The 144,179-nt window shown below is 41.1% G+C and overlaps 2 long non-coding RNA genes across 2 annotated transcripts; one reads left to right on the forward strand and one right to left on the reverse strand.

The window, feature by feature from the left end:
• Positions 1 to 55,168: 55,168 nt before the first annotated feature.
• On the reverse strand, positions 55,169 to 61,035 carry LOC120406511. The gene is made up of 3 exons (XR_005599326.1): positions 60,730 to 61,035; positions 58,819 to 58,971; positions 55,169 to 55,747 (listed from the first exon to the last, which is right to left on the reverse strand). It is a non-coding gene; the product is annotated as an uncharacterized LOC120406511 (long non-coding RNA).
• A 119-nt stretch (positions 61,036 to 61,154) lies between these two features.
• Positions 61,155 to 95,562, forward strand: LOC120406510. Its single transcript, XR_005599325.1, has 3 exons — positions 61,155 to 62,554; positions 75,656 to 75,755; positions 94,945 to 95,562. It is a non-coding gene; the product is annotated as an uncharacterized LOC120406510 (long non-coding RNA).
• The last annotated feature ends 48,617 nt before the right edge of the window (positions 95,563 to 144,179 follow it).

Consider the following 144,179-nt stretch of genomic DNA (forward strand, 5'->3'; position numbering starts at 1 on the left):
GAGAGAGAGGAGCTAATGGAGCATTAGTGTAGCAGTAGTGGCCAGTGCCTCAACTCTTCAGTGGGATAAATACATGAACTTATATGGGGTGCTCAGATGCTATGGTGTTGGGCCCAAATACTGTAAGTGCCCAAGATAGATCAATGAGCTGTGAGTGGGCCCCCAAGAACGGTTTGGAGGTCCATTCACCATAGAGTCGGAGAATCCATGGAATTCAGAAGCTGTAGCCCTGACTCTTTCATAGCCTGCTATTCCACAACTCTTCTCCTTGAAGGGAGTGCTCACTGGAGACTCCCGTATAGTCATGCTGCTGTTTCCTAGGCACTCTGTGACGGGAAACTATGGCCCTACATTTTTTAACATGAGCCAAAATTCCATGTTAGCCTCCTAAGTACTGTACCTAAATCCCTTTTGCAAATGAGCTGTAGGATTCTAAATCTGTTAGGCATTGCAACATTGAACATAACAATGCCTAAAAACCTTTTAAAAATCTGGGCCTTAGGCCTTGCATCACTGAGCAGAGTTATGCCTAAATATCTTTGAAAATCTGGGCCAATGTCATGTTTAAAAATGGGATTTGGGCTCCTAAATGACGTAGGCACTTTTGAAAAATTTACCCTATATTTCTGTTTCCTTTGCTGTTTTCCCTTTAAATTATGTGACTTGATGTATCTTTAAAAAGGATATTGATATATTGGAGAGGGTTCAGAGAAGAGCCACTAGAATGATTAAAGGATTAGAAAACCTGCATTATAGCGATAGACTCAAGGAGTTCAATCTATTTATTTTAACAAAGAGAAGGGTAAGGGGTGACTTGATTACAAACTATAAGTACCTACTTTGGAACAAATATTTAATAGTGGGCTCTTCAATCTAGCAGTGAAAGGTATAACACGATCCAGTGACTGGAAGTTGAAGCTAGACCAATTCAGACTGGAAATATGGTGTAATTTTTAACAGTGAGGGGAATTAGCCATTGAAACAATTTGCCAAGGATGATTGTGGATTCTACTGGTAATTATTAAATCAAGATTGGATTTTTTTTAAAATATATGTTCTAGTTCAAAAGGAATTATTTTGTGGAAGTTCTATTGTCTGTGTTGTACAGAAGGTCAAACTAGTTGATCATGGTGGTCCCTTCTGTCCTTGGAATCTATGAAGGTTTTCAGTTAGCTGTTATCTGAAGTTTTCTTCATACGCTCATTTGTATTGGTTTCTTTGAAGATAATATGCAACCCACTTTCCAGGAATATAGGATAGCTAAAAGTGAAAAGTAGAAGGAAAACTATCCCACTGGCTTAATGCATTTCCTGCACTAGATGGGCATGTGATCCATGTTCTTAGATGGCTGGATAGTTTAGTGTTAATGATTGTCTTTTTATTACTTTCAGTCAAATTGATTTTTTCCCCCTGATTTCTTCTTATTTGTATTGGGGAGCAGCTCTGCCATTCTGTAAACAATCTACCTCCTCCCATGGAAACTCCTGATGAGTGAGAGAAACTGACAAAATATAGATCTCACTCCAGACTATGTATACAATACAGTTATGCAACATTTGTACTATGCGAGCTTATGAAATAACTATCTCAACAATTAGCCAGCATGACTGGCAAGACAGAAATAAAGAAAAAAATTCCAATACTCTATTTTGGTAGAAAAAATTCCAAGGATTAGAACATAAAATGACTTCATTTATTTTATGATGTTTTCCTTTAATGTCCTTCAGCCTTTTTCGAAGGCTGAACAAAGGTTGCTGTCAATTTTTGGCCCAACTATATTGTCTGTTGCAAATGTAACTCCCAATATGGGTAGTATTGATATTGTCACCTACCCCAGCCCCCATTCTCTTTTTCTTTCCCTTGAATGCTCCAGGGTCTCATTAAGCAAATCAAAATTAAAAAAAACCCTCACAAATCAAATGAAAGCAGAGTGAGTTCTGTTTGCAGGCTGCAGTCTTACTCCCACTGGGCATACACAGCACGTACCACTTTTATCTTTGTGCCTTAAAGCTATGGTGGTCTGTTCAACCTTCTGTGGCTACATATGTCTCTAGGCCAGGATGATTGTTCTCAACAGCATGAGTTTAACTTTATCATCCCTCTTGGCTCTTGACTTACTGTAAATTAAATAGTGGTTCTCTGAAAAGATAAATAGAGGCAGCAAGCGTAGCTCAAGCTGGAAGGTTACTATGGCTTTTTAAGACAGATCTTAAAAAAACGTAGCTTCCTTAAAAAAAAATACCCAGAAAAAACACACAAGTTATTTCATTTGTTTTCCCCAATAACATCCACAAACCTGGGAATGAATTTGGATTAATTTAAATTCTCTGTTTAATGCTTTGGCAAAGAATAATCATAAAGAACTGAGAGAAGAGAAAAGGAAGTCAGACATGAACATGGAAACATACAGGAAGCAACCCCACATTCTCATTTTGCCAAATCACCAATATTTCCTCATTCAAATCCCTCTTAATAACTCACATCTTCTACAATGCCCATAAGAATTGAGTTAATAACACAGTATCTGTATGAATTATACATTACATATATAAAATTTATTAGCCCCTTCCTGTCCTCAGGCAGGGATTGTCTTCAATTTTGTGTCCTGTACAGTGATGAATGCAGCATCAGCACTGAACAAATAATAAATAAAAGGTGATAACATAACAAGCAGGGAACTTCTTTTGATCACTATACCACAGTTTTAACTAAACTGCTTGTTCTACAATACCAGCAATGGAAGGTGCTGCCTTCACTGATATCATGTCCCTGATCTCTATGGCATAGGTGCAGGGCCGGCCCTACAGTTTTCGCCGCCCCAAGCAGCAACTGAATTGCTGCCAGACAGTGGGGGCAGTCCCTGTGCCCTTAGGGCAGCAGGCGTGTTTCCGCAGCGGCGGCAATTTGGCGGCAGCTTCTATGTTTAGCTGAAGCCGCCGCGGATAGCTAAACATAGAAGCTGCTGGCGACTTGCTGCCACTGGGGAAACGCGCCTGCTGCCCTAAAGGCACACGGACTGCCCCCGCTGTCTGCGGTGGCAATTCGGTGTGCTGCTTTGGGGCGAAAACACAGGGACTGCCGCCCCTTGCAGATTGCCGCCCCAAGCACCAGCTTGGAATGCTGGTGCCTGGAGCCGGCCCTGCATAGGTGCATACAAGAATCATGTTCTAGCTCTTCAGAAACCCTCTGAATTTCTTGTTTTGTGGCTATGATGAAATCTCTTTTGTTTCTGGTGAAGTTTTAAGAAGGAAAACATTAGCAAATTGGCTGCAAGGAGTTGACTTGGATATTTGAATCAAAACTCATGGAAAAGTTACATTTTGTCATCACGTGCAACTTGCTAAGCTGGAAGAGGTAGGGTGATGGACGTTACAGAATCTGATGGTCCTTTTTAAAACTTTATTGAATCACCTTAGAAAACTTAATAAACAATTATATTTTTGTATAAAATTGTATACTTTTGTTCAAGAACATTCATATAAAGGAGATCATTCTCTATTAAATGTAAAGGTTTATACTGCAAGTTCTACTGAATCCTATTACATTTTTTTAGAAATCTATTTTATCCCTATAGGATTGCTCATAAGGAGAAGAACAGAAGTAAATTACTTTTGCTTGAAAGGACACACAAGTGGGTCATATTGTTTATGCTGTATCCTGGAAACTGTCCGAAGTGGGATATGAATGAAACCAGCTAAATTCATGTTATGTTTTACTCCCTCTCTGTGCCAGGTAATCTGTGTAGCATTTGATTGGCATGTCAGTGTACTGCTATCTGCAAAGGGTAACCCTGCAAGAAGATTCAAGATGGAGGATCTTACAATGTGAGAGACATACTCTGCTCTTTTTCATGGAGATTTTCTATTTATTCAGTATCAGAGGGGTAGCCGTGTTAGTCTGGTTCTGTAAAAGCAGCAAAGAATCCTGTGGCACCTTATAGACTAACAGACGTCTGTTAGTCTATAAGGTGCCACAGGATTCTTTGCTATTTATTCAGTGTATGTTTGTTCTTTTCCTTAATCTATAGTAAAAGTCACACAGGGTACTTTTACACTGCCAAAAAAAAAAAAGTGGGGCGGGGGGAGGGTGTGTTCTTAACTCAGGTTAAAATAGCAGTGAAGACACAGCAAACTGGCTTTTAACTTGGGTTAGAAGATCAAGTTCAACCCCAAGCTCTTCTATAGGCTTTAACTAAAGTTGCCAGCCTAAGTTAAAAGCCAAAGTGTCATGTCTTCATTGTTATTTGAACTCAAGTTAGTTAACACAGGTTAGCTAACCCAAGTTGAGACCTACCCCTAGACTGAAAGAACATGATTTGCTTATTGTATAGGGGAGGTGTGGTCTTTAGCAGGGTTCTTAGCCAAAAAATTTTGCCCAAAAGAAGGAAACATCCTGGAACCTTGCTGGCAAGACTGTGTTTAAACAGTTAAAAGGGGTGGGATTCTGTAAGAGACGCAGCATAGAAATCACAGCCCCAGTGGAGAAGGTTTAAGACACCTTTGTGCTCTCCCAGTTCTGGGCTGTTACAGGGGTGGAAAAGACCCAGTCTTAGGGCTTGTCTACACAGTGCAGTGGGCTGTGAATTCTAATGCACACCAGTGTGTGGTGCACTAACTGGCCCCCGTATACCCTGCTGACATGCACTAAAAGTTCCCTAGTGCCTGTTAACATGGTACTGTTTGAAACGGGACCAAGTTAGTGCACACAGGGGAATTTTTAGTGTGCAACAGCAGGGTCCGTGTGGACCATTTAGCACATGATACACTGATAAACATTAGAATTCACACATCCCTGGGATTACTCCTGGGGGGGAATTCTATGCCAAAAAAGTAAAAATTGTGCACAAAAAAAATAAAAAATCTACGCACAATATTTTAAATTTGTGCATATTTTTTGTCAAAATAATGCAATATAATCCATCTAGTTTCAATTATTTTGGTAATTTATTTAAACTACAATACAACGGATGGAGAATGGGAGTGGGGGAGCATTGGAGGAAATTACCAACCCCCCTCTGTCTAATAGTAATGTAGCTAGTATAAACCCTTTACTTCTAATTATTAGTCAACAAATATATGCTGCCATGTGCTCAGTGTTATCATAAGCAACTGAAGAGCAAGTGAGGGCTGGGACTCAAACACACAGTTTATACTGGCTACTGACGATCTCCAAAGCGGTCAGCAGCAAACAGTTCATGGAGCACATTTTGATAGGAAATTTTTTCAGTCCAAAAATTTAGACTAGTTCTAATCACTAGAGAACCAAAAGCATTTATAAGGCCATACTGTCCTTTACAATAAGGCTCCTTTACACCACTCTGGCAATGTAAAGGAGCCTTAAAATGTTTACACCTATTTCATACTCCTGGGGGAATTCACTAAGAACAATGGGAACAATTCACTGAATAGGCAGGCTGCTACATTCTCCTCTGCCTGAGGGAACAGAGCCTGCCCCATGCCTACCTCTTCAGACATATCCTCAAAGCCTTCCCCCTCCATACCAAGCGTGCTGCAATAGCGTGCGAGTTGGACAGAGTCTCTCTCTCACACACACCTGACTACCCAGTCCCCCCTTCCCACAGGTGGTGATTTATGTCTCTACGGGGGGTGTCCAAATCAACCTGTCTGCACTGCCAGGGAGTGGACGCATGACTGTTCTTGCGGCTTCCCTTTGCTTCTCCGTCAGAAGTCATTTTTCTGTGGGTAAGCAAAGAAATCTGTGGAAACCATGAATTCTGCATATGTGCAGTGATGCAGAATTCCCCCAGGAGTAATTCTCTGGTGTGCATTCCTGCACTGTGTAGACTAGTGCTTGGTCATCCTTGGGGGCGTCTCTAAGTTGTAGCAGCTTCCCAGGGCTGCCTTATGGGCTATAATGCTCAGAATCTCAGCAGCACTGTTTGCTTTGGCACCAGCTCTGCCTTGCCTCTCCTACTCATCCCCCTATGCTAGGGCTTGCTAGGGAGTCCAGGGAAGGCAGCTCTTCTGCTATCTACTGCAGCGTGTGCAATGGAGGGATCCTCCCCAGCCATTTATGGGGCTTTTTAGACTCCTTTTCACCACTTTGATCCTTTTACCAGCTTGTTAAAAGGGCCAGGTTTAGGTTGAAGATCTCATCCAGTGTTTAAATCTGATTGTGCAGTAGCCAACACTTTTCTGATCCCAATGGGGAAAGGACCTTTAGAGCTACATCATTCTGTTTTAAGTGGCACTTTGGCTAATGATTTTCTTTTCCCTCATATTAAATAGTAATTTGTTCACCAGTGAATAAAGACAAAGAGTTAATCATCCATCACCTATGCAGTCTAGCTCAGTGGGCTGGTATCAGCACAGACAACACATTTCATTACTAGAAGTGTAGAATGAGCAGTTAAAAATCTGGCTCAGTGATTCGCCAAATAAATGAATAGACTTTATTGTAGTGTTCTACTGTACAAAATATACATTTGCTAAGAAAAGTGCTAATATGATAATAAATCCACCTGGGCAGTCAGATCAAAATAAGCTCTCATGGCATGCTGTGTCCTTACATGTGCTGGTAGCAATCACTAGATCCATAATTATTTTGGCAGATACTATACATTAAGCATGGTTGGAATCTGGCTCAGTAGGTACTGGATGTAACCAAAGAAGGGGTGCAAAGGAATTGTCTGTAACTATCAGACCTGGGGCTGTTTCTGTGCTGATTTGGTCCTTAGCGTAGCTTGGGCTAATTTATTGAGGATATGAAGTAGTATAATTTTTCTGGAAGTTGAGTAGACAATGCAAGAAAAAGGACAGATGATACTGGGTAAAGCGGCCTATTTTGTGTCATGGGATCCTGTCTGTAAAAGAGCTGTTTGGCTGTCTATTCAGCTGGCAAAAGGACAATGACTCCAACCATTCTTCTAGACCGTGTAAACATTAGTTAAAGTGTCTGGAAATGGCCTATGGAATGTTGAAGCATCTAGAGATCATTATTAGAGCGGGGGGAGGGAATTTTTGGATGAATACTTTATTTGCTGAAAAATGCAGTTTTGAGTCAACCCAAACTATTCAAAAATTTGGGTAAAAAAAATTAAGGAAAACAATTGAAAATGTCAAAATGTTTTGTTTCAAAATAACACTTTGTTTCAGAATTTAACTAGATTTATTTTGAAAAACAACCAAACAAAAAAGGGTTAAGCACTCCAGAAAATGAAATGAAACAAAAACACTGGATTTTTAAAAAATATATTTTTTTTCTTTCATGTCAAGTTTTTTTTTTTTACTTGAAATGATTTTTTTTTCAAGTTTTTCATTTTGATGATAAAACCACACCAACTAACTCCATTTTGGGTAAAATGATTTTTTTTCCAGATTTTTCGGTTTGGCCACCAAACAGAAAAATCAATTATTCACTCAACTGTATATGTATTAATATAATATTTACTATTTAGTTTTATTAGTCCCAGTGGTGTATTCAGTGCCGTAAAATCATATAAGCAGACTAGATCATGGCCCTATGGCATTTACAATCGAAACCATACATGGATGCTATAGTTCAGACTGATTAAGGCTTTTTTTCTATCATTTACAACCAGATTTGCATTGGGGTGTGTGTGTGTGTGTGTGTGCGTGCGCACATGCTCGTACACAGGTGTGCTTCTCCTCTGCAGCAGTTGCTGGAGGCATTCTGGTTATTTCCAACAGAATGCCAGAATGTGGAGCACCTGAGTTTGAGCAGTGACAGCCTTGTAAAGGTGCAGCATGTACTCCTTCCCACACAGGGCTTATTCCAGTGCTGTGAAAGTGGGAGGTAACCCTGCTCCATCTCCCTGGGATATTTAGTGCCACTGTTGTAGCTTGACACTCCTGGTTCTTGTGTGCCGTGACCCTAAGGACTAAGATCGTGGCTGCTCTTTACGCCCTCTTTGTCCACACGAAGACCCCGTGTAGGGCTAGCTATAATGAAACCTTGCGTGTACCAGCTGAAGGACCGATGTTGTGCCTGTGTTTCTTGTTAATGCAGGATTGGTGCAGATACGTTTGGCTATCTGCCCAAACTTTAGCTAGCTCTCGGTTACTACTGTGTTTGTTGATTTATACAATACTAATGTATAATGTATATTTAAAAACATCAAAACTTAATTGTTTATCATGTGAGTCAATTTCAGACAGCTAAATTACTCATAATTCAGCAGAGTGGCAACTTCTGAACGAATCTTATTCACTTTTGTGAAGAAAGACTTGGCCTGATAACTTTACACCTGTGGAATTTGGCAATGTTTCCTTTTACACAAAAATGTTTAGAGCTGCTCTGTTGACGTTATGTATGTGCCTGATGCATAGAACAACTCAGCACTGCATGCATCTGAGTCAAAGCCCATTTGAGTCAATGTTAAAACAACCATTGACTTCTGTGGTCCAGGATCAGGCCCTATCTGCTCTGTACATGGCTCACAGAACAGCAAACTCCCTTGCCTGAGTTTCCCCATCCTACCTCCTGTATTTTTGAAGTATAAACCCTCAGTTTATAAAATAAAAACAAGAATTCTGGCTGTTTCAGTGCAGGGGAATGGGTCGAGAGAAGAAATGCTTTTCTTCTTCTGCTCCTGAGCAGGAGGCAGCCACTGCTGCAGTTACTACTTCCAGAGTACCAGGGTGGGAGGAAGGAAGGCGCATTGGCGTTACCTTGAGTGCTGAACACCTCAGAATGGGTGTGACTGGAGGAAGGAGGAGCCATTGTCATGGCCCTGAGCCCTCTACACCCCCTAGCAGCCTGCACCAGCGTGAACCTTTCTAAAGGCTTACCAGAGATAAGTATGCTACAACTCCCAATGTCCCTGAGAGACATAGGCCGGTGCCTCCTCTGTGCAGACTTAATGATTTCAGCCACTGTTGCTCAAATAGAGAACTTCCTCTCTCTTCCCCCACTGCCACCAAGCAGGTCTGGCTCTAGAAGCTGCAACTCAGCCCTGAATGTTCCACAATCAGTGGGGACCGCCTGAAAGAAGGAGAACATTTGGTCTTCATCCATTCAGAGGAACAAAAAATATTTTCAAATGAACAGTGTAGACTATGTCATTTAAAGGCAGATTTTTTAGATGGTACAGCGACTCTTCTTCAATTTGTTTATACAGCAAGTACCTGACAAAATGGGGCCTTGGTCTTGATTGAGGACTTTCGGCATTATTGTAAATACAAATAAACAATAATGAAAGAATTCTTGTGAAAGTATATTTCTGAAAAAACAAATTGTTTTCAGTCAATTGCAACTTCTTCTTGTTTCAGTAAAACTTCAATATTTCATTTTGATTTTGACATTAAAATATAATATAAAGTCAAAGAAATTTCAAAATGAAAATATTTTTAAAACAAGAGAAAATAAAATGTCCCATTCCAAAACTGTCAAACTGGAATGTTTAAACCTCACTGACACACTTTTTTAGGATTTTTTTTTTAAACAAAATTTAATCAAAGCAGTTTTGATGATTCTGCATTTTCTGACAGAAAAATGTTCCATTGGAAAATTTTCAAATAGCTCTACTCATCACACTCTGTCCTAAGGTCAGGTCTAGACTAAGCAGTTATGAAAAGAGCTGCTGGCTCCACAACATCTTTTCTCACACATACCCTGATTTTCACATGTTGGCTTCCCTCCTTATGCTGAGATTTTAGGGTCCCCAACAACTTTTTGGAAGGCCCTGTGGTTTTCCCCCCCAGCACCTTTTCCTCATTTTGGTGCCTTATTGTAGGCATCCCACTTTGAAAATTCTAGCCTAAGTCCTCGTAAATAAAAATATTAGTTTTGAGTATAAAATATAGGAATAAAACCAAACCAACATTTTAAGAGCTAATCAGGCCTTAGCCTCCAAAAAAATCTTGCATGTTTTACTCTTGACTACATGAGGCTAATAGCAACGTTAAAAATGAAAAAATCCCACCTTGGTTCAGTCATATTGAAAAGAGAGTTTAAAAGTTACAAATCTGGGAGATGATGCAGAGGCTGAGCAGATAGTTAAAATGCTGCTCCTGTCTCTAGCAAGAAGTCTGACTACATACAGGTAGGAGCACTATTTTCTTCCCAGGTCTTACTAGAGCTGTGATGAATGCATATTCTGGAGATATTTCTGCTTATGTAAAAGGCCTGAATATCATTAAAATTATTAGTAATGCAATGTATTTACCACCATGCTTTATTTCAAAGAGGAGGGGAAAGACACAGGCTAGTGCTCTGATCCTGCTTTAATTCAGAAAACCGACAAAATGTTCCTTGTTCTTAGCATAAATTACACATTGCAGAAGCATTTTTCTTTTTTGCAGCAAAGTGGCCTTTGCATAGAATGTTAAAAATATATTTGAATACTATATTTGAGTTGTATTTGCATCCCTGTGTATTGACTCAGAGCAAAATGCATTTCTTCACTTCAGTGTATTGTGTTGGCTAAATCATGTGTTAGTGCAGTCGAGGCTATAGTATTTTTCATCTCAAGTGTTTTGAGATGATATTCATTCAAACAACATTCAGTAAAAAAATTGCCTAAGTCTGGACCGGCAAAATATATATTGCTGGGCATATATTTATCATTTGTAGGTAAGGTTGGACATTGTATTTTGTTAGATTAGCTTCCTGTACCTATTGTTTGGGAGTTTTATTGTTTTCAGCATCCAGATTTCATATCAGTAAGAGGTAACTACCTCCCAGAGAAAATTCTCTCTGTTCCTGATTGAGACCATGTCAGTGCAGCAGCAATGTTACTCAGCAACCAGTAGGCATCCTTGGTGGTGACATCTGTCTGTTGAGGGATCAAGTCCCATAGGTGTTGAGAAGTTTTGGCTTCCCGACAGAATGTTGGAATAGCCAAAGCAATGGTTTAAAAATCAGCCTGTTTGTTTCTAGCACCAATGAAAACATCCTGATGGCTGGAGCCCAACATTCTTGGCAGTAATGTACGAAATAGGAAAAATTCCTTGCGTGAAGAATATAAGTGCAGAAGAGAATCACACTCTGCAAAACAGTTTACCTTTCCCACTTGTGACTCAGAAAATGACTAACTCACTGTGGCTTCATTATTATGGAGTTATCGCTCTTATCTTTTCTAGAGTTGCTAAATGGATTACAGTATTGCCTAGGACTTAGAGAAAGATAAGACAGAGCTACAGTGCTTGAGATTCCATTGTTCTCAGATGGTGAATAAAAGGCGAGGATCAAAATGCTTAAAAATAAGAGGAACAAGGATTCAGCAACACTAACTCATGGGAGCAATGCTATTGACATCCGTGGGACTACTCACATGAGTAAGGGCGGATGAGTCAAGCTCTAAGAAAATTTGGGTCAACCTAACTAGGCATATTAGGAAAACAAAAAACATGCTGCCGTCTCTTCTTCCACAAACAATTTCTTTACACAGAAACTCATTAGGAAATAATGCTGCCTAAAAATATTGGGGAACCATAATAACAGCATATCAGAAAAAATCAGGCTGTGACAAAGATCAGACAAAAAGCAGATTTATATTTAATTCCACATAACTTTTGCAAGTGATTACGACGGGGATTAAAGAAGAGGCATGAGGTATGTGTGATGTTTGCCTAAACACAAAATGCAAAATAGATCATTCAACCAAAATGACTTCTATTTTAGGTTATGGAAAATAACACAGAGAGAACCAACCTGCAGCCTGATTCTCCTTTTGCTCACATCAGTTTTACACCAGTGTAACTCCACTGACCTCTGTGGAGGTACCTATGATTTACATCAGGGCAAGCAAGAGGAAAACTAGACTGTGAGTCTGAGAGAAGACACAGTGATACCCTCTGCAACATTCTAATACTGAGCTGAAATCCAAAATGGCAGCTGCTGTACAGCTGTCCTTACAGTACATATGGACGGATACTCTTCTACATTTAAAGGGGCAGGGCACAGAAGACTGAATGACCATATTTACTATGGATTGCTTATCTACCTACACCACTGCAAGAAATATTTATAGGAAAATAAACCTCGTAGTACATTGCTGAATAGTAGCTGATCAAAAACATTAATGTTGTTTAATAAAATATAAATAGAGTAGCATTTTAGTAAAAACTGCTTTGCTAAATTATGCAGCACAATCTGCTTACACAAATGGAAATTTACTAGCAAATATCACAGTAGCTGCAAAAAGTGTGTATTTTGTCAACAGCAAGATACATCCACTTTGGGCCAAATTTTATCAGTTCCACCTGTGCCCTTCTATTGATTTCAGTGGAGTGAGTAAAGAATTGCCTAATGAGCGAGATACTACAGTGATATGCACCGTAGAAATATCAAGCCTAAGGATATGTCTACACTACCCGCCGAATCGGTGGGTAGCGATCAATCTATCAGGGATCAATTTATCGCGTGTAGTGTAGACACGATAAATCAATCCGGATCGTTCTCCCATCGACTGCTGAACTCCAGCTCAGTGAGAGGGGGAAGCAAAGTCTATGGGGGAGCGGCGGCCGTCGATCCCGCGTTGCAAGGACGTGAAGTAAGTGATTCTAAGTCGATCTAAGATACGTCGACTTCAGCTACGCTATTCTTGTAGCTGAAGTTGCATATCTTAGATGGACCCCCCCCCCCAGTGTAGACCAGGCCTAAGACAGAAATGGCATGTTGGGAACTGAACACATTTAGGACCTCTTAGGATCCCTTTGAAGATTCGGAATATTCAGAGGTCTATAGGAATTGCTGATATTTTCTTACTTGGCTGTCTTTAGGAACAGCATGCACACTACCATATCTTTTCATTCCACCCCTGGGAGAACAGCCCATAAAAATACTATCATGCTTCGGGGAACCAGAAAGACTGATTAGCTGGTCCTTTAATGCCATTTCTGGAGATATTTCTGGCTAAGGCAGTATATATTATCAGATGGAAATATCATTGAATGGCCATAGACATTACAGAAACTTTGAATTTGCTGTATGTCATTGTACACTGGTTTAACTTACATGACAAGCAAGCTGATTTTTATGTGACACTATTGGGAGTTTGTATTTTGATGCCCTTTGTTTTTTTTTCCTTTCAGTGTTCATCTAAAAAAATATTTCGGAGAAGCTGAGATTCATTATTTCCTTGGGCCATTGTTTGTTAACTATTTACCAAGTTATCCCCCCTACTTGTAATCCCTCCCCCACAATCAACCTTTGGTTCATTTATCACGTTGGCCTGTTAATTTTTGAAATAATGCAACTTCTCTGATGACATATTTCCTTAGTGCAGATTGCTTCTGGGATTCCTTTCACATTTTTGTAGCGTTAATTCATGATCATGTTATCTCTGAGGTCTTAAGAGACTGTGATAGCAACCAGCTGCACTGTGCTGTTTGAGACTATCTTTATTTTTCCTTTTGTTATGGGGATTTTCTATTTGCCTCATTCTTTTTATGTAAATTTTACGATTGCTATTTTGGGTAGCGGCACAGTGAATTATACAACAGGAGTATGATTATAAGAAATGACAGGTTCACTAACCCGTGCCTTACAACGAGAATTTGCCAAGGTGAGAGATGAGTTAAGTGATGTTGTTAGTTACATGTTGGTAAATAAGATGTAAGTCATTGTACAGTGGGGTAACCCTCATACTGAAGAAATGAATCCAACAAGAGGGATTAAGAAGGTACATGATGACAAAAGCACCCTGTGAAATCTGACATTCTGAATAACTTGAGTATGTTTGGTTAAATGTCTTACCATGCACATAACCAAGAGAGATGCTTGAATGATGACCTCAGAGTTTGAACTGTGTATATAAATCCGAGTTAGATCCAAGCACCCTTTTTTACATCCCAGGATGTCTGCCTGATGCACTTGGACTAAGCTGATATGTGCATTTCACTATAAATCTGGTCCTGTAGAGCTCCTACATACCCTTTCTTTGCTGCTGTTGCTGCTGCTGTCTCCTTTCCAGCTTCAGAGGATTTTTGAAACCCTCTCTCTCCAGGAGTCTGATGTAGATTATGGAATGAGAGGATTTGGTACTGCAAAAGCAAAGTCATTGCTTGCCTGTGTGATAGTGAAAGTTGCTGTGTGAAACATGACTGCCATACCTGATGATAGCTTTATCTAAAGCACTGTGTTTTTATGCTGTTTAATTCTAGTGGCTTTATTGATTATAAAATTAGGAGCTAATACTAGCTAAAAGGAGAGTGCTTAATAAACCAGTGTCACTCACGTCTACCTGGACGTTTATGAATCAAAAGGTACTTGAGTTATTGGGCATGATTCTTCTCTCTCTGACATTTGTGGAAATCAGGAGTAACTCCAGTGAAGTCAGTGAAATTAATATACACACAATCTCTCTCTATATATTGTCAGTTCTTCCTGCCTCTTTGAATTCAGTATGTCACTACCAGTTGGGGCAGCCCTATTCTAGAATGACCACCACTAACAAGGAGAAGCTCTTGCACTCTCTCTCTCTCTCTCTCTGGCATTTCATCTTAGGAAAAATACTGTAAAGTGCAACGTAAAGGAGAGAGGATGGTCTCAGGGCACACAATATTTGAGTTCTATTCTCAGCTCAGCCACAGTCTTCCCATGTGACCTTGGGCAAGTTACTTTAACCACTCTGGCCAGAAGGATTTCCTCTGCTTCTGCAAATGGCCAGGAGCATGGATTAGCTGATCTCTCTTGGAGTGCTGCCTCTATAGCACCTTTCCCTGTTCTGTAGGGACTGAGGTTTGAGGATTAATGCCATGGAGCTGCTATCCTCAGCATTCTCCCCACCAAGGGGTCTCCAACATTGTCTTGCTGTGAACAATATGATTTTAATAGAGTTCCTCTTTGGTCACTTCCTGTCCTACTCATGATCATATTCATAGTAACCCCCTCCTGTAGCATATCTTTAATGTCCCCTTGCAGCCCCCCCCCTCCACACACTCTCCTTCACATGTTTCCAGGTCTCCTGCTTTTCTAGACACTTCAACTCCTGGAATCATGTGATTTATGTGAGAATCTCAACTTTTCTGTTTTGTTTGTTTGTTTATTTGTTTTTTTAATTTCTAGTCCTTGTGGTTGCAGAAAAAAGCTGGAAAACATGACTCTAAAATTTCAAAAGCCGGAAAGCAAATAAAAAGAATTTAAAATTTATCATTTTTAAAAAATCTCATAATTTTAAGCCAGTCTCATGATATTTTTGGGCTCGATTCATGATTTTTGAATGGTTGGGGTTGGCAACACTGTAATATACCCTCTGAGCATCAACCTCAAAGAATTTCTTAGTAGTCTTTTACTCCCTCTCAGTGGGACAATCTAACTCTAAATTTTCCCTATCTGTAAAGAGGGGTGAATACTTGTCTACTTCACAAGCATCTTCTGAGCCAGTGGTTTAAGATTTTAAGACTGAAAATGCCTTCATAAGTGCAAAGATGATATTATCACAGTTAGGTTTGGCTTTTTATCTTTCAGCTACAAAGCATAATATTTCTTTTTTTAAAATATAGAAATCTGGAGAGCATTTTCCACCAGATTAGCACAAGGTTAAAGTTGGTCAGGTTTGGGGTTTAAATGGTTTGCCACTGTCCCTTTTGGTTTCAGCAATCGTTTGTCTGTGGTATTGCAGAGACGTTTATAGATTGCTGTTATTTTTTCCATAGTGAGATAGCTTTCCAAGATGCCATACAGTTTTCCATTGTAGTGATATGTTGGAAGAATGAGTTCTACAACTGCTAAAGCTATTATTTTCCTGAATGTGGATTTACCTTGCTTTTGCAGGCATGTAAGGAGATAATATCATCACTTAATGTGTATGAGTGGCTAGTTTTAACCATGAAATCAGTGCTTATCACTAGAACAGTTTGTTATAGTTCTTAAGTAGATAAATAATTAAATTCCACAAATGAAAAATATCTGCTTATTATCTCCTTTCATGAATCTGGCCCTTTGAATTACATTCTTGAGCCAGCAACACAGTGTTCAAGAGAGGTAATTGTGTACTTCTCAAGTTTAATAATGTTCTTCTTGATTGTACAAGTGTTTTTAATATTTTTGTTCCAGATTTCCCTGAGGCCAATATATGTATATAGAGAGAAAGGAAGTTGTCAGTCTGCAGAGAGGTATCTGTGACGTAGGCAGAAAGTGTGTGCTATTTATATGGGTATTTGGAGCATGATATGAGATAATTGCTGGGTGATATTGAAATTTTATTTCTAGTCCTCTTTATTTCACAGCTTTGCTGAAGTGGTTTAATTAGCATCTATTAGAGGTGATAATTCATGCACCAAATCTGAAGATCACTTACAAAAAAAAAAGTCTCTGTGTGCCATCAAGGCTAGAAAGAAATATTGCACTTGTTGTTTGTATTTCTTAAAGATGTTTTACCATGGCCAATAAGTCATTTTGTAATGCCACATCCTCCCCCACCCCCACCCCTGTTGTTATGCTATGTTGTTTTCTGTGGCCTGGGTTGTGGGTACAGTATATGGTGCTGCAAGTGGATCTGCAGTGGCAGACAGGGTCATGGCGGCTCAGGTCTGTCACCTAGCCTGTGGGTGTGTGGGCACTAGAGCATTCCTCAGGAGACAGGGCAGCATCAGGATTATGGTATTGAGGCCTTGGATGAGGGAACATTAACAAGACTTTCAGAGACTCTGAGGCAACACAATACTGATCAAAAAATGTAGACAGAGCAGCTGAAGGGCGTTGCCACTAGCATTGCCCTCAGACCCTGCCAAGGGTGAAATGCACCAGCATCTGAAGACATTCACATTGCTCCAAAGAGTTTCACCATGATCAGGAGCTCGAAGCTGTCCAGCTACAGCTGCTGAGACTCATCCAAGGATCACTTGTCCCCTAGTGGACTGGGAAAACATTTTGGGGACAAGAAATCCTAGTGAAAGTCCCTTCCCCAGGCCATATGGGCAGGGGGAGGAAGAGCGGAGCTTTTGGGGTAGCTTTAACTTATCCTCCAAGTCCATGCAGCCACCGTGGAGGTATACTACTTACCTATGGAACCTGCTGCTTGTGGTCCTTCATAACGGTATCATTCATGTGCTGTCAGATTGTGGGTTTGTAGATGTTCCTTCCAATGTGATGACCAGAGTTCTGATGTGGAAGCATGTGAAGACAGTATTCATTGGCTTCTTGCAGTGTGTGGCATGTCACTGTTCTCCCATGAGGTACACGCATCTCCATGTGTGACTGTGCATTCTGCCATTGATGTGGTCATTCTCTCCTGCTTTTTCTCTTGTTGGCTTGCATCTACAAGCCTGGTGCCATGTCCTGGGATTATGACTTGATTACTTTCTGCTCCACTCTTGACCATATGTCCTTTTCTATCTGTGCTTCTTAGCCTTTTGTTTCCATGTTACCAAAGTGTTACAGGGTAGCTCATTTCTTAAGAGCGAAAGTGCTGGGGCTAGCCAACCTTGATTATGGAAAGAAATCTGGGTGATTTCTCTATAAAGAGCAACAGAGGGGAAGGAGAGGTAATAACTGGTGCTATCAAGAAAGCTGAGGTGTTTAATACCTGTTTTGCTTCAGTATTCACTAAAAAGATTAATGGTGACCAGTTGGAAGTGACAGAGGAGGAGAAAGACCTGGGTGAGTTGGTTGATCACAGGATGACTATGAGTTACCAATGTGATGTGGCCGTGAAAAAAGCTAATGCAGTCATAGGATGCATCAGGAAAGGTGTTTCCAGTAGAGATAAGGAGGTGTTAGTACCATTATACAAGGTACTGGTGAAACCTCCTCTGGAATACTGTGTGCAATTCTAGTTTCCCATGTTTAAGGAAGATGAATTCAAGCTGGAACAAGTGCAGAGAAGTTCTCCTAGGCTGATTAGAGGAATGGAAAACCAAAATATTTTCTTAGTTTATTATGATTATATAATATTTAGGATACACTAGAGCACAGACACCTCAGTGAAGGCTTTGAACACATTGTACTTAGTGTTATACAAACATATGCAGTGGCACAGTCCGTGCCCTAAAGAGAAGTCTAGGTATTGATATTGTTTTACTGTCTTAAAAATTCTTACTACAAGCTAATACTTTAAAAAAAATTAATCTCCCAAAATAGAACTCCTTTTAAAATGGCAGAAATACAGAAAAACAAAGTAAAAGGGAGACTAAAGAAGAGCACCACAGATTTAATTATGGAAAAACGTCAAACACTCAGAAAAATAAGAATAGAAATAGAAAAAAAAGGTACGGGGGGAAAATTATATTGTGACTTTGTGGGAATCACCCAGACTGATAAAGGGGGCTGTCATCACCTGTCTTGTAACTTTGGGTGTCTTATTGCTGAACTGCCATGGCTCAGAGCCCTGACACCAGTAGCCAGACCACAAGCATAAAGGTGTCAGCCTGGCTTCCACCAATCTAATTACTCCTTGCAGGGTGACCTCAACAACACTTCTAGTCCAAAATCTCCCCAAGTTCTTAACTACTAGGCACTCTCACTTTTCCCACCTGGTTCATCACCCCCAAGGTGTGAAAACCGCTCCTGGTTATCAGTTCGCTTTGGCACACACACTCCACACAGTTTGTACACCAGAGACCTTCTTGGGGTAAAATTAAATAAACATTTTATTTAACAGAAAAAAACCCTACAGATTCAAAGATGAAATACTAAGGAAAAGCGAACACATCCAAATTACACAGAAAATAAACACAAAGACGCCTCCTCAGATTTTACACTTCTATATTAGCTAAATTCCCTTTTCTAATACAAGTTACCTGTTTCCTCTGAATAATTTTCCAGAGTTCCCTGTGTCCTAGCAACTTCTAGATTGTCCCTAAATTCTAAATGCTCTCCAGTTCAAACTCCTTCGATTTTTAATGTTTTTCCCCCTTATGCACTATAGATATTCAAAGTGGAGAAATTCCCTTCTTTCTTAGTTTTCAGTGACTGGGGTTTCTTTTCAGTTTCAAGCTGTTTCAGTGTTTTCCCATTAAATTTAATGGTCCATCATTTATTTACATGGGTTGTACAATGCTAGGCGGTTGGAGCTAGTTGGTCTGGTTGGAGAGGCAATGCCTCCTTCCCTGACTGCCCGCTGCGAGGTGGAGCTGAATGTGGCAGCACAAGTTATGAGTCCAGCTTTATAACTACACACATACATGAATTCATAACCACAGTCTGTATACTTGTCTCATAATGACCATCAAGTTCAGACCATTATAAGCTTTCATAAAAGACCTTACTCATAAGAACATAAGAATGGCCGTACTGGGTCAGACCAAAGGTCCATCTAGCCCAGTATCCTGTCTACCGAGAGTGGCCAATGCCAGGTGCCCCAGAGGGAGTATACCCAACAGGAAATGATCAAGTGATCTCTCTCCTGCCATCTATCTCCCTCTGACAAACAGAGGCTTAGGGACACCATTCATTATCCATCCTAATATCCATTAACAGACTTAACCTCCATGAATTTATCCAGTTCTTTTTTAAACACTGTTATAGTCCTAGCCTTCATAACCTCCTCAGGCAAGGAGTTCCACAAGTTGACTGTGCACTGTGTGAAGGAGAACTTCCTTTTATTTTTTTTTAAACCTGCCGCCCATTAATTTCATTTGTGGCCCCTAGTTCTTGTATTATGGGAACAAGTAAATAACTTTTCCTTATTTACTTTCTCCACATCACTCATGATTTTATATACCTCTATCATATCCCCCCTTAGTCTCCTCTTTTCCAAGCTGAAAAGTCCTAGCCTCTTTAATCTTTCCACATATGGGACCCGTTCCAAACCCCTAATCATTTTAGTTGCCCTTCTCTGAACCTTTTCTAATGCCAGTATATCTTTTTTGAGATGAGGAGACCACATCTGTACACAGTATTCAAGATGTGAGCGTACCATCGATTTATATAAGGGCAATAAGATACTCTCCATCTTATTTTCTATCCCCTTTTTAATGATTCCTAACATCCTGTTTGCTTTTTTGAGTGTCGCTACACACTGCGTGGACGTCTTCAGAGAACTATTCACGATGACGCCAAGGTCTTTTTCCTGATTCGTTGTAGCTAAATTAGCCCCCATCGTATTGTATGTATAGTTGGGGTTATTTCTTCCAATATGCATTACTTTGCATTTATCCACATTAAATTTCATTTGCCATTTTGTTGCCCAATCACTTAGTTTTGTGAGATCTTTTTGAAGTTCTTCACAGTCTGCTTTGGTCTTAACTATCTTGAGCAGTTTAATATCATCTGCAAACTTTGCCACCTCACTTTTTACCCCATTCTCCAGATCATTTATGAATAAGTTGAATAGGATCGATCCTAGGACTGACCCTTGGGGGACACCACTTGTTACCCCTCTCCATTCTGGGAATTTACCATTTATTCCTAACCTTTGTTCCCTGTCTTTTAAACAGTTCTCAGTCCATGAAAGGACCTTCCCTCTTATCCCATGACAACTTAATTTACATAAGAGCCTTTGGTGAAGGACCTTGTCAAAGGCTTTCTGGAAATCTAAGTACACTATGTCCACTGGATCCCCCTTGTCCACATGTTTGTTGACCCATTTGAAGAACTCTAATAGATTAGTAAGACATTATTTCCCTTTATAGAAACCATGTTGACTTTTGCCCAACAATTTATGTTCTTCTATGTGTCTGACAATTTTATTCTTTACTATTGTTTCAGCTAATTTGCCCGGTACTGACATTAGACTTACCGGTCTTTAATTGCTGGGATTACCTCTAGAGCCCTTTTTAAATATTGGCAGTACATAGCTATCTTCCAGTCATTGGGTACAGAAGCCGATTTAAAGGACAGGTTACAAACCATAGTTAATAGTTCCGCAACTTCACATTTGAGTTCTTTCAGAACTCTTGGGTGAATGCCATCTGGTCCCGGTGACTTGTTACTGTTGACTTTATCAATTAATTCCAAAATCTCCTCTAGTGACACCTCAGTCTGTGACAATTCCTCAGATTTGTCACCTACAAAAGCCGACTTAGGTTTGGGAATCTCCCTAACATCCTCAGCCATGAAGACTGAAGCAAAGAATCCATTTCGTTTCTCCACAATGACTTTATTGTCTTTAAGCGCTCCTTTTGTATCTCGATCATCCAGGGGCCCCACTGGTTGTTTAGCAGGCTTCCTGCTTCTACTTGATGTATTTTTATAACACAATAGCATTGTATGCAGTCAGTTGATCCAACTGCTTATTCTTTGGAGTTCAACCTGTTTTCCCCTTGGGCTGTCTGGAATCAAGAGATCTCTGAAAATGTTACCTGATACCAAATGAAGAAAGTCAAAAAAGAAGGATAAGAGAAAAAAGTAGACAATACAGAATCATTCCAAGGAGACATAAAAAAGGAAGGACAACAAAATAAAAGTGAGGGGAGAAAGAGAGAGAATACTGTGTATATAAAAATAGTATCAAGGAAGACACTACAAATAGACAAGAAAGAAAGACCACATGACTTTAATTCCAGCCTTTCCAATGCTGCATGTCTAGAGTTACCATCTAGTTAGAAAATTATATGTTTTAAAAACTAAAGTCCTCGTTCCTGTTTTTTTCTTTGGCTTCTTCAATGGCAAAATTATTTTTGGGGGGAAAAACCATCAGCACCTGTGGCTTTCAGCTGGATCATTCACAAAATTAAACGTATGTTTAACCAGGGATGGCTGTTTTACTCACATTTAAAGAAAAAGCCCCTATTTCTTGGTTTCCAAAGACATGATGGATAGCATTACTGTCACGTTTATGTACATACTGTTCACACCCTGTCCCTCGAAACAGAATGGGTCAAATTTATGTTGACCCTAGTGTCATTCCATTGAGGTCATTTGGCTCAGTGGGTTGTGGAAACCACAACAATGCTTTCCTCCTATGGCCTGATCTATCAAAGTACTATGATTGACTTTAAACATATAAGTAGTCCCTGTGAAGCCAATGAGACCATCTAAGTGCTGTGCTGGATTGGGACCTTCATTTGTATGTCAGAGTGTTGAATTGGTTTAAATTCCTGAGCCAATGAAGACTGTGCCAGATCAGAGCAGGCTTGAGCATTTCAGGGAGGGTTACTGAGGGCTAGTCTACACTGTCAACGCTAAAGCGCTCCCAGCACTCTAAAATACTCACCTCCATGAGGGGCGCGGCTACCAGCTGTTGTTGCCTCTGAATTGAATTAAATTGTGACAAAGTGGGAATTTTCTGCAATATTTTTATGGCTCCTAGGCATGCCTTAGTTTCCCTCTGTACATGGCACTGCTTACCAGTGGGTGCAAAAAGGTTAACACTGCTCTTGAAACAGGACAGGAGACCAGAGGAATGTGTGTCACCTTGCTGTCCGGAGGGAATGAATAGGATCATTAAAGAACTGGCTGAAATCAGCCCAACTCTATAGAGCGTCCAGCAAGACAAAGAGATGCCCCAGTGACTGACTAATCAACACCTAGCAGCATGAAACCCCAGCAGGCGAGACTCATGAAATGAGCTCAAAAACAAGGTGTCAGGCAACTGGAAAAATGGGATGTTTTTTTTTTTGTTTGTTTGGTTGGTTGGTTTTTTTTTGGTTTTGCTTTTGGAAGGACTTGACTGGGGGAGACAAAGCAGGGGGACAAAGAGAAAGAGCCAGAGGTGGAGTCCATCACAGTTTGACTGGCCCATCAAGACACTGGTTTAACTAGGGTGGACTTTGGTTTAACTTCTGCCTCTCCGGGCTAACCTAAGGACTTTCAGATTCTGTGTGCCAGGTGACTCAGAAATGGTTGCCTTGTTTTGCCAAGGCTGCCTGTATTGCTGTGAATACTCAGTGAGAGCATTGTGCCCTGAAGGGGCACGATACAAGCCTCCTGCAGAAGTTTGGCTTAGCTGGATTTGCAGCAGGAAGCCATGGAGAGAGACAGGGAATGCTGGTGCTGATGACCCAGTCTTAGAGGCCACGGGCCTGCCCCTGTGGAACTGGTCCTTAGAGCCCGGTGCTATAAGGGGTCACTCCCAGACTGATAGGAGACTGATAGGCTAGGACATAGACCAAACTCTGTGGCTCCATGAGATATGATAGCTTCCTCCTCCACACTGACTGGGCCCAGCATGGGGTTCTTTGAGAGCACATGAGACTAAGGCTCCTCTCTCTCAGTTCAGGTGCCTGGACCCAAAGCCAGACTCAGCACGGCCCAGAGCAAACAAGAACTGCAGTTGCAGGGAGCGTTCTGCTCTGCCCTGAGTTGGAGCATGCCCAGTGCCAATGGATTCTTTGGTGAATTCAGCTGCTAAAATCTACGTCTCTACTGAGCATGTGCGAACTGCAATTTTCAAAGGCTTATAACAGGAATTGGCAACCTTTGGCCCGTGGCTCTCCAGGGTAAGCCCCCTGGCAGGCCGAGCCAGTTTGTCTACCTGCCACATCCACAGGTTCGGCCGATCGTGGCTCCCACTGGCCACAGTTCGCCGCTCCAGGACAATGGGGGTGGCGGGAAGTGGCAGACAGCACATCCCTCGGCCCGCGCCGCTTCCCACAGCCCCCATTGGCCTGGGATGTCGAACCACGGCCAGTGGGAGCCACAATCGGCTGAACCTGTGGACGCGGCAGGTAAACAAATCGGCCCGGCCTGCCAGATTGTTTACCCTGGTGGGCTGCGGGCCAAAGGTTGCCGATCCCTGGCTTATAACTTGGCCAGATTTGGGCAGCTGTTCATGAGGATGGCAAAAGGCACATCCTGATCTAATGGTCACTCCCTGACAAATTTCAAGTGTCTTCTCTAAAGCATGGGCCACTAGAACTTTACAAAATGGTTGCCAGACATTTTTTAATGTGGGCCAAATAATGTATTTTTTTCTAGTCTTGTTGAAACAGCTTAACGATTTTGGTTGAAATTTTCCAAAACATTTCAGCCTGAGGCAAATGCCCAACATAGAAAATTTCAGTCCAAATTGTTAACATTTGGCAAAGTTATAAGCAACTGGAAACAAGGTCTGATCATGGGAAGTGTTGGTTGACATCATAATAAGCAGAACTAATAATAGGCAGCCCCATCTATAATTATTATTACTTAAATAAAACTTCAGTGATATTATAAAAAGTGATGGGAGCTCCTCTAAAGATTCAGGGATTCATTCGGCCAATTACATTAAGCCCTTGGCCAAAGCCCATTGAAGTCAAAAGTAAAAGACTTCCACTGACTTCAATGGACTTTGATCAAACCTTAATTACAGCAAGTATACTTCTTGGTATACAGATATATAAACAAACACAGTCCCTAGGACACTGAGCTGACAGTTTAGTACAGACACAGTCAAAATAGTTCCAATACATACAGAATGACAGGTGACTTACAAAATACAAGTAGAAATGTTACAGAGGTCATTATTTATTATATTATATTATATTATATTTATATTTATTAATGTTTTGAAAGTCTCCATCACCATAGCATCTTAGTGTTCTTATATCCATTTATCTAGTTCACAGAATAGCCCTTAATGGAAGCAGCTCTTCAGCCTCCCCCTCTGCAAAATTTCTTATCAGAGAGGTCAGACTTAAAGTGAAGTTAGAAGACACTCTCCCTCCCTTAGGAAAATGTTTTAATGAATTGCTGGTTCTTGCTCTGTGCCCTGAAGATGGTTAAATTTCAGCTCAGTTTATGCCATAGTTGTGGGCCCTCCATCAAATGAGTTGTGCTCCATCCTCTGTAAGATATACCATGGGCTCTGTCATCTGAAGTGTCCTGGGTAAGTGCAGCTGCCATGAGTACAGAGTGAAAGGCAATTCCTGAGACAGTGATATTCCAGCCCTTTTAGAGTTTTTGTAGATAATGACCGGAGTCTTGATAGACAGACAATGTACTGTGTGAAACACTTGTGTAATATGTTCTGTGTGCTCTGTCTTGCTTAGCACCTGGAGTACTGCGTGTTGTACCAGCTTTTACTCTCATTTGAGGTTGGGTCAGCCTCTGAAGAGCATATCTGGGCTGGAAATGACAAAGAAATGGAATACTGTGGCTAGCTTCTCCTCCCACAGGAAAACATGCAATCTCTTGGCTTGTCATTGTTGGGAATGGCAATTTTGGTCATTGTCTGAACCAAGAGTCCAAGAGCAGAGATGAGTACAGACAAGTCATTAATGGAAAGCTTTACAAAAGAAATATTTTATTTGTTCGGCACCCAGACATTTGGGTGCTTATCCAGACCTTAACTGAACTGTCTGACACCTTGCACCTATACAGCTTGCCAAGAAATGTTATGGGAACTGGCTTGAAATCTGATTAGAACTGGCTTTCCTGTGATATTTCATTACTTTCAGTCCCATCCTGAACCAGGAAATGCTGAATGCATGAAAATTAGAAATAATAAAAAAAACCCTATCCAAACAGTCTCAAACCTGCCTAAAGGTTCAATTGGAATTCTAGGTCAGGGTCCAGATTTGAGTTTTGGGTGAAGGTTTCTATTTTCTCATTTGGATACCTGTCCTTCTTGGATACTGCCCCAAGACACATGCTTAACAGTGATTTCTAGAGTTGTTGGTAGATTCAGAACACAGGAAATGTTTTTTTAATGAAAAAGAAAACTTTTCAAGAATATAAAAACCCCCACAACAACCACAACCTAAATCCCCACCCTATCCATGCTGGGAGCAATGTGATCAAGCAGATAGGTCACCAGAGTGGAAGTCAGGGTGTCTGGGCTTTATCCCCAACTGAGCCATTGACCTGCTGTGTGATTGTGGGGCAGATCACTCGTGCTGATACTTTTAAAAACTTGTATGGGTGCAGGTGGACTGGAGAGCACTCCAGTTGGTGTTCATTGGGTTTTGAAATCAGATTGTTAGTCCTGCCCAAGTTCCCTGAGCACTCAGGGGCCTGAGAGTTCTAGCAGGACTGTAGTAAAGGTGTTAGCCACTCAGTCAGAAAATGCACTTGGCGCCATCACACACTCAGCTAGGTGCTTCTGATTTAGTTGTATCAGGGTTATGACTAACCCAGCAGGCACACGCTAATCCATTTAAGCATCAACTGCTCATTGGTTTCTCCAACACCACACCTGTGTTTTCCTCTCCTAACTGATTAAGAGAATGAGAAGGTGCTTGTTAAGGAGCTAGAGCTGCAGCCAGAATAGGAACATTAGACTAGGTGGGGGTATTGGAAAGGAAAGGGATGTAAGGATGGGTTCATCTTGAATTCTGCATTTGGTGGGGGAACGTGCACCAGCTACTGGTGTCAGCTCAACACCTAATCATTGTAGGGTGTTGCATGATGAGGCAAGTGTGTGAGGAAGAAGAGGACAAGATGCAGGGGGCACCATTATCTTCCACAGATGGTCTGTGAACCAAAGTCTTGAACTCACCAAGGTATACAAAAGCCAGTGGTACAGTTTCACGATGGAAACCATCATGCACCTATGGAAGAAGTTGAGCCACACCCTCTCAGTCCCAGTCAGGGTCACTTTTGTTCTGGATGTACTAACCATGTTGTCCATCTAGAGGATCATTAGGAACAGCACAGGGAATTGGCAATCTGCTAATTCCTAAACCGTGGAATACTTCCAAAATGCCATGGTAAAGATTCCATAGTTCTCATCATGGACAGAAGCAGACAGTGCCAGATAGTAGGAATTCTGTGAGACTATCAACTTTCCTTCAGTCCTAGGTGTAGTAGAGAGTAATACAAAAGTGTCTTCTATTGTAGATGTAATTTATTATTTATTTCTGTTGCACCTAACAGCTTCTATCATGTACCAGGGTCTCATTAGGCTAGGCACTTTAAAGACATGAACAAAAGGACAAAGCAGTCTACAGCAACAGGAAGCACACACCACTTAATGAACATGGTGTGTTTGTGTGTGTGGGAGAGATCATCAATTGTAGCTTATGGAGCAGCACAATATAAGCAATATGATGGATTGTCCCTCCGCATCAGAGCAGTGCTTGCATGTATTATGTTTTGCATATTTCCTGGATCTATATGACTTCCCTACAGCCCACTGGTAACCACACTGATGCTTCCCATTCACTGCTTGGGCTGTAGAGCAGTGGAGAGGCACTTCCATTTAGCAACAGGTGGGCACAGCAGTAGCTGGATACCATTAATTACTGAGGTGGCCACTTTTTGACAATTCCAGTGACTGAGTACTTAGTTGGGTCAGAGCAAAATAGGTGCCCACATTCACAACTCCTGCACTGCCCAACTGCAGCTTTGATAATTACCCTGAATTCCACAGCGTCCAAAACTCAGGTTTCACATTCCTTATTGCACATACAAATAGCCCTGTTTGAAAGCTCCCCTGTGCATATCATTGTGCTTCCATTTCTGCATCTGTACCTACCCTTGTCAAGTGCTTTGAGATCCATGACTGAAAAGTACTGTGTAAACGGTAAGTGTTAATAGTATGAATTAGGAGAGCTTCTTTATTTTCATAGAAGGGAAAATGTGCAGAAAATCGTAAAAACACAACAGAAAACAGAAAAATTGGCAGAGTGGGAAAATGTATAATTCTAGAATTGTGTCACTGTGGTTATTTAAAGCTGTGGTGCTGCAAAACAGAACTGAAATTGCCATAAATATGTATCTATTGGTGCTATTGCACTGGTAACACTTTAAAACATAGAATAAGCTATCTATACTTGGAATCTTGGAGGGTATTGTGGTTTGGGACCTAAGTCTTTTCCACCATACCTTTCATTTGATATATTATTAAACTGACTTTAACATTTATTTGCTTGGAAGATACAAAAATTCTCCTCAGGGCAGCTGAATTTAAACAAACAAGTTTCTACAGGCCCCTAAAGGTGGCAATCTGTGGAGCCAGGGAATGGCAACATAACATTTGCAGTTTGTACTTAAAATAGAAAATTACTGTTATCGTGAAGCAGAGTTCTCTAAGGTTCTCATGGCTTGTTATGCTTAAATAGTAAATTATTGTAACTCATCCCCTCCCTACAAAAGACAAAACTCACTGAAATATAAGCTCTGGGTGGAGTTCTGGGAGTAGAGTGTACAGTTTGGAAAAGCACATTTCTGGCCCTGAAATCTATCAGTCTTTTGGTTAAAAACTAGAGTGTCGTCTCGCTCTAATTTAATCTTAATTTTCCTCACATTCTTAACATTTACTATTTATTACAACACCCTATTGAAAAGGCAGTTTGTTCCAACCGTAACAGGACAGTGCGTCTAATCATTACACTCAACTGGCCCTGTGGATCTTCAACAGCCCTGATTGCTTAACCAGTTGACCACTTCAGTGGTGTGCATCATGACAGCTTTTTATGTTAATATGCTATTCTTGAAAAGCAACATCAATTTGCTATATAGAGGATAACTGAGACTTCAAGGCCTCTTAGACCCTCTTCGTATGGCTCTTACATTATTCCAGTGACTTCATCTGTCTTCAACCACTGGAGATCTCAACTCTCTTGGGATTGCAAGAAGATACATTTCAAGGTTCAGTTTGCCCTTGCTTCCAATAGTAATAAGACATAGCACAGTAGACATAAAAGAAATACATATATTAAGAAACATTTCACATAATTTTCCCCTAGGAGAGAAAAGAGAGAACCACCTGGGGAAAATGCAGTGAAGGTTTTTTGTTTGTTTTAAAAAGGCCACTGGTCCATATTCAATCTAGAACACATGGATGGCTGATTCAATGTGAAATCAAAATACATTTACTGGACTATAGGATCTAATGATTAAGGCTATGTTTTAGTCATGGGTATTTTTAGTGAAAGTTATGGACAGGTCATGGGCAGTAAACAAAAATTCATGGCCTGTGACCTGTCCATGACTTTTACTATATACCCCTAACTAAAACTTGGGTGGGGGCCGTGGGTGCTCTGGGGGGGTAGTTCTGGGGTGCCGCAGGTGCTGGGGCAGGTGGCCTTGGTAGCCCCGCGCAGCCCTGGACCCCTGCTGGTACTGGGGGCAGGGGGCGTGACACGTGGCCCAGGACCCCCACTGGTGCTGGGGGTGGTGGGTTGGCGGGGCTGGCAGGGGCTCCCTACCTGGCTCCATGTGTCCCTGGAGCTCCTGGGTGGCAGAGAGGCCAGGGGGCTCTGTGCGTGGCTCCCACCACAAGTCCCAGCTGTGCAGCTCCCATTGGCTAGGAACCACAGCCAATGGGAGCTGCAGGGGCGGAGCCTGTAGCAGGGGAAACTTGCGGAGCCCCTTGGCCCCTCCTCTGCCTAGGAGCTGCAGGGCCATTCTAGTGGGAGCCAGGGAGCCCCCTACCCCAAGGTAAGTGCCCCCTGCACCTAAACTCTCTGCCCTGAGCCCCCTCCCACACATGCAAACTGCTGCTGCTGGCCCAGGGGCCGCCTGGCTTGGCCAGCACCGTCTGCTGGAGAAGTCACGGAAAGTCATGGAATCCGTGACCTCCATGACAGACTTGCAGCCTTACTAATGATCGTACATTTAAAGGAAAACATCACTTGAACATACTTGGTGATGCCTCAGTGCTCTCCCTGGAAGTACTAGGACTCTGTGGTGGTTAGCCGCTGACAAAAACAACAAGAAGAACCCACCAAAACCACAAGTGTTGACTGTTTTACTTAAAACACCATGTGTAACTCCATGTGTAACTCCATGGACTGCACAGGGTTTATGTCAGGAATGAACATACTCCCAGAATAAAAAGCAAATTGTGCTACAGAAAGAATCATAAAATTATAGGACTGGAAGGGATCTTGAGAGGTCATCTAGTCCAGTCCCTTGTACTCATGGCAGAACTAAGCATTATTTAGATCATCCCTGACAGGAGTTTGTCTAACATCCTCTTAAAAATCTCCAATGATGGAGATTCCACAACCTCCTAAGCAATTTATTCCAGTGCTTAACCACCCTGACAGTTAGGAAGTTTTTCCTAATGTTCAACCTGAACAGCCCTTGCTGCAATTTAAGCCCATTGCTTCTTGTCCTATCCTCAGAGGTTAAGGAGAACAATTTACCTCCCTCTTTCTTGTAACAACCTTTTATGTACTGGAAAACTGCTATTATGTCCCCCCACCCCAGACTTCTCCAGACTAAACAAACCCAATTTTTTCCATCTTCTCTCATAGGTCATGTTTTCTACACCTTCAATCATTTTTGAAATAAGTGATATTTAAACATGCTTAGGGCATGATTTTGCTACCTGTATTCATGTAAGAGAGGTGGAATTAGTGCCTAAAAAGAGAAGAGCTTATTTAAACACAGCGAGTTACATTAGAGGCTCCTTGACTCAGAAAGCCTGCACCACCCCTAGATGGAGGAACAGAACTCCTCTCTAACTGAATCTGAAGAGAGTCCTGGTTGGGCAGGCATCCAAGTTTAGCGTCAGAGAGGGTGTCCCTGGCTCCTTGGTAGGAGATCGCTAAAAGAGTGGTCAACATGCACTTGGTGTGGTTTTTGCTTCTTTAACCCCTGGAGCACTGGCCTGCTCTATTCTGCTGAATCATTGTATTCCATTTCCCTGCCAACCAGAGACTACTAAAATGGCACCGAAGCACTGGACAGCCCTTGTGAGGGAACAAAGACTGTTCTTCTGTATCACGAGAGTAGGCGAATCTTGCAGATTCTTTCTGCATAAAATCTCAAAGGGCTGGTCTACACTAAAGCTGTAAGTCGACCTAAGTTACACTAGTTCAGTTACGTAAGTTACGTAACTGAAGTTGACATAACTTCAGTCGACTTACACTGCGCTATGTTGATGGGAGATGCTCTCCAGTCAACTTACCTTCCGCCTCTCGGGGAGGTGGAGTGTGCTCTGCCATCAATCTCAGCAGTGCTGATTTAGCCAGAAGTATAGACAAGCCCTAAGATACAGTCTTTTGTATCCATCCGTACAGCTAAAACTCTCCTCCAAGCTCAGTTATTACAACATCCTTTTCTCTTGCTTTGACAAATGCAGTCTTGCCCCATACATATCCATGCAGAATGCTGCTGCAAAGATCATTCTCCTAGCTCCCCACTTAGGCCATGTCAGCCCTCTCTTTGCATCCCTTCACTGGCTCCCCCTTCTCTATCGCATTAAACATAAGCTGTTCGTCTTCTCTTTCAAGACCTTTCAGGGCCTATCTCCACCCTACCTATTATCTTGTATCCACTATTGCATTCCCACCCATGATCAGTCCATGATGCTGCCCTCCATTGTAAATTGTTACGTTTTCAAACAAGCACATGTGTGCTTTCTTCCATGCTGCTCCTCACACTTGAGAGGAGCTCCTCATAAACATCTGCAAAGCTGCCTAATTATCCTCCATCTCTTTATTCTGGGTTTGTATAGCTCCTGGAACAATGTGGTTCTGGTCCATGACTAGGGCTCCTAGGTGCTACAGTCATACAAATAATAAATATTATCCTTTTTCTTTCTGCAAGGACACTGACCCTAAAAGGGCCTTTCTTTATCCTTCAGCTGATGCAGCATTCAGTTCTTCTGGAGTAAGGCCAACTGAAATGCTGCCTAGTCTGTCACGCTTCTAGGTGTCTTTAATGAGCAATACATTCTTACACAAGTTTTAAAATAAAATAAAAAAATCTTGTGATTAAATAGAAGAGGCCAAAATTCACATGGGCGATTCTAGTCTTCATAAAATAAGCCCACAGCTTTTGCTGTGATTTCAAAGACATTTGACATTTTCACCAAGACTAATCCTCTCTTTCCCCCAAAATTTACCATGGTAAAATTACATGCCTGGTTCTTTGAGTTGAAAACCATCCATAGCTAAACCTTTCACATATGCTGTCAGGCAGCTGCTTGTTTTTAGTGTCAGAAAGGTCATGCCAGAATGGTCAGAATACAGAACAGAGTAGATACAAAAGAAATGTCATACAGCTATGCATAGGCCACCCTTTTCAGGTTTTGTGCATGAAATTACAATATCCATGGACATCCATGTATAAAACAGGATAAGACCATACGCAGACATTTTAACCTCACTTCCCTAGCAACGCAAAAGTGTATCACACACAGTAATTATCTTCTCTATGTAAGGCTTAAGGACTTTTTTTTCACAATGCACAGTGCTGTTGCTGTTTCTCTGCTGGTTTTGTCACTCTCTCACAGAGTGATTTAAGAGGGATCCCACCTCAACTTTGTGTCTAAATTTAACCTATCAAAGCTGGTAAACAACAAGAATAAGATTTAACCTCTTAAGTGTCCATGACGTAACGCCACCAATAATTAGTGTTCAGACAACGTTATTTGGCTCAACGAGCCTCTTTCTTATCCAAGCAAGATCAAAAGCATTTTTCTGGACATTTATATGACTATTCCATTTAGTATGTACTCCCAGTTCCTTTCGAAAAGGCTAATGTGTAGAAATAAATGAGCGTTCTCAGGCAGATTAGATCACCTTCTTTACTACACCCACTTCCAATCAGACCATGGAGCTAAGAGTTGAGAAAGTTCTTTGTTTTACTTAGCAACAGCCCTAATCCAAAACTCCAGCTCCAACTGCTCTTGAAATGTGGAAAAGTTTGGATTCAAACTTCATGACTCTTCATCCTTGTTAGCTTTTTATACCTGATATTCTCTTGATTAGGCTAAATTGAAATGGTAAAAAGAGAAGAAATTTATCAGGCCCCTAGTAATTGTGAAGTAAAGGTCAAATCCTGCCCTGGCTGGCACAGCAACAGAGATAGAGCTGGTGTGCCCTCTGCCATAGGGATTCTGCTGGTCCAAACACAACTGTAGGTGAAGGGCTGGGACACAATATGGGATGCACTTTGCTCCACATTGAGGAAGAGCAGCATGCTCATGCATTCTCTGTTGACTAGTGATTGCTACTGATAGGGCATATGCATTAGCTTCCTTGGTATGTTGGCCACCCGACATAACTGGGAAACCATGGCTCCTTCAGAACATGCTGCAGTGGGTGGTTCATTAGCCTGGCTCACTTGCTCTTGTAATTTATGGAAGGGTTCTGCCCTGTTTGTGTAGGGTGAAAGGAAATTTGTGCTTCTTCCTCCCTTCCACCCTGCAACTCTTTTTCCATATCAGCACAACAGAAGTCATAACTGAGCCCCAGGCAGTTTCTAAACACTGAGTAATATTTTCCATATCTCCAGAAATAGGGCCGAATCTGGGTCCTTTTGCAGTTCAGAGCAAAAGTCAATTTGACTTTAGTGGGACTTGTATTTTGTTTAAATTCCTTAATATATATCTTTTCATTTGACAATCCTTAGTGCTTGATGAATAAACAGCTCACACTGTTGGGCCTGGATTTAGATAGTCCCAAAGCAGGTAAGGGAAGAAGCTTGGAGAGTAAAGAAAATATTGCTTTACCATAGTGCTGACAGCCCACACAAGAGTGAAACAGGAAAGCTGTACTGGGCGCTCCTTACAAAAGGAGGCGTGGGGGGACTCTTACCATCAAGTCTGGCAGGTTTCAGAACACTGCAAGGGAGGGTGGAGCATTCCCTCTGATATTGGGACATTAGTAATTTAACCAACAAACTTGTAAACTTTTCTTCCTTCAGAGTAGGGCTGGCGAGAACACAATATTCCTTTTCACAAAAGGTGTCAGAATTTGTTTTTATTCTGCATGAATATGAAAATGAAACCTTTCAAAATTTTTCATGAAAAATGGGAGAGAGACTGACAGACAGACCAGACTAGTCGATAACCTGGTATTAGGGCATACACTTGGGATGTGGGACACCCAGGTTGAGTCTCTGTCTGACCCTCTCCTACTGATCTTGGTTTTGACCAAAAATTCCATTCTGAATCCTAGAAACCTTTCCAATGAATTTTTCCCCCAAAACTGATACATTTCCATGAAGCATTTCGGTTTTGATGGAAAAAAAAGTTTTACTGGAAAATTTTTTAGATCAGTGAAAGCATCCAAGACTGGGTTTGACAGTGAAATATATATGTTATAGTTCAGTTTGCTTTGTTTTCTTTCCTGATTATCTGTTTCTAAATACTTAATTTTTTTGTGTTGTGTTTAATTTGTTCCACAGAACATGCAACTATTCATTTGGCCAAACCACTTAATCAAATTGACTAGCCGGTCTGTGTAGGTCCAATTCCACAGTCTGGCTTGCTTTTCCAAACAGGTTTGGACTTGGTTAATATTTGGATGAAAGACTACCAAGAAAAACTCAGATGCTGCAGAAAGTGGCATTGGTGCTTCAGGAGATGGAGCTATGATGCTTTCAGTATCTATCTGTGCATTTTTAATACACTAAGCACGATGATAGGTACCAAATATAGACAAAGACTCCTGCATTCCTACACACTTCGATTCAATTACTGTAAATGAGAAGGTTTTGTTTTGTTGCTGCTCATCACAACTCTCTGGAATCTGTCAGAGGAATGAGTGATACCAGCTTACTGCTGTATCATCCCTCTTTCTCCATCCTCTTTGTGATTCAGCAGCACCTTAGGATCAACAATGTTGAAGCAGATCAGTGAGATCAGAGATGATTGTCTTCTATTCCAGGCCATAGTGAGATCACCCACCCATGCCATCTCCATGCTATATACCACGCTGAAACTAGATTACAAAGGATTGGGATGTTGGCAGAAATCAGGTATTGCTTTAGTTTGCTCACCACTTTCTATTCCATTATGAAAGGGAAGTTGGAGATTGAGCAGTTTTGAGGTCACTGGATTCTTGAGAAGTGGTCAGACTATCATATGCTTTCGTTTTATTGGTAGAATGCTTTCTCTGAAGGAGTCATTAATGATCTTGTTCATTATTGGGCCTGGGCTCTCTTCACTTTTACCAGCACAGAGGGACAAAGATTTATCTATTCTATGTTATATAGATTCTTGTAATGTACTCATCACTGAGCACCTTCCAGTGGTGCATTAAGTGACATGACCAATATCTGTCATGTGTTGTTTGTTCTTACAAACTGCTCATACAAAATAATGAGGTCTAAGTTAGTTGTTACCACTCAAGGAAGAGATCTTGGAGTTGTCATGGATAGTTCTCTGAAAATATCTGCTCACTGTGCAGCAGCAGTCAAAAAAGCTAACAATGTTAGGAACAGGATAGATAATAAACACAGTAAATGTCACAATGCCACAATATAAAGCCATGATATGCCCACATCTTGAATACTGTGTGCAGTTCAGGTCGCATCGTCTAACAAAAAATTAAAATTAGAAAAGGTAAAGAGGAGGGCAAAAAATAATTAGGGGTATGGAACAGCTTCCACATGAGGAGAGATTAAAAAGAGGGGGACTGTTCAGCTTAGAAAAGAGATGACTAAGGGGTGATATGATAGAGGTCTATAAAATCATGAATGGTGTGGAGAAAGCGTTATTTACCGCCTTCACATAACACAAGAACCAGAGGCCACCCAATGAAATTAGTAGGCAGCAGGTTTCAAACAAAAGTACTTCTTCACACAACACACAATCAACCTGTGGAACTCATTGCTAGGGGATTTTGTGAAGGCCAAAATTACAACTGGGTTCAAAAAAGAATTAAGTTCCTGGAGGATAGGTCCATCAATGTCTATTTTCCAGAATGGTCAGGGATGCAACCCTATGTTCTGGGTGTACCTAAGCCTCTGACTGCCAGATGCTGGGACTGGATGGCAAGGGATGGATCACTTGATAATTGCCCTGTTCTCTTCATTCCTTCTGAAGCATCTGGCGTTGGCCACTTCCTTCAGGGTACTGGGCTAGATGGACCATTCGTCTGACCCAGAATTGCCATTCTTATGTTATGTTCTTATGTACTCTAATCCTCCCCCCAGAGGGAGAATTGTATGTGCAGTGGAGTGTTCTGTTTTGCTAGAGGGTTTTTTTGTTTGTTTTTAATGTGCACACTCTTCTGTATTTTCCTCTGATACTTGTATTTTCATGAGTCAAGACAAGGTCAAGAAGTGTGCCTTGGACTTGGGGTGGAAGCTGGTGAGGTTTTTGATGGTTCATACTTACCATGGGAGTTCATGCTAGGTTTGGGCCAGTCCCTGAGAAAGCTCTGTTCCTGCACAGATGAGTTTTACTATTGTGAGAGAAAGTTCCATTGTGCCAAAGGAGCAGGGTTGTTGACCAGTTTTCATCCCAGAGCGTTAGGTGATAATATCCTGGGCCCATGTCACTGAGCATCGTGAAGTTAAGGACTGAGACCTTGAACCTGACTTGCTATTGTATGGAAAGCCAGTATAGAGAGAGAACAGATTAATATTCCCAGTAGTGATTCTTTTTGTGTGATTGAACGACACTCTAATAAGGAAGATGGAATAATAGCTGTTCTCTGCTCTGATATAGCTTCCTCTGTCTCAGCAAGATCGTCTCCCTTTGGTTGATCATTTCATCAAAGTAGGATGAGATGTCCTTCCAGCAGCTGTGTCTGTTGTTGAGTGAAGGCTCTCAGGGTTTATTAGCTATGTAAGCAGGGTGAGAATGAGCTCTCCTCTGCCCTCTATGGATAAATTGGAGGCAAAGACCTCAGAAGCAGACTGTTTTTGTATAGATACACCTATTTTGCCTAGACAGCAGACAGATCTGCTTTGTCAAAGGGATCAGCTTTGGCTGGTTTGGGTTAAAATTCATTTTAGTCTTGGATGCAGGGATAATGAAATGTTAGCCTTATTGTATGACCAAAGAGGAACAGAACTGTACTTAATATACCCTAACTGAGGGGGTCACCCTAACTATAACCTAACTTGCTGAGCGGGTGAGTAGTGATGGCAAATCCTCGTTAAAGTCACAGTGGGTGGAGACAGGTGTTCCTACCTAGTTGTGTGCACTCCTTAAGGAGTCCTTCATTCCATTTGACTGCCGTATTTAAAAATGGAACTGATTAGACTTAATTGAGAGTCCTTATTTCTGCTCTGTGATCACTATAGCAGGCCCAGGGGGCAGAATCTTAGACCTGTTATGGCAACAGTGGTGTGGTGAAAGATAACACAAGCAGTCATGAGGTTCCCTACTACCTGGTGAAACTAAGAGCTGAACTCACTAAGAACTGGGCTAAGTGATGGAACCTCAGAGCATGGCAGTGGTGAGCATCAGCAAAGGTAGCAGAGACAACAGCGGCAGCAGCCAAGGCTTACGGTTTGCATACTTTTGAGTCATTGCAGTGTTTTCCAGAAGTGATGCTGAGCTCCCTCTCCCTTTAAATAAAAGCTTTCTTTTGTTATATACCGACTTAGTGCCTGTGAGTGGGGAAGTATTGCCTCTTAGGTTTGCCCAGGGGTGGTATTTAGTTTTCCCAGTTTTCTGGGTGGGGCTCAAGCCAGTTCTGTTTTGTAATGGAACTTCTAGATATTTATCCCAGCCCTTGTTGATGCTGACACAACCTGACAGAAGGGGTACAGCTATTTAGCTGTTCTGAACAGTTACAGGATTTAAAAAAAAATATTACGTGGGGTGCAGTGTAAGGAGCATCTCTCTGGGTGCATTTGTGAGTGAATTTTCAGTGGTGAGGTGGGGAGATTTACTGACTGTAGTAACAGATTAATGTAGTCCTGGTTATTTGAATACCCTATGAGCAAGTGTTTATGTTAGTATTTTTATTGAACATGAGATGCCCAGAAATCATGGCACTAAAACAAAGGGCTGGATGTAATAGAATTTGGTTTATAAGGATACTGCATTCTGAAAAGAGCAATTAAATCTCCCTATTAACAAAGCATTCCTAATCACATAACTCGGCTAAGGGATTTTTTACTTTACATTGTTGATTTTATTTTGCATTGTTTTTGGACCTGCTCATAGTAAGGTTACAACACGTGTTTATCTTGCCTGTGTGGGTGGGACCAACAGCAGTTAAAATCATATTATTGAACCATGCTGCAATCCTGTAAATTTGATGCCCCAAACTATGTAGTGCACTCAGGTCCTAAAACAATCTAGTAGAAACATTAGAATAACATAGAATAACTTATTCTAATGTTATCATATGATGACATTATTTCCATTCCACTGGTATTTCAGGAGGATGTTAAACAGCAGATAGAAAAAGTTAGACATTTTTAAATCAGCAGGTCCAGATAACTTGGATCCAAGAGTTTTTAAAGAGTTGGTGAGGAGCTCACTGAACCATTAATATTGATTTTCATTAAATCTTGGAGGACTGGGGGGTGGGGAGGAAGCTACAGAAGACTGGAAGAAAGCTAATTTGTCAATATTTAAAAAGTATAAATAGGATTACTTGGGTCATCATAACCTCGTCAAGCTCTCACTGATCCTGGGCAAGGTAATGGAGCGGCTAATACAGGACTCAATTAATAAAGAAAGAACGCTAATATAATTAAAGCCAATCACTATGGGTTTATGGAAAATAGATCCTGTCAAACTTACTTTACCTTTTTTTCATGAGATTACAAATTTGGTTGGTAAAGGTAATAGTGTTGATGTAATGTACTTAGACTTCTGTAAGGCGTTTGACTTGGTACCACAAGACATTTTGATTAAAAAACAAGAGAGAGATAAAACTACCATAGCACACATTAAATGAATTAAAAGTTAGTTTTACTGATAAGTCTCAAAATGTAATTGTAAATGGGGAACTATCATTGAATGGGTGTGTTCTGCTGCAGGCCCATGGGGATCCATTCTTTTTATTAATGTCCTGGAAGAAAACATAAAATCTGATGAAGTTTGCAGATGGCACAAAAATTGGGGGAGTGGTAAATAATGAAGAGGACGTGTCACTGATACAGAGCAACCTGAATTGCTTGATAAGTGGGGTGAAAACAGTATGAGTTTTAATATGGCTAAATGTAAATGTAAGCATCTAGGAACAAAGAACTTAGGCCGTACGTACAGGATGGGGGACTTTATCCTGAGAAACAGTGACTCTGACAAAGATGTAGGGGTGGGTACAGCCAAACATGAGCTCCCAGTGCAGCACTGGCCAAAAGGGTTAATGCAATCCTTGGATGTGTAAAAAGTGGAATCTCAAGTAGGAATAGAGAGGTTAATTTTATGTCTATATTTGGTACTGATGCGAACACTGCTGGAAATCTGTGTCCAGATCTGTTGACCACAATTCAAGAAGAACATGAGAACATAAGAACGGCCATACTAGGTCAGCCCAAAGGTCCATCTAGCCCAGTATCCTGTCTTCCAACCGTGGCCAATGCCAGGTGCCCCAGAGGGAATGAACAGACCAGGTAATCATCAAGTGATCCATCCCCTGTCACCCATTCCCAGCTTTTGGCAAACAGAGACTAGGGACACCATCCCTACCCATCCTGGCTAATAGAAGGATGTTGATAAATTGGAGAGAGTTCAGAGAAGAGCCATAGGAATGATTAAAGCATTAGAAAACTTGCTAATAGTGATTGAGCTCCTTGACTCTGTTTAGTTTAATAAAGGAAGGTTAAGAGGTGAGTTAATTAGTCTATAAGCAACTACATGGGGAACAGATATTTGCTAATGGGCTCTTCGATCTAGCAGAGAAATGAATTACTTTCCCATGGCTGGAAGTTGAAGCTAGACAAATCAGATTGGTAATAAGTTGTAAATTTTTAACAGTGAGAGTAATCAACCTGTGGAACAACTTACCAAGGGTCATGGTGGATATTCCATCACTAATAATTTTAAAATCAAGATTGAATGTATTTTTAAAATATATACTCCAGGAATTATTTTGGGGAAGTTCTGTGGACTATGTTATACAGGAGGTCAGACTAGATGATCACAATGTTCCCTTCTGGCCTAGGAATCTATTTAAAAAAACCATTCTTTCCCTACCTGTTTTGTACTTTTCTATGCAATGAATATTGATTTTTTTTGTTTGTCTTGTTTGCTTTGTTTCATAAGGAGCAGAGCCCTGAGAATATGCTTTGTTCACTTCCTCATTTACTTTATTGTACTAAATGGCCTTCCACATCCTACTTAGCAGGAACATTCAGCAGAAAAATCAGCACATGCCTCATTTTTTATTTTTGTTTTGCTTTTTACCTTCAGCTTCAACACTAGGAACCCATCCCTCTAAGATGCTCAGCATCTCCCGAGAAGTGCTGAATGTGCCCTTCTCCCACAGAAGCCAGGATATGGCCTTATATTAACATATTTTGTTAGTTCTATTTTGTGCACCGTAATTCATACAGTCGAGACATTTTAAATTCACACATACAGTAGTCACACTGCTGAAGTGTGAATTAATACACCACAATTCACACCCTGTCTTGTCTTATATTGATTAAATAACACTGCACTCGCCAGTTGCTTACTATTGAAATATTTTTGCTTACTTCTCCAAGTTGAAGTCAATGGGACAATATGTGTGAATAACTGCTCGCCATTGGAAGTAAGGAGTTCACAGTCTGGTCTTTATTTTTTAATATGGCTCGAGCTGAGCTGACTGAGTGTATTGTTGATGAGAGAAGGTCATTTTTTAGATCTTCTGATTTAATAAATACTGTCCATTCTGTGGCCTTTGTAACAGTTTCAAGTTAGTGTGATTATTTTCAAAGGCTAAATTACACATCTCTGAATATAAGGCTTTGTAAGGCAAAATGGCAGAGAATTGACAGCAGTGGTGCTGATAATAAAGTAACTACTTTAAATGTGCAGGTCTTAGAAAACTGCTGTGGTTACCTGCACCTGCCTGTTTGGGCTAAATCTCACACAATGAACAATGTTCCCTGTTCTTGGAGAGGAGAGGTGATGCATCATGGGAATAACTGGCCATGGTGCATTGTGGGAGATGTAGTATGGGTGGGGAGCATGGCTCATAGAGGAGAATGGGGACATTACACAATGGAACTGCAAATCCAATGAGGTTCCATGGCAGCCTTTCCTAATTGAAATATTTTGGTTTTCAGCGATTTAATGAAAAATCACATTTCTCCATGGAAAACAAACACTTTTTGCGAAAACTTTTTAGTTGAAACCCCAATTTTCCATTGAAAAACAGTTTTGTAGGAAAACTTTCAAACATCCCTACTGATTAGTGTGAAAATTGCAAAGTCAAACAGTCAAAACAGCCCAAACCCTTGTCAAATAACATCCACCCCTAACTCCTCCCATAGAAATCCTGTTCAGAAGATGGGTTTAGAGTAGGGCTAGGCAACCTATGGCATAGGTGCCGAAGGCGGCACACGAGCTGATTTTCAGTGGGACTCACACTGCCCAGGTCCTGGCCACCTGTCCGGGGGCTCTGCATTTTAATTTAATTTTAAATGAAGCATCTTAAACATTTTAAAAACTTTATTTACTTTACCTACAACAATAGTTTAGTTATATATTATACACTTATAGAAAAAGACCTTCTAAAAACGTTATAATTATTACTGGCACACGAAACCTTAAATCAGAGTGAATAAATGAAGACTCAGCACTTCTGAAAGGTTGCCGACCCCTGGTTCAGACACTCAGTTATGTATCTCCCCAGACCAAAATCTGGCCAGGGCACTGTGACTAGCACCTTTACTTTTGTGAAAAATGCTATGAAATCTTTAATAGTCACAATGTGAACTTCAGCTATAAATCTCATCCAAAATATGTCATTTGTAAACAGCACAGGGTCATTACTCTTGTCCTGTGTGGCACAGTCTCGGTGCTGCCAGAGTGGGAAAATTATCTGCTACCCTTATCATCTAGGCTTTGTGTGTGTAGTTTCTTATTATCCAAGGACTAACTCTACTTAGGTTATCAAAGCTCATACACAGCCTAAAGTACTGTAGCATGGCTACAGAATAAAAGGAGGGTTAATAAAGACTGTGGTGTGAGACTGATACATTTTAATAGCATAGCAGGTTCCAGTTTTAAAATGTATTTCTACTTTATTTTTATGCCTGTTATTTTCTGCAGTATGAAATCATAGTCCTTGCAAGGACAATGTCAGATTGGCAATGTGTGGAATTGCCAGTAGGAGGAATTTTTTATATAAAACTCGGCATATTTGTGTGGTTCATCTATATGACACATCTCCAGGATTCCTTATTTTGTAATCTTCATTGCACATGGTTATAATGTTTTGATTGCAATGTACCCAAGATGCCATGCAGCCAATGAATGGTTGGATCTTAATTTCTGAAAGATATTATACTCAGTGACAATTTTCTTACAGTTTGACTCTGTAATGAATCCTAATAACTGTGTAGGCAATGCTTACTGCTAAGTATTGGTGAGATTTTATAATATCTTGATTAATGGTTTTGGACATGAAATGGTTTTTACAATAGCTGCACCTTGCGGTTGCAGGTGTTTCAATTGGAGCTGGTGCAAACCATTCAAAAAAAGTCACTGGCAGAGAATAAAGACTCACTTTGTGATAGCCAGCCAGGTCAACAGTCAGATCAGACATCCAGGTTCTCAGGCTTTGCAGTGATGAGTGCCATGGAAATACTTAATAATAAATAATAAATAATTAATATAAACTCACATTACAAATGGATAACTAGGCTTTGGATGAAAAATCAAGGTAATTTTTTCAATTATCTCAGCTGCAGGGGGCCGTGGATATAGCGGTTGTTGACTTCCTTCATGACACAAATCTAGCTAACTTGTTTCTAGGGCCTTTGTGCTGACTGTATCTTTATTTGGCATGGACCTTGTTTAACTTTCTTTCTTTCTTCTTTTTGCTTTTAGCCTCATGATCTTCACTTTTCATTTTCATGAGGACACAACCATACAGTTTTATATCAGCACATTCATTCCCAGTTATTAGCCCTCTTTTCTTTCCAAAGGCGGATTATATAGCTCCTAAAAAAACCCACCTTCAGTTTCTGCTCCTCTTCACCACATTTTAAAAGAACAGAACAAATAAATATATTTATCACAGGTTTAAAAGCTTACGTCTTTTACAGTAATAGGACTAGCAACAATTTTCTGCAAATACAAGACATGTGTGACTTGTATATTTAGATTTTAATGATATTTGGATTTGGTGAGGATGGGTGAAAATTGAGAACAGAAGCTAGAGATGGAAAACATCTGTTAAGTCATGTAATCTATTCCCACCTAGACAGGATTGTTTCTTTTGCACACTAACTAATATTTAATCCAGTCTAGTTTGAAATGTGTGAGCATAGTTTTTAAATAACTGAATTCATATTTTGATGTGTTTGGTATATCTAATAGGACTTACATATGAACTGTGATGGACAAGGTGCTGAGGTCACTATCATGCCAAGAGCTTCAGAAAAAAGGGGGGAGAAGAGAGATTTTTTTTTCATTCGTAAATATCATGAGTGTCTATATCCTTTGTGAGATAGGGACAGAACACAGCAGCGTAAGGTTGGCTTTGGCTAGTACAGTAGAAGCCCTTTAAAAAAAATCAACATTTGCCATTTATGGCTATAGGTATTTATCGCTTGTCCTACATCTGGGGAGAAACCGTACTGTCTCAGATATCACTGTATCATAACTGTAGGCAAATACTCTATAGTTGGGCTGGTCTGTATTGGTGGATTGGCAGCTGGAATTCCACACACAAAATAGCAGCAACAATAGTGAGTTACTACACTTCTGTTAGCTCTTTAGGTTCTTACAGTGGCACCCATCACTCCAGTATCTCAGCACCTGCTAGGCTTTTCATTTTGGGGGAATTCTGCTGCTGCTGCTTTTCTCTTCAGGAGGTGAAGGGCTATTATGTCTTTGGCCTGTGTGTGAGCGTGCAGGGAAGAACTGGGGAGGGCACAAGGCAGCAGCCCTGTGTATCCCTTGTGTGCCCCCTTCAGTGTGGGGCTGGGAAGGAGGTGCCTGCTCCTCCTGGAGAGGAGAGTCAGGGCCTCCTCCCCTGGCTGAGCCTCCTCTGACCCCTGTGCCTCAGCATGAACCAAGCCTCCCAGCCATGAACTTCCCTCTGAGGTGCAATCCCATGAATTTCCTGGCTGCTCCTGGGCTGCACAATTCCTGAGGTGCAAACTGGGGCTCAAATAAAGCTCACCCCTGTCTAAAAAAGCCAAAAAAGTCTGGCTGTATAGTGCTCCGCCTTAAAAGTTCCAGTCTTTGCAAAATCCTTTCTTTGTTCAAGATCTCAAACATGGGAATTCTTGTTGTTTGAATACACTTGAAAAAAAGGGGAATCAAACATCAAACTCAGTTCTTTGTCTGGTCAGGTTCATCAGTCATGTCAGTTCATGTCACCCAGAGAGTCTACTAGAATTTGGCAACTTCTCTAGGCATAGCTCTACTCTCCTCTTTTCCACTTATGAACTCTACTCTGAACTGAATGAAAACCATAGGTCTCTTCAAATAGATTCAAAAAACTAAATAAAATAAAGCCTCTCTTAAATAGCAAAAAAATTCAAAGTAGCAGCAGTAGCAGTAACTTTGACTTGACTAAGAACACACTGAGTGACTTGACTGACTTTGACTAACTCTGTCCTGACTGACACTTGAAATAACTGTGGTGTTCCATCTATGTTCATTTATCTCTAATTTGTCTACTTGTCCTCCCTGTCCAGCCTAACACCAGAGACAGACAGTCCTCCAGACATCCCCTACATCCCGCACAATCTCCTATAATGATGATCCCTAACTGGACTGAGGGAGTTTCAGTCCAGTTGAGTTAATAGGACTGTATTAGCACTTAGCACTGCAGTACTTTACAGCAGTAGCAACAGCAAACTGTTAGCAACATGACAACAAGAAACAAAACAGCAACACTTTTACACAGTACCTAGGCACAGAAAGAATGAAGTTGGGAACAAGAACAGAAACCCCCCAGGGGACAGGCCAGCAGAGGGAGAGTGTTCTGGAGAGAGGGAGAGGGCTGGAGCGCAGGTCCTGGCCAGCACCACAGACACCAGGCTGGCATTTTTTTGAGTTTTGGAGGATCATTGCTCCAGCTGGAGCAGGGAGGAGGCTCTCCAGCCAGCTCCAGGGGCTGCAGGTGCTGGAGCAGAGGGCTTTCAGTGACTGCAGCAGAAGAGAGGGCTCTGAGGAGCAAGCTAGCCCTCCAGAGGGCTCCCTAGCTGGATGGGTCCACCCATTAAAACTACTAGAGATCCCCACAATCGCAGTCAAGAAGAGGACTGTTGTTTTTTGTTATTATTCCGCTAAAGAATAAACAGAGCTCTGAGGAAAGCACTACAAACTGAACTGGGCACAACTGATTGTTGTCCCCAGATTAACCACTGGGTCCAAAACACAGATAATACACAAACACTAAGACAATAATTAGGGATCAATAATTAATTCTGGAATAATAAGATTAATCTATATTAGTTAGTGTATATATAATATCCAATAATATTGAATATATTGTGACCTGAAAATGTTTTAATAAATAATTTAATTTTTTTTATTTAAGGTTTAATTAATTTTTAAGGCAAAATGTTTTTGTAAAGAATACTGTACTGAAGTGGGTGAAATTTGCCAGAGATCTGAACTGACCTGAGCATCAGACCTCAGCAGCTTCTTTAATCATGTGCTGTTGTGTTGTTCTGTGTCTTTCTGAAATATGCAGAAAAATCTAAAAAACTCAACAAAAATCAGAAAAAGACACTGACTATGGACAGTCCAGTTCAGTTCATTGACTCCAATTTCTTCTAGTAACTTCAGATAGAGAGAAGCTCAGAGGAAGGTGGAAGAGCAAGAGACTAAATCTCCAACAGTAACAGTGTTGGGTTGGTTGTTGGAAACTGGTGAGATTATACAGATTATATTATATCTATATTATTCATCATCATTTATTCATCATATTTTATCGTTTTTTTATTCTGCTGCTGTAGAAATAAACAGAGATAACAGAGTATTGACAGACAGTACACAATACAGTGTTTTATATTATACATACATTATACAGCTTTCTTTATACAGCATTTGTTTTCATTTTTTTTTTTTTTTTTTGTTTTGTTTTGTCTTTGTTGCTGCTGTTGCTGTTGTTTTGTGAGCTGGTTTTTGCCTTTTTTGTTTTTTGTGTCATTTAGATTTAATTTTGAATTTTAATTTAGAATTAATTTATTTAAATCAGGTGTCTGCAAGCAGCCAGCAAATCAGCCCATCAGGTAATCTGGCATCAGGACATTGTTATTATTGACTGTCTAGATCTTTGTTTATATATTTGCTCAGCAGCCACAGCCCTGCAGCTCCCAGGCCACGGTTCACTGGCCCGGGAGGCGGAGGTGCCTGCAGACAGTCAAAAAAAACAATGTAAAAACAATGTTGTCTGAGCCTGCCTGGCTGAGGCTGCTGTTGCCTGACCCAAAATTAAATAAATTATCTTATCAATTGATTTTTTGATACTCTGCTGCAATTGCTGCTGCTTCAGTCTTTCTGAAGTTTGTTTGTTATTGTTCTATATCTCCTATTTTGACTTAATAATTTAAATTTTTGGCATCTTTGACTCTTTTTTTTTTTTTTTTTTTTATATATTAATAGCTCTAGCTAACACACACACACAACAACACAGCTTTTCACTTGTCACCCTTTCTCAAAATAAATGCCATATTTTTTTTGTTTTTTATCTCTGAACCAAAAAAAAAAACAAAACCCCCCCCCCCCTGACACTTTTTTTTTTTCAAGAGCTTATTAAGAAAGCTTTCTCAATGGCATTTTGAAAGCCTAAATACTTTTTATCTGCCAGGTTCTCCTCTATCCACTGATTGATTGATATTCTCACTGAATTACAATAGACTAGAGAAGAACAACTTTTCTTTGCAGAAGTTGTGCTGTTTGTCCCTATCATATCTTGCTCAAGCTGATGATAATTCTAATTATTGTTTCAACCAATTTGCCTGGTACTGAAGTTAAAGATCTCCAGTGTGTAATTTTCAAGATCTTCCCTAGTATATATTTGTGATCCTGCAATCCTGTGGTATAGTAGCTGATTTTAATGACTGCATGTTTTTGTAAGCAGTTGAGCTGCTGTATTCTTGCAGAACTCTTGGATGAATGCCATCAGTCCAGTTGACTTAGTGCACTTTAATTTATCAGTTTATTGTAGCATTTCCTCTTTTGACAGCACAGTCTGACAATGCCTCATCTTTATTACCTGGAAAGAGGAGGCCTTTTCTGTGGTCAAGACTGATGTGCAATCTTAGGTATACTGTAATGCCATTTCCCAATGTCTACAACTTAATTTCGCTTTACAGGCTGTCTTTCCTGTACAGTTTATAGCCAAGTACTATATTATCCCATTAACTTGTAATTCTGCCATGTTTCTGAAAAAGGGCACGTTCGATTGCCAGACAGCCTCGTTCACCTGTTTCTGCTTTGACGCTTCTTGCATTGGTAAACAGACAACTATAGTTTTTATATTGGCAATGTACCTGTTCTTATTTAACTCCTTTTTCTGTCAACCTGAGTTCTGTGATATCATCCTGTTACAGTGGAACGGTAGTTTGTGAGCTGTCCTTTACTAGATGAAGAGTTACCATTGTATTCCTGACATCCTTTGTCAGATATCTGTCTGACACAAGCATTCATTTGCCTGTTCAGCATTTTCCCAGCTCCTTGTTTTAATAATCCCCCCCCCAAACTTATAAATGTTATGTACCAGCAGCTTGGTTCCATTTTGGTTAAGGTGGAGACCTTTCCATTACTATAGGTTTTCTCCTCAAAGTTTCTTCATCGTCTAATACAGTGATTGGCAACTTTTGGCATGCGGCCCACCAGGGTATGCATTCCTCGGCCCACACCGCTTCCTGCAGCCCCCATTGGCCTGGAGCGGCAAACCGCAGCCAGTGGGAGCCGCGATCAGCCGAACCTGCGGACGCGGCAGGTAAACAAACTGGCCCGGCCCACCAGGGTGCTTACCCTGGTGGGCCGCATGCCAAAGGTTGCCGACCCCTGGTCTAATAGGTGTAAACATTTCCTGTTTACACCATCTTCTCATCTGTTCCCTGAGATCCTGAAGTTCTCCTACATAACTGGCCTGTTAATACTGGAGGCATTTAGTAGAAAGCTGCTGAAGATGCTCTGGGTTTAAGGCTTTTCCCTAGCAATCTGAATTTCACTTCCATGACATCTCTCCTGAACTTCCCTATGTCATTTTGATTAATATATTCTATGATAATAGGATCCTCCCTAGCACTCAAAATCACATTTTTAAAGTGCTAGTTGCCTTTTTACATGAAATATAACATTTTCAGGCATTTAGGATTTAATAAATATTTTGTGGTAATAGAAAATATAATCTAAATTTTCAAATAATACCACAAATAAGAGCTTTTAATGGCAAAGTCAGCTGAACGCCAAAAGCGTATGTGAGAACAAGATGGCATCATTTCCTATAAAACCTATTACTACATAGGGGAAATTGTCACTTATCCCAACACAGGCTGTGCAAAGATCAATGTTTACACTTCTCTGAATCACATATGAAACAAACTATGAGAAGAGAAGATTCACCATCTATTTAAAAACACCGGTTTCTATTTTGGACATAACATGTAAAATTTCTGTTTAGCAATTTCAGTTAATTGTTGGATTAACATTTTTGGGAACAGATTGCAAACTTCAAAATGGAAAAGATCATTTTAGGGAGGGAACCAAGGCAGCTGTCAGTGAGCAAAAATTAACATAAATTTGCATAACAGATGTACAGTAAGGTGTCTATGACAGACAATCACTGAATATTAATGATACAGACCACGACATCATTTGCGTAAATGCTGTCTGCTGGGTATTGAAGCTGCTGCGTTATTTGCAGAAGACAAAGGAGCACAGAGCTGAACAGATGCACCAAATACATCGATGCATCTTAATTTATGACATCCTCATGAAAGACCTTGTGGTGCGATTTCAGGTTTTATTACAAATAATTCAGAGATAAAGGAACTCCGTAATTATCCTTTCCACTCCAGTCAGTTCTTTCAAAGGGGGAGGGGGCTCATTTGTGATGACTATTGTGATGTATTTTTGTGAAAATCCTCCTTATTAAAAAAAACATTACTGAAAGTCAAATATTCAGCATTTAATAAAAGGTCACCATATTAACAGGCTGCATGACACCTGCCTCCTGGAGAACCATCACCACCACCCCTTGAGTTCTACATAAGACAGTTTTACCATGTGGCTCAACTGTTATTCAAAGAAGCAAAATTGGAAAAGAGGGTAGCACTGATTTATGCAATCAACAAATTCTTCACATTGGTTTTTCAGTACACCTCAAAGGCTTTAACAACTGGTTATGTGTGGCATTTGATCATACGTGTTCAATATGCCACTGCAACCCACAAAGCATTTAGAGGCATCAATTGCATGTACTGTACAATACACTGCATCCAATATCCTACCAGCTATACAAATTGAAGCATGGTAGTTTATTTATGTTCCAGTAGCACCTAGAGGCAAAGTCATTGGACCACTATTATATAATGCTATAAGGACAATGAGTGGGAAAGGAGAAAAGCAGCAGAAATGTAAGGCAAGGATAGAAAAATGGAGAAAGGCAGAGAATGCTTCTGTACTATGCTGGTAATTCATTCTCTTTTTAATGGATTCCCCTCCAAGCCTGTGCTACCGTCAACAAATGAATCGCTGACATGATGGATCAGCAGTAGCTCACATACAGTAATATGTTCAATTTTGTCCTTGCTAGCTAATCAGTAGCAGCCATATTTTTTCTTTCAAGGGATTTCCTCTTCCCTATAGAACAACAGGGAAAATAGTCTAGTATTCACCTTGCTTATGCTCAGAATTTGATCCACCATTTTCACATGCATTTCACTCAGAATTCTTAGCTGATCCTTAATCCAGTTACCTGATAATGGCCTTTCAAGGCACCAAAAAGCTATAGGTTCCATTGTGAAACTGAATGGAATGTGAAAACCCATGAAGTTTATTATGCCTACAAGGACCATATGGGTATTATTTTATTGAACACCCAGTGTATGCCCATAGGGCAGTTAACACCTTATTTCACAGTTTGTAAATGGGCAAGAGTGGAATAACTGCAATTTTATGTATCTGCTCAATTTTACACTTGAGATTCCTTTTAAAAATGTCCTAAAACAATATAAGAGCATCTTAGTAAGAGGAGCATAGTCAATGCATAATAAATTAAGCTGAGCAGTAGCTAAAATAGATTTTCTTCCTTTGCTGCAAGTCTTACTAGATCACGTCCTGAAAAACACCGCAACACATTTCAATAAACAAAAGTTTCTGTAATCTCTCATAGTAAGCTTTTAAAAGGAGTTCACGTTATAAGCTGAATCCTGAAGCTTGGGCAAACTCAATGAGAGTTTTGCCTCAGTAAGGGCAAATTTGACTCTTTATATTTTGGATAGACATATACACTGTTCAGTCTGGATGTCTGTACGGTTCCAGCAAAACTGAACTCCATAGCTGAGAAACATAAAAACTGAAGGGTCAGCTCAGTAACTCATGTGAGAAAACCTTAGGGCAGCCCAACAGCTTGACTCGGCAAATCTCCAAATGCAGCCAAGACCATGAGGAATTGAAGGGGATGTAAAATAGACTAGGCTAAGGCCGTATAAGCAAGAAAACAACTTAAAAAATAATATCACCAATAAGGAAGCCAACGATGCTTTTTTAAAAGAGGAAAATATATTAGGGTGCGTCTACACTGCAATAAAAAAAAACATAGCATCATGTCTCAGAGCCCAGGTAACTGACTTGGGTATGTGGGCTCAGACTGTGGGGTAAAAATAGCAGTGTAGATGTTGTGTGTCCCCCGAATCCTCCACCCCATGTCTCAGAGCTCGGATTCCAGCCCAAGCCCGAATGTCTACACTGCATTTTTATAGGCCCTCAGTCCAAGCCCTGCAAGCCGGAGCCAGCTGACTCAGGCCATCTGGGCCATGCTGTGGGTCTTTGATTGCAGTATAGACTTCCCCTCAATCTCTTTTTTGAGACATTTGTCCACATCAATTAAAGAAGAAATGAGTCCCACCTAGAAATGTCCTATAGGTGTTAAAAACACATGGGGGAATAAGATGGAGCAACACTGAGACCTGATATAAGTGAACAATTCTACTGAAGTCAATGGATTGGTGCTCTCTGACATCAGGTCTGAATTTGACCCAGGATATTAAAGCATCAGCATGACATTTCTTAAGGATGAATGTGGAAATGTTGCCTGACAGCCTTGCCAGTAAGCAAGAATGTAGTCGTGTTTTTGTGGCACATGTCAGAAATAATAAAGATATATATCTAGGTGTTATCTGCTTAATATCACTAGGCATAAATCATTTAGTGGTAATGGGAGATAATTACAAAGGTGTCTTACAGATACCCCAAAAATCACAGGACCTACTAGCAAACCTCAGGCTCTTCTATGATCTTGGATATGATGGAACGATGGCAGCTGAGACCAAGTATTGACTTTTCCCTTTGAAATAAACAGAAAACTGCTGACATGGTGTCTTTGAAGCATTGGAAGAAAGGCCAATTGATGCTCTAAGGTGTTGTTGAGAAAGATCTCATCTGTATTTGTTTCCCACAAGGATGCTTAAAACAAGGAGAAAGCCAGGGCTTTTCCAGTAATATGAAATATTTAGATATCAGAATTGATTTACGTCAAATACAAAGTCATTTCTGCATTATTCCAGTCTAGGACCTTTGAGATCACTTTCATTATACCACAGAGAGCGATGAGACTGGGTACAAATGTAATACTAATGTGGAACTATTCTATGAAAAAAGACATGAAGGCAGCAATTATACTCAGGAATTATATAGCAAACTCTCTGTCCTTAGGATTGGTGAAATACCAAATTGAAATCTCTCATTAAAGGGGAAACATTAACAATTGTTCCCCAACCCTGCCATAAAATAAGTTGGTGTGTTCACTGCCAGCACGCTGAATAACAAGGAGAAGCAAGGTCTTTGAAATAGTTACATGATCAGCCATCGAACAAGATTTAGAAAGAAGTTTTTCCTTGGTGTCTGTCTGATAGAACATATCCCTTTGATGTCACAGAAAGGAATTTTCACCTAGATGAATAATAATTGAAAACCTAGAGAAAATAGTGGTGGGAAGAAGGGAAACATAGCCCTGCCTTATACCATTAAACTAACCAGTAACAGCTTCATTTGAAGGGGTAAAACTAGAGATCTATTTGCCAAATTATTTTGAATAACAGACAAGTTCATAAAAAATGGATATCTCATGCAATTCATGAACATTATAAAGGGGCTAAATCTGATGGCCAAATCTGTTCACAAAAATTAATCTGACCAGCTTGATTTGGGACTGTTCAGATCAAGGTTTTCATTTTAGTTCATAATACAGATAAGATATTTGCAGTAGTCAAATTCCTGCCCAGACTTCAAACATGCCCAGAATTCCATCATGTTCATGTCTGAGGTCTTGATTTTATGGCTGATGTCTAACTATGCAGCAGTGAGCTGAAGAATGTATGGTCTTAGTTTATAGTACATGAACTTTGTCTTCAACGATTTTCCATTAGCTCCGTCTCATATGCCATGATCCTTAAGAGAGTGTATAAACCTTGGATTTTTTCATTTACACAGTAATGCAGGAGGTTCGGGTCACACTGGCATTGTATAAGATATTGTATGTGATGGTGCATGTGACAAATTTTTAAGATCTCAGTTTTTGTTGAAGGGTGGGGGAGAGGTGAAGAGGACGGTAGGAAAAGAATTATATAATTAACTGCCTCTTTTTTTGCTTGAAGTTAAAATTTATTCTGCATGAGGCCTTCACACTTCCATGTGTTTCTATATCACAAAATGTTTCTTTGAGGATATATTCACTATCATATCCAGCCAGCGGTAATTTTGCTTTTGAAACATTAAGGGAAGCTAGTAAATGGCAATAAAGAAATATTGCATTATATACCGAATTTTACCAATAGATGATGGTCTGGTCATGCTCTCATTGATTTCAGTGGTACAAGATTAGGCCTGTAGACAATTGTCCAGAAAAAAATCCATTCTCTTGAGCTTCATATACTTTGTGAATTATAGAGAATGTATTGTAAAATAAACCTTCAAAGATCTAGATAGGTAGGCTTGGAAAGATTAGATTCTTATTGGTAAATGTTGGTAAACATCTATTTCACCATGTGCACACATGACAAAAAAAATGTGCATAGATGATAGTTGAAATTTGCAGATAGGCAAAGTAAGAAAAATGCTGCTTGAGAACTTATTATAGTTTGATTTAAGGATATTTATTTGGTATACTTTGATGTGTGATGTTGACGATATGTGTTTTAATGGTTATAAAGCTTTAACTTTTTGAATCTCAACCTCTACTGTCCTTAAATAATTATTGTTTCATCCCCTTCCCTTAACTGTGAAAATTTAAATTGATAAAAATAGAAAAAAATGCTTAAAATGCCTAATTTTGAGCAATTGTGAAAATTTAAATAGATCAATGTACTAAAAAACTGCTTATAAATTAACATCAACATTATCCCTTGGAATTATAAAAAATAAAAATTTAATTCTGCTAAGCTTAAAAATAGGTCACAAACATGATAGCCATATAAAATATTTACAGCAGCATGGGTAATTTTCATCATTCAAGCAAGTGGCCTTTTTGTTGCAAATTTTCAGATGTGGTCCAGAATTGTTGAAAAAACTAAAATTTCATGACTTTTTATTCAAAAATTAGAGCTATTTTAAAGTGAAATGGGTCTTACTTCATGCTTATATTTGAACAATACCCTCAAGTTTTGAATTTTCAAATTGTGAAATTTAATTTCAAAGATTTTTTTAACCAAAACATGTAGAAAACTTAATTTTGTATGTTTTTGATGCAAAATCAGGTACGTCATGAAAAATTTATCAAAGGTGAAAATGGGTCTCAAAAATGGCCAATCATAAAAGTATAAATATTTCATGACATTTCACAAACATAATTTCATCATTTGTATACTGCACTATTTGTAACCCATGTGACTGATCTGATGTCCACATATCCCAGCATTATTTCATGTAACTGAAGTCTGTGAGCTGTCTTCTTTCCTACAAAGACAGAAGTTCCTTCATATTTTTCAAACTCAACAAAGTAGTCTCCCACGTCAAATACCAAGCTCTGATACAAAAGGAAATTCATATGATCCACAGATGTTATCTTAAAAGCTTAATAGCCACTATGTACTTATCAATAATGAGCCTTATTTAGCATGTTTGAGAGTGCAGCATTAAAGATGAATGTTATGTGTCACTTCATTACTAAGGAAAGATCCAGTAAGGGAAGGTCTAGTTTTTAGCCAGACCTGTCTTTATAGCTAAGGGGAAATTCTTTTTGAATTTATGAGTTCAAGATCTTGTATTCTACTCAATCTGGCCACAGGAGAATTTTCTTTTAGGTACCTTATAAAAATTGTTTCCTTCAGAACAGCTGCCCTGTCAGCAGTATAGTCAGCAAGATTGCATATGCATACCTCTGTTGGTTCACCTCTGCTGCTATAGAACAGCTATGCACTCCAGAAATCTGATACCTACAGTTCTGGAAAAGTAATTATTTTTAACAATTTTTGTTCAAATAGCACAAAATAAAATTCACAGTCAGATAATATGGTAGCCTTCTACATACACCCCCTGCCCCCTCCTCCACACACACACCTTATGCAGACATGCATGGCAACTATATTGACTGCCTAGCACAGCAAATATATCCCTTCCAAGATGTATTTTCTCTGTCCATAGTCATTGTTCTTATTGGACCTGACTCACCACTGCATAATTCCATGTAAATGATTTCAGTGGAGCTACAACAGTGTAAAACAGGCAGTAATCAGGCCCCATTATATTTCTTTATTTTCTGTACCCAAAAGTTACCAGATTCTTTTCAGAATTAGATTAGTTTGATCCTCTGCTGTACTGCTAACTTTAGGTGTTTTCTATGGATTATTATGATTGCATTGACTAAATTAGAGATTGGATCAAGGGTTTTGATTCAGGCCAAACACTTCCAAACTTCAGAACAGTCCAGATGTTTGCAACTCAGGCACATCTCTAACTGAAACAGAAGTACATCAGGTGCAATTTTAGGGATCGCCTAATAAAATGACCTTTTCTCACACTAGGTCATAAGGGAGCACTGCTGGAATAATACAGTGACCGTGTAACTCTTCTGCCAAGCACCAATAGCAACAAAAAGTGCCAGGTTCAATCTGTCTTGGGATCTTTTTCTAAAATAAATAAAATTATGGCTTGAGCTCCCGCCCAGTACTGTACACCTACTTCTGGCTCTATGAGATTAAAATAAAATCTCCCTGGTTACCTTTGGGGGTGATTCTTTGCCACTCATAAGGACTCAGGAATCCTTGGGAACATAGAACCACATCTACCTTTTATTTGGGGAAAGGGAAAAAACCTAACAACAGAAACATAATAACCAATATAACTCAACATACATTTGTTAGGTTTTGCTCATTCTATTGTATCAGGACTATGGCCAACAGTTTAAATGTGTTAATAGCTACAGAACTTAGTTACAAACAATTCCCACCCACCCACCTAATGCCCCACTCCCAGGCCAATTAGATTCAGGATGGCTTTCTTCTCCTGGTCTGCTGCAGTCTAATGCAGGCCACACCATCAGGTTACACCCAATGTGCATCTACCCGGTCTGGTTCTGTGACATCAGATTTGCTACCATTAGTCCAGTCAACCATTGCTGTGAAGTTAGCTCTGCATTTTTCCTGCCACTAGTTCAGCCTGGTCCTGGTCCAGTCCTGCAGAAACACTCACACAAGGTTCAGAATATCTGGGTGGGGAACAGGACTTTTGGACAGAATCTCTGCTCCCTGGGATAGGATTTCTGGTCTCTAGGACAGAACTCCCGCCCCTTGTTCAATTCAAATCTCATTCCCACAGCAAGAGCTGCCTTTTCCTCTAAATAGGGAGTGGAGAGTTTCATTCTTTTAGCCTTCTAGCTCTAGTGTTTACACCTGCCTTGCCATCTTCCACCATCAAGCTAGTCCCCAGATGCTCATTTCTAACTGAGAATGAATCAAAAAAGGAGTCTCGTTGTTCAGTCACCTGCAGTGAAGCACACTTGGATCTCAGAAGAGATTGAGAACCTTTTGTCCACCATATGCTGCAGTAGATCCTCAGAGCATCACTACAGCCAGCTCAGAGCTCCTGAAGGAGAAATGGTGGAGTTAGGGAACAGAATGGACTGGTGCAATAAATGGTGCAGTGAATGAAAAACTATGGGAAAGAGCCAAACTCCATCTTCACCTTGGCCATTAAGGCACCAGTAACTGCAGCAAGTATTGTACACGAGGGAGTATGGTTTGTTCAGCTACAGGTGATTGGAGCAACAAGGATTCAAAGGCATGTAAAACATTTTATAACAGTGTTTTGGTTTCAAAACTGGCTCACCCTCTCTCTGTGTTTATATTACACTATTGGCGTTCTTTCTTTTTTCTTTCTTTTCTTTTCTGCTTTGGGGATTTCCTGTGTCCCTAACCACGTGCATAACAATTTCCATTGAAGCTGAAATGTGTGCACACAATGCCGCCTGCCATGGATTTGATTATAATTTTTTCTGTTAGTATCTGCCAGTTCTGTCTCTTTGCTTTCTCATGCACTAGTACAGTCTGTTCTCCTAGCCCCGTACCTAAGCACACTCTTCATTTATTTTTAATTCTACGGTTTACTTGCTGCATCTGAAAGAGTGCCACTGTCAATTTTATAACAGAAGCTTTGAAGCCTACAGGCAATTTTTTGCTCTTAGTTACTATCTCTCCTTTGGTTTTCTATAGTGCCCATCTTTGTAGTATCTAAATCAATGGAATTACTTTGGATTTACATATTCCCTTCTGTATTTCTGGCAGTGTAATATTTCAGTGTTGCTGAACATTTTAAAAAAAACTTTCGTCTTGCTAATTAAGCTACAGTCACTCTTTCTGGTAAGTATGGATGCTCTACTAGTGTCCCCTTACCAGCCTAAGTATCTTTCTTCATTTGCTATGCCTGTATTCACGGGTCAATCTTCATTATTGCTCAGATATAACTGATTCTTCAGAGTCCCCAGCTTCATATTAAAGCTCCCCTGTGAATCTGCTTCCTTTTACTTTAACTATACAAATCATTACCTTTCTTAAAATAGATAGCTATGCAAGTATATAAATATTCAAGTGATAATACTCCTATCAGGAAACCAAATACCCTGTCCATAGAACAGGTGTAGTATAGACAATAGCAAATTAAAGCTTCAATCCCCCCGACTCTTTGACTGATGTGCTTCAATATGGATGTGCAGTGACCACCTCTGTGGACAAGGCAGTAGTTAATGTTTATCCTGACAAAAACTGGGAGAACAATTTGCAACAGTTTGTTTTGGTGATTTTCAGCCTTTTTTCTTTTCCTTTCAAATTTGTTCACTAACCAAAATTAGTCAAATGTTTTGTCTGAACAGATTTCAGACTAAGGCTTATGCATGGACTCCTTGCTGGGAATATTTTTCAAGTATACATCATTTGATATTAAAGCTTTGTGATTGGCCATGTAGGCCAGATGGTATTGCTTTCTATTTCCTATCTGGAATAAGTGATTTAACATTTCTAAGCTATACTTGTCTATTTTGTTTTGCCACAAATTGAATTTAATTTCACAATTAAACAGATGTCAGTGACGGGCCTGAAATGGGCACCTTGTGAAAGTTCATTCAAATGTAACTTCATTCACCCCCAAAATCATGGAAACTAGTAGAGAGTGGTGAGAACTTGCTCTGAACAAAACTCTGTTTACAACTCATCCACTATTTGTGAATAATTTTTCTCACTATTCACTCAGATCTGATCCTGATACAAGGTGATCTGGTTTCAGGAAAAACCTTGGGACTTCCCTTCCCCAGATGGTTTAAGTTTGGGCTCCCATTGACTTCAATGGATGCTGGATTGTGCCCTAGATGTCCTTCCTGACTGGATGTGTATAGAGCAGGGGACCTAATGTGCCTTCTGAGTAAGTCTCAGAACAGGGCTTATTTTCAATCTTGCTGGAGCAAGGGAAAGTGTTGCAGGGAAGATCAACAGCAGGAGGAGAGGATCAGGGAAAATATGAAGGAGGAAAATGGCAGCCCCAGAGTAAGGTCATCAGAACCATGTGTAGTCAAATCATTGGAGAGTTTAACTCAGAACTCACACCAGAGCCAGCAGTAAGCACTGGTGAGAGCTTGAAATGTAATGATTACCCCAGCACCTTCTCGGGCAATAGGATCAGAGGGGGAAGCAATTCTCAATGTCGCCTTTCAGCTGTGCCATTGGGAATCTGAACTGTAAGCATAATTCTCACCAAACACCACTGGGCCTTAAAGAGAGAGAGAAAAAGGAAGGTTGCGAAACAGATGAAAAGGACATCATAACTGAGAGAGGAGGTGGGTGAGGTAATATCTTTTATTGGACCAACTTCTGTTGGTGAAAGAGACAAGCTTTGGAGATTACACAGAGCTCTTCTTCAGGTCAAGAAGAACTGTGTGTAAGTTTGAAAGCCTGTCTCTTTCATTAACAAAAGTTAATCCAAAAAGAGTATTATCTCACCCGCCTGGTCTCTCTAATATCCTGGTATCAACACAGCTACAACAACACTGAAAATCATAACTTAGAGTCAGTGTTGCCCATTGGATAAGGGAGATTGGGGATCTATTTCTGGCTCTACCACTGACCTCTTGAATGACCTACGGCAAATCATCTCTCTGCCTTTTTTCCTCTTACATCTTTTTCTGTCTTTGTCTGTTTAGATGATAAGCTCTTTGGGGCCGGGACTGTCTCTTACTATGTGTTTGTACAGTGTCTAGCACAATGAGGTCCCGATCTCAGTAGGAGCATGTAGATGTTACTGTACTATAAAAATAACTAATATGAATCAATGAATACACTTAAGTAGTTAGCAATGTATGTGGCCCTTGTTCTGGGACTACCATTTTTCTCCTGGATGTTTTCTCAAACCAGTAGGTATGTTGTTTTTCCAGTTTAGCTGGAATTGTTCCAACGAACTGCTGGCATTTGAATTATCCATGAGGGTCCTGACTATCGTACAGTTTGCGCCATTGGGAAAACGTTTTCACATTGGAATGCAATAAGGTCAAACAGGGGAGACTGCAAATGCTGCAACTGCTTTCTGGCTGGAACATTCTGTGCATCTCCATTTTCAGAAGCAATTCAAAGTTCTCCTTTGGGAACAGGCAGAAAAGAGAGCACTTTACTTACATCAAACGCAGGTTCCTAAAAGGCATTCACAGTATGGAACAGCTACTGTAGCATTTGTTGTAGTTGCAGCATAAATGGAGAGTTATATTGAATACCAGGTGAGCAGATTCCAGATATAAAGTAGATGAGCTTGCAAGAGGGACTCTTTCTTCCCTAGGAATGGAAATGAGATTACATAGCTCTACCCACATATTACCATAGATTATAGAACTCCTCCCTGTTGCTACTATAGTACATCTATTAATGGCCAACAAGGAGAAAAAGGCTTGGACCCTGATAGACATAAAGCCATCACTTTTAGGAAAGGTCTATACTTGTTCCCACAAAATTACAGCAGAGTCCTTTTCAAGAATCAATCCCTAAATGTCCAACCGCATTTCCCATTGTAATCTGAGCAAATCTGAGGCTTGATCCAAAATCCATCAAAATCAACAGATAGACTCTCGTTGATGTCACTGGACTTTGGATCTGGTCCGTGCTGAATAGAGGGTGGCTTTTTCAAAAGCATTCAAGTATTCAAGTATTAAAAAGAGAAAAAACATTGCACACTTTCTGAAAAACTTATTAGAGATGATGAAAAAAAAAAAAAAAAATGGAAGTTGTTTTTTGCAGTAATAAGTAAGTGAATAAAGCGCTAGATATTTGTATTTCCACCTGTCTGGAAATACATTTCCAACAGTGGCCTGACTCTGCTGGCAGTGTAGCAAGTGATAAATTTGACTTCAGAGGGAGCAGAGTGAGGCCAGTGCAGAGTGCTTTTGAAAACCCCACCTGAAGTTTCATTTTTACGAAGGTGGAAAGTGGCTTTACCATACATTTGTAAATGTTGCCTCACTAATACAAGGCCAAGCTGTTTAATTTCCTTTAGGTAATCAATTTATTTAAAATGCACCTTTAATAAAAATAATATATTTTAGACTGTTAAAGAAGTGAACGTACAGTAAACCTGGGTTAAAAATTAACTTTGCTTTTCTTTAGCATAACTTAAATTTCTGACAATTGGAAGGCAATTAGATGTCAAGCTAATTAAAGTAGCATATTTTATCCTTATAGTAAAGTGAACCTTATGTTCTGAAGTGGTTTCCCTATTCATTCAAAGCACTGAAATTGGGCCTGAAAGAAAGGCCTCACATCTGCCTCTTCAAGGTCTACTCCCCCTCTAAACTCATGAATAATCATTGTCACCAGCTTATCACTGTCAGATTAGGGGCTTAGTATTACATTTTATTTAAACCTGATCCAGATGGTTGCCAAGAGATTTTCAGGCAAATGAACTGTGAGGCAGACTATCATCAAGAAGTGTTTTATTGTTCATGCATATGAGTGCATTCCAGGTCTCCAAAGTGCTTTACTGTACCGCTGACAAACACTTTTTTTTTCACCTTGACACCTATCAACTTGATCTTCATCAGCAGTTTGTCGATATCATTTTTACAAAGCTAAATAAGCAGCCTATGACCCATCCTTCATCAGCTATTTAATTCAGAGTTGAATTTACCAAGTCATTCAATTAGCAAACTAAATAATAGAAGCAGGAGTTATGAAGTTGCTTATGAGCAGGAAATTTTAGGGGTGGTGACTTAGTGCGACCTGGCATTGCCCCAAAATTGACCACCCAGCAGACACAATGAGGCAAATATTTCTTTCAATATTTTTTTTTTACTGTTACTCTGCAGTATTATCATCACCTATAGTAGGCCCATAGTAAATGCCTCTCCCATTGCAAGAAAACTGAAAGGTATGTCCTTTAACGACTGGCACAAAATGTTAACGCTTTTATTTGCAAGTCTTTAACCCCTGATACAAAACAATATAATAGTATACAGAACTGGGTGTTTGAACAGTGCATCACATTCCATTTGAACTTGGCTTTCAATTGCTTTCTGAGAGCAGCAGTTGGGTTTCACCTACCTTTTTGGTTTAACCAATATGCTATCTTGGAATTCCTATGATTTTGCCTTTCTTTGTGGGAAATGGTTCACTGCCAGTTCCTTGAATCCTGCATTAATTGTTCCAGATTTTTATTTGATAAATTACTAAGGTAAGGCTGGCATGTTACTGTGGTAAAGGCTCCTTGTGTTATCTTGTATAATGTATCTCTCAGGCCATCTTATACTGAGTCACTTTATTTCTGCAGGGAACTGATGGGATATGTATCCTACACTAGCTCGACAAGGGTTAACTGGAGCTAGAGACTCAATTAAGGCACCTGGTTGCACCGGGAAGGTGGGCCAGCTCCAAATGAAGATGAAGCTCAGCTGGGGAAAGAGCAGGGTGGTGAGTATAAAGGGAGGAAGCCAGATGAGAAGCAGTCTCCAAAGTTAATGGGAATTGTATTGATGAAAGCACCAAACCAATATATAAGGGAATGTGATAGCAGACTATAACAGGTGATGTTAGAACTCCATGTGCCATTCAAGTTAAAGTGTGGCTGCAGAAGCTGAAAGACAAGGAAGAGCTAAATGATGTCTAAACTTTTAGTCATGAGAAAATTAGTTATGGATGGACAGTTGCATGTCCAAATGTGGATTTTAGGTATTAACTTAAGAGTAAAAGAGCCAAAGTTTACCAGTATATAGATGAAAAGTAGAGTCACTTGTATCAAATATATACAGATGAGTCCCAAAAAGAAAAAAAATCCAGGAAAAGTAGGGATGGCATATTGTGTACTAAAGTTGGGAATAAGTACATCTAAAAATATATGATTTTGTAGCTGTCATGACAGCCATACTAGTAGCAATTATGTTAGCACTAAATTGGATCTGGGATGTACACCCAGCAGCAGCGGTCATTTTTTCAGATTCAATCTCGGACCTTATGGCAATTAAAAGGCTGTCTTAGTATGCAGAAGTGATTTAATCAATTAAATTCTATTTCTAATAACAGAGTGAGTACAGATGGGGATACAAGTAGCATTAGCTTGGATTCCAGCACATATGGGGATAACAGGGAATGAAATGGCAGACAAAGCAGCTAAAAATGCTGTAAGAAATGGAAAGGTTGATATAGAAATACCCTTGAGTAAACAGGAAATCAAAAGCCTAGTACAGAAAAATGTAAAAGAGGAATGGCCAAAAACAAAATTGGAGTAATGGGAGAAAAGGAAGAAGATTTTTTGAATTGTGCCTGAGAGTTGAGGATACTTCAGGGCCTACATAAGAAAAATGAACTGATTTTGTCTAGAATACTAACTGGCCATTGTGGCTTTGTGATGGGGTTAATGGAGGCCAGGTGGGCCTATTAACCTAGTAGATTGGAGGCTAAGAAGAAAGCCTTAATTAGAGGAATAGGCTCACCTGTATAAAGCCAGGTATGCTGGCTGCATAGAATGGGGCTGTTGCAGGGGAAAGCTGTAGGAAAGTAGGCTGAAATCACTCCTGGAGGGGAGGTAGTTGGAGGCTGGCAAACCCAAAGAGGGTGGGAGCCAGTGATGTAGGAAGAACCCAGGGAAACCGAGACAAAAAGGGTAGGACTGCACAGGGAAAGTGGCTGCTCGTTATAGGGAGCAGGTCTGGGTTCCCCTACTAGCCATTGGAGAGTGGCAAAGGGTGTTAGAGATGCCAACCAGCAGGTCTGGAAAGACTGTGAATTCCTTGGCCAGAAAGCCAAGCTACAGAAAGGAAGCTGCAGAGCTGGGAGTGAGCGTGGCAGCAGAGTGAGAGAAGACAACACCAGAGGGTGAGCACAAGCTGGCAGAACTAATCTCCAAGATGGTCAGCAGGTGGTGCTGCTCATGGTAAGTGGACCTGGAGAGAAGCTTAAACAACAATCCTTTAAAAAGAAATAGACACTATGTGTGCTCTGTAAGGTGGAAAAAAACAATTGATCACCTTTTATATGTATGTAAGTGATAAAGAGGGGAAAGCTTTCTGAGAAATTCAAATATCTTAAGACAACAAAAGTTACATTGTTATTTAGTAAAAATATCAAGGAAGTGGGATAGTATAAGAGAGGCCTTGTTACATTAACTGAAGGACACAGGGCAGAGTGAGAGAATATAAATGGCCAAGTATTTAGGAAGTATAGTTGGTGATGGCTATAGACTATTCAGTTAAGTCTGCTTTGCCATCAAAAAGAGAAGAGTGCTATAGAGAGAGAGGGGGAGAGCTCTGCTGTCATTTAGTGGTTGTTACAGAGTGAAGCACAGCTTAGAGAGAAGGAGATGGAAATATGCCTAGGGAGGGGCTGTGGGAAAAGGCCTGAAGGAAGGCTGTGATAGGAAGAATTCCAGGGAGGCATCAATGAATCTGAGGGAGCAGACCTTAGCTGCTTGAGCCACGGGTCTCCAGCCTGTAACCCAGAGACGAGGTAGGGGTTCCTCTGCTCATTCACTAGGAAAGGTGGTGCAGCAATACCCTGACACAAGGGGGAGAAGGACTATTGAATTTGTTACTGGGCCTATATGGAGGAAGCCCTGGGAGGCATTGCTCCTCCCAAAAGTGGGAAGGCAACCTGGCAGAGCCTGAGAAGGGGTGACTAGTTTATGGAGGAGAGAGCCTGGGAAGGGGCGAAGAGTTATGTATGTTGGAATTTAGTTTACTGAACTTCGGGCCTATCCCAGAAGGGGTGGGACTGAAAGAGACACCACCTCAGTGCTGGAGTGGCTGTTGGCAGGGGGTGCTAGATGAGGTAAGAACTGTTATGCCATGCCCAACAATGAGGGGGCACACCAGCAGTGAGTTAACCATTCCACAGAAATACAGGATAAGATTTTTCAAAGCAATCTAGGGGGGTTAGACACATTACCAGTAATGGAAGATGTCTCTAAATCCCCTAGGCAGCTTTGAAAATCTCAGCCATAGACTGTAGCAACGCTAGCATATTATGAAGTAATGACATTATCTTCACAATGATAATTGAGCCATTATCTCATTATCATTGTACTGTGCTTCACACTATTCATGAACTCATGTATTAGAGATCTTCTTCTGCATGATCACTGAATTGTTAAAATCTGTTTGAGGTCTGTGGGCACTTTGTTACAGACACACTTTTTCTAAAAATGCCCACAAGATGTGAGTCAAGCAATGTGACAGCTACTCACTCTTGTGTGCCTCCCACTTTGTCATGTTTGGGGTCTGTCTCATTTAGACTAAACTCTTCGGGGTGGTTCTGTCAGTATTTTGGGTCTTGAACAATGCCAGGTGTTTTGGCAGTGCTTAACAAATACTGTGATGTTGAACAAATAATAATGAAACTTAAATGTTGAATCTGCCCATTTATTCACAGCAAACTTAATAGACTACAGACAATGGTTGAAACTTAGAAATTATGTTTTCCTATTTGAAATAAACCGTGTCTTCAGGCAATTGTTTAGAGATAGCACTAAGCCACGGCAGATACACGTTCTTTGCTGTTAATGGTATGAGAAATTACTGAGCTGAAGTTTTACTGGAAGGCTATTTTACTATCTAGTGTCTTATGAGTAAGTGGAGAAGGCACTACAGTTGCCAAGCAACTATCGTGGTGGTGGTGGTCGTGTACATGAGTATTCTAGCAGCAGTGTGCCTTACTGCTAAGGTCAATGTAATGATAGGCAACATTTAATAGTGTGTGCTTTTATGCATATCTAACAGGTTGCAGTCAGTAGCAGTAAACTAACTGGCTCACACTGCATAGCCAGCTCCTCCTTGCTAATGGAGATTAAGAAACAGAAAACTCTGATTCCTTTAAGTTGTCATTAAAGTTGAAACACACATATGCCAAGGGCCATTATGATAACAAACAAACCCAGCAACAACAATCCTAAGCATTTAAAAGCACGGAAGCAAATGGTTAAGGGAAGGTAGGTAAAGGAAGTTTCAGCTATCTTTGCCATTCATTGTGTGCCATGCATTTCATGCATTTCTTAAATAAAAGAATGCATGAAAAATAGCCTGATACACATTCCAAAAACACACCCAGGAGCTCCTCTAGTTATCGGCTGTTCTCCATTCAAGAGGGAGGCCCTATAATATCCCATTGCCCCCTGAAGCCACTTCAGAAGTGGGGGAGGGGAGAAGGGGTGGTGGTGGTGGTAGCTAGAAATCTGACATACACTGAACCTTAAACATAAATTTGAGTATTTTCCTTTCCTCATGATCTACTTCAGTTTCCCTCTCCTCACTTGCACGTTTGTATCTGCATGTATTTCTTTTCACCTAAAGTTTGAAGGCTGGCATTCAAATGTAGTTAGGCATTGTGACAGTCAGCATCACCAGGTAGGGTTGCCAACTTTCTACTCGCACAAAACCAAACACCCCTGCCCCTTTTCCAAGGCCCAAGCCCCGCTCACTACATCCCCCTCCCCCACTCCCTCTGCTCGCTCTCCCCACCCTCACTCTCTAGCTCATTTTCACTGGGCTGGCTCACAGGGTTGGGGTGTGGGACGGGGTGAGGGTCCCAGGTGGGGGTGTGGGCTCTGGGTTGGGGCCAGGGATGAGGGGTTTGGGGTGTAGGAGGGGGCTGTGGGCTGGGGGGTGGAACTGAGGAGTTCAAAGTATGGGAGGTGGCTTGGGGCTGCGGCGAGGTTTGGGGCTTTGGAGAGGGTTGAGGTGCAGGGCTCTGGGTGGTGCTCACCTCTAAGCGCTTTGGGAAGCGGTGGCATGTCCCCGCTGTGGCTCCTATGTGGGGATGCAACCAGGTGTCTGTGCATGCTTCCCTGTCTGCAGGTGCCGTCTCCACAGCTCCCATTGGCTGTTGTTCCTGGCCAATGGGAGCTGTGGAGTTGGAGCTTGGGTGGGGGGGCAGTGTGCAGAGCCCCCTGGCTGCCCCTATGTGTAGGAGCCACAGGGGGGAGGGGGACATGCCGCTGCTTCTGGGAGCTGCATGGAGCCATGGCAGGCAGGGAGTCTGCCTTAGCCCCACTGTGCCACCAACTGAACTTTTAACAGCTCAGTCAGCAGTGTTGACCAGAGTTGACAAGGTCCCTTTTCAACCGGGCATTCTGGTCGAAAACCAGACACTTGGCAACCCTATCACCTGGCCTAGCTTGTAAGCACCTAGGAAATCACTGTGATTCACAAAGCCTGAGTTAGGCACCTAATCTCCTATAGCAGGGTGTCTTGAGCAAGGGTTCATGGGTTCAGTTGCATTCACAGAAATCATGAAACCAAGGGTACAAAAACACCTCCCCAGAGGGAAGGAAGAGGAGAATGGGGGCATGTAGCTCCATAGGCCAGACCCCTCGTCATGGTCATGTCACCACTCAGCCTTGTTGCTGCATGATGTCTGAGTTGTGTGCCTCTGTGGAGGCCCGAAAAGCAGTATCTGCAAGTGGGTGCGTGGTGTGGGGGAAGGCTGGCAGCAGCAATGACCCTGCATAGCCTAGTCTTTAGGGACATGGGCAGGGCAGGGGCCTCTTCTTGCTCAGAGCAGCATCTCTCACCATGTCCCAGGCAGGATCTCTTGTCACCATGGGTAACCAGGATTGGTTCACTCATTGAATTGGGAGGCTACATCCGCCTCTGTCCTATACAATGAATGGGAAGAGATAGGTGCCTTAGACTGTGATTCACAAAAGTGAGCATGCTAGGAGGGGGCTACCAACAACCGGGCTGTGCATTACACCTCCCTCTCTGAAAGGTGCCCACAGCCAGGCTGCAGGGGCTGCCGAGCTCTGCTTGAGAGTCTCAGCTGCAAACCCTCTCTTGGCATTAGGTGCCTATGGTGTTTTAGCAAAAACCTGGGGAATGGGCCAACTTTCCTCATAACTTTTAGCCCAGTAGTTAGGAAATTCAGCTGGGATGTGGAGACCCCCCCCCCCACCTGGTTACATCCCTGCTCTGTCTCAGTAGGAGAGAGGATTTGACAGGGTCCTCCCACCTCCTAGGTGAGTGCTCTGACCATCAGATATAGTAATTCACATGGCTTTTTCCTCTCTTCTCCCCCCCCCCCCCCCGAGAGTCATTGCAGCAACAGGGAGGTAGCGGCAGGGAGCACAACCATGAGAATGACTCTGTGCCCTGGTGGTTAGCGCACTTACTAGGGAGGTGGGAGAGCTAGGATCCAGTCCCCTTGCTCCAGTGGGGACTTTAATTATTTATCCAGAGTGTAACAACTTCAACAGGAGACTGAGGAAACCTCATGTCAGAATATCCCATAGCCCAACAGAGCATTCGCCTGGGTGGTGGTAGACTCCCATTCAAATCCATTTCCCCCCTCAGGCAAAGGGACTTGAAGTGGAGATCTCTCACATCTTAAGTGTGTACCCTAATCACTGAGCTAACAGATGTGTGGGAAATTGTCATTGTCCTCCTCCCAACAAGCTGTTTTGTGTGAACCTACTTGTGGGTCCCCATCCAGTAGGTGACCTCTGCATACATGCCTATTGGATTGGGCCCCTGCATGCAACGTAGGTGGCCAAATGCCTACCTTCCCCTGGTTTGCAAATCACTCTGGGGCTGAGGTGGGAAATAGGCACCTGGAAAGAGGCAGAAGTCCACATCCCAGAGACTGAAACATAGGCACCTAGGGAACTTTTACTGCAAAGGCTTAGGCACCAAGTGAGTTTAGGTACCTACTGGGTTTGGTGGAAGTTAGTGCATCTTAGCAGTCCCCCAACTGGGACTTAGGCACCTAACTCCTTTTGCACATTCAGGTTTGAGTCCTTTAAGTTGGATGTACAAATCTTATACATCAAAATTAGGCCAGAAAATCTGCCTGTGCTACCTTTGAGCATTGCAAAGGTTCCATGCCTCTGCTTTTGTATCTGAGCACAGACCCTTCCTGGCACAATTTCTGTTAGCAAGTTAATAGTGCTAGGGGTTCTCTGTTTTTTTTTTTTTTTCTGGCTGAATTCAGCCAGTAAAATTCAAGTGTATAGAAAATATACACACTATAAATCCACAATGCTATGACATATACAGTTTATTTCTGATAGCAAGACTCTGACCATCAAAGTGATGTTGAAAACAGTGACTAGGACTGTCTGGCGCAACAATATATGAAAAGTTCTCATTATGTTCTAGCATGCTCTGATCTTCAAAAAGTGCAACATGCAATTTCCTATCTCTTTATAACACAGTGAGCCCAGTTTTAAAATGTGAATGATATTGTGGAGGCCAATTCCAAATACAACAAACGTGTTCAGAGGCTGTATCCCACTAATCTGACCTCTGAGATGAATTTTATTTTATTGCTGTCTGTAGAGTTGCTGTCTTTGGTAATCATTAGAGGCTCCAGTCAAGCTTCCCAGGAAGAGGGTGCCTATTAGATAAACCTCAGAAAGCTTGCAAGACTTCAGGAATTGTTGGTGTGGAGCAATGGCCTGAACACAGAATTGAATGCTGGAAGTCTTTACCTCTAATTCTGGCTCTAACACTAACTAGTTTTGTGGTCTTAGGAAAGACATTTAACCACTCTGCTTAGTTTCTTCATCCAAATACTGACACTGGTAACATGTACATGCCTTATAGGGATGTTTTGAGATTAATTTATTAAGGGATATTTATTTGTATTACAATAGCACTTAGAGCCCCAAGTTGAGAGACAATATACAAACATATTAGTAGAGAGACAATCTCTGCCCTAAAGAGGTTACAATCTGAATGGAAATAAGCCAAGAGCGGTAAAGTGACTTGTTGCAGATCACACAGCAGGTCAGTGGCAGAGCTGCAACTAGACCCTATGTCTCCTGACTCCCAGTCCAGTGCTCTGTCCACTAGACCTTGTTGCCTTCCATATATACAGTATAGACTTTCAAGTTGAAAAGTGCTATGCAAATGTTTAGTAGTATGACTAGGCCTGAGAACGTTGCTGAACTAAGAGATTTGCTGCACAGAAAATAGAATTAAATAAAAGTATCAATGAAAGGTGGATGTGGCTGCAAAATTCTAAACAACTCACATTTCTTTTTGAGGCCAACTTCATTTTAAAAAAAGGGTGTGGTTGCAATGGGTTATACAGACCACATCATGACTGAGAGGGGTTAATAAGAGCCTGTGGGGTCAATCAACCTCACTCTGCTACACCTGTGCAAGGTGTCAAACCTGAAGAAGGGAGGTAAAGGAGGAAAGGCCCAGCTAAGTGGTGGCTGCCTGGGAGAGGGAATGGAGCTCTTGAGCTAGTGCAGTGAAGGAAAGCCAGGCGGGGGCTAGAGCCTAACCAGAGACTGCCTTGCAGCCACCTCAGAAGAAAAGCCAGCAGGGACTGGCACCTAACTAGAGACTCTTAAATGTCTGAACCTCCTTGGGGCAGGCAAACCTGGGGTAGGATAGTTGGTCTCTCTCTCTTTCTCATATCTACTTTGTTTTTTTCTTTTGGGACCTGCAGAACAGTCAGCCTGGGAAGAGGTTGTGCAAAAGGCCTAATTTCAGGTCACAGTAGAAAGCAGCGCAGGGATACAGCAGAGGGTCTGAACAAACAGAACTCATCTGCTTCATACAGCATCCCTGGGCAGAGATAGGACAGGCCTGGGTTCTCCATATTAGCCCACCTAGTATGCGGGGTGAAGATCCTGGAGCCAAGGACTGGCAGACCAAAAAAGCCTAAATTTGGGCCAAACATTTAGCAAGAAGCTGCCAGCCCATTGGCATGTTGTACTCTGGTTTCCCCAGAAGGGGCAGGTCTAAAAGTGACATGGCTGGAAGGCCCAGTCCTAGGAAGAGGTAGACCACTGCAGGGCCAGAGTGGCTGCCAGCAGGGGTGCCAAAGGAGGAGGAGAGCTGCTATACACAGCTTTAGCAAACTTTTGAGTATCAACCACTATTGTATCAGTAGCCTTCAATCCTTACGTGGCCACTTGCAGACATTTAAGCCCCTATTTAGGAAAACACTTATGTCTCATTGAAGTCAGTGGGCCTGAATCCCCATGTCATGTTAAGTCTTTCTGCAGTATACTGTTTTTTTCTGAAAAGCTTCTTGCAGATTGAGATCCTAGATACAAGAACATTCTTGGGTAGATGGTATGCATATCGGAGTTAGTGCACACATCATAGAACCAAGAATAAAATATAGCAAAAGTGACTTAAGCCTACAAATGTTTCCTATCTCATAGAACTGGAAGGGAACCCGAAAGGTCATCTAGTCCAGCCCCCTGCCTTCACTAAAAGGACCAAATACTGATTTTGCCCCACATCCCTAAGTGGCCCCCTCAAGGATTGAACTCACAACCCTGGGTTTAGCAGATCAATGCTTGTTTTATGCATGTATACTCTCTTCAGTTCCCTGTGAATGTACATGGGTAATTCCTGGTAATGTCAATGGGAGTTGCACATGCTCAGGAGATTTAACTCAGCTTCTTAGTCATGTTGGACTCTCATTGCTTGTCCTCCCTTCTCCTGGCTGTGGGATCCTATTTCTGAACCTTTGGTATGTCATTGGATCCACAGTGGACCCTGGTGCCCTGATCAAAGTCCACTGATGCCAACTGGAGCCTTTCTATTAATTTCAGTGGATTTTGGCTCAGGGCCTGCTACTTGGACAGCATTGTAGGTACACTTTGACAGATGCAGCTAGAACGTGAGGCTACCATGAAGTTGTTAATCAAACCACAAAATCTTGGCTGATGGAAAACTTTTATTCCTTTGGTTTAAAACGTCCTCCAAAGTTATTAAACTGGCAGCAGATTATCTGGCAGACAATATTTTTTTTTTTGGCAGAAGCCTGATTGTACCCATTAGGCTGGTGATAGGGGTGGGGGGAGAGCCCACAAAAGGTAACAAATGTCACTCAGCCAGCAAGGAATGAAATATTTATAAATGTGAGAATCGGCAAAGCTGTTGTGCCTCGGGATAATGCTGCATTATAGCCTTTTATTAATTCATTAACTGTTGCATTAGTTTTGAGTGCCCAAACATGTACTAAGTATCTTAGAGAAATAAGCAATGTCAAAACCTTGCCCCAAAGAGCTTGCGGTCTAAGGTCTTGATCCAACAGATTTACACAAGTGTTTAACTGTACATGCATGAGTTGTCCCATTGCCTCTAATGGGGCTATTTGCATGCATAAATGAAGTATTTGCATAAAGAATTGAAGACAGACAAAGTGGGGAAACAGAGAAGTAAAGTGTTTTGTCCAAGGTCATAGGTAGAGCTGGGATTAGAACCCCAACTGACTTCTACTGCAGTGTCCCATCCGTTAGTTCATGCTGTCCATATGGTTCATTGTGGATGAAAGGGATCAGTATGTACTGTGTCCTGATCAGGGTATATGTTAGACATGACTCAACATGTAAGGGTCCTAGAACAAAAACATGGAGAATTAGGAGAAGGGCAAAGATTACAGCAAGATTAGATGGCTACTCAGGAAGCTCTACTATTATCTTGGTGGTTCTGTAACATCAGTTTCTTTGTTCTTTTCTACGATGTCACATCCCATAGGAAACATGGCAGAAGTTGATTTTAGGAAGGATTTGTATCAACAGAAGGAAATGACTGAGCACAGAATGAGGGAAACTGTTCCATGCATAGGGGTCAGTATGGAAGAGAGCATGAAGGTTGGAATGGTGCTCAAACACCCTTTGCATAAGAACTCAATAGAGTGGAACAGAAGGGGGCATTAAGAATGGGGAAAGTCCTAAAGAAGATTGTGATAGGGCCTTTCGTGGGCAGGTGGCCCAATGGCTAGATCAGATGAGAGGGGACATTAGTGGGACCCGGGCCCTCCCTCTCCACCAGGTCCCAGCCCAGGGCCCTGTGTAGTTTTACCACTAAACAGTGGAGATGGGGCTTCCTCCTGGCAGGAGGGTCAAGACCAGTTTCTCTGGGCTATTCCCTACAAGTCTCTTTAGTTTGGGGCATGGCCCTGCTAGTCCAGTTGCCCTGCAGTTGGGACTTATCTGAAGGCTCCCTTTGGCAGGGGAAGACTCACTTGCCTCAAATGGCTCTGCTGGCTGGAAGGTCTCTGATCCATTCCTTCAGCAGGCAAACAGAGAGCTCTTGCCTCTTTGCCAGTCGGGCCCTAATTGAGCCAGGCTCCCTTCTACATGGGGAAGCTTCCTAACAATCCCTCCATGCCCCTCCTCCCCCCCCCAAAAAACCCAAACCTGTTCCATGTTTTTCCCCCACATACCCAACAATCCTCCAAGTTCACACCCAGGCTCCTTCCCAGCAATTACGTCCTTCTCCCTCAGCTTCTCCATAATCCCTGGAATCTATTTGTCAAAAAACATTTCCTGCATGTGTTTTGTTGTCTGTATTGTTTCAGACATACTTGCTGACAGGTATTTTGAAATAAATTACCAAAAAAATTGAAACTGATGTGATTATATTGTGTTTGACAAATAAAAGATGCAGAATTTTAAAATATTGTGCACAGAATTTTTATTTTTTTGGTGCAGAATTCCCCCAGGACTAATGGTCAGCAGTAGAATATTGCTCTGCTTCTCTAGCACTAGTCTCACACAGTCTGTCCTCTCTTGGTGTCGAGCTTTTTCTATTGTAACCCCTACAATCTAGAGCAGCTTTCCTGTATTCCTCCACTTCATCAATGTGCCATGATTTCTGAAATCTAAAAATATGGTTTTCTTCCCTTGCTTGTACTTTTTGAAACTGTAAAGTAAGAGCGGAGAGAGAAAATAGCTACATATCTGTATTTAACTATGTAAAGTGTTTTCAGGTACAATATAACACACTTTCTTTACATTTTAACCAAATTTTCCCCCTGTACTTTCCCTGTTTCAGTGTGCTAGGGGTAGCACTACTAGAAACTTTAATATAAACATTATGGCTGGTTGGAAAATTGTTCATATTGTTTTAGATGGAAAATTGGGTTTTCAACAGAAGTAAATTTTTCATGGGGGGGAATCTGCTTTCCACAGAAAAAATTGCTTTTTTTTTCCATTTAAAAAAAAAAAGTAAATGCCTGAAAACAGAAATATTTTGACTTGAAGAGTTTCACTCATGAGAGTTGTAGTTAGGTTTGCCTCTTGTCCCCATTCCTCTCTATGGGCGAGGGTCTCCATCTGGATTACACCTTACATAATGCAGTACAGCCAGGGACCCCCCACAATGACATGTACCCCAACCAGGGAGCCCGGCCTATGCAGCAGAATGTAAGATAGATGAACTATCCCCAGGAGGCAATGCAGCTTCATTTCCAAATGAAAAGATTTTGGTTTTCAGCCACAAAGTTTTGGTATTCCAATTTCTGAAAATCTAAGGGGTGGGGATTTTTTTTTTTTTTTTGGACCAGCTCTAGTAGACATGATTCTGTTGGCTTCCTGCATATTTAGCACTGAGACAATTAAACTCCCTATAGCTCTCATTGATGCCAGTGAACCAGCAGTAGTGTAGTTAGGAATCTTTTGCTAAAATTCTCTAGTTTGAAAAGGACACAGATATGCTCAAAATCAAATCTCAGATCTTAACGCTCCCTGACTCAAAATTCATACCTAGAATCAGATTTGAATTATTGTTCAAAATCTAGATCCAGCTTGAGCCCAATTTCAGTTTAAAAACACTTAAAAGATTAATTTTAATGTATCAAATGGATTGCACTTCATTATGGGTAGGGAGACTATTTAAAGCCACAGAGATTGAGAGAAAAGGAAGTTGGATTGAGCAATAAATGCTTCCAAAGTTATCTGCTACATCCACAAATTAACTGAACCAGTCATATTTTGATCTCTTCTAGATTTGTGAGTTAAACCAAAACTCCTTTTATTGTTTAATAAGATCTCTGGCCTTTAGAATTTTGACAACCTGTGTGTTCTATAACAAAGATTACATGATGGCTGGCTGTGCTAAACTTTGATTAACAGTAGAATACATGTGCCCTTCATTTTTTTTCTTTAACTATATTGTGTTCCTGATTATTCTGAGGATCCAATAGTTTGAGAATGAATGTAGCCTGAAAAGACTTTTGGAATGTATTTTGTTGGTACAAAAATATTGTGCTGGAGAAAAGAAAAGTGACTTGTCTTAAGTTTAAGATTAACTTTATCCCCTTAGCGTGAGCCTTAAATCTCCAGGCTTTTCTTCAGATTAATGAGTGTTAACAGACCTGTTTTTTTATTTTTCTTTCCTTTCACTTGTTCATTTTCCACCACTGTGTCCCTTAAGAACTTGAGAGCAATGAATGAAATGATAGTGATTTATATGCTACAGCGCTATTCTACCACGTAGACAGCAGTACAGTTAAAAACCAAGGTGATTACTAATGAAAGTAAAGTTCTGAAATTCAGTGGTATTGAGTTGCACCTGTTGATGTGTCCACAGTATACAGTTTATCTTATTACTGTGTTCAAACTGCAGAGCTGTATTAATTTACAAGTCTGAGATACCATGCATGCCATGTAGGTGCTCAATATTAGTAGTGAATTTTGCCTATTACTAAATAAGTACATTAAAAATCATTATTACAAATGTGGTTGGTTTTGTTTGTTTTTCAGATACATACATTGGGAAAAATAATAGCTTACTGTTCTCCTTGCTCGTTCAGAGTTCTCTATTTAAAAATAAACAGACAACTTGCTGTCAAGCTGGGAGGGCGTATCTAGTGGGATCTTGTACTAGTCAATATTTTCATTAATGACTTGGAGAATGGAGTAGAGAGAGTGCTTATAAAATTTCCAGGTGACACCAAGTGGGGAGGGTTGTAAGCACATTGGGCATCAGATTTAACATTCAAAATGACCTTGACAACTTGGAAAATTTGGTCTGAATTCAACAAAATGAAATTCAATAAAGACAAGTGCAAAGTACTTCGCTGAGGAAGGAAGAATCAAATGCACAACTACACAATGAGGAATAATAACGGCCATGTCTACACTAGCACTTATGTTGGCAAAACTTTTGTTGCTCAGGACTGTGGAAAAAAACACACCCCATAGCAACATAAGTTTTGCTGGCATAAGCACTCATGTGCACAGAAAATAAGACAAAGGGGCAACCTGATAAGTCTTCCAGTATTTTAAGGGCTGTTATAAAAAAAAAAAAAAAAAGATGGGGATCAGTTGTTTTCCATGTCCACTGACAAGAAGTGGACAAGAAGTAATGGACTTAATCTGCAGCAAAGAAGATTTAGGTTAGGTATTAGGAAAAACTTTCAGCTATAATGGTAGTAAAGCTCTGGACTGGGCTTCCAAGGGAGGTCATGGAGTACCCATCATTTTAAGAGCTTTTAAAAACAAGTTGGACAAACACCTGTCAGGTATAGTCTAGGTTTACGTGGTCCTGCCACAACATGGGGGACTGGACTTGATATCTTGATGTCCTTTCCAGCCCTGCATTTCTGTAAAAAGAACCTGGGCCTAATTATCCTCCCAAGTCTACTTGTGTAAAATGATTGTAACTCCATTGAAGTTAATGGACTGATGTGAAACCATTGTCAGATCAGGCCTCTTGCAGTAAGGGCATTTAATAGCTAATTGGTGAGAGAAGTGAATTAGTGACTATATTCTATGAGGAAGGCACTATAAGAAGTAAATGCACCAAACATTTATTTGTTTTAAAAAAAACCTGAAAAATATAAATGAATATAAAAGCTATACAAATATATTGGACAAAAGATAGTAATGAGGAAGCATGTGTCAAATTTAAATATTGTGCATGTGAGTGCTGCTTTGGTTTTCTGAAATATATTTCCTGGTAAATCCCAACAATCATGCACAGTATCTTCTGTAACATCTGCTAATTTAGACTGTGCTGATCAGTTGCAAGATTCCTGCACTATCCAAGCAGCTGTAGGCTCCAGTTTGTTCTTGTGGTGATAATCCAATAGGGATATGGGCAAACACCTATATTTTTTTTTCAGAAGCAACCAAACACTTGCTGGATAGCTCTCCAAAATATAGAAAGGATAAAGATTTGTAAATCCCACACAAAACTAAAAGAAAAACATAAATTTCCCTTCACTCAACACACTCATTTTTTTTTCTTTTACACAATGTTTAATTATGTATCCTGTGGAAGAACAGAAAGTAAAGCTGTGTCTTTGGATGAAGTGAATGTCTGTAAAATGGAAAAGAAGCCTATGAGAGAACTGCATTCTGCTACACTATGAGGAATGACCATAAAGTGAGTGATTTGGTCTGTTTTAAACAGTATAGATTTTTTTTTTAACTGGATGTAGTAAACCACACCATAAACTTACAATAAGCATGTAAAGCAAACCAGAAAAAGACAACACAGATGCCAAATCAAACCAGAATAAAAGCTCTAAGAAGTTTTCTGTTATAGCCATAGTGAATTACTCATGTAATTCTTTCTTGCACAGAGAAGGATAACTGCATTTTCAACTTTGAACTCTTGCCATTCGTTTCTGTACTGTGACCTCAATAGTCTGTTTGATTGCCAGCCTGTTTGAGGTACAAAAAGCAAAGCAGTGGGAAATGACACAACAGAAATCAAATGGCATGAGTCATCTCACATTTTTTTAGTCTCCTTTATGTTCATAATATAATTCTGCTGGTAGTCGAGCTGAAGTTAATGAATAGTTGTAAAAGGTTCCACTGAAGCTATGTCAGTAGATTCACGTCCCGGTTTGCAACTGCAGCTCTGCAGAATTTAGCCAAGGTCTCTTTGAACAGTTTTTACATGAGGTGATGCAGCAGGAGAATTACATGGCTCATGAATGGAGGCTATCGGGACATGGCACCATATATAAATGCAGATGTATAATTTTAATGTCCTCATTAATAATTACAATGGTAGGGTCTAACACATTTGGAGACAGGTTTAGAGTGGTAGCCCTGTTAGTCTGTATCAGCAGAAACAACAAGGAGTCCTTGTGGCACCTTAGAGACTAACAAATTTATTTGGAGAGTCAGTCACAAGGTTAGGCATAGTGAGCAACCGGAGCACTGTGAAATTTCCCTCTGATTCGTCCATGGTTCCTTTCACCCTGATTGCTAAGAGCAACCATCTCCTTCTTCTCCTCAAGGGTGCACAGACTTTCAAAAGCAGAAGAGAAAAACACAGTCAGATTAGTTTCTAGGCTGTGCGGCAGGAGGCATTGCTTGTATGTAATTGCTCAGTTTCATTATTCATGGGCCAACAGCAAAGTGGTTAGTCAAAAAATAAAAATAAAGTGACAAGGGTGGGGGCACTACAGGGAAGGTATCCAAGATTCTGCTCAGTAAAATGCTTGGTAATAACTTATGAAAATTTAATTTCCTGAAAGAGGAAATACCAAGCATGTACTTAATTTGTGTGTTTGTACTGTCGTATGCAATCCATGTAAGAAAAACAATAGGGGATCAATTCCTTTCTCCATGAGAATCACATGAGAAAGTGTAGCTTTTGGTTTTGGAGGCTACTGCTGGAAATTAAATACTGTAGACATGTTCATACCCACTTTAATTAACCACTTGACTCTAAATCCCCCCCAAACCATCTACCGGGGTGATCTTGATTATCTATGATTTAAATGCATCCCAGTGTTGTCTAGCAGATGGGACATTGGCTTGGAAGTTAGGAGTCCATGGTTCTATTGCCAGCTTTGTTATTGACTTGCTGTCTAGTCATAGGAAAGGTGTGTACCCGCTCTGTGCCTCTGTTTCCTGGTCTAAATAGATAAACTTACCCTCCTTTGTCAAATGTTTCTGGCCTAACTAGGGCTGGGATTTTCAAAGAAGACTAAGGTATGTGGGTGTCTAACTCCCTTATTTGCCTTTGAAAATCCCAGCCTAGGCTCTTTTCCATATATATCACCAGGTAACTGTACTCCCAGCACTATATACTGTAAGTGCTAAGTATTATCACCCAGTCCTTAAGACAAGGCTACCAAATAGTCAGCCAAAGAAGTTAAACAGCAACTGCATCTGCATGGCCCCTAGTACACTACTGCTCTCCTTCAATCTGCATGGCAGCACTCTGTTCCCAAGTGTAAGAGAGCACTGGTGTTAGTCATGGGGATGTAATGTGGTGATATGTTGGATAGTAGACCATGGTCAAAATTACTGGCTAGATTCTTAGGCGTGCCAGTGCAGCACTTGTCACAGTTAGGGTGGTAGTATAGGTTATACCACCTTTCTATCAGGCTGCTGGGAGCCAGTCTGGCTCCCAGCCCACATTAGAGTAGCCTCAAGGCTGCTCTAACTTGCAGTGGGGGATAATGGCCTGCTGTGGGAAAGGGTGCCACTGATAGTTGTAGATACTCAAATTCATGGACCTCTGTCCTTCAAGTTAACCTTCTCCTAGCCTGTGCAAACTGAACTGCAGGGTTACATTTTGTAAACCAAACCATACCGTGTCTTAAGAGTCATCATGTTGACATTTTTTTCTGAAGGTCAGAAATGGTTTGGATTTGGTTCAAAGTCTTATCAAAGTTTCAAGCCCTTTCTTATTGTAACTGAACCAACACAGCCTACTTTAGCTGGAAGCCATTGCCACTTAATTCATAAATAAAGCTTTGTGCTTTTACAATTCCTCTCCTCTAAGGATACCAATATGCTGTATAAACATTCATTAATTTGAGCCTTGTGACACACCTTTTAGGTAGGTATTGTTATAACTGTTTTACAGATGGGGAAACTCAAGTACTAAATGGTTAAGTGATTTGCCTAAATTTATACAATGAATTAATGCAGTACAGTACTAGGAAAAGAAACCAGGAATTTTGACTGTGCACCTTGTTCTAACCACTAAAACCTGATGCATCACCATTAGGAGGTCACAGATAAATATTTGTCTTGTAAAACACTGAACAACACTGCTCTTTCTAAAAATAAGCTGGCATTACCCTCTCTCTAATAACTGAATGACACCCTGGAATTGCATAGAACTTTAGAGGCTTTGGGAAAATGAGAGAATGTCACAGCAAATTTACCAAAAGCCTGTGCTCTTGTAGTTCTGCAACTTAGCCTGTGATTGTGGACCCTTAGAACACACACTTCCATAAGCCTAATGATTTCTGGTGGCTGTTTGGGTTTAGTGCCCTTCTACAAAAGGTTGAGACTTTTTCCCTGCTATTTTTATTGCAATAAGGTTTCTAAAATATTAACAGTTTCTATTAGTGGTTTTGAAAGGTCTCTTGCAGAATAAAGATGTCAGATGTGGAATGCAAACAACTCACGTTGTGCTAGCCTTTTTAATGTTATGTTAGAGACTCTGTAAATCACTAATACAATATGAGTGTCACTAATATGATAGAGATTATCCCAAACTGCTGACATCAGCAGTCTCCAAGGGAACATTTCTCTGTGATCAGCTTTAGTTAGGCTTTTCTCAAAGCTTTTATGTAGGCTTCAACTCATACAGGTCAGGGCATCTGCCAAAAGAGTGTTTTTTCTTGCTGTTTATGTAGTGCAGCAAGCAACCATTTAGCTTGGGGGCAAGAAAGTAAATCCTAATGTTTGATTTGCGATGCTATGGTGGCACCTTTTCCATCAACAACAAAGCTCCCTTCCAGTTCGGCTTACTCAGCAGGGGTCAGAAAGCTGGGTAATCCCATCAGTTTCAGCTGCTAAACCTGTTGCAGATATTTAATATCAAATGACAGTGCCACCAGTTTTAAACTATTTTTCTTGGCAGTTCTTAAAAAGAAGTCTGAGGTCACTGCCCCAGCATGAAACAACACATACATTAACAAACACTGAACCATCATTTTGGCCCAGACCTTCACAATTTACATTATGGGCATTGGGAGTATTTGGCGTTTTTAATTCGGTGAGTAAAACATTTTAAATAGGGCTTCTCTAGAAGTTACCATAACAATATTATGGTCCTTAAAATGCCTTCAATATATGAAATGACAAAGTTCAGAAAAGTTTTGATTTGTTAACCTGTAATGTATTTTTTAAAATATTTCATGTATCGTGCAACTTTTTTCAGTAACTTTTCTAAACCTGATTGTAAATTGGAGCCATTGTTTGCATCGTAGATTCCATTTTGAAGGACAAATTGAAGTTTGTTTTCCTTCAGGGGTTATTTAAAAAAACAATCAACCTGCATCTCTTCTTGTAAAGGTTGTTGCACCACCCTTATCAATGTAGTAACTATGCACCTTCCAGTAGCGCATTTTGCGACATCTCAACATCTGTCCCAGATGGATCACTTTCTCTTGCATCCTCTCCCAGGGGAAATTGTGTGGGCAGTGTGTAGTGTTTTAATAGTTCCTTGTAAGTGTGTGTGTGTGTGTATCTATCTCACACTGTTAACTTTTTTGAGAACACAAATTCAAGGAAGTGTGTTCAGCACTTGGAGGAGAAGATGGTGAAATCTGTGGGAGTTCATTCCATAATCTGAGACCAGCCCTCAAGAAAGAGCTGTCTCATATACAGATGGTAAAAAGTTCCGTTATGATGATTGCACCTCTGGGAATTCTTTACTGGCCCCATTCCTCACCCCAGAGCTTTAGGTGATCTTTTAGATATCTCGGCAGATAGAGCTGGCTGAAACGTAACATTTCTAACTCATGGGCAATTCTGCCTTCAAAATTAGGTTTTGGTCTGATTTAGAACTCTAAGAGCTCTTTTGAACTTTCACATGAATCGGAAAGCCCCTTCCCCCACCAAAAAACTTGTTTGGAAACAGTGACACATGATGCTTCCAAACAAATGTTTCTCAGCCACTGCTTATGGAAATTGACATGATTCTTCTCAGTTTCATTACTATTAATAGCAGCAGCGAAAGTGACAATGTGGATTTTCCTCAGCAGTGGCCAGGGTTTCCAGGGTCATGCACGCTATCCCAGGATCCAGTGCTTCTAGCCCCCCAGGCTGCCCACACGCTGCTGTCCCAGAGCCAAGGACCTGGGAAGTTTGCCCAGGACTTTCAGGGCCTTGATTCTGTGGCAGAGAGCCTGAGCGCCCTGGCTTGAGCTGAGGCTTCCAGGACTGATGGTGTCTGCATCAATAAACTCAGAGTTCCAGCAACCCACCAGGCAAGCTGGCAGGAAACCATGCAGGTTTCCATTGAAAACCTATCTGTGATTCAACAAAAATTCAGCTAACCCAAAACAGTTCTATACAATATTTTGGGTTTGACAAACTGGTGTTTTCTGATGAAACTGTTTCATCAAAACTTCTGATCAACTTTTCTTTCAGATGCTGGAATCTAGATAGGTGAAATGACCATGTGGGGAGAGACATCATGGCCCAAATACAGAGCTGATGTAGATGGGTGTACATCCTTTGCTTCAGTACAGCTGCACTTGCTTTTTCGAGGGCTAAATTTGATCTCATGTGTAAGAATGAAATGTAGTAATAGGTGCATGTAGGGCCAAACTGAGCCCTGGTGAAACTCCACTGAAGTCAGAGAAGTTACACCAGGGCTGTATTTGGCCAATAGCACACTTAATGCTCTCCATAAGTACTTCCAATTCTAGTCCAAGTAATGCCTGCTGGAGTACAATATGCAGATCTTTAACAGCAAATTAGGTGTGTGTGCCTAGAGGGTAAAAATAAAGCATGTAAAATTGTTAACAGCAAACCTCAAAGCCTATTTCTTGCTTTGTCAAAAATAAAAAAAAAACCCTCACATGTTCATAATATGCACAAGGCACCCACATGCAGTGCCATCAGCTAGGATGAGCATGTGTGCACCTTTCAAAGTGCTCGCTATAACCTTGAGTGGATTTGTGTACAGTACAAACTGCATATGCAAATAAATATGCTAATAGGAAGGAAAGAAAGGGGAATCCCTAAACAGCACTACTCAATACTTAAAAAGGGGACTGAAGGGAATAAAGGCCCAAAATACACATCCTTTTCTCCTCAGTAGCATTCTCCACATCCTAGTTATTTACATTCCCACTACCTTTTTTTCTATTTTATTTTAAGACTTCTGTGTTTTTCAAGGGCCAGTTAGACTGGATCAGCATTCTTTTGCTGATTAGCTATGCCATGTGTAAATTAGACAGTAGGTATTGTGAGAGACTCACCCTCTTCCAAAGGCTAAGCCACTTCTACGTTGTTGGTTTCTCATTTCCCCTGAGAGGCAAGTCCAGCAGCAATCTCACCCAGATCTGTTGCAATGCACCTAAACCACTTTAAATTCTTGATTCCTCTCCCAGTTCCCTCAAGGGTCAGTGAGAGAGAGTGCAGGTGCAGCAAAGTTGTCTTAGAGATTTGTTGTTGTTGTTATACGTGTCTTTAGTCAGTGAGAGCAAAAGGTTTTTGTCAGTTTAAAACAAAAGTGAGAAATTTATGTTGTATGATGGCAGTGAAGAATAATTTAGGAAAGAGCTGAGAGGAATAAGTTTGATGGTGTGTCTAGAATCAAGTGAAAGGACTTGAAAATAGATGTAAGGGGAAATGGGGAAACTATACAAAAACACAGGCTAGCCACTGCCTTCTATTTTGACAAACTCTAATTCTACCAGCTTAGTCTCACCTTTTTATTTTGTCCTTTGTGATTAATAACTTAATATTACTGGCCCAAATTCACAGGTGAGTAGCTTATCCCTTCTTCCAGCCTTTTTATTGTGTCACACCAGCTTAGACTCCCCTCTGAACTCAGCCCATCAAATTAAAGAACACTAGCACCCACTGCCACAGTCCCTGAAGAGTCAACATCTGATGTATGGAAGTATTTCAACCTTGATATGCCAGAGATATAACGAAGATATGTATTAATGTAGCTGCACAGAGGCTTCAGGCTGATGGAGCAATAAGCAGGAGCAATAATGCTGAACATTACTACTGGTTCATTAACTTCTGCCATCTCCCACCAGATAAAATTTTAAAAGGCCAAGGATTCTTATAGCCAACAATAGCTATATGCAGTATATGTGACCACATGAATCTAATCTCTGCCAAAGCTATGTCCACTCAGAGTCCTTAGTTGTGGAGATGGGTGGTGCGTCTGAGAGGACCTCAGAGCAAAGAAGAAAGTAACTATCTTGATCTAGCCCATCTACTGAACCTGCTGTGGATGACTGTTATTAGAATGGGTCAGAAAATGGGCTTGCTTTTTCCCTGCTTATCCTGTCAATAAAAATGAGGAAAAAAATACTTTTCAGTGTGGTTTTAAAAAAAAAAAAAAAAAAACCAAAATATTTTCATTTGCAAATGGTGCTGTGGTACTTCATGGGAGTTCTAGTTGAAGCACCTCATTATCCTTTGTAAGGCTAGGTTCCCTGGCTGGACTACATTTCCCATGATTCACCATAGCCTCCCTTCATGGTGAGGGGAGGTGGTTGCATCATGGGAATCCCTGACTGTGATGCAACATGAGAGAGGTAGTCTGGCTGGAGAGCCCAGCCTATAGAGGAGAATGGAGCCACCAGGAAACCAAACTGCAGCTCTCATGAAGTACTGCATCGGGATAGCTGAATTGATATTTTGGTTTTGGGGCCTCTTTTTGTTTTTTTTTACTTTTTCAATGAAAAAGTAACATTTTCCAGGGGAAACCAACACTTTTCATGAGAAAAATTGTTTTGTCAAAAACCAAATTTTTGGACAAAAAACAGTTTTGACAGAAAAATTTCAACCAGCCCTAATTGTTTTGGGAGTCATTTTCAGCCCAGGTTTAAGTGGATGAAACTCCACTGATGTCTGGATAATTATCCTTGCTATATTCCAAAAGCCTTTTTGTTTCTGGCTAGTTATTCTACCAGTGACAAATTTGGGTGTCCCAGAAGTAAATTTTCCTTTGATTTATGCCCTATGCAAACTCACTAAAGACTGCAGTGGGGTTGCAAACAGTGTAAATCAGAGGAAAACTTAGCCCCCGGTGTTATGAATTTGCATAGCTGTAAGGGAGACAAGGTGGATTAGGTAATCTTTTATTGTCTTTCTGTTATTCTGGGACTGACCACTTCAGCTACATCATACAGTCAGTTCTGATCCAGCTGAAGAACATAACTCATGACAGTGGAGTAAGATGGAGCCTTGGACAGCAAAAATCCAGATTAGGGATGGCCAAACCAGTTTGGCAAAATGATCACCTCATTCTCCCTTTTAACCTTTGCCATACTGAGATCCAATTTTGAATCAAATCTTTTTGAGGTTCTGAAGTGTTTGGATATTTATTTTCCCTACTCCTGTCTGGGACAGGAACAAATGTTCCAAAATGTATGAAAGACTTTCCACAGTATTTATGACTGGAATGGGGAAAATGCTGGGAATGTCCCATGGAAGCCTGTTCTCACTAGAATTCCAGTCCCAATTTCAGAATCAGGAAGTCCAGATAAGCTTTGAATAAAGCATCCAAAGTGAAGCAGAATCTCAATCCTTTTGAGGTTCATCCATCCATAACCCATGGCATAATTGGGAAGCAATGTTTGGTTTTTGTTTTTTTGATGCCATAGTTTTCCTTCACTAAGCATGCAAATCACTATTGACTTTTTTGATATATTCTTGCTTTGAAAAGCAAGACGGTTCGCCAAACTCTAATTTTCCCCAGATCCGGGATTTGTTTACTGTGATTAGAGTAAGCCTAAACATGTTTCCACTTTTCAATATATTTTATATCCCTTGAAATTCTGTGCAAAACATTCAGGTGGAATTTGATTATTGAGGGCAGTTAAATATAGACTCGCATTGCTTTTTGAATGCAATAAAGCATAGAGGAAAGCTTCAATATAAAATGGTTCCTTCTAGGGAATTCTGCATAGTCTTGGTTTGTAATCACCCATTTTGTGAATTATACCTCACATCAGATGTCCATTGTGTTAAAACTATACTCCTCTCAGAAGTCCATCATCCCAAAATTCACTCTGAACATCTTTTAGGTTGAAAAATGAGGATCTTTGGCAATGAGAAAAGGCATTCTAGCCTATAGCAATGTTTACTGTTGCAAGGAAGGGATATTTAGAGTAGATTTGGTTGGAAGATTTTAGTCAAAACAGTTTTCCATCAGGAGATGCTGTTTTGAGAACTGAAATTTTTAGTGAATTATATCTATTTCGATGGAATTTCATTTTGGAAAAAAATTAGAAAATGTTGAAATATCCTGTTTTGACTTTTTAAATGAAAAGTTGATTATTTCAAAATGTTTCCTTTCAAATTTACTTTATTTATTTTATATAACTGTATTTTAAAAGGGTCAAAACCAAAACAAAACAATCTGAATATATCAAAATGAAATGTGTTTGTTGACCTGAAACAATTATTTTTCTGGATTTTGTTTTGTGAAAAAGTTTTGGCTTTTTGTCCTGATTTGGGACCAATTGTGTCAAAATCTCAAAATTGTTGACAGGACGAACCCATTTTCTGACCAGCTCTGGTGTAGAGTAGAGCCCAGTCTGGGTTTAAAATGAAATCCCACACTGTATGACCACTTCCTCCTTGCTTGTAAAATTGGAAGATGGTCTGTACTCCACTTTCTAATGCCAATCTCAAAATGAATTGTAGTGACAACCAGTTGTTAAAACATTGATAATTTGTAAATACAAGCAATGCATTCTGTGGTTTCTTAAACTGTGGTGCTGTTGTTGTTCAAGGTATCATTAGACTTTATCTTAAAGCTATGATAAAGATAAGATGTTTTAACATTTCAATTATCTTAAGATAAGATGTAACATGTTCCCTTTAATTCAACCAAAGCAAAGAACTGCTTCATTTGAATCACATTCATCACATCTGTTTGGTAATATCCATCTAAATTCACAATAAATTGTGGAGCCCTGTGAAATTGCATGCACCTTTGATAAATTTGCACCTTTGACCACCTCACCTGCACTCTGCCCTCTGTTCATTGATCCATTTCCACTGGGACTGTTGCTCACATTCCAAACTGCTGAGCAGCTTCAAACAGCTACCATTAATCCCCAAGAAACCTCACCAGAGAAATGTTTTCTTTTTTTCACCACTAATGTGCAACTTCTCCCATCGCCATTTAGATTCATGGTAACAAAGGGAGCTGGGATTTATAGGTGAAGGGATATATTAAACAAAAAAAAGGAGCAAGAAACCTTTACAAACACTAAACATTTCTAAAATATTTTTCTGTAAAATACATGGCCTGTACAAAATAATGAATGATGCAGCCAACCCAAACTCTTCCTGATAAAACCTTTATACCATACAACACCATCATATGCTTTCATTCTCACTCTACTTAATATTTAATGTACGGGTTCTGCTGAGAAAGCACATCGTAACTCTAGATAAAGAGAAAGTGTTGCAACCTTGGCTGATAGTAAAACTAAATCTTTGCAAACTCCTGAATGTAATAGTTACATCAGTGATCAGTGACATTTCTGCTGTGCATTTTATACCTCAGTTGTTTGTGTTCAAAATCAGTTTCTCTAGTGTAATGTATCTGTAAAATAGAAATATTCTACAGAACATTGCCCTGTGCTGTAGTGTGCATATAATTTCTTTAGTGCTTCAATAAATATCATATTGTTTAAAAAAAACAGCTGCAATTTTAATTTGAACATTTAAAAAACACTCAGCTGCATAATAAAGTCCTTTAAATCTGCAATGTTGTGGTTTGTGTTACATGTCAGTAAGCAGAATACTGAAGTGCTAACTTCTACTACATCTTGTAATGATCATTTGGTTAGTAGTCAAAAAGGTCTGCCTGCAGAGATCTCTATAAAAAAGCCCCTGTGACAAAACTGGAATGTGCCTGGATTTTTTCACCTTGTTTGTTTCTGTTCAATGCCTTTGGTTTTGTAATGATTAGTGTATGCTCCCTTTAGAGCCTAGAAGATATATTGTATGACAGGTATGTACTTTTCCTCTATCCTTGTCATTTCTTTCAGTGAGATTTTGTTGCTAGCCACTAAAGTGAGCAGGTTTCTCTCTGGCATTTAACTTGTGTGCACTTTTTTAGGCAGATGGGAAGTGTTTTATTATTATAACTAGGGCTGTTAAGCGATTTAAAAAATGTATCACGATTAATCATGCTGTTAAACAATAATAGAATCCCATTTATTTAAATATTTTTGGATTTTTTTCTACCTTTTCAAATATATTTATTTTAATTACAACACAGAATACAAAGTGTACAGTGCTCACTTGTTTTTATTACAAATATTTGCACTGTAAAAAACAAAACAAATAGTATTTTTCAATTCACCTAATACAAGTACTGTAGTGCAATCTCTTTATCATGAAAGTTGAACCTACAAATGTAGAATTATGTACAAAAAACCTGCATTCAGAAATAAAATATAAAACTTTAGAGCCTACAAGTCCATTCAGTCCTACTTCTTGTTCAGCCAATCGCTTAGACAAACAAGTTTGTTTACATTTGCAGAAGATAATGCTGCCTGCTTCTTGTTTACTGTGTCACCTGAAACTGAGAACAGGCATTTGCATGACACTGTTGTAGCCGGCGTCGCAAGATTGTTACTGCCAGATGCACTAAAGATTCATATGTCCCTTCATGCTTCAACCACCATTCCAGAGGACATGCGTCCATGCTGATGATGGGTTCTGCTCAATAACAATCCAAAGCAGTACAGACCAACATGTTCATTTTCATCATCTGAGTCAGATGCCACAGCAGAAGGTTGATTTTTCTTTTTTGGTGGGTTCTGTAGTTTCCGCATCAGAGTGTTGCTCTTTTAAGACTTCTGAAAACATACTCCACTCCTCATCCCTCTCAGATTTTGGAAGGCATTTCAGATTCCTAAATCTTGGTTCAAGTGCTGTAGCTGTTGTTAAAGGGCTTAAGTGTGAAGGTGCGAACAATTCAATGTTTATTGGGGTGAACTTCCAGTAAGCAATGATTCCAATTTCCTTCCTCAGTGTCCCCCTTCCCAGCTCTGATGCCACAGAGCCTTGCCTGTGTCCCTGCTTCCTTTCCCTGCTCCCATTTCCCCTCCCCTTTTAGCAAACCATGATTCTAATTCCCCCCCTTCTTCCTGATTGACTGCAGACTGTACAGTAAAACTTGAGTTCTGCATAGCTATACCTTAACCAATCATTTTACTGAAATTTAACTAACCAATCCTAACAGTATAACACGATTAACCAATTATATCCCATCACCTTAATTGGTTTACACCCAACAAAATTAATTATACAGTAGACAGAAACAATCACAGAACCAGACCAAGATTATACAGACAAACAATAGGAAAATGGGGACTCAGTGATAGAACAACAAAGAAATGAGGATTTCACATCCCAGCTGTTGATAAGTGAGTTCTTGCCAGACAGGATGCTATCAAACTAAGTTTCCTTTAAATCTTCTAGGCTCTTCTCTTTCTCTGGAGGCAATAAATGGGATCACCTTTTTAATAGCCCAAAACTGCCTTATTTCAGTGTGACTGGTGAGGATGTGACCATATGCTTCCCAGCTTATGGCTGCCCCTGCTGTTTAGTCTAAGGCCTGGTCTTAGACTATCATAATGAGAGAAGGCCTATTAATGGGCAGACTGATTTTGATTCTTGTTTTGTACCTTTATAACTAGCTAAGTGATAAGAATACACCTAAATTCTTAAAGTATAGGCCTTTACAGACAGGCCTGAATATCTATATCCTAAGAGCTATCTTTGGAAATTTCACATTGGTATCTTCTTTGCAGTTTGTCAAATTTGCAGTGAAAGTGTTCTTAAAACGAAAACGTGCTGGGTCATCATCCGAGACTGCTATAACATGAAATATAAGATATACGGTTCTCTCCCGAGGAGTTCAGTCACAAATTTAATTAACACATTTTTTTAACTAGTGTCATCCGCATGGGAGCATGTCCTCTGGGATGATGGCCAAAGCATGAAGAGGCATATCAATCTTTAGTGCTTCTGGCATGTAAATATCTTGCGATGCCAGCTACAATAGTGCCATGCGAAAGCCTGCTCTCACTTTCAGGTGACATTGCAATTAAGAAGTGGGCAGCATTATCTCCCGTAAATGTAAATAAACTTGTTTCTCTTTGTGATTGGCTGAACAAGAAGTAGGACTGAGTGGACTTGTAGGCTCTAAAGTTTTACATTGTTTTGTTTTTGAGTGCAGTTATGTAACAAAAAAACCCTACATTTGTAAGTTGCACTTCCATGATAGAGATTGCACTACAGTACTTGTATGAGGTGAATTGAAAAATACTGTTATCATTTTTACAGTGCAGATATCTGTAATTAAAAATAAAGTAGACTGTACACTAATTAAAATCAATATATTTGAAAATGTAGACAAACATCCAAAAATATTTAATACATTTCAATTGGTATTGTTTAACAGTGTGATTAATCACGATTAATTTTTTGAATGGCGTGAGTTAATTCTGATTAATCGACAGTCCTAATTATAACCTTTTTTAAAATTTTGAGATGCATGTGAATCAGAAACCACCTGGAAAGAAGAAATGATGAGGTGCACAAAAATGAAAAACAGTATTTCTTCAACAAGAACAACCGGTTGTTCTCAGAACTCACCAAACTTTGGTTTAACTTTAGGTCAGGTTGAGTTCAATTGCTGTTATTTCAAGCAGTACACCCTACCATGGGAAGCTCAAGAAAAAAATCTGGTTTTCTAACTTTTAAACAGAAGATGCAAACAGCATGTTAGTACGAGAAGCCAAGCAGGACAGATGATCTATTAGTAGTACAACATGTTATCACCAAGGTGACAGAGTTTGTAATTCAGTCTTAGTCCTTTGCACCTTGGGAATTCTGAAGAGGAACCACTTTAGCCTGGGATGGGGCAGAAGCACTTGTGCTGCTTTCTAGCAATCCCTTTGGCTGCTAAGTCAGTAAAGATGTTGGTGGGCTGCAGAAGAAGACACATTTGGTCTTCCTAGGCTCGGAAAGTTGGTCATCCTGAAACCTGGTTGAGAAAAATAGCAAGCAGCCTCTCTGTTCAGACAAGCATTCAGAGGACCTAAGAAATGTGGAGATTGGTGTCTTATAAATAGACAGACCTCCAGGGAAAAAAAAATCTCATTATGATAATAATCATATGCACTACTCTATTGCATGAAGGCAGATACTGTTTATGCAGTGATTGTATAATATATACTCATACCGTGTAGTTCATATTAACATCAGTACTAGAATCTTACCCGTCTGAGCACTCTGCAAATGAATGCAGCTAGGCTACTGGAATTATCTGCACAGTGAGATACTTGCTTTTAGCTTTTTCATCATCGCTGAAGACAGCTTCACTTGATCTCAGCAAAGTTATTTTAAAATCCAAGAGTTTGCTGAGGTTTCTTTTTAAAGGATCACATCTAGTGTGACTCATTACCCCTGGATTTCATTTTTCAGAGCAGCCAAGTCGTCTGGCTTTTACAACATTCCCAAATGCCATTATCTGTTTGTTAACAGCTAAATGGCTGATGCATGGATACGTATTTCAGATCTTTCCTGCATAAGGCGTCCTGGCCTAGGAAACAAAGCCTTTTTAAAACAGACTATATTATTTTATGTTTCAAAGAAAAAATGACACTCACTAGAAATTCTTACAGGTTTCTACATATCTGCTCCCGAAGTTAGATTTGGTTGATATCTTTCCTCTTAGGTTATTTGCTTTAAGTGCTGAAGTTTGATCTCGTCTATTCAGTGAAAAGGTATTTCTGACAGGGGTCACTACTTTAGTTCTGAACATGGTAAACAGTGGTGCCTGCAGCTGTGTGCACATTTACACACAATACATACCACTGGCCCTGTGGCCCCTCTGTCACGATGGGGGCAGCAGGGCCAAGCCTGCCCCACTGTCATGATGGAGGGGCCAGAGGGCCAAACCTGAGTGGGCAGTGGGGGCAGACAGCATTGCTCCTCCTTGCCACTTCTGTGGGGCTGGTTCCTGCACCATGGGTCATCCCCAGGGGCCTACCCAGTCTTCCCTCAGTTCCAGCAGCCTGTGTTCCCTCTGTCCACTGGTATCACTCAGCTGCTACAAGAACGGAGAGCTGCAGTCAGTGCCCGCATGGAAGTGCTGGTTGGGAGACGGGTGGCAAGAGCAAAGCATTTAAACATGTAAGTAGTCCCGTTGGCTAATCATATACTAATGTTAAGCAAGTGGGGTGAATTTTTTTAATGAAACCGGCAAATAGGAGTTCCATTGTAATATGGCAGTGAATCAAGCTAATGGTATTTATACAGCATCATAAATGCTTATGGTCCAGATAGATAAAAATATGGCTCTTACCCTGATGCGGTTACAGTCTGAAATGAGGAATAATCTGGACTGTAGGGATAAGGGAGGGGAAATGTTACAGCAGTAAGATCAGGTGATAGTTTCAGTTTGGAATAGCAATACATAGTTTTATACCAGCTTTGATACCATCATTTTGAAAATGTTTCCTGTATTAAAGAAATTTTAAAAATACCTCTTTGTAAAGTATGCAATTAAAGACCTTTCTTGGCTGACTGTATGCACTAGTGTGTAATTATACCTTCCAGCCCTTGGAAGTTAAAATCCCTACTCCTATTGGCAGCTAAAGAAGTTTTTCCTTTAATTCAAATGGTAGAAGTGTAGATAAACTTTGGTTCTACCAGGTAACCTGGTTTCTATCCTTGATGTACCATGTGTACAATATAGCTACGGTCAGACCAGATTAGTGAACAATCTTTCACCAATTCATTTTGCATGGTTTTGGAGTCTCCAAAACTTTTGCAAAGAGCAAAATTTCAAGGGCCTAAAAGATTCATGGATACTGATATGCTAAACCTACTTCTCTCTACGTGCCACAGTTGGTTGCCATGGTATTTCAGCATATAACTTCAAGAGAGAACAGCATGTATTCATGGACACATGCATTTCTAATACTTTACAAAGAGACATGCAGCAAGTCAGATGTGGAGTTGGGAGAAGCCAGGTACATATGCATTTGAATTGCAACTCCAGAAGTTCCAGAGGCAGTGTGGCCTATTGGATAGGGCACTGGCTTGGGATTCAAGAGACCTACATTAAATTTCTGGCTCTCCCAGTTGTTTGCTGGGTGACCTTAAGTAAGTCATTTCCCTTCCCTGTGCCCAGGGCTGGCTCCAGGCACCAGCATTCCAAGCTGGTGCTTGGGGTGGCAATCTGCAAGGGGTGTCAGTCCCTGTTGTTTTGCCCCAAAGCAGCGCACCGAATTGCCGCCGCGGACAGCGGGGGCAGTCCGTGTGCCCTTAGGGCAGCAGGCGCGTTTCTGCGGTGGCGGCAATTCGGCAGCAGCTTCTATGTTTAGCTGTCTGCAGCAGCTTCAGCTAAACATAGAAGCTGCCGCCGAATTGCCGCCGCTGCGGAAACGTGCCTGCTGCCCTAGGGCACAGGGACTGCCTCCGCTGTCTGTGACGGCAATCCGGTGCGCTGCTTGGGGCGGCGAAAACTGTAGAGCCAGCCCTGCCTGTGCCTCAGTTTTCCCATCTATACAATGAAGGAAATGATACAGATCTTATTTATAAAGTGCTTTGAGAGCTATGGAGGAAAAGTACTACATGAGAACTAGATATTAATAAGTGGTATTGGAATCTATACTGGGTCCTCTATTCTAACATCCACTATCTTCACTGCTTTTCCTCCCACAAACTCATTATGACAGAGTGAACTGTCACATAGGGGAGGAGAGAAAAATCCCCAAGCATCTGACTCCAATTAACCAATCCTCCCAGAGGCTGCTAGGAGTGGGTGGAGTCTGTGCCTATATAAGCTAGCCTCAGCTCAGTACAAGAGGGAGAGGCAGCACTCAAGGGGGGTGGGGCTGAAAGACTGCCTAGGGAAAAACAGTTCCAGAAAGGGGCAGGAGAAGACAATCACCTTGGGACAAAGATACTGAGCTTGGGGAGAATGGGGCACCAACTGGGGTCTGCTTCCCTAGAAACCTTTACACTTGAATGAGAGAGAAGAGAGTTTATGAGGAAATGGGATTAAAGACTAAATACTGATACATCCTGTTTAGTATTACTTCAGTCTCTTTGGTTCCTTTCCCCTCCCTCCCTCCCTCTTTTTTTTCTCCTGCAGTAATCTTGTCATCCTGGCTCACCAGGCTATAGCTTGGTAACACCCCCACAGTGTCTCCATGAGACTACACACAAAACAAAACCCTTCACTAACCCTAAAGGATTCCTTTAACTTACCACCTCTAAAATAACTTAGAAGAGACTTAGAGAATGATACCATTAGGATTTAGCTGAACCCAAAGCAATCACACAGTCATATTGTGCTCCTTGTTCTACCTGACCCCTAGCCAAACCTCCTCCTCCTCCTCTCCCCAGTTCATTACCATTACTTCTTGGGTTCGATCTACTGTAGACCATAAGCTCTTCAGGCCACAGACTGTCTTTTATTTGTCTTTATGATCACTTACAAATAATCCCAGAACCAAATGTTACATTTTAATATACAATGTTGGTCTCTCTAAAGTAAAACATTTATAATAGACCACTTTGATTTCCTCCTTGGCAACTTGCTCAACACTGTCTCCTCCCCCTCTCCCTTTCAGGGACTCTGCCTTTTTGGGAGGTTCTTTTGTCACTGATTCTTAATGTCAACTGATTTCTGTGTCACAAAATGGAGATGGGTGCTTTTACACGTAGTCTCTTCATACTCGGTTATTTCTTGCTAAGTCATAGCACCACAGGGGAGATTCTCAGAGCTGCTTTGAAACAGCTTCTTCCTCTACATAGTGCTGTTGTCAGTGGTTTCCCTGCCCTACTTTTTGGGGAAAGTACTTTTCCTTTGAAAAGTTTGGTTGATTTCTGAAGTACTCAGTGGACTGTGTGTACACACGGGTAGTCTAAGAGTTCAGAGGTATGAAATGGTGTATTTTTCATCCAGTTTTGCTGTTGTCTGATACAGTCTCTCTGCTGGTTGCTCTTGCTGTGGCATGGGAATCTCCTGATTCTGTAGACTGAAGTGTTAAAAAGACAATTTCTGATATAAGTAGTAATGGAACAGGCTGGCCATGTAGGTCTTTATATTGCAAAACAAACCCTGAAAAGAATGGGCAATTGGTTACCTGTCCAGTAGAATTATAGTATTCAGTACAGATGCATAAAATTTATCAGAGTCTGTTCATGGGCTTTATAGAAGTCTTTTTACTCTGATTTTGGTCCATGTGGGTCCCCTGCTTCCACACACCCTTCCCCCATGTTTTGCTTGGAGTGTTGGTTTCAAACACAACTAAAAGATTAAAGCAAAATTTAACCCAAATAGCCAACTTTCTGGTCAAAGTCACACGAAACCTCTGCTAGACCCAATCTGAACTTCTCTGCAGTGACCTACCATAGGTTCCATTGGCTTATCTGATTTCTTGATTAAATCAGAACTACACATCAGAATTGAAGACTTTAATAGCCAAGCTAAAGCTGCACATCTATATTATAGCTCACTGCAAATGACAAAATTGCTTTAGATTTTTTTTCTGCCTGTATTGTTAAAGATGCAAGCTTCAGAAAGCTGTTGGAAGAATGAAGACTCAAACTGAGCATTCCATCTGGGTTAACCTCTTTCCCCAGATGTCATCCTCTGTGAAATGTTTTATGTATGTTTTCTTTGGAAATCAACTGACAGAAGCAGCTGTGCGTGCTGCCCACCTGCTAAAGTCCACAATCTAGTGTTATTTCAATTAGATTTGATTGCAAGAAAAGTTTATGAAACAGTTCTCAGTGATTTCATGCCATCTGGCTTCCGCTAGTCTCCTATTTAGAGAAACCCTATGTTTACATTGATTGGCCCTCTATGTGCAACTGTGACTGTGTATTATTCTTTTTTATTTGTGAGATGACAGTGTGCTTGGTGCTGTATAAACAGAGTGAGACCAGTCTCCGCTCTTGACCGGCTCACAGGTGAATTTAGAAGATGGCAGTACAGTTCAGACATACAAGATGCACAGGTTGAGAATATAAACTCAGAATGGTAATTTTTTTTTCAAATTTTCAGTTTCATCCACTCCAAATTAGGGCAAACACTAAGGATAGTCTCTAATGAATGCACAAATCTTTATCCTCAAAACCCTTATGAAATGTTATCCTATGAACTGTTACCACTTTGCTATCATTCCAAGGCCACCATTCCTTCCAGGCAGCATTTAAACAATCCTCCCTTTTTGGATGCAAATTTTAATATATTAATTTCTGCCTCCCTAGATGTTGTTTTTCTTTTGTTTCCCTGGCTAAATTGTCAGGGGGCAGCTAGTGTATAGACTCCATATGAAACTCACTGTATAATTCTTATGCTGATTTCACCCTGAAACCCGGCAAAACATGGTAGTTGTGGTTGACTTTCACAGTGAGTTTAGGGGCTTATTGGAGCCTAGAATGGCACATGTGAAAGCATTTGAAAGGAAGACCAGGCTTGGATGAACCAACCCAATGAATGTTAGTTCAGACTTTTGCACAAGAAGATTGCATGAAAGTCTGAACATTTGTTCCTGTTGACACAAAACTGGATTTGAGTGCACTGGAATTAATACTGCCTGCTCATGCTATCTTTGCTTCAGGTTCACATCTTACACCTGCCTTCCTCCACCCACCCTCCCTCCATCCATCCAGGAATGAAGAATGTCTATGTGGTGATTGTAATCCTGTTTGGAGACAAATTGGGTTGTCAAACTGAAGTCTGGAGGAATCCTGCCTTTGGAAATAATATCACTTTCTGAAACTCTGTTTGGGACTAAGCAGCTATTCCTCCATCAGGAGGCCCAGAGTTGTTCTCAACTGAGATTTCATTTTAATTTTCCAGCTTCTATTCTGCAGTTTTGCTAATCACCGTTTATCTGTGTGGGATGCTGGTTATATACAGAGGACGGGATTTTAAAAAAATCACTTAGCATGTAAGTTCTTTGGGTCGGGGCCTACTTTTTTGTTCTGTTTGTACAGCAGCAGCACAGTGGGGTTCTGGTCTGTGTTTGGGGGCTCTGCGTGCTAACACAATACAAATAATAAATTATATAAAAGTGCCCAATGTTGGCCTAAGAGTGATCCCATTGAAGTCAATGGTAAAACCAGGTCCCAGTAACTTCAATTGAATTTCAAGGTACTTAATGCCTTGTAGAAGGCACTCAGGGCCGGATTTTTAACTCCCCTTGAGATCACTTTGTTCATTGACTTGAGATCAAGGGGAGTTAGATGCCTAAATACCTTCAAAAATCTAGCCCCACAGCACCTTGCAGGTTGAGACCATTATGTTTTTCTCGTCTCAATTTCTTTTGAGTGTTGATTAAAGCTCTGTCTACACAACAGAGCCTAGGCAAGGATAATGCCATAGTGTAGATGCAGCATGCACCAACAGAAGTTTTTCTGCCAGTGTAGGAACACCTCTTCCCTGAATGTCATTACCTATGCCAGTAAAACTGATGTGTCTACGCTGGGAGGTTTGTTGGCATAGCTATATCGCTCAGGCTTTTTCAGACCCTTGACTGACATAACTGCACAATTATAAGTTGTTAAATGTAGACCAAGCCTTGGAATATCCATTTTCCTCTGAACTGTTCTTACTTTCATCCCTGCGCTTAGTTTCCAAACGCTTTACCAAGAAAAAGGAAAACACGCATTTACAGTTAGAGTGGAAAACAATATACTGTACCTGCATTTTTAAGTAAAAATATTTGAAGAAAGTGAACAATTTCCTTCTATCCCAATGAAAGTGGAAAAAAGACACACCTATTTGCTTTTGCATATTTCCTCAGGAATTATTTACCACACCCCTAAAATAACTTATGCTAATAATATTGTAACAAGCACACACTTCAGGCTCTGAGTCATTTTCCACACAACAGGTACGTGGTGAGAACTCAGGAAATTATGATCCACCCTATTTTATGTTGGGGTATCCCATGTCTTCAGACATGACCAACGGACACACACCGGAACACATGGAGACTGAAGTCTTTGGGGACAGTTCTGTTTATTGTAGCAGAAGCTCAACTACACCCTGCAGAAGCATAACTGTACCACCCATGCACCTCTCCCACATCCCAAGGAGTGAGCACCGAGCTCCTTTTGCATTTCCCTTTTATTGTAATCATCAGCCATCCCCCTCCCCAGGTGGGCAGTTCTGGTCTCAGCCCAATAATGGCCCTCTAATTTCCCTGCTAAATTCCTCGCCCCTGGTTATGTTTACCCTTGCTCATGATCATTGTTGCCATGTAAGGGGTTATTATTGAGCACTTGGCTGTCTCTGTCAGCAAACACCTGCAAGCTTGTGGTTTTGGGGTTTTCCGTGTGCATCTCTGCCGGGACCTACCAGGCAGACTCAATGCAACTCCCCACATTTTAGTTCTCCAGAATATGAATGATGTAATTAGTTTGGAGCCATGGAATATGTTGAGTTTAGAGGTGTACATCCCGTAGTGTCTGGTCACTCTGTAGGGGAATGTATGAAGAAATACACTGCTTCGTCATCATTATTATTATTCAGTTACATTATGTTAGTACCCAGAGGCCAGGTTAGAGCTGAGATCAGGGCTATACATGGTAAGATAGTCCCTGCCACAAAGATTTTACAATATAAATACAGGGAGGGGGAAAAGGTGAGAGAGAGGAAGTATTCTCCCCATTTTACAAATGAGCTGAGCCACAGAGAGATTAAGGAGCTGATCCTGCAATTGATAAGTTGTGTGTGACTTGCTGCACCCACCATACAGCTCTGCATGGGTGCAATACTCTGCCTGGGTGAATCATTTGCAGGATCAGGACCTAAGGGTATGTCTACATAGCCTGCATCAGTGAGCTTCCCAGCCTGGGTTGACAGACTCAGGATTGTGCTACCACACCAAAAATAGCTGTAGGCTTCAGAATCCAAGATCCAGCCCAAGCTGCAACTTCAACATGCTGTCTACACACCTATTTTTGGCATAGTAGTGCAAGCCCAAGTCTGTTGAACCAGACTGGGAGGCTCACTGCCGTGAGCTGTGTAGACATATCCTATGTGACTTACTCAAGGTCCCTCAGGGAGTCTATGGCAGAGCCAGGAACCCAGCTCTCCTGAGTTGTATCTCAGTGCCATGAGCACTGGGCCAGCTGTCTTCAGATCTAAAGTGCAGCGGGGAACTAAATGTTCAGCACCAAATTATCACTAGCCCTATTCCTTAGGATGCAGAAACATATAAAGAACAAATCCCATTTAGGTCCTGATCCCACATGCTTAGCTGTAATCCTTTGGGGTCAACAGGATGATGCACGAGCTTGGGCACATGTGTAAATCATTGTAGGATTGGGGGCTTGGTCATTAAAATTAAAAATCTTTCAAATATCTGCCAGTTCTCACTCTCAATAAACATTGTCTGCAGTTTTTTTGTTCCAGAAGACTAAGAGCGTGAATCTGAAATTGCTGGGGATATTAGTGTAAAAAGAAAATCAGCAATACAATTGGCAATTTAAGGAATAGGAAGTATCATTGTACATGAGGCTGGTGTTATTGCCAAAAATAGACCTGCAGTATATGGGTGTGATTAAGCTGTTTCATTTGAGAGCCTTTTCATAGTGTTGGGCTCTTCTGATCTTAGGCATGTAGGGTGAATCACACTGTGTTTCTTCCACAGTCAGGGGTGTGCACAAAGGAGGGTCTATGAAAGTGGATGCGAATTGATGAAGCTAATCACATCTCAGACCATTATGTACTCAGCAGGAGACTTATGCAAAACTTCCGTTAAAAAACTTCAACCCACACAAAGCTTCAACCCACACAAAACTATTAGGGTTTTGTGATAAATGTGAAACTGCGCTCAGTTTGAGAGGTTCAATAATGCTCATATACTGTCTTGCATGTACCTGTATTTATAATTCCCCATTGGAGCAAAGCAAAACCTGTTCTTCTGCATGGTTGCAGGGTGTCATAAGGTGGCATTTGGTAGTTTCAGGCTTTCAGCTAAATTTCACCTTCAGAGTTGCAGTAACTTTGGGTGAGCTCCTCAGATGGTGCAGGGTTGTGTGAAGGAGGTTCAAATGCTAGCCCTGTTTTTGTGTGTATTTAATTATTTTGGGGTTTTTTTACTCTTCCATTGGGGGGGCCTACCCTTCATTTAGTGCCCCAAACGGTATGTTTGGGGTCCCATTTCATGCTTTGTAGATGTCATTGATATCCATACCAGAACAGTTGAGGGTTTTTCTGGGGATAGGGGTGCAGTGAGATTCACTGAGATTGGGGGGTGTCTGTGGGGATAAAGGACAGGTGGTGCCGTGAGATTCAGTGGGGTGTGCAGTATCTCTGGGGCTGGGGTTGCAGGTGACAATGGGGATAGGGGCGGTCTCTGAGTCCCTGGGACCTGTGCTCCGGTTGCTGGCTCTGCTCCCCCCTCCTCACTGCTCCCACCCTATCTCATCCCTCCCTGCTGGCTCAGCTCAAAGCCTAAAAGGTGCTGGGCATCAAGTGTGGGTGGGTCTGTGCCCCTGTAGCTTCTCCCAGCCCCTGCCCAGCTTCTAGGCTGTGCTTCCCCCCGCCCCAAGAACTGATACCTCTACCACTCCTAAGACCTGTTGCAGCTCCCAGCCCTGGGCCCTGCTCTGCTCTCCCATGGACACAGGCACCAATCACTCTCTGTGTGCTGAAGGAGAGGCCAATGAGTGGATGGTGCTGACCCATGGGGGAGCCCAGGGGGCTGTATGAGGTAACATCCTTGGGAGCTATACGAGGCAGCAGCTATGGAAGAAGCTTTTTGATGGCAATAGTGACTCCTCTTGAGCTTCAGAAAAATACTTGAAGGGTTGATAGAGGGGTGGAGGGTGAAGGTTGCAGCTTCCCCCTTTAAGCACTGGATATAGTTCTGAGTTGCCAAGCTAATGACCTTATATCTGATTTTTCAGAGTTTAACAGACATATTATTTATCTTTCATCTGCTACCGCAGACATTCCAACCCTAGCAATTCATTCACAAGGAGCCTGGTGGGTGAATTTTGATTTTCAGCCATGATGTCCACCATGAGTACTTACAAGCACAAGAGCAGTGCTCAAAAGTGCAAGCTGCAGCATGCCCGTGAAAAAGATCATAAAAGTGCAAGTGGTCCACAGAGCTTCTTGAGATGTGAAGTCTGACCATGTTCCTCGTGAACAATCTGCAGACAGTTCTTCTATTCACACTTCTGAGCCTTCCTTAGCTAGTGAGGATATTGATTTGGGTTTGTCAGGCTGCTTGGGTGCCAGAATCTCTGATTCTAGGACAGAATTTGGCCATTGGTTGCTAGTGCGATTGTAATCGACATGAATACTGAAAACAGTTCTGTTATTGAAAGCGTGGGGCAGAATTTTGACTTTGACCAGGCAGATCTGGGTACTTGGCCATAATTGACGGATTCTGTTTGCTGTTTTTGATAGAAAGCTGTCCCATTGTTAATTTAGACCAAGACTTTTTGCCAAGCAAATGCAAAGAAAGCAGTGGTTCTTTGTCAACTCCTCATGGGGAATTATGCTAGTGACCTTGGCTGATGTACAATTTGACTATTACTTCCTTGTTCTCTTTCACTTTGTTTGCTTTTTTTCCAGCCAAATTCCTCATCTTCTACTGCAAACTGTAAAACTGAGTTCATGAACTTTTTCCACTTCAGCATGCAAGTATGCCAATCTGAACATTCAAAAGAACATGTAGAGGGATTCACTCACTGGATGGAAATTGTAGAACAATTAGAAAAGGGTCACACAATTGACAAACATTTGCATACCTTCTCTCAGCCGTGGAAGGACATGAGGCACAATATTGTGCCTTTTCTCTTGGATATGTTGCTGTATTTAGGTGACAGCTTTGAGAGGTTCCGATGAGCATTTAGTCCTCATAATGGCAGTTTGGGGGATTTACTTGAATTACTTGCAAGGTGCAAGATCATCTGGAAATGTTCGTGCTGCAAAGGTGATGTAACTATCCAAATGAATTCATTGGTAGGATTGCAAGGAAAGTCTAGCAGACTATTTTTGACAAGGTTAGAAAAGCTAAATTCTTTGTTAAATTGCATGCCAACCTCTCCCGAATTGAAGAAGTGTTCTGTTCTTATGGAAGTGTTTGAAGGTTTGTTTTCTGCTTCTGCTAGTTGTTGGGATGTGTTGAAAAAGCATATTAGCATTACATTAAAATGCTAAAGCATGGCAAGATGGTCAACCAGAGTAGAGGCAATCCATCCACTATGAGATCATGCTGAGGGTGTTTTTGACTTCGGGTGAAGCCTTGATCTCATTTAATCTTGAGCCAGAACTTAAGTCAGAAGCTGTTAACTTGCAAGCTAACATTTCAGACTGTTTGTTTCTTGTTTTGGCTGGGATAGTATATCATATCTTATATTTTTTTTAATTAACATGTTGATTAAAAAACTGCAATGTCTGGATCTTGACATTCAAATAGCTTGTTTACTTGGTGGCCTTTGAGATGCTTTATCAGAATTATGGTCTTCTGTGTTCAGTGAATGCAAGGAAGCTGCTGCTTCACAGGTTGAAACTTTAGGAATATCCATGCAGTTCAAACAGAAATGATCTCAAAGGAGGAAAGTAATGCCAGGGGAACTTGCAAAGGACACAAAGTCATCAGATCCCAAAAAAGTTTTTGAATGTAAGGTTTTCAACTGTCTTAGACACAATATTAACACAGTTGGATGGTAGCCTGCATAAATATATGATGGAGTCAGAGAAAAGTTTGCTTTTTTTGATGGGTGAGAAACTGGAAAGTCTCGGCAGCAAAGATGTAAAGAGGCATACTTGAAACTTAGCAAGCAATTACCCTGAGGACTTAAACTTGGTTTTGAGAATGAGATTGAACTCTTCACCAATTCTTATAAACAAATCTTTAAGGATGACTTGGAAACAAGGCGCCCATTAATCTCCTTAGCTACATTCCCAAAGGGTCTTTCGATGCAGGTTTCCCTAACACAAACAGCACTGCCTTTTTATTTTTGCTGTCTTCTTATAACTGTGGCTGCTGATTTAATTTTAGCTTGCTGAAACACCTTTCATTATGACCTACCTAAGAACATCAAAGGGGCAGGAAAGTTTAAACAATCTGGCAGTTATTTCTATAGTGAACTCAGAAGCAAGGTGGATACACTGGTGGGATGAGCTAATTAATGAGATTACTTCAAAGAATGCTAGGAAGGTCCCTTTCTAAGGGTATGTCTACACTACGAAATTAGGTCCATTTTATAGAAGTCGGTTTTTAGAAATCGATATTATATAGTCGACTGCGTATGTCCACACTAAGCACATTAAGTCGGCGGAGTGCGTCCTCACTACCGTGGCTAGCATCAACTTACAGAGCGGTGTACTGTGGGTAGCTATCCCACAGTTCCCGCAGTCTCCGCCCGTCCATTGGAATTCTGAGTTAAGCTCCCAGTGCCTGATGGGGCAAAAACATTCTCGCAGGTGGTTTTGGGTACATGTCGTCAGTCGCTCCTCCCTCCATGAAAGCAACGGCTGACAATCGTTTTGTGCCTTTTTTTCCACGCAGACGCCATACCACAGCAAGCGTGCAGCCCCCTCAGTTCAGCTCACTGACACCGCCGCTGTTGTGTCCTGGGTGCTCCTGGCAGCAGATGGTGCAGTAGGACTGCAAACCACCATCATATATCGCTTCCACTGCAACTCTGCTCTGCTGATATTGCCTTGACAGCAAATTTCTCCATGTTGTCTGTCATGGGCTCCCAGGTCCTCAGGAAATGCATGCGGTGCTAACTGTCATCCTTCACCACTTCTGCTGCAACTCTGCTCTCCTGGTGCCATGAATCCACCTCGCAGGTCCTTCCATCATTCGGTATAAATATCTCTTCTCATGGCATCCGTCATCATCCACTGATTCCACTGCAACTCTGCTTTCCTGCTCTCCTTCAGACGCCATACCACGGCAAGCATGGAGCCTGCTCAGCTCACCGCTGCTGTGGTGAGCATTGTAAACACCTCATGCTTTATCCGCCAGTATGTTCAGAACCAGAACCTGCAAAAGCAGGTGAGGAGGCAAAGACAGCGTGATCACGATAGTGATGAGGACATGGACACAGACTTCTCTCAAAGCAGGGACCCTGGCAATTTGGACATCATGATGGTAATGGGGCAGGTTCATGCTGTGGAACACTAATTCTGGGCCCGGGAATTCTGGTGGGACCACATAGTGTTGCAGGTATGGGACAATTCCCAGTGGCTGCGAAACTTTCGCATGCGTAAGGGCACTTTCTTGGAACTTTGTGACTTATTTTTCCCTGCCCTGAAGCACAAGAATACCAAGATTAGAGCAGCCCTCACAGTTGAGAAGCGAGTGGCAATAGCCCTCTGGAAGCTTGCAATGCCAGACAGCTACTGGTCAGTCAGTAATCAATTTGGAGTGGGTAAATCTACTGTGGGGGCTGCTGTGATCCAAATAGCCAACTTAGTCACTGAGCTGCTGCTATCAAGGGTAGTGACTCTGGGAAATGTGCAGCTCATAGTGGATGGCTTTGCTGCAATGGGATTCCCTAACTGTGGTGGGGGGATAGATGGAACCCATATCCCTATCTTGGGACCAGACCACCAGGGCAGCCAGTACATAAACCATAAGGGGTACTTTTCAATGGTGCTGCAAGCACTGGTGGATCACAAGGGATGTTTCACCAACATCAATGTGGGATGGCCGGGAAAGGTACATGATGCTCACATCCTCAGGAACTCTGCTCTGTTTGAACAGCTACAGGAAGGGACTTATTTCCCAGACCAGAAAATAACTGTTGGGGACGTTGAAATGCCTATAGTTATCCTTGGGGACTTAGCCTACTCCTTAATGCCATGGCTCATGAAGCCATACACAGGCACCATGGACAGTAGTAAGGAGCTGTTCAACTATAGGCTGAGCAAGTGCAGAATGGTGGTTGAATGTGCCTTTGGACGTTTAAAAGCTCACTAGCACAGTTTACTGACTCGGTTAGACCTCAGCGAAACCAATATTCCAATTGTTATTGCCACTTTCTGTATGCTTCACAATATCTGTGAGAGTAAGGGGGAGACATTTATGGGTGGGGTGGAAGGTTGAGGCAAATTGCCTGTCCGCTGATTATGCGCAGCCAGTCACCAGGTCGATTAGAAGAGCGCAGCAGGGTGCGCTGTGCATCAGAAAAGCTTTGAAAACCAGTTTCATGACTGACCAGGCTACGGTGTGACAGTTCTGTTTGTTTCTCCTTGATGAAAACCTGCCCCCCTTGGTTCACTCTACTTCCCTGTAAGTCAACTGCCCTCCCCTCTTCAATCACCTCTTGCAGAGGCAATAAAGGCATTATTGTTTCAAAATCATGCATTTTTATTAATTCATCACACAAATAGGGGGATAACTGCCAAGGTAGCCCGGAAGGGGTGGGTGAGGAGGGAAACACCGGTTTGGGTGGTGGATGAGGTTAGGAGGGAAGGACTAGACCACACTGCACTTCAAAATGTATTGAATGCCAGCCCTCTGTTGCTTGGGCAGTCCTTTGGGGTGGAGTGGTTGGGTGGCCGGAGGCCCTCCCCCCACCATGTTCTTGGGCATCTGCGTGAGGAGGCTATGGAACTTGGGGAGGAGGGCAGGAGGTTACACAGGGGCTGCAGTGGCGGTCTGTGTTCCTGCTGCCTTTCCTGCAGCTCCACCAGATGCCAGAGCATATCAGTTTGATTCCCCCAATAGCCTCAGCATTGCATCCTGTCTCCTCTCACTGTGCTGCCACTATCTCTCCTCTTGTTCCCGTCACCTCTCATTTCACTCATCCCTCCTGTCCTCACGTTCATTTTCTGCTTTCCTGGACTCTGACATTGTTTGCCTCCATGCATTCTGCTGAGTTCTTTCAGTGCGGGAGGACTGCATGAGCTCAGAGAACATTTCATTGCGGGTGTGGTTTTTTTTTTCACTGCCTTATCTGCGCTAGCCTCTGGGACGGAGATGATAGGGAGAGCGTTGAAACATTTGCAGCTGCAGGAGGAAGAAAAGGGAGAGTAGTATTTTAAAAGACACATTTTAGAGAACAATGGGTACACTCTTTCATAGTGAACCAACCTGTTAATATTACGTAGCACATGTGCTTTCGGTACAAGGTCACATTTTGCCTCTTATATTGAGGGCCTGACTGTTTGGTGTGAGAGATCACACACGCAGGGCCAGGCAACAGAATTCAGCATGCAGGCAGACATGGTAAGCCACAGTCTTTCGGCTTCTTCAACCTTCATAACATGTGGGAATGGTTTCAAACAGCAGTGCCCTCCTTTCCAATACCGAGCACCAGTTGGGTTGGCCATTTAAAAGGAGGGGCTGTACTGGCCGCGAATGCATCCCAAGTCTTCAGGGCATATTAATCATTAAACATGCTTGCTTTTAAACCATGCATTATATTTACAAAGGTACACTAACCAGAGATGCCTTCTCCAGCTTCATGGTCCGTGAGCCTGCTTTGGGAGGGTATTGGCTCCAGGGTGATAAACAGTTTGTGGCTGTCAGGGAGAATGGTTTCTCCGCTTGCGTGCTGTGCACTATCCTCCTCCTCCTCCAACTCCTCATCTTCCTCATCCCCAAAATCCTCATCCCTGTTGTGTGAGACTCCCCCCTTGCAGGTGTCCACGAACAGGGGTGAGGTAGTGGTGGACCCCCCCACCCCTAGAATTGCATGCAGCTCATTGTAGAAGCAGCAGCGTGTCTCAGGCTCTGACCCGGAGCAGCTGTTTACCTCTTTGGCTTTTTGGTAGGCTTGCCTGAGCTCCTTAATTTTCACTCAGCACTGCTGCGGGTCCCAGTTGTAACATCTGTCCATCATGCCCTTAGAGATTTTTTTCAAATATTTTGGCATTTTGTCTTTTGGAATGGAGTTCTGATAGCACTTATTTGTCTCCCCAAACAGCGATCAGATCCAGTACCTCCCATTCTGTCCATGCTAGAGCTCTTTTGCGATTCTGGGACTGCATGGTCACCTGTGCTGATGAGCTCTCCTTGCTGGGCAAACAGGAAATGAAATTCAAAAGTTCCCAGGGCTTTTTCCTCTCTACCTGGCCAGTGCATCTGAGTTGAGAGTGCTGTCCAGAGTGGTCCACAATGGAGCTCTCTGGGGTAGCTCCCGAAGGCCAATACCATTGAATTATGTCCACACTATCCCAAATTCGACCCAGCAATGTCAATTTCAGTGCTAATCCCCTCATCAGAGAGGAGTACAGAAATAGATTTTAAGAGCCCTTTAAGTCAACAAAAATGGCTTCGTCATGCGGACAGGTCCAGGGTTAAATCGATCTAACACTGCTAAATTCGACCTAAACTCGTAGTGTAGACCAGTCCTTGGTGGTGAGTGCAGGTTTTTTGTTTGTTTGTTTTGTGGCCAGGGTGGCAAGGGGTCAGATTTGAGTTTTCAAACTAGGCACTTTGACATTGCACTGGTTGGTGAAAATTTTACACCAGCGGAGGATTTGGTCTTTTTATTGGTTTCAGATTAGTGGTAAATGAAGTAAAAAGTTATTAAAAAACCCCAAACCCTGTAGATAAATTTGTGAAGAGAAATAATACATCTTATATACAACATATTGCATAAGAACAGGTGTTTCTAAGTAGACCCTGGATTATGCATTTCTAAAATCTTAAGAGATTTGGGACAGGCAGACAACACAACAGTGTGCTGCCTTCCCAGAGCCACGGTAAGAGAGGTCACTCTAAGATTGGATCGGCTTCTGAAGTCAATGGGCAAGGATCCATTGGTAATGATTCATATAGGCACTAATGACACTGCATTGCAGGGTATCTCATAGATAATAAATGACTTCCGGGAACTTGAAAACATGGGCAGTACATGACTCCTGCATTTGAGGAGGCTGAGCATGAACGCCGGAAGCTCCCTAGAGTTGTGGGGGGGCACTGGCATCCAGAAAGTGGCCCCACCCCCTGCTCTGCCCAATGGCCCACCCTCGCTTGGCCCCCTCACCTGAGGACTCCCATTGCCTGCTGCTTGCTCCTCTCTGCCCCCTCTCCACCTGTCGCATTAAGTGGTGGGGGCCTTGGGGAAAAGGGCAGAGAGAAGTGAGTGGCAGGCAGTAGAGGCCTCATGGGAAGAGGCAGAGTGAGGATGTGAAGAGATGGAGTGAGGGTAGGAACTTGGGGGGAAGAGGTGGAGAGGGATGGGAAGAGGAGCCTCATGGGCAGAGCCATTGGGGAAGAGGATATTTCTGTTCTGTGTTTGGGGGAGAAAACAGATGACATAATCATATCATATAGCACTTTTCCCTCTTCCATTAGTATCTCAGGAGGATATTAAACAGCAGATACTAAAGTCAGACATTTTAAATCAGCAGGTCTGGATAACTTGGATCCAATAGTTTTTAAAAAGAATTAGCTGAAGTGCTCCAGGGAATGTTCCAGAAGACTGGAATGTTTTGCCAATAGTTAAAAAAAGGGGATGGCCTATATAATAAAAGGTCTGTCAGTCTAATATCAATCTTGGGCAAGATAATGGAGGGACTGATACAGGACTTGATTAGGAAACAATTAACGGCGGGTAATTTAATTAATGCCAATCAAAATGGGTTTATGGAAAATAGTTCTTGTCAAACTCACTTGATATCTTGATAAAGATAATAGTGTTGCTATAATATACTTCAACTTCTTTAAGGTGTTTGACTTGGTTCGGTAAGGCATTTTGATTTTAAAAACAGGAATTACATAAAACTAACATGGCACATTAAATTAATTAAAAGCTGGATAACTGATAGGTCTTACAATATAATTGTAAAGAGGGATTGGTTGTTGGCCCTACATTCTTGAACATTTATTTAATGACCTGGAAAAGACAGGATGGGGGACTCTACCCTGGGAAGCAATGACTCTGAAAAAAATGTGGGGGTCATGCTGGATAATCAGCTGAACATGAGCTCCCAGTGCGATGCTGTGGGTAATGCAATCCTTGTATGCTTAAGCAGGGGAATCTTGAGTAGGGCCGGCCAGAGGTGGGGGGCAAGTGGGGCAATTTGCCCCAGGCCCTGGGCCCTGCAGGGGCCCCCACGAGAGTTTTTTGGGGCCCCTGGAGCAGGGTCCTTCACTCACTCCGGGGGCCCTGGAAAACTCTTGCGGGGCCCGGGCCCCCGGAGCTTCTTCCCCTCCGGGTCTTTGGTGGCGGACCCCCCACCGCCGAATTACTGCCAAAGAGGGGGGCCCCCTGCCACCGAAGACCCCAGACTCCCTGAATCCTCTGGGTGGCCCTGATCTTGAGTAGAAGTAGAGATGTTATTTTACCTCTGTGTTTGACACTGGTGTGACCACTGCTGGAATACTGTGTCCAGTTCTGCTGCCCACAGATCAAGAAGGATGTTGATAAATTGGAGAGGGTTCAGAGAAGAGCCATGAGAAAGATTAAAGGATTGGAAAATATGCCTCATAGTAATATACTCAGAGCTCCATCTATTTTGCTTAACAAGAACATTAAGGGGTGACTTGATTAGTCTTCAATGTCTATAGGGAACAAATTTGCTAATGGAATCTTCTGCCTAGTGGAAAAAAGTAGAATACTATCCCATGGATGGAAGTCAAAGCTAGATAAATTCATACTGGAAATAAAGTATACATTTTTAACAGTGAGGGTAATTAATCACTGGAACAGTTTACCAAGGGTCATGCTGGATTCTCCATCACTGGCAATTTTTAAATCAAGATTGGATGTGTTTTTTTTAAAAAGATGCTGTAGGAACTTTTTTCAGGGAAGTTCTGTGGTCTATGTAATAAAGGAGGTCCGACAAGATGTTTACAGTGGCCTCTTCTGGCCTTGAAATCTACAAATCTCACTTTTAAAAAATCTTCTATACTGTTAAGGTAGACATAGAAAAATTAATGAGAGCATAAACAAATGGTGAAATTCATGGGACACAAGTCATGTGTACTGGAACTGAGAGAGATTGTCAAAAATTCCTAGAAACTTAACCTCCTCAGTTTCATTCAGTTCTACTCAACTGTGTTTTCCAGCTTAGCTTCTCTAAAATATGTCTGTACTCTGATTCCCTGTGTGTTAACGACTAACAAAACAGAGCTAAAGAAGCGCGGTAGATGATTTCACAAGGTAGATAGTGTTCCAATCTGAGTTTGGAGACAGGTTCTTTGATACTCCAACAGAAAGAAGTCAGTCATTTTATTACATTTCCTGGAACACAATGTGGTAATAGGGGAAGAGTGATTGGGAAATTTTTTTAAATTACTAGAGAAACAAACTGTTTGTGAGTGAGCAACAAGGTGTTTGAAATGACTTGGCTAAGAGGTCAGCTTTCACTGTAACACAAGCCTTGACCTAAAATAACATCATTTTCTGAGAACCAAATACGTGTGTGTGTGTGTGTGTGTGTGTGTGTGTGTGTGTGTGTGTAATCTTTTAAAGCAATTAAAGCTCTTCTATGGAACATTCTTTCACTACAGTCCAGTTGTGCAAACTTAATTGCAACTAGTTTTTCCTGGAAAAACACATCAAACGTTAATAATGATGTATTTTTATCCAGAGTCTGTGTAAGTGTGTGTCTATTTATAGATGTTCCACACAACTTCCCAAAACACATGTGCACCACTAAGAATGCCAGACATTTCTGCTGTGATATCACAGCCCATAATTATTTATAGATAGTAGTACTTACGAAATTGTCACAGCATCATCAAAACAGTGCATTTGTAGGATGCTCAAATAAGGGGGAATTGTGCCTTAACCTTATTAGATGAAAAGTGGGTATTATAGACCCAAACCTATTAAGTGTGGAGCACCTCCTAAGACATGTTAAGTGCCTACTACTCCCACTGATATCAGTGGAAGTTGCAGGTACTCAGCATCAGGCAGGATTGGGCTCTATATGCATGTAACCACATTACTCCTGTCTTCTTTAATGAATTATTAATTATGAATTATTTTACATGGCATGTCAGAATACTAAACAGAATACATACACAGCCCTTGAGCTACTCTGGAAATGATATACAGCATCAGCCAAGCTAGGCGCACAATTTTAGAGTGTTTGGTCACCAATCAGTCACACTAACTTCTGAGCTGATTTCTTAGCTAGATAATCAGTGTTTTATACCTTTTTTAAAGAATATTTTTTTTGTTCAGATAATTTAGGCCTGTAACAAAAATCAACAGGAGAAATTACGCTCTGTTGTTAGCTCATGTCATTGGGTCTTTCTTTGTCAAGGGTGAGAATTAAAAAACAGACCATCAAAGCCTTCATTCTCAATTACTTATTTGGGCAGTTGGTGTTCTACCATTAGTGGTCTGTGAATTCCTTGATGCAGGGAATAATTGGGAGTTTGTGATGTTCCCCTCTGGTGTTATCCGGACCAGTGATCTGCTAGGCCACTCCAATCCTTGAGTCTGGGAGCCAGCCTTACCCTGCTCTGCAGTGAGACCCCCCATTCCTGGGCTGTACATGCACAGACTCTGGCATGTAAGCTGCTCCTAGCTACTTGCAAGCGAATTACAGTAGCCAATATCTCTGGTTCCAGAAACAACCCTAGGAAGCTCCGTCTTGCAGTATCCAGTTATGCCCGCTGGACGCTGCAAGCTTATATGAATTTGTCAATTTAACAAAGAAATTGATATGTACCAGGCTTGTTTATCCCAAGGGGAGCCTCTGACGTGCTTCAAACCAAATGCACTGCTTCAGGTAAAATAAACAAACACATTTATTAACTATAAAGATAGATTCTAAGTGACTATAAGTCAAAGCATAACAAGTCAGATTTGGTCAAATGAAATAAAAGCAAAACGCATTCTAAGCTGATCTTAACACTTTCAGTGTCCTTACAAACTTTGATGCTTCTCACCACAGGATGGCTGGTTGCTCTTCAGCCAGGCTCTCCCCTTTGATCAGCGCTTCAGTTGCTTGGCGGTGGTGGTGTCTATAGATGTAGGTGGAAGAGAGAGAGCATGGCAAATGTCTCTCCATTTCATCATGTCCTTTCTGAATGGGTGGGGGCAAAGCCAAGAGGGAAGAGTCAGGTGAGCATTACCGCATTGCAGTTTCAAACTGACCAAAGGAATAGGGGTGACTCCCTTGAGAGTCTAACAGATTCTTTTGTTGCTGCCTAGGCCAGAGTCTTTTGTTCCTGTGAGGCTGGGCTGGGTTTGTCCCATACCTGCCCTGATGAGGTGTGAACTGCCTCTCTGCTCTTGGAGAGTTTTTGTCTGGGCTTGCTTTAAGCCATGAAGATACATTTTCAGCCTCATAACTATATACCTGAAATTATAACCTATAACATCACTGTAACAGCAATGCTCAGTACATCATGAGCCTTCCGAAGACACCCGAAATGACAAACTTTGCATTGAATATTACGCAATAATTTTACAAAGATGAACATGGGGGTGCTGGGTGTTCCCCCGAGGTACAGTGTGTCACAGAGTTATAGGCATAGTTGGAGTGAAGATATGTTTGATATGTTCTGGAAGGTGCCTAACACCTGGCAACATGAACATACTGCATACAATAAATATTATGTATAATAGCCTGATGAATAGACCTAAACTCCACCTAGGGATATATTCTTAATACACCAAACTACTTGGGAAGGAAAGGTCTGAAGAAATGACCCAGGGAGCTAGGACTGGGCAATCAAAGAATACCGTGTGCTGCAAAGAGACCAGATACAACGGCAAGTCAAACCTAGATCATTTGCGGTAAATTTACTTTGCTTAGACAGTGATACTGGCTGACATTTATACTAGCAATGTGCATGAGTTGCCACTTCCAGATCCAAACTCCCTTGAAACTGAGGGGTCCTGATATACAGGATTTTGGTTCAGGCCCATCTTCAGTTTATATAGGTATAGACTGTGCAGCCCTTACTCGCTAGGGCAGGCACTTGCTCCACAAATAGTCCCAGCAACACTTAAGCACATAAATGCTCAGCTGCATGAGTAATGGCTTCACGATTTGCCTCATAGTTATTTTCATCCCGGTGGATCCCAGGTCCCTTTAGAAACAGACTGGCATCAATGAAGTTGCACAGGTATAACAAAGAGAAGAATTATGGGCCTATGACTTACATAAATTGATGTGCTGTGTTTAAGGAATCTTTTCAAAGTTCATATATTTGGGATAGATCAGCCTGAAAAGCTTGCCCAGCAGGAGTGCAGAAAGCTGGGCTGAAGTGGCTGCACCTGTTAACTTGAGCTCCCTACCCAACTTGGCTCTATCTCACCCTCGTCTGAATATACCTGCATCTCTGCATATTGCTAGTGAGAATTCTCTGGAGATTTCCTCTTTGGAAAATATTTCCTTTTGTTATTGACTCAGAGCTGTAGAAGAAGGGGTCCCACAGGTTTTTTAAAAGAGGGGGGAAATGCCACTGATCCCATTAAAAAGCAGTTAGCAAGTGAATTCAAACACCAGCTACTACATTGTGTGGGAGCTATATAAATAGCTCAACAGACTGTATAGCTTATTGCATCTACTGCTCTGCACTTTTTTCCCAGCACTGAGTCAGTAAAGCAAAGAGGGACTGAGGAAAGAATCCATGCTAGAGTGCTTCAGGCTGCTTTCTTCCTTCAATAGAAACAGAAATGCTCAAGCCACTTCCTTTTCACTCCTCCTCCACCAGCTAGCTTTTCAAGTGTACCCTTAAGAATATGACAGTCTGAAGTAACTAAAGAATGTTGAACAGAATTTGAGATCACACATCCTAATATGTAAAGTGCTCCCTTTTGTTAACAGCAAGTAAGACTGTCTTTTGATGAAACTAGGGTTGCTATGTCATTCTGCCTTTAATCTGAGCTGAAGAAATCAATTAGCAATGTAAAGTTCGTAACTCTAAGATATATGCTGCAACCAGAGGATTGGCGGGGGGTGGGGGGTGGGGGGGGAATTTAGAATAACTACATCAACTACAATAGACTTGATTAAAAATTTAGCAGTTCAGAATGCCCTAGTTCAGATTTAGAAAACATCTGTGAACTTTATTTTCCACTGATGCAATAATCCATTTTATAAACTGTGTATATCTCACGTAATAACTTTGCAATCTTATTAAATATGACAGTTGCTAAATAGTTAACACATGACCAGTGAACTGGGACTTGGAGAACATAAGAACGGCCATACTGGATCAGACCAACAGTTCATCTAGCCCAGTATCCTGTCTTCTGACAGTGGGCAATACCAGTTGCTATTATTTATCATGATTTAGTGTACACAAGGGAACAGAATAAAAACCTTTATCTTAAGTGCCTGATTCTTTGGCATTTTCTACAAAAAACAATAACATATAGCCTGCACCTAGTGCTGATCTCCTAACAACAAAAAACAAACCCCATCAAAATATTATGGAGAAAAAAATCAAATTTTGATCCCTAAAGTTGGATACCTATATGCATAGTTAGGCATCTCCTTAACGGGCCTGTTGCTGAGCATCCATTGCTCTTATTGAAGTAAATGGGAGTTCAACCCTGACTTCAGTGGAAGCAAAGTTAAACCAAAGTGGGAAAAATCTGGGCAACCCAGAAATGAAGCCTCACAGCTTGATGTCAGCTCATGCAATTGTGTGATGGAGTTATAGCATACACCTGAGAATAATTCAACATTACTCCACAAAAGGGTTGAAATTAAAGTGCTGACACATTAAATACACTGTAATGCATCACATATATCTGCCTAGCCATCTGACTTTATTGAAACATGTGGCCACATAGCTACAAATTACAAGAGTAATAACCGTGCACTGTCTTTTTCAAAAACAGGAATAAGGGACTGATCCAATATTCATTTAAATTAATGAAAGAACCCAGTGGGGATTGGATCAGGCCTCAGTAAGGAGAAGTAAGATAAGGTGCTGATTTAATATTGTTCTTAATCTAGGGACAGAAGAGTAGTAGAAGTAAAGAGACTGGAAATACCTAGGTAATGTCAACAGGGCTAGTGAAAAATCAGAAGACTGGGAATATTGGAACAAGCTGGGCCACCTAATGTTTTATAGTTTCAGATGTAATCTGAGCATTTCCTTAGTCCTTTATGTCTAGCTAAAAGGCATTATTCATGCTATAATCTATGCTAGGCAGCTGGGCCTATTTCTAAAGAGTGGTGAAAATGGGTGGAAATTAATATCGTGTAGCAAGCAAAATATTATCAATGACAATCCAGACAAAGCCAAGCTAAGCTGCTTTCAAGCTTCGTCACAAGCCTGAAATTCGGTCCAGGTATATTGTATACATTCACTATGGTTCATAAACCTAGTCTAAAACTGGCTCCATTTTTAATTTTGCATTTAAAAACATTTTTTATTGGTTTTGACATAAATCCAGGTGAAACACAGCAGTTTTAGCTGGATTTCACTGAGCTTCTTTTGGCTCATTGATTCCTCAAGAGTTGCAACCCTGTTCAGATTGAAACCTGGGAGAACTTTTAGATGGGTGCTTATGAAGTGTACTCAGTGTGCTCCACATATCTCTAATGCTAATGTCCAGATCAGTTAGGTCAGGGGTACCCAATGCGGTGCCCGTGGGTGCCCTGGCGCCCACGGGGGCATCTAAATGCACCCGCGTCCTGGCCGGCGGTCGAGCATCCGCTGAAATGCCACCGAATTTCAGCAGCATTTTGGCAGATGCTCGACTGCTGCCACAGTCCTTCGTCTGGCGCCCACCAGATGAAAAGATTGGGACCACTGAGTTAGGTAACCACTGTGAGGGCTGAGGATTAGAGGCATAACAGAAACATACAAGATATAAAAGAAAGAAAAGGCAAGTGTAGCACAATAAGATTTATTTGGAGAATGTCACAACTGCAGTAGCAATGAGTGGGACTTGCAGCTGAAGATGCTTTCATATAGTCATTTTCCACTGTTTTCATTTATTATGTGTTTATTTATTTCTATTATCATAGTGTAACACTGACAGACCCCAGTTGTTGGCAGGATCAAACCTGGGACCTCTGGAGTTCAGTGCATGAGCCTCTACTGCATGAGCTAAAAGCCAACTCGCTCTTAGCTAAGGGTGTAGAGTGGACTCATTAATCTCCACGTGGTCTTGGTGCCACTAGAAAGGCCAGAACACCACACTCAGGAGGTGTGTGGGTTATAGTAGCACCTGGAGTCCTGGTCCATGACTAGGGGACCCATTGTGCTAGTGCTGTACGCACACACACACAGCAAAAAAGTCAGTCTTTGCCCCCATGAGCTTACAACTTAAGTAATTGTAGTCCAAATTTTCAACTTGGAATTTGTTGTTTAGCAATTTCTTTGAGCAACTGCTCTAGTTTTTCTCTTCCTCTGGGATTGGGATTGTGCTTGAAGTGCCTGCTCCAGAGACCACTGAAGTCAATGGGAGTCTTTGCACTGACTCCAGCATGCCTTGGATCAGGTCCAAAATAGCAACACGATGCACTGACAGTACCGTGGTTCAAACATGGGACTTGAAAGAAGGTTCTAAAAGAAAGTCACTGCTGCTCTAATAAAAAGCACAAGGCAGCATTTAAAGCCGCCAGGAAAAAAAAGTGTGAATATCTAAATATAGTGACATATCACCCATTGTATGCTAGATGATAGTTAAGTTGTGTTAGTGTTTCTGTGCTGAGTCCCTGACAGGCTGCCATGTAGTTTATCTATGAATCACACTAGCTATCCTATCTGCAGAGCAAGATAGTTTCTCAATTGTCATTAAGGCCTATGCTGACTGATAATTTTTCACCCTCATAATACCCACCCTTCCCAATAATGAATGTCTTTTGCTTGTGTAATTTAAACCGTGCCCAGTGTCCAGACATGAAATGTGAAAGTGATTTCTCCCACCTCTGAAGGTGAGAAAAATGTTTAGATTACAGATGTTCTATTACCCAGCTGGGCCCTGGCTGTTAAAATGACATTTTTCCTTATAGAGCGAAACAACACAGTTTCAGTGAAATGCTACAGTAGTTGTTCTGTCACTCAGTGACATAATGTTTCCAAGTCAATGCTTGGCAGCATTTCATAGAGGATTTCTGCTTTTCAGATAATAGAATTTCAAAGGTTTGAGTCTGAACTTGTCAGGGTGATTCTGAAACAGAAGATCTTGTCCTTTTAATGAAGGAGAAAACTGAAGCAATACTGTATTAGGCAGATCAGGATAGCTTGCTTAGAACTTCAGAGTAACTGACCTTCAAGTCACACTCCATACCCCCTCTCATTTATCTCTTTACTTAAACCTGGGCTGGTCTGATGTTTGACTTTTCACTTATAGGCATATGCATTAAAGCATACACATTCCTAGGCAAATTAATAGGTATCATCTGTCATGTGAACTGGTGTTTGAAATATACATTGCTGAATTCTACCAGAAGGTTTCCTCATCATCAGTTATCATTCTCAGGAGAACCAGGAAATACTTTGAAAAATTGATGGCTCCTTTTGAATGATGAGAATGTATTACTTTGGAAATGATATAATTTCATCAGGCTGTCTCTCACATACCCACTGTTTATACTCCATTAAATACTAACGAAATGTATTTAAAATAATGCTTGGGACAGGACACAAACTGGTGAAATAACACCCGCTGGAAATGCCAAGTTAAAGGCTGACACAATTCAACCTGAACTCATAGTGGGAAGTTCAAATTATCTCCCTCAAATAATAGACAAATTAGCATCCAATATTCAAATGTTGAAGACACTCATAACTTTACATACACATTCTGCATAGGTCAGTTTCAAGTGAGAATGGAATAACATTTGATGTGCATGCATATTGCCCAGGAAAAGTACATATTTAAAATTATTTTCCTAGATTTGAACTACTATGTTCTTACATCTTGGTTCCAAGAGAGTCTTGAGACAGAATAGGATGCAGCAAAAATACATCTGCATAGCTATTATTGGCATGCAAAAGAAGATACATAGTAATCAATATTCAAATTAATCAGAGTTGTGGAAGTTAGGTAACTGGAATTTGGCTTTTGGCTCACTTTTGCCAGTGCTGGAAACAGCAAGGGAGAACTTGAATGGGACTACCCATGAAAGCTCATGCTCCAATACGTCTGTTAGTCTATAAAGTGCTACAGGACTCTTTGCTGGGATTACAAGTGTAGCTAAACTTTATAATGGTTTGGGCAAGTATTTGTCATAGCACTTTGCATGAAATGGCACTAAATATATTTTATCTGACACACAAAAAGTAGCAAGCAATCATTTTAATGAACACACACACAGACATGTCAATTCTTGTGTATTTATTAAATAATTATATATTTTCCCATACATTATTGGACTAAAGCTGGTGACTCTTTCTATGCTAAAAGTATCTCCTGTACATTATTTCAGAACTGCAAGTAAACATGGGAAAATTGCAAGGCACTTTCCTGTTAACTTATAATAGTTATAGTTTAAATAACCCCATTAATGTGTGATATTATGAAGTTTATTACATAGAGCCATGATGAGTGTAACGAGCGAGCAAATGGGAGTACTGTAGAATAAATAACACTCCTTTGCTTACAAACATCCCCATAAATTACAATAATAAAGTATATAAAGTGACAACCTGTGAAGAAGCACAGTTCACTTGACTACACTAAACTTTCCTTCCTAGGCAGTAAAAGAAGCTACAATCAATTTTTTATGTGTAAAGTTAATTTTTCATTATACCAGCCAACATAAATGCAATCAAAATGTCAGCAAAGGTTTTGGTTTGATTTAGCCTATTACTATAAAAGACGTCATTCAAAGGTGGTTTCAGACATTCTTAATGTGTTTTTTTTTAAATGTTTTATTGTCTAAGATAGCCTGAAAGTTGCCACCTTTGTACATCTACAAGTTTTTTAGTGCAATTGTATAGGTTTGTTTTGCCAAACAGAGATTTATAGTTAAAACGTCACTGCAACCTGCTTTTTTTGGGATGATTAGCTTTTGCGAGAGAGAATCTTTGTACCTTCTTTGTACTCTAATAGTATTGCACTCGGTCTCGGGTTCTGTTTCTGATCCTGCTGCCCTCACTCAGATGATTAGTTAATTAAAGTCAGTTGAATCTGTTGCCTGAACAAGATGAGTGGGATTTGGCCCCTAATAAAAATTAAATTCTACGTAACGTGACTAGATTAAAAAGAACTGTGGGTATTTGGAAGGTGAGGCCCTGATCCAGCAAAGACTTACACGTGCTTAAAGTTAAGCATGTGCAAATTTTTTGCAGGATTAGGTTGTGGTTAGCAATTATTCCTACCTACCTTATGTCCAGCTGTGTCACTTAGTTGTCTCCAGGCATATCTTCTGGATATGAGTTGACAGTGTGCCCTTGTTGCCAAGAAGGCTAGCAGCATTTTGGGATGTATAAGTAGGGGCATTGCCAGCAGATCGAGGGACGCGATCATTCCCCTCTATTCAACATTGGTGAGGCCTCATCTGGAGTACTGTGTCCAACTTTGGGCCCCACACTACAAGAAGGATGTGGAAAAATTGGAAAGAGTCCAGCGGAGGGCAACAAAAATGATTAGGGGGCTGGAGCACATGACTTATGAGGAGAGACTGAAGGATTGTTTAGTCTGTAGGAGAGAAGAATGAGGGGGGATTTGATAGCTGCTTTCAACTACCTGAAAAGGGGTTCCAAAGAGGATGGATCTAGACTGTTCTCAGTGGTAGCAGAGGACAGAAGAAGGAGTAATGGTCTCAAGTTGCAGAGGGGGAGGTTTAGGTTGGATATTAAGAAAAACTTTTTCACTAGGAGGGTGGTGAAGCACTGGAATGGGCTACCTAGAGGGGTGATGGAATCTCCTTCCTTAGAGGTTTTTAAGGTCAGGCTTGACAAAGCCCTGGCTGGGATGGTTTAGTTGGGAATTGGTCCTGTTTTGAGCAGGGGGTTGGACTAGATGACCTCCTGAGGTCCCTTCCAACCCTGATATTCTATGATTCTAAAGGATTGCAGTTCAAAACATCTTGAATAGACCTGATTGAAACTCAGAACTTTGGTTCTGCAGGAAATTTCTGACATTCTGAAGTTTCCTTTCATCGTGAATTGGACCGAAAGGTCAACATTTTGACACTTCTAACAATCTGAAATTTCCAGAAAAAAATTGTTTTGAAAATATCAAATGACCTTATTGAAAAGCATTTTGGTAAGGCTTCTTTTGGACTCTAGTGTTGCAGTCATATTGTATCTGTTTAAATGATAATGTCAAAACAGAGTACCTTATGGGGAAAAAAGCACTTAGATTTCATAGAAACAAAACATTTTGAATTTTGTTGTCAAATTTTGATGAAAATGGTACATTTCCACAAAATATTTCGATTTTGTTGAATCAGCTTTTTCCAGGTAAGAACTGTTCTGTTGGAAACTTTTTGATTCGTTCTGAACTTGAGCAAGGTGGTACAATGGGTTAGGACATTGCTTTTCACCATTAGGGTGACCAGATAGCAAGTGTGAAAAATCGGGATGGGGTGGTGGGGTAATAGGAGCCCATATTAAAAAAAAAAAAGTCCCAAATATCAGGACTATCCCTATAAAATCAGGACATCTGGTCACCCTATTTGCCATTAGTGTTCATGCTGCCACTCACCACTGCCCATGTTAATGTAGCAACACTAGTGTGCTGAAAATAGCTTGATGAGAGCTAGTGTAAATGTGTCTACTTGAGCTGGGAATCACACCCCCAGCTCCAAGTATAGACATAGGGTATGTCTACGTTGCAAAGCAAAAACCAAAACCAAAAAAAAAAACCTGTGGGAGCAAGTCTCAGAGTGTGTCTCCACTGCAATCAAACGCCTATGCTGGCCCATGTCAGCTGACTTGGGCATGTGCTACAGGGCTAAAATAGTACTATAGATGTTCCTGCTTAGCCTGAGTTCTGAGGCCCTTCCCCCCTTGCCAGGTTTCAGAGCCCAGGTGGGAACATCTACACTGCTATTTCAACGTGAGCCCCCTGAGCCTGAGTCAGTTAACCTGGGCTTTGAGACTCGGTACTGCGTTGTTGGTTGGTGGGGTTTTGGTTTTTTTTCGATTGGTCGGTTGGCTTTTGTGCAGTGTAGCTGTACCTATAGTCTTAAAGCCTTGCTTTAGCTACTAGACTCCTTTTGTCTTTTCTTGTGAGCAAGAAAGCAGCAGTCCTTAAGATCAGTATGAAAATAGATTATCAAATTGCAGAACAGTACAACTTAGATTGATCACACTGAATTCCACTGTCATGCATAAACTGAGTATATTCTCATTGTAATGCATGAGAATTTGTGCCCATTCAAAGCTCGGGGAGTGCAGATGAGATAATGCTCTGTAAAGCTCAGGACCTCTAATCGTTCTGCTGGTATGTGATGCCGGGTGAGTTACTGCCATATAGTTGACATAGTCTTCTTAGGACTAGTCTACATTAGAAGCGCTACATCCGCTCAGCTGCACCAAAACAACTGCACCGCAGTAGCGCACCTGGGGAAGACGCTGTATGCTGACAGGAGCGCGCTCTCCCATCAATATAATGAATCCAGCTCTGTGAAAGGCAGTAGCTGTGTCAGCGGGAAAAGCTGTCCCACCTACATAGTACTTATTCACACACCCCTAAGCGATGTAAGCTACACCACATGCATTAGGAGGACTGAGGAAAGTAAGAAGAGGAAGAGGAGAATTCAACTATTGTCTCCCAGCCCTGAAGTATGGAAAATTGATGGGATTCCATTCACGAAGGGTAAAAGTCTCAGAGGGGCAGCCCAGGGCCAGTGCACCATTTAATTCTCCTGGTGGCCATCAGGGACTAGTCACACTTTCAGTGAGAGTTAAGCAGTGCATTGGAATTGTGGTGAATTACACCCTTAAAATCAGGGGAGCGAAACAAGTGTGTGAGCAGCATAGAGGAGAAACTGACCTTGTGAGGCAGCTGAAGGGGAAGCTAAGATTAACACAATAAAGAAACCCAATATTTTTTAAAGGAAATTGATAAGGAATCTCTCCATTAAAAAGCACAGGATATCCTTCTCAGCAAGATCCATAGAGCATCCTAGAAGAAAGGGAGAGGGAAAGTATTTCAAAATCATGCAGAACTAAAAATATTCAAGTTAGGGCTGGTAGCACACACATTGTTAAGTTTGCCTGACATTTCTCATTATAAGGGGAAGGCTGGGAGTAGTCGTGCAATAAAGATACTTCATTTATTAGGAAATTGTATATTATCATTCTTTCCCAAATTACATTCATAGGAGACTATCAAAGGGGAGACGCTAACGTTTAGAGAAATAAAAGAGAAAATGGAGTAAGTTTTACATTGAAAGATTATTTCAAATGGGTATAAAACTTTCAGATGGTAAGTGGAGGATTAAATTCAGCAAGAGTTTAAAAACCAAGAATATTATTGCCTGAAGGGTCAGGTATGCCCTACAGTATTACGGTATCCGATTAGTAACATTTTCTATTCTTTCCAATTTTCAGTGTACCAGAACATTATCCTTTATTAAGAACCCCAGTTAGAGAGTTGGTACTGTCATTTTGTGTCTGTGTCTCATTAATTTGTTCTTTAAGGCCTTTCTTTTTAGTTTCCCCATAGACATAATACCATGCTTCATATCTTTAAAATTTTAGTAGAAACTGAATCTAACTTCTGTGCAAAAGAAATAAATTTAGAATGCTCAGTTCTGAATGGCCAAAAGGATCATTGCCAGAGGAAATTTAGAAATGTCAGATACTGTTTAATATCAAATTAAGAGGAAGGAAAGGATGGTCTGGTGGCTAAGGCACTAGATGCAGATCTGGGTTCAATTATTGGCTCTGTCACAGAGTTCCTTTGTGACTTTAGGTAAATCTCTCTGCCTCAGTTCCCAATCTGTGAAATGGGGATAATACTTCCTTTGTCTGCCTGGTCCATTGGAGTCCCTCAGTAGGGAACAGCTTGCAAAATCAAAGCCTTGGATTGTAAGCGCTTCAGGGAAGGATTGGCTCTTATTGTGTATTTGTACAGTACCTCACGCAAGTGGGCCCTGATTTTGCTTATGGTCTCTGTGCTGCAGTAATACAGATAATAATGTTGTTAGCTTCTTTTAACTGAGTTGGGCTTGTAAACCACTCCTGCTTGTTCACTCTTGTAAACCACTCCACTACCTATTTTAGCATTGCTAAATACCACTGTTGCTGCTGCTGCTGCTAGTAATTTATTTAAACAGCATCCTAAAATAAAAAAGGCTGGTTTCTGCACCTTGGAGCTCATAATCTACCTCATACAGAGCATAGTAAGGCATAAAAACAAAAGGGAGCCATAGGAAGTCAATGCTTGTGACAGAAGAAACCAAATGACAGGTTTTTTGCAATCGTGTTGGCTCCTTGTAGCCTTTGCTTCCACTTCTCCTAACCTTTGAGAGATCATGCAATCTTTACATTCTCTTAACATTGGGTGAAATATAATTAGCCTAATATTTTCAAAGATATGTAGGAGATTTGGTGTAAAATAATTGGGGCTGGGTGGGAGGAATGATGTACAAATATCCCTGGTAACTTTGGCAATCTCTGCCTGATAGTCTGAGGGAACAATATAATCAAGGAGGTTGGAGTGGTAAAAAGATCAGCACTTGAAAGAAAACCAAAGCTTCTTACTTCAAAACCTGTGGGTTTCTTACTTCAAAACCGCATACTCCTAGCACTCAGATTGGGATAATTCTTGGAATCCTAGGGTCTGTCTAAACTGCAATAAAACACCCGCGGCTGGGTCATGTCAGCTGACTCAAGTTTGCGAGGCTTGGGCTGCAAGGCTATAAAATTACAGTGTACATGTTTGGGCTCAGATTGGAGGCTGCGGTGGTGGGTGATCCCAAAGCCTGGCTCCAGCCCGAGCGTCTATACTGCAATTTTATAGCCCCACAGCTCGAGCCCCACAAGCCCAAGTCAGCTGATGCAGGCCAGTTGCAGGTGTTTGATTGCAATGTAGACATACCCATTCCAGTACAGGCCACACACCTTATGTAAAGAGGGGGGCCTGTTGTCTGAAGAAATGCTGGGGGATAACTTGTTTTTTTTTTGTTTTTGTTTTTTTAAAGGGAAATTTATAGTGTTAAGTAGAGGGGCACTTGGGTATAGATTACATGGAAGGGGAAAAAGCAAAGTGCATGATACATTAAATTAAATAGTTAGACAGGAATAGGCAACCAGCTGGGGGTAACTCTTTTTGAGGGGCATGGCACATGTTAAGGGAGCACAGGGTTGGTGGCTGTAGTTTGATAGGGAAATTTTTAAATGATACTTAAAGTAAGTTAACATGATCCAGTTGTGCACACTGGGCCTGATCCAAAGTCCACTGAAGCCCGTGGGAAAACTTCCATTGAGTTCATTGGGCTATGGATAAGGCCCACTTGTCAGCCGGTGTAGCCAAGTGAACTGTTTTTCCTCCAGTGGTTTGTTACATACTCTTGTTGAATCTTGTCTTAAATGAGATTGTAATCTCTTCCAGGCAAGGACCACATCTCCGTGTGTTTGTACCATGTCTGGAATTAACGAGACCCCGTTCCTGATTAGGGCTTGTGGACATTACTACAGTACAAATAATAAAGAGTCATAGAGATTAAAGTCAGAAAAGACCATCAGATCTAGTCTGACTTCCTGTGTATCACAGGCTACTAGCACCTCCCAGTCACCCTCACGCCATATCGAACAACCAGAATTAGACAAAGTATTACAGCCGCAGGAGATTAAACTATTCCATGCCACAGGGAGAGAACAGGAAAGGGCGAGGTGTACCAAGACCCAAAGCCCCACCAATGGCAAGAAATTGGTTATGTGAGATATACCCAACAAGTAACCCACGGTAAGGAGAGAGGCAGAAAACCCCTCAGGATCCCTGCCAGTATGGGCAAGGGGCAAATTCCTTCCCTACTCCAGATATGATGATCAGTCAGACCCTGAGCAGGTGAACAAGGTCCTGCTAACCAAACACCTGAGGAAGAGAATTCTCAATGCCATTGGCCCACACTGTGTAGTGTTCCATCTCCACTTTTGGCCATCTCTAATGCTTCAGAGGAAGGACACCCAAAAAACTCAACCCATAATACATTAGGAGAAAAAAATCCCCTTCTTGTTCCAGAGGTGTTCGCCTGAAGCATGATACGTTAGGAACAGAAGACACGAACTGGAAGAGACCCCGAGACCTAAACCACCACAAGTTATTCTGTCACACTTCCACTTACATTTATCAAGCTGTATCTTAAAATGAATTAAGTTGTTTGCAACCACTACTTCTATAGGAACTGGAGTGCTTGTGGCACCTTAGAGACTAACAAAGTGCCACAAGTACTCCTGTTCTTTTTGCGGATACAGACTAACACGGCTGCTACTCTGAAACCTACTTCTATAGGGAGGCTGTTACAGAATCTCACCCCTCTGATGGTTAGACCTCCTTCTAGTTTCCATCCCTAAATTTATTCATCACCAGTTTATACCCATTTGTTCATGTGCCAACATTCTTCTTTAACTTAAATATCTCTCCACCCTTCATAGCACCAAAGATCAAGGAGGAGATTCCAAGCCCAAGGGGTAATGTGAGAAAAGTTATGGTTTCTCCATGGGAGCAGTAGGCCCAGAGAGGGACACGGGGCATTGATTTTACTTCATTACAAGATATTACTGTATGTTGAGAATGAAAATGTCCACCCAGAGCTAAGTGTTATTTGTCTACAGACAACACAGAAATGAGAAAGAGAGAATGTAAAGAGGACAGCAAAGCAATTAATGTTATCTGATGCCAAGGTTAACGGCTGTTCAGGTCTGAGCCAATGCCCACTGAAGTCAGTGGAAAGACCCCCATTGACATCAATAGGCTTTGGATCAAACCTTTAATTTCCCTCCATTCCGTTTCAGAGTAGCAGCTGTGTTAGTCTGTATCCGCAAAAAGAACAGGAGTACTTGTGGTACCTTAGAGACTAACAAATTTATTTGAGCATAAGCTTTCATGGGCTAAAACCCACTTCTTTGGATGCATAGAATGGAACACACAGAAAGAAGATATTTATACATACAGAGAACATGAAAAGGTGGAAGTAGCCATGTCAACTGTAAGAGGCCAATCAACTGAGATGAGCTATCATCAGCAGGAGAAAAAAAACTTTTGAAGTGATAATCGAGATGACCCATAGAAGGTGTGAGGAGAACTTAACATGGGGAAATAGATTCAATTAGTGTAATGACCCAACCCTTCCCAGTCTCTGTTTAAACCTACGTTAATTGTATCTAATTTGCACATTAATTCAAGTTCAGCAGTCTGTCTTTGGAGTCTGTTTTTGAAGTTTTTTTGTTGCAAAATTGCCACCTTCAAGTCTGTCACTGAGTGGTTAGAGAGGTTGAAGTGTTCTCCCACTGGTTTTTGAATGTTATGATTCCTGATGTCAGATTTGTGTCCATTTATTCTTTTGCGTAGAGATTGTCCGGTTTGGCCAATGTATATGGCAGAGAGGCATTGGTGGCACATGATGGCATATATCACGTTGGTAGATGTGCAGGTGAATGAGCCTGTGATGGCGTGGATGATGTGATTAGGTGCTATGATGGTGTCACTTGAATAGATATGTGGACAGAGTTGGCATCGGGCTTTGTTGCAAGGATAGGTTCCTGGGTTAGTGTTTATGTTGTATGGTGTGCGATTGCTGGTGAGTATTTGTTTCAGGTTGGGGGGCTGTCTGTAAGCGAGGACTGGCCTGTCTCCCAAGATCTGTGAGAGTGAGGGATCATCTTTCAGGATAGGTTGTAGATCTTTGATGATGCGCTGGAGAGGTTTTAGTTGGGGGTGAAGAGGTGACGGCTAGTGGCATTCTGTTACTTTCTTTGTTGGGCCTGTCCTCCATTCCGTGTATTTCTGAATGCAAATAACAAAGAGCAAAACTTAGCATATATGAAAGAAATCACACTTGTGGGAGGCAGAATTGGGCCCCAGTACCAGATGGTCTGCTGGCAACACGCTGCTCTGTAGAGCTGGCACTATTGCTGTTCTTTCCTTATCAAAATGTCAATACATTCTCGTTGCCTTTCGAGCGTTCCCTAGGAAAGTATACACTGGTGACTGGGATGGAGGGAGAGTCATGAGTTCCACAGTGCTAAGATATGGCCATTCAGGGAAGGTCCTGAGGAAATGTCAGGAACACTGGCAAAAGTACACGCTATTTTTCTGTGGTTACCTTTGGCATTAGAGGAGACTTTTTTTTCCAATCTACGAATGGCAGTTAGGTGCTTAATTCCCACTGGAAGCTGTAGAATCAATGGGAGTTAGGCATTTAACTGCTTTTGTCACCATCAGGGACATTCTCTCTCCTCATGCCATCTGTCACTGTTGCTTCTGTACTGGGGTTAGTTAAATGAATCCTATTTTCAGTAGGAGAATGGGAAATACATGCACACTTCTCATATGCTTTTCCCTTAGGTTGATTTGAGTGTCCCATTTTTCACACTTACGGAAGGAACCAGATCTCTGGGGTGAAATCCTGGCTGCACTGAAGTCAATAGGGGTTTTGCCATTGTCTTTGCTGGGGTCTGGATTTCACTGTGGTCTCTAACTCTCTCCCACCATGATTTCTGTCTTGTGGGGTGCACAATTTGAACTACTCAAAATGGCCAAATTTGAAACAGAAAAAGAAATCGTGGTTACCAAAACTTCCCACATGGGCTCCTGCCCTGTCCAAACTTGTGTCCCACATGTAACTATCAGCTGTACACAGCCGTTGTCAGTACAACTCTTCTGCCATAATGTTTGCTTAAGCAGAGTTAACAATGATGTGCCATGCCCAGCATGAACACACCATGACTTTCTCTCTCTCTGTGTAAAGGCCAATAGCTACAGGGGCAGGGGAATATTTTGAAACAAAAATTGAAAATCTCAAATGCTGAGGTGATTTCATTTGATTAAGACTTTCCCAAATTGGTCCAAATTCAGGCAGAGAAAAGTGGAAATTACTTGCATGTGCCTAAGCATCGGTTCTGCGGTCCAGCACATACCCTTGGCTGCAGCTTTCCCTGGAAGGGAGGTTCCCTCATGTGGCGGGGCTCTATGGAAAAGGCAGCCTTTAGTAAGCAATCTCCCTGGAGCCAGTGGGCTTTTGTGGGTACCCCAGGAGAGCAATGGAGACTGCATTGAATTACATTGGCTTGTTTATACAAAATACAGAATGAATTATGAATTTAAAGGAAAGAAGTATCCTGCCAAAGAGGCGGATTGTTTATGTAGAATGAGCTCTCTAATGTAGTAGTCAAAATGTAAGGAGTGCAACAGCAACAGAGAGCTTGTTATTGCCCTTCTAGCACTAACTACTGATGGATTGGGAGTTAGTAGTTTCAAGGTAAATTTCTATTCACATAGAAGCCTGGGAACGGAATTTAAATGAGCAAATAAATGGAAACAAACATCAGACCTGAGCATACAGATTTGCTTGCTTTTCTGCCATATTTGAATTTCATATACATGTTTGGTGGCTGACGATCACTTAGCTAGAGACAAATTTGTTTTATTTCTCTCATTAAAATTCTGTTTTTACTGTAGGAGCCAGCATTGTGCTGCATTCTGACAACAGCACAGAAAAAAAGTACCACATCAGACACATATCAGCTGTCCCTTACAGTGGAGCAAACCTGCATCAAAACGTGGCACTTATCATTTTTTCTTGGGAGATAATGTATTTTCAGCAAGACGATATGTTGCAGCTTGATCATATATGTTTAAACTACACACATGGTAAATACAATTGCCAGATACACCTCTACGTGTAATTCCATTGATTTTCTGGTAGGGCATAGCACTTATCTCCTGTAGGCTTCCTCTACTTAATTGAAAAATCCCAGTAAGGTGTCTAACACCTTGGTTCATGCACACAATGCCCAGATGATGTATCATCTTACAAATCTACACGACTGCCTTACACTCAAATCAGGCATGTGTTTGCAAATCCCATGCACAGACACCCTCTGTCTTGCTAATGGATTAGGTGCATAATTTCCTATGCAGCTTTGAAAATGTTAGCATTATGTCTAAATTCTAGAGTGCCTAGTTTTAGGCACCTAAGTCCATAATTTGGCATCGGAATAAGAGACCTAAAATTCTGCGGTGCTGATTACCCACAGCATGGAAGCTGCAAGTGCTCAGTACTTCTGCAAATAAGGCCATTTATCTGAGTGACTAGTTATGCATTGAGGTGTATAACTCAAGGCACCTAGGTTTGAAAAGTCTGGCCTTTGTCTTAAAAGCTGACAAATCACCTTTGGAATTTAAACAAATATATTTTTAAAACAGTGAGTATTTTGGTTTAAAAATGGAGTTGATGTGCCTGCACCTTCGCTTTCTTGCCAGCTGCTTTCAGGAAGTGGTTAGGTTATATTCTGCAATAGATGTGTGGGGATTTATGTACAGAAATACCATTAGCAGTAAAGTGTGCCTGCATGGCTTTCACATTGACCTGAAAGACCTAACTGCTCATTCAGCATTAGAAAGCTATTCAGGCCCAGACTTAAATAGGTTAAGGATCAAAAGAAGAGGAGATCTGCGTCAGTGTGTGGGCTGTGAACGCGACAAGGTTATTAAATGGACACTGGTAGCAGAAGACAAAGTTAGCAATTATCTTTGGGCCATGAGGCCTTTTCCAGGAACAGTCGGCACAGAGTAAAAGTTATTATGCTTAAAAGCAGCAGATAGAGCTAAACTTCTGTTCCACAGTTGTCTGCATTTGCAGCTAGATGGCTTATCCCCTTCCTTTACAGCTGGCAACTAAATGATGAGCGAGCGTCCCCCTGGTTTCACAGCTACACGCACATTGGCAATTCTATCTAGTAGTGTTTCTCGTTATTTTAAAGCTAACAATATTCATGTGAGGTGTCAGTCTGTCAGATCTGGAGAATGTGTTCTGCACACCAGACTGCACCAGCATGGGCTGGGACAGTGTAAGGTTTCATGCACATCCTTGAGTTATGTTTCACTCCTGACCTGAAAAGACAACCAGCTGAGAGACAGTGGTTTACGCTCTATGCCCCATTCAGTACCTAGTCTCAGTAGAGAGGCTATTCAACAGTGGTTCCATTTAGGGCCAATAGTAACATGAATACTTGTTCACTAAGAACTGGACTGAGACCACACATTTCTTTCATATAGGCCAACAGAGATACATGGCAGATGACTACTGTTTTTCAGAAACTACTGACCAGGAGTGAAAGTGAGCCGGTACAAGCTGCTACTCCGTCCCGGTAAGAACCTGCACCGGCCCATACCCAGCCCAAATTAAAGCGCTGCCGCGGCAGCGCTTTAATGTCCCTGCCCCTTTTGTCTATCCTGTCAGTACTTTAAGGATGGTCCTTTGCTGCAGCAGCGCTTTAATGTTGCTTCCGTCCCCGCCCCCCTTTGGTGGGGCCGCCGATGGGGGGGGGTGCAGCAACCATTAAAGCGCTTTAACATCCCTAGCCCTTTTGCCCCCCTCTAGCCACTGACAGGTGGTGGGAGGGGGCAAAGGGAGCAGCTGCCCTGGGGCCAGCAATTTAAAAGGAGCCGGGGCTCCAGACGCCGCTGCTGCAGTCTGGAGCTCCGGGCCCTTTAAATCAACATGGGCGCCCCAGGCAGCCCGGGCGAAGGGCTGGCTGGGGGATGCTGACCCTCAGCCCCGCCTCTTCTGGCTGAGGCCCTGCCCCTTCCGGGGGCCAGAGCCACCCCCCTTCCGTACCGGTAAGTGTCCTTAGTTACTTTCACCCCTGCTACTGACCATCGGGTTTCAAATACTTGCTCTAGAAATGAAAGGATCTGTAAGGCTCTGACCATCGGGTTTCAAATACTTGCTCTAGAAATGAAAGGATCTGTAAGGATCTGTCTCCTGTCCTTTGCTTCACTGGCGATGTAAGCTTACCACATTTTCATATTGCACACAGTTTGTTTACACGTAGCTACTGAATCTGCACTTGTGGATGGTAAGAACACCTTAGGTATAAAAATAGTCATGTTATGAAACATCAGTATATGTGCTGTTGCTAAGAAAATGGCTGTTCTGAAAAATCATTGTAAGTCAAGCCCATATTTCGCTAAAGGCAGAGCCATGGAAATGGTTTTCAGATCCAGTTCTCACTTAAATTTAGGGTCAAGGCTGAATCAGGGCTTGGGTTTAGGCTTACATTTCACAGAACCCAACTTTTGTGAGACATTGTCATGAGATTTGAGATGAAAAGAGTAGAAATATTATCAGTCTGCAAGCAGCTGACCTTGAAAGATTTGTTTTAAATTGTAGGAAATACTTGAACAGTTGTTCTCAAAATTTCCACCATCTTGGTCTGCAATCCCATACAAGTAGATGTTCCTCTAGGACTTGGCCTGCACCCAACCACTACCTGAAAATAGATCCTTTCTAGTCTGTGATCCAATCCAGAAACAAAGCAATGTAGGAGAAGGTGCAGATCCTGGGAGTTGAATGCAAACCCCCACTAAATACAAAGAGGTTTCACAGATATTAAAGTTAGATGATTTACTCTTCTATGTTTCCTGCATAACACAGACCATGAAATTTCTGCATCTAGACCAACAAATTGTGGTTAAACTAGAGCACCTCAGTTTCAGATTTTATGTTCCAGTGTTGCCCCATCACTACAGTTAATACAAGTAGAGTTATTAGAATTTTTCCATAAAAGATTGAAACAAAACTAGATATAGTATCACCTCAGTATTTTGAACTGAAGAAACAAAACTATCGCTAGACCTTGAAACATCATTTCATAAAGTGATGGCTTCAAAAAAGTTAGCTTAGAGACATGCAGTACCTGGAATCAGTTGAGTCACAGAAGTACAAGATATTGTTCATTATGGAAAATACAGTGCATCTGTGCTCCACAATGTGTGCCTTTCTGTACAGGTAAGCTGTGTGCAGGAAACCTGACCCCAGGACAGTGGAATGTGGGAAAGTTGACCAAATACTACCTAATCACTGACTGGGGCACTGAGTGATGGCTGTGAGAGGATTGTTTTCACCATTTGGGCCATTAAGCCAGCAATGGATACATCTACAGTGGCATCGCAGTAGTGGAGGCTGGCATGGTGGTAAGCATTGCCTGAAGCAAGAGTAATCCAACAGGTTATTATAATGCCTATGCACCATTTAGAGCACTTTTGTGCGTGGGTGGGAGGTGTTACAATTATGCTAAGTAGACAACACACTGATTGCCATGCCAGATTTCTCAAGTGCGAACAAGGCCATAGATATTTAATACAGGCTTTTTCTGACAAACCATACAAAAGAGCAAACTACTCAATCTTTGTACTAATAAATACAGCTTGAGGTATATAATTAGCAATCTAGAGAAGATGATTGCAAGTGAACTGCCATGAAAAGTTACATTGCTACTATGAATAATGCTGTCATTTTTATTATTTTCATAATAGGTTACGTTTGTTCATGAAGATATTTTTGGAAGGGAGGTGCTTTTTATGATATTAATATACATCTTTCAATCTGGGAAGTTAGTAAACTACTCTACATACTATATAATATGTGCCAGACCTTCAAAGATGAGCACAATCATTGTGCATGCAAAATACTACAGTTCTGTGCAATTTTTTTTTCACATGTACATACCACCAGTGCTATGTGCATATGCAAAGATATTATTTATGTGCACAGACTAGGCACATTCAGTTGTGCACATGCAAATACGTACATAAATCTTTAGAAAAAGTACTCTTCTATATACAAAGGAATTACTTTACTCATTACTGAAATGCAATCATCTCTGAAATGAAATGCCAGAGAAGTTTGTTCTCTGTGAGGACCATGTGGCTAGGGTTTTGGGCCCTGAAGAGCCCAGGTGATACAGAAGATCATCTGGACTCAGCCCCAGTGTTTGAATGGTTAATCCCTCCCATTAGCAAGGGAGAGGAGCTAAGCAGCAAGGCTTAGTATAGAAGTCAGTTACCAGGCAAACTGCTGAGCAAGTGAACAGAAGCAGCAAACGGGGAAGTTTTGGAGAAAGTTTAGAGAGGGAGCCTTTCATTCTAGGTGCAGTTTTACATTCACTAATATGATGGAACCATGGTTGTGATCTGCAATGGATGTGCCATATTTACTTCCTGTCCCCAAACAGAAGGGACTTGCTCAGTACCAAGGACAAGTTGATGGCTGTACTGGAAGAAGATTTGTGGTTTGGAAGGACAAGTACTAACAGTGTGGTACACCAGAGAAGGTGACAAGTACTTGGACAACCGGGAAGCATCACTACCCCAGGTTCAAGAAAGAAAGGCTTTGGCTGCCAAGGAGGCTTGGCAGTTGGTAACCAAGAGGCAAGAGAATGAGGTGGCATTCTCTACAGATGGAGGCGGACAAGGATGGGCAGGCTGTGACCACCAGAGAGAAGAGGACCAACAAGAATTCCACACAGTGAGAAGTTTCCAATTGATACTAGAGTCCTCAGTATGGAAACTGCAGAAGACTTCACTGAAAATCAAGCTGGCTGAGTTGAATGGGAGAGTTGTACAAGATATACCTGAAAATGAATGCTTAGCCCAACCTGCAAAACTATCAAGTTCTAATATTTCCAATCATCTGAAGAAGACAGAACTAAATTGGTGGTTGTTTCGGCATAAGTGAGCATGACTTGATGATATTTGTTATGTGAAGACTGAAGTCTCACATAGTAATATATCCTCTTGAGCTTAGATCCACAAAGGTACTTAGGCATTGCAATGCTGAGCACTGTGTTGCCTAACTCTAGAAGCCCAGAAAATTACAGGCAAAACATTGTGATCCACAAAGCCTGAGTTAAGCATCTAGGTACCCTATGCAATGAATGTGGAGAGATAGGAACCTTAGAATGTGATCCACAAAGCCAGCACACTAAACAGGGAGCCACCTATAATGGTGACCAAAGAGGTGTGTGCTAAGCCCCACCCCTTTCTGAGGTAGGTGCCTATTTCTGCATAGAGAGCCACAAACTCCAGTAAGATATGCATTCATGCAGAGCTCAAAATATAGGAGGCGCTCTCCTTGAGCCTAGTGGTTAGGACACTCATCTGGGGTGTGGAGATCAATGATTCAAAGCCCCCCTACATCTGATGAGGAGCAAATAACATTAAACCGTTGGATTTATCTCTGTGTCTGAGAAACTCCAACCTACTTTGCTAAGGTAACTTGAATTCTGCTTGGGACTACAACAGATCCATTACATGACTTGCATTAGATGATTTGTAATTAAAAGCTTCCATCTAAGTTTCAAAAGTCACTTTTATATTCAAGAGAGCTGCACATGTGGGGCCTGAACCTGCTTCCAAACTGGGCAAAACTCCCATTGATTTTAGGAGTACAGGACTAGGATGTTGAAGACCAGTACTGTTCCCTTTGAATCAATGGCAGAACTACCAGAGACTTCAATTGGAACAAGATCAGACACTTAGAATTGTGAGTCAGGTGGGAGTGTGTGTGTGTGTGTGTGTATATATATCTATATATCTATATCAAATGGGGGGGGTGTGTGTATATCAAATGGTGCAATGGTTTTATATTCAGTTCAAGTTAGCTCTAAAAGTTTTGATGCATATCTACGCCTGTTCTGGACAGTGTGAATGTCAAATACAGGGCTGGAAACTTCACAAGATCTATTTTTTTTTCTCATGAGGTTTCTGATATTTGTAGCTTCTATTGAGATGAAAATACATCAAGTCTCTGTGGGAGTATTTTGCTACTTCTGTTTCCAGTACCAGTCAGGAGCTGGAAATACATAGAAATGTGGAAGGAGAAGGAGAAGATGATGTTGTTGTCATCCTCAAGCCAGTCCTTCCGTTCCTAATGTGGATCTTCAGTGTGAGATGTGATGTGGCATGGTGATTACACTGTACGTTGAGGATAAAGTACACTCTCAATGTTCGTACATTGAATCCAGGGATTCAGCAAAGTCTATGATGTTTTTACAGCATGCACTGAAAATTCTTGCTTAATGAAGTTTTTGCTTTAGTTGCTATGGTCCCCATCATCATAGTTAATTCGTTGCCGGAAAAGAGAAAAGCAGAGAAATTAGAGGCCTGTTGTCATGGCGTAGGTAACACAAAGCTAATGAGAATATGAGACTGACACAAAAGAGGAACAAATATAAACCTATCACTCTTGGTCTCAGGTTACTTAGTACTTCAGGAAAAACAAGAAAGTTCCTGCAAAAAGGGAAATAAAAACAATATCCTAAATAATGTACTCTGATAAATGGTGGCAAAATGATGAACATTAACTTAAATCAATTATTTCTATAAACCCTGTGTTTAATAAGTATGTGGTAGTCAGTTTTAACTATTAGGTAATTTATAAGCAGCAATCAATTATTTGCAACCATACTTTAGAAAGGCTTCGGTTCCTCTATAGGATCTCAAGTTATGGATTGCCAACAAGCCTTCCCCTGTTTAAGATGTTTTGGTTTTACACAAGTAATGCTGGTAGCTTACAATACACTCTAAAGCAGTAAGCTAACTATCTTAATAGGAAGGGCACATATTAACAGGATATTCTAATTGTTGTTTGTTTGTTTGTTTATTTATTTATTTGTATTACACAAACTTCAACCAAGATTGGGGCTTCATACAAACACATAATGAGAGAGTCCCTCACAAAAAGTTTACAATTTACAGACAAAGAGTAGGAGGAGAAACAGAGGCAGAGGGTGAAGTGAATTATCCAAGGTCACACAGTAAGTCTGTGGCAGAACCAGGAATAGAAATCTGTTCTCTTGGCTCCCTGTTCAGTGCCCTGTCTACTACTTATGGTGAAACTGATGCAGACAATACCAAAGAGCACCTTCTTTGGTGACAGCTGTGCATCCTCATTGACTCTCTTCAGTATACAGTTGCGCTGTTATAGAAACTCTTTCCTCCCATGCATTTTTGGTGCTGGCCCTTTAAATATGACAGACATTCAACTGCCACTCAGAAATGGCCATTTAAGCAACTGCCAACTTGCTGCTTTTTCTGGCTGAAATAATCAATACATTTGGCCCAGCTGAATTTTAGTGAGTATTCTTCCTTATTTTTCATGAGACAGACTCATTTCCACAGCTCATGCATTGGGCTACAGGTGTTTGAAGTTCCTCTTCTCAGAATTATGTGAGTTTACATGTTTGCATACAGAGGTGCTCAAACAATTTCTGTAGTGGGGGAGGGGGTGCTGTGAGACATTGAACCAAACTGTACACCCTGTATATAATGGAAATCTCTTCAAGCCAAGGGTTGCAGCAGCACTCCCAGCACCCCTGGTTCCAGCACCTATGCACATGTAATAGTCTATTGATAAAAGCTGTTATATTTATTATTTTCTCTTTAGAAATGTATATTGATGGCCATTGCTTAAAGCACTTGAGCACCTTACATCACAAGATTACACAACATGGCAGCTCCTAGCCATTCTCAGTATATTATTTGCTGCTGCTGCTGCTTGGTGGAAATATGACCCCAGCCATAAAATGTTCATGTCTTCAGTTACTATTTTGAGGTGCTGCCAGAGTTTTCCTGAAGAATGCAAGCCAGAGAAACAAAATGGTGGTTTTTAATAGTTAAATACCAGCAAAAGAGGAACAAAATTTCATGGGATAGGAAAAAAAAGTCACTTCTGTAGCCTCAGGGTGTTCCCCCTGCCCAGTATCAAGGGTTGCTACAAATAATGGAGGTGTGAGAGCTTCTCAAATAAAAGGTCACAAGAATCCTTTAATAATGGAACATGTTAAGCAACCTAAATATAGAGATTGCTTTCAGCTGCCCCTATAATAAATTAATAAGTAACTGCCTAGAAATATTTCCTGCCTAGAAAAGTGTAGCGTTTCTTACCGTATGGATAATGTATATATCATGGGAGTAAATTACTATGTAACAGCCTAAACTTCATGTTTTTACATGGATAAGGCTTTTGCAATCACACATGATAGCTGGAATTTTAGTATTAATAGCTGCAGCTGTAAATCCACTGATGCAAAATTGTCAGCAAGCTGTTCAGTCAGTTCTATTGATAGGGATGTAAAAACAAACCGTTTACAGTTGTTAGGTAGTGCAAGCTGTTTCAGGCTGGTAAAATGCTGAATTTGCTTTTTTTGAGATCCAGAATATACTGCAAGTCTTGGGAAATACTGACATTTAATGGACAGATCTTTAATATTTGTATTACTGTCATGAAATATTTGATTACCATCACTCGGGAAGCTGCATTTGATTCTCTCTTGCTTGCTGCTTGGCTTGCCATCAGTGAACTGCTATTTATATTTGAAAAACATTCCAATTGGTATGTCAGGTGGGATAATACATTTAGCAAAAGCCAAAGCCTATCACAGTGAGACCATGTCCACACTGGGGGCAAAACCATGGTAACTGTAAATATGTTTGAAGACTGTTATTGCTAACAGCACTAATAAAGCTGTCCCAGAGTTTAGATAATCAATGTGGGCAGGAAATTTTATTTTTCCCCGTACAACTGTGTTAGCCAACCCATGATATAGACTGCTGTAACTCTCTACTAGGTGGGCTAGATTATGCTATTATAACTAGAGCTAGGTGAAATTTTTGGACAAAACATTTTGCTGAAAATGCAAATTTGGATACACTGAAACATTTAACTAATTAACATCATTTTGGAGAATTGTTTTAGTCAAATCAAAGAATTTTGGGGGAAATGTCAAAATGAAACGTTTTGGTTTGTGAGACTAAAGTCACAAGGGGATTCATTCACTATTCACAAAAGCAGAGGTCATGCCTCCCCACTCCTTGTACCAAAAATGCCAGTGGCTAGGGCACTTCTCTGGGATGTGGAAGACCCAGGTTAAAATCCCTACTCTGGAGCAGGCAGTTGACCTGGGTCTCTTCTCTACCAGTGAATGCCCTAACCACCGAGTTAGGAGGGGTGACAGTTGGATTTTAGTCCCTGCTCCAATGAATAATTGTACAAAGTGGAACAGCTTCTAAAGGAGGAGAGATTGAGGGAGACACCCATCCCCATCCCAGAATATCCTATAGTCTGCTATTAGGGAACTCACATGGGATGAGGAAGAGAGAGGTCCAATTCCTGCTCCAAAGCAACGATTTGAACCTGGGTCTCCCACATCCCAGGTGGGTGCCAAGCTATTGGGTATAGGGGTAGCAGCACGGTAGTGGTTGGGTTGGAATCTGAACACTGGAAAATTGTGGCGATCAGTTAGATATGGACTAGATACTGCAAATCTCTTAATGACAAAAGGAAATGCCAAGGTTACAGGGATCAAACAGGATGATTGAAGCATGCAGACTGATAGCTGAAGAGTGGCCATTGTGACTGAGAAACTCCATATAATAGCCAGAAATAGTACCGGTAATTTCTTTGTTCACCACAAGTTGTTGTTCGCTTCAGTGCCTGGGAGTAGGAGAGAAATTAAGTATCATGAGAAAAGAATGACCTTGGTACAATTAATCATTTAAGGTGATTGTAAAAGACCTCTTGGGCCAGATTCATTCTTAGTGTAATTCCACTGAAGTCAGTGGAGATAAATCTGGGATCAATCTGGCATACTTTGCTCTCTAGATTGTTTTGGAACTATTTTGGTACAAATCCTTTACAAAAATTTACATGTCATTCACATAGCATGTAATAAGTTTTAATCCACTGAATAGGTGCTGCATGGATTTTGGTGTATGCAGGCTAATTATTTTATTGTAAGAGCTGGGTGAATACTGAGTATTCATTTGCATTTTTAAATGAATTCACTTTGGCCTTGCTTACATCCATTTAGGGCTTGCTTCTCTGCGATGGTTCATGCTGGCTAATCCTATTTTAGGGTTTATGCTGCCACCCAACACAATAGTATCTGAGCACCTTCCATGTAAAAATCAAGAGCACTAGTGGAGTCCCTAGCATGCAGAAGTAATCATGGAAATCAGATTTTAGTGTGTGCACACAGTTATGCATGAAGGGAATGAAGCAGGGACAGGCCCTGTCTCTCTGCTCCACATTTTTCTATTTTCTTGTTTTGCTTTTTGCAAGTTCCTCCATTTCTAGGCCTTCATTTCTTTGGACTGCCTTTTCTCAGTTTCCTATTCTAGCCAATTACATTAATTGCATTTGTTTTATAGCCTGGAATTGTGGGGTGGGGGGGTGGGGAGATCTCACCCTGTAGGATACAAGTAACCCAAACATTTGAATGAGTTATTCATACTCTAAAGAAGAAAAATAAAGCCTTGTACCCCATTGTGTGTTTGGGGAGTGCTATAGCACTTTTCTGCCTGGTTTCTCCTGTTGTCCTTATGATCATTTCTCTTCCCTGTTCCACCCAATATTCTTATCTTCTCTGCATTCCTTATCATCTCTCCTCTGGTTCCTCTTTCATTCCTTGGTTACTCTTGCTGTTCATCCTGCTGGCAGACTGCAAGCAGAATTGTGGAAGTACCACAAAAATGGAAGGTTTTTGTGATTTTGTTACTTTCATGGTATTTCACAGACAAACTATAATGTTTGGATCTGATTAATTTTTAATGGCCTTTATAGTATCTGAGAAGAGAGGAGGGCATGGGGAGAGCTTCCTGCTATTTTTAAAATGGAATGTTCACCCACCCTAGTCACTAATAACTTCCTTGCACTCTTTATTTCATTAATGAATATAAAGCCTGATTCAGCAAGTGGCTGAGCTTCCCTTTCCATTCTGCTGCAGACAACTAAAAGAGAAGCATTCTTCATGAAATAGAACAAGTCTACCAAGACTACTGCAAGCACAGCATTCATCTGAATTAGGTTTGACCTAAAATTATCAGTGCTCTATCTTAAGAATTGACTCTTCTTTATCAATTACGTGGTCCCATAATGTCTTGTCAATCGTGAACTCTCGTGGAAATCATTTAAAATTGGAACAATGAGAATCAACTACTGTTAGCAGGACATTTTACAAGAAATTCAAACTGATTGTTCATCTCTTCTTGCTCAACTTTGCTTTTACCCACTTGAAAAATATTCCTGACCAGTCTAAAATGAACACATTTGATTATGAAGCACTCAGAACCTAACAAGAAAAATGAAAGGAATTATTTTGGTCTAATATGAGTGTCTGATCATTACTGACTGGAAATCTCTTTACTAACATAAGGCATTAATATGCTTTACCAAAACTGAAAGTTAGAGCTGGGTGAATAGTGGAAAAATGTGTTTGCAAGAATATTTGTGAATTCTGAATTGCATTTTAATCGGTTATTTTCACATCTCTTTTGTTCTCTTTTGCAACACAATAGAGTGAGCAAAATTTCTCATGAGTCGGAAGTGAATTTCAAGTCTGCATGGGAGTGTGTTTAATCAAGAAACAGAAGTCAGTTAATGAGGAAACAATTGCTTTCTTGCAAAAGCTGTTGTAGTTTATAAAGATGAAGTCAGCCAATCAGGGAACAGGAACAATACCATGTAACTTAAGTAATCAGTCATACAGCTCAGACAGTGAATTCTGAATAGCAAATGCTCAAATGCCTTTATTTGTGAACGACCTGTATGCTAGAGTTTTTACACAAGTTGTTGAACACTTTTTTGAATAATTAATACATTGGTAAAAATTGTGAACTTCATGAACAATTAACAGAAATAGCAGCTAACTTCAAATAAGTTGTTTGACATTACAGATTCAACCAGATTCAACAATATTCTTGTTTTCTAAAGTTGGTTCTAATATTAAAATTATAATATTTTTTACTTGTAACTCTTTCTTGCATGTACTGCATTCATCAGTGAAGGTAAACATGTGTAGTAAAGAAATACAAAATATACAATAATTTTGGTAATTTCAAACATTCTGTCATGTTCACTCAGACAGAAACACTTAAGGAACTGCCATTCAATCCATGGTAATAGGAAGGAGTATTCTGAACTTTGTATGTTTTCAGTTATTGCTTATATGGTAGCTCTTGTAAACTCTACAATCTGGGAAAGATCCTATTTTCAGATTGCAGATCTATTCTTTACAATTTGAATTAAGCATTCAGGAAATAATTTATGCCTTCAGTAGGGCTTGGGCACATGTTTACAGGTATTGCTTGAAGAGGAATGGACCCAAGCACATGCTTAAGTGCTGTCCTAAAGGCCCAAACCAGGTCTCGTTAAAGTCAGAGGCAAAATTCCTTTAGACGTCAATAGGACCATAGATAACCCTTACAGAATTTAGTGGGTATTCACCCACAAAAGCTCATGCTCCAAAATGTCTGTTAGTCTATAAGGTGCCACAAAGACTCTTTGCTGCTTTTACATCAGTGTATTCACTTTAAACAGTAGCTGACAATATAAAGGAAATTTGATCTCCTTTATGCTTGGTATAGTAAAAGTACTCCTTAGCATACTGTGATGATGATATTCTGTAGCTGGAGACACTAAGAAATATTATGCAAAACAGGGACTTAAGATTAAAATATGGACTAGTCCGTTAATTGATAGGAAAGGTGAAGAAGCCATGTAAAATAGATGAATGATACTGACTTTATCATTCTTATCTAAGTAACATACATGTACTATTAAGTCTTCCTGGAGCTGAGTGTCTTCTCATATCAGTGACATGATATTATTCCATTGGCTATTAGAGCGTTGCTTTTGATTTATAGTGGTGTAAAAGACAGGAGAATCAGGCACTCTGAATTTGCTCTGTCAGTTGGTCTCTTGTGGTACTGTTGATTAGACATGACAAAACTTACCTGACTACCTACAGGTACTGTACAAACACCCATAAGTAGGGCAAACAAAAAGCTGTGCTCCAGCCATTTCCGCAGACTTCGCTGTTTTAATTGAAAATAAATTTCTGGTGTCTCTATGCCTTTTATTCCACTGCCTTCTTGCATCTCTCTTTTGGCAGTTTCTCAGTTCAATGTCTCCCCAATCATAACAAATTGGGGTGGAAATGTACTATGGAATATGCACTCAAAGTGAGAATGGAATCATACACAAAGCCAGACAAAGGAGCAAGCTAGGACATCCCTGCTTCTCCACTGACCTTCCTTCACTGTGTGAGTTGCTTTCCCATTCCTTGCCCTGCTACACTATTGTCACCATCAGCCCCTTACACCTAGTACCATCCACAGTAAAATATCCTATGGGAGAGGTTCAAGGCAAAGGGATATGAATAAGCCAATAGTGGGTCAAAACTACCTCTGCCTCTCAGTCTTCTTTCATGAGGAGCAACAATCTCATACCCAGAACTGGATTCAGGAACTGGCATTTACAATGGGCATGTGCATATAGCTGAGAGAAGGAAGATATAGTATGAATGACCCTTACACATTAACTATTAATACAAATATTTTTAGAGACGTGGTTGCAAAATTCCCACTGATTCTGGAAGTATAAATCAGTGGATTCTTGCAGTTACTTCTGGGGCTTTTCAGAAGCTCTGCCTGTACACATTACCTTCCTATTCATTCAAAAACACTCCTACTGACATGTTTGGTATGACAAGACCTTCCCTCTGGGAGCTTTTAAATCAATTAGTTTCTCCTTTGCAGCGCTTGCCACTCCAGACTTTGGTGAGCACATTTTCCATCCCACTTTGAGAGGAAGGATGATCCATTGGTTAAGGTGCTAACTTAGGAGCTGGGAAACCTGAATCAATTTCCTTCTCTGATACAGGCTTCCTTTGGGACCTAGGGCAAGTTTCCCATGTGTAAAGTGGGGACAGTAATACTCCCTACCTCAAAACATGGACGGTTGTGAGGTGATTGGATACTATAGTCATGCTGGCCAAGACTTGTAGCCTTTCTCCTTTTGTGGCATGAAGTAGAGCTGGCTAATAAAAGTGTTGTTATTTCTGAGTAAATTATTCACTGATGGACAGTGCAAGTTTGAATATTTGATTAATAATATTCAGCCACCTACACAGCTGGTTGATTAGAAATATTTGACTAATGTATTGAAAACTTGAGAAAAATGATAAAATAAGCTATTTGCATGTATTATTCAGCCAGCTTCAGTCAACAATTCTAAAATTAATGCATAGTTTAAAAAATACAGCGTCTGTGTTAGAGATCAGAGTCACTAAATTTAAACCCAGCCCAAATGCAGATACTCCAAAATTCAGAGGCTTGGGTATGGCCAAGCCTGGAGTTTTGGCTTGGGCAGTTATAACTGTAGGAGCCACTAAAAGTATTCAGATCACATATATGCTTTCATACAAAAGTACATTAAAAGACTATTAAGGTTGCAAAGTAAGGCATTCAAAAGCTAGGAAGTGCCAGAATTAAGCTTGTCTGTGCAACTTTCTATTCTGCCCTCTTGTTCATGTGGATTAATGATATAATCCTTAATTTACATAATGACATGCTCTTTTTGCCACAAGAACAGAACTAGGATTGTGGCTCATGGGTATGTAGTTCCCAGTCCTGTGTACTCAGACCACTAGATTGCCCCCTTGTCTGTGCAGTAGCTTTGTACTATTAGTAATAGAGCAGCAAAATGCCTATAGACAGGCAACTACACAGCTCTTCCACCAACAAATACACGTACATAAACGTCTCAAATCAAGTGCATTCAGAGTTTGCAACAGGTCCACTGTTTTGAGTTCTCTTATTTCCCCCTTGAGGTTATTTATGGAGCAGATCAGAACCTTCCATTCTGGAAGTGCAGAATTTGAAGCTAAAAATGTGCTTTGCACTAGGCTTATTTTAAATATTGATGCTAAAAGTTATCCAAGGTTGTTTGAGGTTAATCATAGATTATGCAACTGGGCAGCACTAAGTGACTCGCTGATTGATTTCCCCCGCTTCAAAGGAAACCTGCTATGTCACTGGTGCAAGGACTGGTCCATTTTTCCTCTGCTCATTTGTAATGTAACTTGGGAGATTAGTGATTTAGAAAAGTAGAGAGAAATTAGCCCATCAGCCATAAGCAAAATTCATTTCTAATTAAAGACTATGAATATGGGTCACATTTTGAAAGGAGGAAGCGTAAGTCAAGCACCATTCTTCTTGATTTGTTCCAGGTCATTGTTTTTCTCTGTCTGGCTGCAGAACACTAATGGACCATCTTGATAAAAATTCACTTTTGCATCCATCTGTTATATTGCACTTTTAATGTCAGTTTTACCTAATGTATCTTGATATTCTCCCCCAGTCCAGCTGCGAGCACAACATTTTATTAGACTAAAATCTCATCCCTCTTGATGCGCTAAATGAGAGAAGAGGCTGCAGACAATTTTCTTTGCAGCACTGGCAGTTTTAAGTTTTAGCATATGTTAACATAATATATTCATTCAATACAGTTTTCAAGCGCACATGCCATTTCGAAACAGTTTTGTAGACCCTGCAGTTGGTCCCCATAATCTAAGTTGTTTATACCAGTATTAGTAGGGATATTCAATCAATAAGGAAGATCTTTCATGCTTGAAGAAATATTGGTGGCATGTGATGGGATCCCCAGGGTATCACCTGGAACTGGGATGCTGCTGTGTCCCCTTAACTCTACAGCCTGTGCTGTCTCTCACAGTGCTTTGCTAGTGATAAGCAGCAAGCCTGTCAAGGTGCTGTTATCACTCAGCACAGCATGTGGAGCCCCCCGGTCAGCTACATTGCATGAATGCTTCTAGACCCACTCACGAATCACACAGAGAAAGGCACCAGTGACTCTCTAAAGCCCCCAGCCTTGTACTGCAGAGAACAGACCAGTGTAAGTTTATTACCCAGTTTGCTCCTCCCTCAGTGTGGAGAGGGCATACACAAGCCTTTGTAAACTGAGCTGAGATTTCCCAAACACTTCAACCAAAACACACTGTTTTAGGTAAAATATCAAACAGATTTATTAACTACAGAACGATAATCACTTAAAATCTATAAGTAGTAAGCACAAACGCTGGGGCGGCTCTAGACCCCAGCGCGCCAAGCAGGCGCTTGGGGCGGCCGTTTCCCGGGGGGGGGGCGGCATTTGGCTCCGGTTGAGCTCCCGCCGGCATGCCTGTGGCAGGTCCACCGGAGCCCGGAACGAGCGGACCTGCCGCAGGCATGACTGCGGCGGGTCCCGTCTTCCCGCGGCTCCGGTTGAGCTCCCGTAGGCATGACTGCGGCAGGTCCGCTGGTCCCGGGTTCCGGTGGACCTGCCGCAGGCATGCCGGCAGGAGCTCAACCGGAGCCGCGGGAAGAGGGGACCCGCCGCGGGACCGGGGAAGGGCGGCGCAGCGCTCCGCGCTGCTTGGGGCAGCCTACTTTCTAGAGCCGCCCCTGCACAAACGGTCAGATAGTTACCAAAGAAAATAAAAGGTAAGCACACAGGCTAAATCTTAAACCTTATTGCACTAGGCAGTATGTAGATCAAGCAGTTTTCTCACTCCACTGGATGTTACAGTTCTTAATACACAGGGTTCCCCATTTAAGTCTCAGACCAGTCTCCTCAATTGAAGTCTTTGTCTTCCCAGCATTCTTGTTCTTCCAGCATAGGTGGGGGAGGAGAAAGGCCAAAGCATGATGCCACTGTCCCCTATTTTATATCCTTAGTCCATGTGCCTGGAAGACTGTAGTCCAGGCATGACTGGTGGGCCTTGCTGAGTAACAGGGTTGAGCAATTCCTCAGGTGTGGTCTTGTGCAACCGAGTCATAGAGTTGAGCGCTCGGGGGTCTATTTATTACATCTAGACTAGATGCGATAAATCGACCCCTGCTGGATTGATTGCTGCCTGCCGATCCGGCGAGTAGTGTAGACATACCCTTAGAAATCTAAGTGCTTTTGAAAATGTTACCCTTTGGAACTAGAGGGAGATAGAGATGACTTAATATCTCACTTCTCCCCTAGACTGACTCTTAGCATCATGGAAGGAGGAAAGGAAACACAAGTAGCCACAGCAGCTTGATCAAGCATGCTGAGCACAGAAGGTAAGCACAGGTAGACAGGCTCATGCTAGGCATGTTCAAGCATGCTAAAAATTTCAGTATGGCTGTTGTGGCAGGGGTGGAGGCTCCAGCTAGCCACCTGAATCCAAGCCTGCCCAACCCCTTGGGTCTG

This window comes from Mauremys reevesii, linkage group 5, assembly GCF_016161935.1.
Source record: "Mauremys reevesii isolate NIE-2019 linkage group 5, ASM1616193v1, whole genome shotgun sequence".
NCBI lineage: Eukaryota > Metazoa > Chordata > Testudines > Geoemydidae > Mauremys > Mauremys reevesii.